The 127533-nt window shown below is 44.9% G+C and overlaps 2 protein-coding genes across 4 annotated transcripts; both read right to left on the bottom strand.

Moving 5' to 3' along the window:
* Window positions 1-22588: 22588 nt before the first annotated feature.
* Window positions 22589-117517, bottom strand: LOC115473981 (sulfotransferase 1C4-like). Of its 3 annotated transcripts, none has more exons than XM_030209221.1 (8): window positions 117337-117517; window positions 88383-88543; window positions 81917-82042; window positions 81615-81712; window positions 70235-70361; window positions 70007-70101; window positions 69462-69636; window positions 22589-22822 (listed from the first exon to the last, which is right to left on the bottom strand). In XM_030209221.1, the coding sequence occupies exons 1-8, from the start codon at window positions 117483-117485 to the stop codon at window positions 22686-22688; spliced, it is 1068 nt and encodes a 355-aa protein (XP_030065081.1). In that variant the 5' UTR covers window positions 117486-117517; the 3' UTR covers window positions 22589-22685. The 3 variants fall into 3 exon arrangements, with proteins under 3 accessions (XP_030065081.1, XP_030065083.1, XP_030065082.1); XM_030209223.1 differs by having other exon boundaries at window positions 88383-88602; window positions 117337-117448; XM_030209222.1 differs by lacking the exon at window positions 22589-22822 and adding an exon at window positions 65085-65327.
* On the bottom strand, window positions 26034-42698 carry LOC115473982 (sulfotransferase 1C4-like). Its single transcript, XM_030209224.1, has 8 exons — window positions 42623-42698; window positions 41233-41393; window positions 35107-35232; window positions 28204-28317; window positions 27675-27772; window positions 27401-27527; window positions 27194-27288; window positions 26034-26214 (listed from the first exon to the last, which is right to left on the bottom strand). The coding sequence occupies exons 5-8, from the start codon at window positions 27750-27752 to the stop codon at window positions 26134-26136; spliced, it is 381 nt and encodes a 126-aa protein (XP_030065084.1). The 5' UTR covers window positions 27753-27772; window positions 28204-28317; window positions 35107-35232; window positions 41233-41393; window positions 42623-42698; the 3' UTR covers window positions 26034-26133.
* Window positions 117518-127533: the final 10016 nt, after the last annotated feature.

The raw sequence follows: 127533 nt of genomic DNA, 5'->3' as shown, positions 1-127533 counted from the left end.
GAAATCCTGGACTCATCTGCAATAATTTGCTGGAAGTGGAGGGTTGGTTATTTATACACATTTGCTATACCATTCTTTGTGTATTTATTGGGATTTATTGACCACGTTTATGAAGAGATTCACCCAAGGCGGTGCACAGCAGGTACAGTTTAACATAAAACTTACAGTTTTGTTAACAGCAAAACAATAGTAAAATATAAATACAATAAACGAGGTAAACTTGGAAGAGCAAATTGAAAGCTAATGATAGGACTACCATGAAACAATATAAAAAATATACACATTTATCAGCCCTGCAAAACAACTATATAACAGAAATATGATAACTGTCAGTAGAAGAGTGGCCTAGTGGTTAGAACACCAGTCTTGCAATCCAGAAGTGGGTGGTTCACAATTCACATCCCACTGCTGCTCCTTGTGATGTTGGGCAAGTCACTTAACCCTCCATTGCCTCAGGTACAAACTTAGATTGTGAGCCCTCCTGGGACAGAGAAATATCCAGTGTACCTGAATGTAACTCACCTTGAGCTACTACTGAAAAAGGTGTGAGCAAAATCTCAATAAATAATAGAATGGAAGAACATTCAAATAACATAGATATGATGCTAATGCTTTTCTGCAATACAGCTTGAAATGTAGCTGAGAGGCCAAGTGCAGACAAAGTGGGTAGAACTGAATACTCAGATTCTATTCAATCTGGCCTCAAATAGTGTCCCAAATACTGTATTTGACCAAATAGTGATTTGAATATGAATAATCTGGGGCGCTATTGTGCTAAATCCTACTAACATAAACACTTGGTCTCTGATTTCACATTGCTTCTTTTATTATTTGTTACTAGTAAAAAAAGGCCCATTTCTGACACAAATGAAACAGGCGCTAGCAAGGTTTTCCTCGGCTCCCCTGCAGCCACCCATGTCCAGCGACCCTCCTCTCCCCCTGCAGCCACCCATGTCCAGCGATCTTCCTCTCCCCCTGCGCCCACTGCAGCTACCCATGTCCAGCGAACCTCCTCTCTCCCCTGTCACCCCTCCAGCCACCCATGTCAAGCGACCCCCTGCCCCCCCTGCAGCCACCCATGTCCAGCGACCCTCCTCTGGACATGGATCAGCTGTGAGGCATGGTTTCCCCCCCCCCCCCCCCCGGGTTCTGAAGTTGACATCATAATGGCTACGGTGATGGCAGCCTGATCTACAGAGCCTAGAAGACCAACTCGGAATGAGCCACGGTCCCAGGCAAGTCAGAACGTTGTAGGTGTGAATTATTATATAGGAGGTTAAAGCTCAATACCTATTGTTCGTATTTGTATTCGGCCAAATAATATTTTTCTGTATTCGTATTTGGCCAAATAGTACAAATATGCAATTTGGTACAGTTCTAGTACACAGTCAGTAGGGATAAATAGATGGGTGGCTAAACTCAAGGAACATTCTTTGTATAGTTAAACAAGATATAAGGAACTAACTGATCTAGGTTACAGTGTATTTAAGAAGCTAGTACAGATGCATGATGAGTGTACCTATGGAACTTTGTAAGTCTAAGTGCTTTGAAAATGAGCCCCATTGAGGCATATTTTCAAAGCACTTAGCCTTCCAAAGTTCCATAGGTTTCTATAAAACTTTGGAAGGCTAAGTGCTTTGAAAATATGCCTCATAGTCTCCTTTCAGTTAGATGATTTAATCATCATTGTATATATCTTAACCATTGTAGGTTTTAGCTCCGCTAATAAAGATTTCATTTATCTAATACGAATCCAAAAGAATCCATAGTAATTACTGAGTAGTCTGTGTCAGTGAAGCAGGCTGTAAATCCATAGCAGTACATCTTGGCTACGAGTGTGTGGGATTCGTTCACAGAATCACACCTTTTTAAGAGGAATGCAGGGGAGAGTTGAATTCCAAGGCTGGAATTAGGTACTAGTGTTGCGTTCTTGAGGGCCTTGGCATTCTGTCAGGTCCTCGAGGCAGGACTGGAGTTCGTGAGCCCTTGGGCCACTGCCGAGTGGCAGCGGCAGGCAAGACCACCTCGGGACTGGAAACACAGAAGAGCAGTACTGGAACTCTGGACTGGAGTAGTACAAGGCAGGCAACTAGAACAGATGAGACAGGAACAGCTTCACCTGCACCTAGCCACCGTTCCTCCGGAGTTGAGCTCCAAAGTGCAGGCGGCCGGCAGGACTTGCAGGATAAGGCAGGAACTGAAGATCCAGAGGACCCACCCTGGGTCTGGGATACAAGAGGGTGACAGGGCACGGAACTAGACTCAGACAGTGTGCTGCTGCACAGCCACTAGCAAGACCCAGAAGACAGACCAAGGAACACAAGGCGTACAGAAGCTAGCAGGAGCAAGGACTAGGGCAGCAACACACTAGGTTAAATGGAGATCCGGGAATACCCACAGGGTAAACCCTCTAGCTAGGTGGAGACAGGATACAGGAATAATCACCCAGGAAAACACACTAGCCAGACAGATACAGGATTCAGGATATACCCTCAGGATATACAAGCAGGGTAGGCACACAGGCTAGGCAAGGCAGGGTTCAGGGTAAAGAGAGCAAACCAGGAATAACAGCCCAAGGGTCTTGGGCAGGCAGCACAGCAAACAGAGTAACCAGGAAGAACAGGCCAAGGGTCTGAAGCCACAGCCGTTCCACACACTGACTGGGGAACCCACAAAGGCTGAGGCTTCGCATACAGACAGAGAACAAACCCGGACAAAGGCTTCACCCCAACCCAGGGTAAGCCAGGAACAGAGGCTTCACCCCAACCCAGGGTAAGCCTGGAGCAGAGGCTTCACCCCAAACACAGGGTAAGCCAGGAAGGACCCGCAGTCCACAGACAGACAGTGGCAGGGAAGACCCCCCCACGGAAGGACAACAGAGACACAGACACAGAAAGAAACTGGGCTGGAACCCAGAGAGAGGCTAAGCAGTAGTGCAGCAGACACTTACTAACCTGACCTGGCCTAAGAGCATAACACTTATGCAAAAGGCCCTGACTGCAAGCACAGCACTTCCTTATGAAGGCTCTCACTGATGAGTCACCAGCAGTAGGACAGAAGCAGGAAGTACACTGACCCCAAAGAGAGGCTTGACACACATAGGAAGTGAGCCCACAGGAAAGACAAGCAGGAGCCATCTTGGAAGCTGGTACAGAGCCGGTGGCAGCCATCTTAGATGCTGGCTCCCTAGAGAGGCATAGCCCACACAGGTGAGGTCTAGTGAAGCAATCAGCACAGAGACTAGAGACAAGACAAACACAGACAGAAGCCAGCAGAGCTGCTGACCCCCAGAAAGAAGGTAAGGCTGAGGGTGGGCCACAGATGTGACAACTAGATGTTATTAATGCCACTGAGTGGTCATAATGGGAGGAATAGGATTCCTGTTTAAAGGAATCATTGCCTTTTGCTGTAAGTTTGCTGCAGGCAAAATGTTAAACCAGAAAGGGAGAAAGAATGAGTTTATCTTGTTGGGCAGACTGGATGGACCATACAGGTCTTTATCTGCCATCATTTACTATGTTACTATGTAACAGTATTGCTTATCTGAAAACCCGTTAGAGCCGGGATAAACAGCATAGGAAAAGTACAGAGTTGGAATGATGTGTGATTTACGCAGTTAAAATGATAACTGAGCATGCCGTGCTGTTGTAAGTGTGACTCAGTATCAATATATATAAATGGCGAGTGTCTTACTCACTCGCAAATGCGCAGTACAGACCCTCTCTGCCCCGCCCCCGCGTCAGTACATGATGACGAGGGCAGAACAGAGAGGGTCTCTACTGCGCATTTGCAAGGGACACCGCCGTCGCTAACGCTCCCCCCACCCGGAGTCGCCGCTGCCGCTGCCGCCGCCACCACCCACCTTCCACCCGGTCGGGCTCGCTCCGCTATTGAAACAGCGAGGGCACGCAGCACACAGCTCTCCTGAGCTGCCATCGGCCTTCCTTCTTCTTTGCCTGTGTCCCGCCCTTGACGACGTTACGTCACACGAGGGCGGGACACAGGCAGAGAAGAAGGAAGGCCACGGCAGCTCAGCAGTAGAGCTGTGTGCTGCGTGCCCTGCCCTCGCTGTTTCAGTAGCGGAGCGAGGGCCCGACCGGGTGGAAGGTGGGTGGCAATGGCTCTGTGGGGGGGGGGGGACGAACTCGGAGGGGGAGCGGCAGCGGCGAACTCGGCGGCGGGGTGGGGGGAGGCCTTTCAACCCCCCCCCTCCTATACTAGCCCGTTTTTACGGGCTGAACGGCTAGTAAATATAAGAAATGGAGAAGGGAAAATTAACAAAAAAGAAAGTACATTTATATCATGATTTCAAAATTATGTTTAGACTCATTTGGAGTCATTAATTGCACATATAAAGGAAAGGGATGGGAGATAAATCTTATAAGATACAAGGACCGTCTCAGGCAGGGAAACTTTTAAACTTTTAGGCATAAGAATGAGTGGAGGAGTAGCCTAGTGGTTAGTGCAGTGGACTTTGATCCTGGGGAACTGAGTTGGATTCCTACTGCAGCTCCTTGTGACTCTGGGCAAGTCACTTAACCCTCCATTATCCCTGGTACAAAATAAGTACCTGAATATATGTAAACCACTTTGAATGTAGTTGCAAAAAAAACCTCAGAAAGGCAGTATATCAAGTCCCATTTCCCTTTCCCTTAATTGCAAACAGCACATTAGTAAAATGCTGGCTCCAGATAATCAGGAAAAAATATGATCTTGAGTGAAGGGAGAAGAAACTTTTAAACTTTCAGGCATAGAAATGTGTTAATTGCAAGCAGTGCATATCGGGGGAAAAATATGACCTTGAGTGAAGGGAAAAGAGCAACAGCTTTTTTTTTTAAACAGACTTTGGAGCAGACAACACAGATTGCTTTGGATCTGTGGCCAGTGTAATCAGAAGTAGAATTAAGTGTCTCAGGGAAATACAATTATGCTAATTAGAGCCTTTAGCAAAAACAAAGGAATCGGGTAACACTGGGGTTCTAGAGCTGGAGGTGTTTTTTTTTTTTTTTTTTTTTTTTTAGAAGTAAAAAGAAATATACTCCTTTTGGAAACAGCTAAATAGGACAAACTGGGCTAGAGCCTCTGGAACAGGTGGAGAGCCCAGTCAGGGGGGGGGAAAGCCTATGCTCAATTCATAGGAGCCAACTTTTCAAAATTATTGGGGGTGCTAAGCCCAGTGGAAATAACACTTCCTTGGCCACACACAAGGAATGTTCTCAATATTGGGGGTGCTCAAGCACCCACAGCACCCACCGAGTCGGCTCCTATGGCTCAATTAACTAATGAGGAGCAGCGACATGCGTGGTTTTCAGATGGTTCTAGGATTTGTGGGGCAGAGAATTGTGGCAAGATATTTGAAAAAATACTAATGTTATTGTTTTTTATACTCTAGAACGTCCCTACAGCACAGTGGCTGAGGAATAAAGTCACACCCCTTGAGGTGGAAAACTGTGGAAGAGCCAGATAATTGCTCAGGTTTGGTGAAATGGGTGCACCAAAAATGTGAACATCTGGGAAGAAAGGCCACTTACAGGTGGGCAACAGATCATGGTATTAGTTTAATTATGGATGTTATTAAAACTGTTATTGTTGAATATCTGGTCTGTTAATACCAGACTAGGCAATCTGTTCCCCACATGTCTAAGGGGTAATTAAAAAGAGGAAAGTTACCTGCCCCATTGTCCTCATTGGACCACCATGGATGTCAGGTAGGCCCTATCTGGACTGGTGGGGTGTTGGGGGGACATTTGGGAGAAGAGGGAAAGGGAGGTTCATACTCTTATGGGCTGAGGGATGGTGAATGGGAAGAGGGGGGCTGCATCAGGGGACGGGAGGGGTATTGCAAGGGCTACACAAAAAAAAGTAATGCAGATCCCAGCCAATATTCAGCTATGACCCACATAACTATCTTATGCAGGTCCTGGCTGAATATCGGCTAGGATCCGCATAAGCTCCGACGGCCAGCCCCACTGAAATTAGCATTGGATATTCAGTGCTGATGCCCATACATGAACCGGCACTGAATATCTGGAGCTAGTTTAGACAGCCACAGTCAAAATAAAAAAAAAAAACAACATTGACCGCTTCTGGCTGAATATGTAACCCATTATGGATTTTTAAATAATTTTTCCCCACATACGAAGTTTCATCCCATTCCATTCATTATTATTTATTTATTGCATTTTTATCCCACATTTTCCCACCTCTTTGCAGGCTCAATGTGGCTTACATTACATCATGAATATTGGAAGTACATAAGAAAATAGATATTTAGTATTGCGAGGATCTTGGGTAACATGATAATGATAGAGCATGATAGTAGTATAGCAAGCATTGTTCTATGCTACAAAAAGTGGAATCCCTTCTCCCATAGAAATGCATTGGGCCATTTTTTTTGGATGGGGGCCACTTATTTCTCTGTAACCCCCAGTCTGATTTGGGTCATCTTTTAATTTGTTTTTCCATCATGCCAACTGTCATCTCATCCTATAACATTTTCAGAGGGTTGTTATGCTCCCATACAGACAGACATTCTCGACCTCTTTTATATAATAACTAGTAAAAAAAGGCCCGTTTCTCACACAAATGGCGATTATGTTTTTAAGGGAATTGTTAGGAGAAATGTTCTGTCATGATAAGTAATAATTGGGAAGGGTGTATAATGAGTAATATGCTCCAGGGGTATGAGATACGGATTGTTTTATCTGTTTTTTTTTAATCTTTCTTTTTTTGTGATTTTTATTTATAGTATTTTTTAAAAGATAAAGAGTACGCAGACTCCATCCATGTCCAGCATTTCTCCTCTCTTCCCTCCCCTCAATCCATGTCCAGCATTTCTCCTCTCTTCCCTCCCCCTCCATCCATGTGCATCTCCTTCCTGACTTCCCTCCCCTCCATCCATCCATCCATGTCCAGGAACTCTCTGTTCTCCCCTGCCCTCTCCTCCATCCACCCATATCCAGCAAATTTCCTCTCTCCCCTGCCCCCTCCATTCATCCATCCATGTTCAGCAATTCTCCTCTCTCCCCTGGCCTCCCCTCCCCTCCATCCATGTCCAGGAACTCTCTGTTCTCCCCTGCCCTCTCCTCCATCCACCCATATCCAGCAAATTTCCTCTTTCCCCTGCCCCCAATCATCCATCCATGTCCAGCAATTCTTCTCTCTCCCCTGCACTGTGTAAAAACTGGGCACAATTGGGGTGTCAGCATCAGCGGCACAGGATCCCTGCCTCTGACCATCAGGTTTGGCTGAGAGGAGTTCTGACAGCCTTCGGATGTCTTCAGCTAGTGGGGCTTGGGGATCCCTGCCAACTAAACCAAGGGCACACCACGGCTGGGTGGACCTGAGCAGAAAGTGGAGGGGGGGCTAGAGGTGGAGGTGGATTCTGTCCCCTTTTCTCCCCGTTTGTTCTCCTTATGTACGTGTTGGTGGGGTTGCAATTATGAAGGCCTAGATCATGCAGGTCCAGTGCTGGTAATGTTCAATATAAAGAATAACCATAATCTACAGATAGTGAAGTGTGGAGACATTTTTTTCTTCTATAGATTACAAAGAAACAAGCATTGCCATTTGGTGCCTAGCACAAGCAAACAAGTAAGCACTCACTTCCTCCTCTTTTCTGGCCTGGTAATTGAAAGGGAATGAGCCATGTGTTGTGTGTCGACGTGGGCCCCTGTACACACTTCCACAAGGCACTACCATCTGGATGTCATGGCAAGGGCAGATGCTGCCTTCGGGGCCTTGGTGTTGGTGTCTGGATGTCTTCAGGCCCCCCTAATTGAGGACTGCTCTTGTACATTCCACAAGTCTCTGGATTGATCTGTGGGATGGTATGGAAGGAGAAATTAGGTCTTACCTGAAAGTTTTCTTTCCATTAATCCCAACAGATCAATCCAGATGCCCACCCTACTGTTAATTCTTTCTTTGTGCTTTCTACTCCTAGTTGGCTTGTGAGAAATTCTGACAGAAGTGTTTCTTCATGCCCGTGCATGAGGTACGAGGTCACTCAGGCTGTTTGAGGTTGTTTGTTTTCTGTTTTTGGAGGCAGGAGGTTTCTCAGTTATTTTCTTGTTCTCTGCTTGGGTATCGATTATTCTGGAGGCGAGTCTGCTGCACGGGGTACTGTATGGCAGAGCTCTGGCATTCTCTCTATCTCCACCTGCTGGTAGGGGGATATAACCCACAAGTTTCTGGATTGATCTGTTGGGACTAATGGAAAGAAAATTATCAGGTAAGACCTAATTCCTCCATAAATTTCAAAAACTGGCATATTACAAACATGATATTACAAAATGGAAAATAAGGTGATAGCTTTTTATTGGACAAAGTTAATTCAATTTTCAGTTAACTTTCAGAGGCCAAAACCACCTTCCTCCAGTAGGACAGTATATCATATTTAGGGGCCCTTTTACTAAGGTGTGCTAATGATTAGCATGTGCTAAATTCTAAGAAGTCCATAGGTACAAAATGGGGCCACTTATCATTTAGCATGTGCTATTCATTAGTGTGTGCTAAATCCATTACCACACCTTAGAAAAAGAACCCCGTAATTTGTAATGTAGTATTTAGAATATGTCAGGTTTTGAAATTTACACCTGCTATCTTTATATTTTGCATAGTATGAATGGACACACTACTGTTTGTCTGGTGTTGTGTGCAAAGTTTGACTTCTTGGGAGTTCAGTTTAATTTCTGTCTACATATTTCTATTTGTAGTTTGTAGTTATGAAACGGGTCCGAAAATCAGAAAACAAAAGACAATTTTGGTTCCAAAGGCAGGACAGCTTTTATTGCTAGCAATTGAACAGTACTGAGTAATCTCAGGATACTGCTCCCTGAGCGTCACCTGACACTCGTTCTTATACACTCTTATCAGTAGTCATGCGCAGTTACAGACAGAGGATCTTACACAGAACCCAGGAAACGAAACTTATCTTTGGCTTTGCACACAACCCTCTATTTCCAACACTGGTCTCTAGTCTATTCACAGTTATTTGGCATTGCATATACCATATAAGGCAATATACTGATAAGCAGCACAAGTTCCAGCTGGTTCTGCTATCTGGTTACAGCTTCTTTTAGCTAAGCACAATAAATTGTCCTTTACAGCAAAATAGTATAAACTGCAGCAAAACAGTAACTTATTTCAGTGTTCCAGCACATTTACACAATACAGCCTCTATGCATGGATCACGAGACTGGGCTGGCAGAGCCAGCTGCCCTAAATTGCTGACTACTACAATTTGTTATCTAGCTGCTGGTTAACAAATACATACTACTAGTAAAAGTCTAAACTGCACAGGTTTTGGTCTTAGTCTAGGCTCATTATATGTAAGGCACAAAAGGTCCAGTGCATTAATAAAGTATGGCTAAAAGGCCAAAAGCAGAGTTAGAGTCCATAAGTATAAGTCCATCAGTAGGCACAAAACATGAGGTTGTTCTGGTGGTCAGAAGTATTCATAGTATTCGAATAGTATCCGGCGTTCCACCCCTTCATTCCCCCCTTTTGATACTTGAACATCCATCAGGTGGAGAGTATCACCTCCATGAACCCTGAAAAAAAAAGAAAGAAAGGACAAGGATAGTTAGCGAGGGAGGCAACAAGCGAGCCCTAAGCCCTTGCGCAGCCGTTGGTTGCTTCGCCGGGGTTGAGACGAGGGGTCCCTAACGGAATCCCCCCCCCTTTGTAGCCGGACTTATGCTGTTACAAGGGCGGCGGCCCATTAATTGCCTGCAAGGAACAGGGTTCTGTTTCGTCCACGTCGTTCTGCGGTACGGGGGAATACACCTGGAGGGCCATGAGTTGGGCTGCCGCCCTGCGATCAGCAATGTTTTCCATGGTAGTGCGAAGGCACCTGAAAACAAGGGGAGAGACAAGGGTATTAATAAGCAGGACAACAAGAACAGGCCACCCATGGCGAGGATACTCTTGAGGCTCCCAGAGGTCGGTAGCCAGTTGGTTAAAGAGGGATCGGTTAGCTCCCTCCACTATTCCACTGCTCTGGGGTCTCCATGCACAATGTAACTTCTAATCGAGACCCAGCCTTGTACTGAGTTGTTGTGTTACTTCGCTGGCGAATGCAGGACCGTTGTCTGGGAAGGCCGTATCTCGGCAGGAAGTGATGGATCAATAAGGAAGTGACTTCTTTCGCCATTTCCGTTCTGGTAGGCTGGGCCTCAATCCATCCAGTGTAGGTACACACAGCGACGAGGATGGCTTTATATCCCCGTGCTGGGGGCATATGCGTGAAGTCAATCTGGCAAACGTGGAAAGGGTTAGTGCCCCGGAGAACATGTCCTGGCATAGGACCGGGCCCCGTTCTCGGGTTGTTCCGAGCACAAGTTGCGCATTGGCTGGAAGCATTTTTGGTCCACAGGGACAGGTTGTTGATGTAGTAGGTCTTCTCGAGTAGGCGCCCCAGGGCGTCCCTGGCCAGGTGGGTGCGGTCATGAGCCTCCTTGGCCACCGTCTAGGCCAAGGCTTCGGGTATCCATATGCGCCCATCCTGTAGTACCCACCAGCCATTGCGTGACTCCAGGCCCTCTTGCCGGGCCCACTCAGCCTCTTGTGGGGCATAGATAAGGGTCTCTGTGGGGAGGTGAACGACGAGTACAGGGTCAGAGGAATGAGAAAGGTAAGGGAGTCGACTCGCCCTTTTTGCAGCGTCGTCTGCCCTCTGATTTCCCCGGGCGATAGGGTCCGTCCGGCCTGTGTGGGCCCTGCAGTGCATTACAGTTACCTTCTTCGGTTTCCATACTGACTCGAGTAATTGGCAGATCTCAGTGGCATTTGCAAGTCCTTTCCCCTCAGCTGTCAGAAATCCCCTCTCCTTGTACAAGGCTCCATGCACCTGGAGGGTGAGGAAAGCGTATTTGGAGTCGGTGTAAATGTTAACAACTTTTCCTTCAGCCCACAGGAGGGCTTTGGTGAGGGCGATCAGCTCCGCTTTCTGGGCTGACGTTCCGGGCGGCAGGGCCATAGCCTCGATCACATGGTCCTCAGACACGACAGCATAGCCAGCTCTTCGAATTCCCTCTATCACCTGGCTGCTTCTATCGGTGAAAAGGGTGATGCCCCCTTGCCAGGGTTGGTCCTTGAGGTCAGGTCAGGTCTGCTAGAATGCATAGTGGCCATTACCTCTTCACAGTCGTGGAGTGGTGGTTCAGGGGCCGGGAGGAGGGTGGCAGGATTAAGGTTGGTCGTGTCCAGGATCCGCACCTCCGGATTTTCGCACAGGAGGGCCTGGTATTTAACCAATCGGGAGTTGGTCATCCATCTAGGTCCGTGGCTCTCGAGTAGGCCGCGGATGGTGTGGGGTGTGGTCACAAAGAGTGTCTGGCCAAACGTGAGTTTATTGGCCTCGTGTATCAGCAGACAGGCCGCCGCAATGCTTCAAAGGCACCCCGGCCATCCTCGTGCTACGTTGTCCATTCCCTTGGAGAGATATGCTACAGGGCGTTGCCAGGTGCCGACCAGTTGGGTGAGGACTCCAAGTGCCAATCCCTTCTTTTCGTCGATGAACAAGTGGAACGGCTTAGTCACATCTGGCAGTCCGAGCGCTGGTGGGGCCGCAAGGGCATCCTTAAGGTCCTGAAGGGCTTTCAGTTCGCTTTTCTCCCACCGGAGATCTTGGCCCTCGAGTTCAGGCCCCTTCAGTTTGGCATACAAACTGTGGGTCAGGATAGCAAAATTGATGATCCAAATGCGGCAATATCCAGCGGCTCCGAGGAGTGCCCGCAATTCCTTCTTATTCGCAGGGGTGGGTTGGTTGCGGATAGCTTGGGTACGGGGTGTACCGAGCCTCCGGGTTCCTTCTCGGAGGCGGAAACCCAGGTATTCGACTTCGATCTCGCATATCTGGGCCTTTTTCTGGCTGGCTCGGTACCCCTGGGCTTCCAGGGTCTTCAAGAGGTAGAGGGTAGCTTCAGCACATTCGGTGAACGTTTCACGGCCCACCAACAGGTCGTCCACGTATTGAACGACCGGCCCATACTCGTCCTGATACGTCTTCAGGTCCTGAGCGAGTTGGTCGCCGAAGAGGGTGGGGGAGTTCTTGAATCCCTGGGGGAGTCGTGTCCAGGTAAACTGCTGCTTATTACCAGTCTGTAAGTCTTCCCACGTGAAGGCAAACAATTTCTGGCTGTCGGCGGCAAGGGGGATGGAGAAGAAGGCGTCCTTCAGATCAATGACACTATACCACTTGCTCTGGGCTGGCACTTGGGCTAAAATGGAGTAAGGGTTCGGTACGAGAGCAACTATGTCGGCCACCTGGTTGTTGACCTTCCTTAAGTCTTGGACGGGCCTGTACTCGGGGGTTCCTGACTTCTGGTAAATTTCAAGACTCCCTGTTGGGGGAGTTTCTGTAAATGCGGGGGTTTCTTCAGGGAGATTGGTGAGGAGTAGGTTAAGGAGGGTAGGGTTCTTGACAGGCTTTCTTGGCTGCCTCGTCCGCACGTCGGTTGCCCCGGGCTATGGAATCTGTCTTCCCTGTGTGGGCCCTACAGTGCATCACAGCGACTTTTCTTGGCTTCCACACAGCTTCAAGCAGGGGACAGACTTCAGGGGCATTGGCAGCCCGCTGTCAAGAACCTTCAGGCGAACACTACACAATCAACAGGTCACCAACGTACTGGACACCCGGTCCATATTTGATCTGGCACATCATCAGATCTCTGGCGGGTTGCTATGTCGAGCTGCATAGGGTATACTGTGTGTGGGACTGGATGAACTTTAGGATCTTGTGTTTGCAACATGAGACAATACATGCGATCTTGAAACAATATCATACAGGAAACAATCAGTGGCTTCAGAGGCGTTACTGATGATGCCTATACCAAGTAAGCAAAAAGAAATCATTACAATTGAGAATGTATAGCAATATTCCTATATGGACCACCAGTTTAAATGCTGGCCTAGAGTTTAGCAGTCTATCTAACAAAATGAGTTCAACCAAAATCCCCTTCCAGCATTGGTGCAACATTAACAGAGTTGTTTTGGGATATAAAGGTTACAATTCTAGAAAGTTCATTGCAGTAATAGGCAACAACCCTGAGAACAGAGGAGAATGCGGTGGCCAAGTCTGTTTCAGGAATGGTGGACAGCAGGCCTTAACACAGACTGGTGCCATCAGTGATCACAGTCAAATGATGTCACGTCCTGCCTGCCAACTAAGGTGAGAGGACAATTTGATGGACCTGGAAAAAAAACAAGGAAGAGGACTCCAAACGATACAGGGCCTCTATGTAGGCCTCAGGGCATAAATGATAATAATTCACTCAATATCTGGTCAAACCCTTAACAAAATGCCATTAGCTTACTTCTATACTCAAATTTCATGCTTCTTTTGATAGGTAATACAGAATAAAATGAATTGCTATTCTGTGGCCTATCCCCAAACAGTATAGTTCTGTTGAAACACTCCCACATATATCCACTTCCACAACCCTTCTATCTAACTTACAAGTGTACTTTCATAGCACATAATCATGTACTCCTGCCATGTGGTTATTCACACTATTCACACAACTTGCACATTGGCAGTATATCTTTTACAAGCATCAAACATCTCAGGAACCTTTCAATGACTGGGAACTTGCTTCCATCTTCTTCACAATGTGATTCCCTATGATTTAAAACTTACATTTAGATCTTTATCATGGTACACCTCACCTCTCTGGACAACCTGGTTTAAGCGTCCAGCTAAAATCATGAGACATATGATTTATGGAGAAAAGTTAGAACAAGGATGATGTCAGCACGTAGGCAGGTGCCTAGAAATGTTCTATAGCAGCACAAAGCATTCTCATTCAAGGTACATTAACAACTTCTTAATCTGAACATTCAGCTAAATTCCTTTACCCTGGAGGGGGCAATATCTCTGGAGTCACAATTGCCCAAGGTAAAGTAACACAGATATATTTATCACAAGCATGATGAATTAAACACATTAAGTAGGTTAGTAGACAAACGGTTCCTTGCCTAAATCACATTATTAAAACAAAAGTCTGTAATTGTGAGTCTTATCTGTCTGCCCTAGTCTAGACCGCAAGCTCCTCTGGGCAGGGACTGTCTTCCTTTTTTTTTTTTTTTTTTTTTTTCTTTTTTTCTTTCTTTCCCAAAGCAACTTGGGCATGTAATACACACAAAGATCAGCAGAGGGAGCAAGTCATCAATAAAAGAAAGAAGAGTGATGTCATAAGCAAACAACTGAACACTGAAACAACGAACACTGAAACCTAAAACTTATCTCTCTGAAATCTCAATTACCTGGGGTACAGAACATACACGTGGGATATTTCACCAGACAAACATTTATTGTACAAATCCTACTGATGTAGGTACAGAGAATAGGCAAGAAATAGTCTGCAAGTCTCATGAATAACTTAGGGATTTGCATCCCTCCTCTGCAGTGGAGGAAAACAAATTTAGTGCAATACAATTAAGCAGCTGTGATTTGCACTGCCTACGAGACTCATAAGGTTTGCATAAAAGGCAACTGCTCATGGCTACAGGCAGCTGATATGTCCCTGAAGAAAAGCACAAACTGGACCCTTTTTTTTTTTTTTTTTTTTTTCCCGAATGCAGGGTTTGTTTAAACTGAATGTATCTGTGCAGAAGTGGGGAGGAAACAAGCTGCAACAAGCTCTCTCGGTAACTTTGACATAAGCTACAAATCTGAGTTTTAAAATCCAATGTTTTAGCTTTTGGGGTGTGGGATACCTTCTGTGGTTTTCTTTACATTCTTTAGGGACTATGGTCAGTAAATGAACACGATACCATAAATCTCACAGTAAATTACAACAGATGCACCGTGCTTTGAACCCAAGTGCAGCATGGAGCTGAAAATGCCATCATGCACCTTTCAGTAAATCACAAAGTTGAAAGTTAACATAGCGTGACAAAAACAGCTGGAGGAACATCAAGGCTGCATTCCTGAAGGGAGGCTTTATATTTAACCTCCGTAATACTATACCCATAAGACTTAAAGAAAAGCATGAATTGTCATACCCTTTTTAACAACCAGATTCAAGAAAGATAAACAACATTATCCCCAGCAACGAAATCCTGGTGCTGCATATACAAAGCTTGCACCGTCTGCTATAGAATACATAGTTCTCCTGTATCAGAGAAACAAAATCTTATCTCTCTATGAAAAAACAACACGTCAAAACGTCATGACGTCGAGGGCGGAGCTATAACACTCGAGGGCCGAAATGCGAGGCAAACGCGAACCCCGAACAAGTAACGCAAGTAGCTCCGAGGGACGGAGGGAGGGGGCCCCTTGCTAGCGTCCGTTTCATTGCACTCAGAAACGGGCATTTTTTTTTTTTCCCTAGTATCTTATAATAACTTCTAACATGATGCAACAGTTAAGTTCAAAGGCTCATATCACTCTGTTAACATGCACCCGGAGTAATTATTTCCTCGAGCCCACTCCCACCACCGGCTGTGGTCTTATGAGTGGGTCCCAAACCCCGGACTGCTTTTACTCTATAGCAGCCTAAGACAACAAAAAACCTGCACTCCTCAGCTGCTGAACAGTTCATCTGGTTCTCAAGCACGTTATCTAAACACATTCCATTCTACAGCTCATGCAGCTCGTGTACACAAGGTCATGGAATCTGCAGTTCAGAGAAGCCTGAGTCTACATTTTCATACGCCACAAGAAACCCTCCCGTTCGCTGCTCGGTTTCGTCGTCGGAGCCTAGTGAGTTTCGGGACCTAGTCTTATACCAATAGTCCGTATTAGTCACTGGCTAAAAGAGGGTGATCACGCCTCTTCTTCGGTCCTTACTGGGCCGGTCACTACGTAGAGTATACTCGCCTGTCCGCCGGGGTCGCAGGCCGCGCCGTCGTACGCTTCTCTCTGAAATAGAAAAAGGTGTCTTGCCGGAACCTCACAGCCCCACTTCCAGTCAGCCGGAATCAATCGGCCCTCCGCCGGGAGGTGAACGCTGAAATCAGCGGTGGCCACTTATCACCTTCTCGGGAGGGGGTCGATGAGCCGACCCGGCTGCAGTGGGGAGGGGAAAGAATATAATCCATTTCCCTTTTGTTGTCCCATCTGGGTCGCCAATGAAACGGGTCCGAAAATCAGAAAACAAAAGACAATTTTGGTTCCAAAGGCAGGACAGCTTTTATTGCTAGCAATTGAACAGTACTGAGTAATCTCAGGATACTGCTCCCTGAGCGTCACCTGACACTCGTTCTTATACACTCTTATCAGTAGTCATGCGCAGTTACAGACAGAGGATCTTACACAGAACCCAGGAAACGAAACTTATCTTTGGCTTTGCACACAACCCTCTATTTCCAACACTGGTCTCTAGTCTATTCACAGTTATTTGGCATTGCATATACCATATAAGGCAATATACTGATAAGCAGCACAAGTTCCAGCTGGTTCTGCTATCTGGTTACAGCTTCTTTTAGCTAAGCACAATAAATTGTCCTTTACAGCAAAATAGTATAAACTGCAGCAAAACAGTAACTTATTTCAGTGTTCCAGCACATTTACACAATACAGCCTCTATGCATGGATCACGAGACTGGGCTGGCAGAGCCAGCTGCCCTAAATTGCTGACTACTACAATTTGTTATCTAGCTGCTGGTTAACAAATACATACTACTAGTAAAAGTCTAAACTGCACAGGTTTTGGTCTTAGTCTAGGCTCATTATATGTAAGGCACAAAAGGTCCAGTGCATTAATAAAGTATGGCTAAAAGGCCAAAAGCAGAGTTAGAGTCCATAAGTATAAGTCCATCAGTAGGCACAAAACATGAGGTTGTTCTGGTGGTCAGTAGTATTCATAGTATTCGAATAGTATCCGGCGTTCCACCCCTTCAGTTACTTATTCTATATTTGGTTAAGATCTGTCTGCATTCTATGTGTGTGGAAAAGACCAGGAATTTTGCTTGTATTGAATATCTGTGACTCTTGGAAATTAGTGCTATTATGGTATAGTAGAATTGCTCTATAGGTCCCAAGTTACATTTGTAGGTTTTTTTTAATTACTTTAGAAATATGCCTGATACTGGATTTTGGATTTAGACTATGCTTTTCTCAGCTGTATCTCAAGGTAAGTTACATTCAGATACAGTAGATTTTTCCTTTTCCTGGAGGGCTTGCAGTCTAAGTGTGTACCTGAGGCAATTGAGCTTTTTAAGTGACTTGTCCAAGAAATCAAGGAGCTGCAGTTGGATTTGAACCCTGGCTTCCCTGGTTGGCAGTCTACTGCTCTAACCATTATGTACAGCTGATGCACATAATACAGACAAAAATTTAGACACTTCTAGCTGCCAAACTTTTATACCAGTGCTTAAAGTGTCTACATTTTTCACTGTCATAAAAGTCAGAGCCATTCAAAGAATGAGTATGCTGGTGAAAATGTCTTAGTTGTCGTACAGATGTCTCCTGATGAAGCCATAGAGCAAAATGGCATGGCTACCCTAGGGATAAGTGATTCAGTGATCCATAACACTGGTCCTTGTGACGTTTTGATAAGCTCCTTGCATACAGCATATATCACAAATGTAAATATGAATGTTTGTATATGAGCTCAATATAATTACATATTTTATTTGTACTAGTTATATATATAGACAGGGAGGTTCTTCTTGACCAATGATTAAAAAGAGAGTAGCATTTGAGTCACCATCATATACAGTGGGGGAAATAAGTATTTGATCCCTTGCTGATTTTGTAAGTTTGCCCACTGACAAAGACATGAGCAGCCCATAATTGAAGGGTAGGTTATTGGTAACAGTGAGAGATAGCACATCACAAATTAAATCCGGAAAATCACATTGTGGAAAGTATATGAATTTATTTGCATTCTGCAGAGGGAAATAAGTATTTGATCCCCCACCAACCAGTAAGAGATCTGGCCCCTACAGACCAGGTAGATGCTCCAAATCAACTCGTTACCTGCATGACAGACAGCTGTCGGCAATGGTCACCTGTATGAAAGACACCTGTCCACAGACTCAGTGAATCAGTCAGACTCTAACCTCTACAAAATGGCCAAGAGCAAGGAGCTGTCTAAGGATGTCAGGGACAAGATCATACACCTGCACAAGGCTGGAATGGGCTACAAAACCATCAGTAAGACGCTGGGCGAGAAGGAGACAACTGTTGGTGCCATAGTAAGAAAATGGAAGAAGTACAAAATGACTGTCAATCGACAAAGATCTGGGGCTCCACGCAAAATCTCACCTCGTGGGGTATCCTTGATCATGAGGAAGGTTAGAAATCAGCCTACAACTACAAGGGGGGAACTTGTCAATGATCTCAAGGCAGCTGGGACCACTGTCACCACGAAAACCATTGGTAACACATTACGACATAACGGATTGCAATCCTGCAGTGCCCGCAATGTCCCCCTGCTCCGGAAGGCACATGTGACTGCCCGTCTGAAGTTTGCCAGTGAACACCTGGATGATGCCGAGAGTGATTGGGAGAAGGTGCTGTGGTCAGATGAGACAAAAATTGAGCTCTTTGGCATGAACTCAACTCGCCGTGTTTGGAGGAGGAGAAATGCTGCCTATGACCCAAAGAACACCGTCCCCACTGTCAAGCATGGAGGTGGAAATGTTATGTTTTGGGGGTGTTTCTCTGCTAAGGGCACAGGACTACTTCACCGCATCAATGGGAGAATGGATGGAGCCATGTACCGTACAATTCTGAGTGACAACCTCCTTCCCTCCGCCAGGGCCTTAAAAATGGGTCGTGGCTGGGTCTTCCAGCACGACAATGACCCAAAACATACAGCCAAGGCAACAAAGGAGTGGCTCAGGAAGAAGCACATTAGGGTCATGGAGTGGCCTAGCCAGTCACCAGACCTTAATCCCATTGAAAACTTATGGAGGGAGCTGAAGCTGCGAGTTGCCAAGCGACAGCCCAGAACTCTTAATGATTTAGAGATGATCTGCAAAGAGGAGTGGACCAAAATTCCTCCTGACATGTGTGCAAACCTCATCATCAACTACAGAAGACGTCTGACCGCTGTGCTTGCCAACAAGGGTTTTGCCACCAAGTATTAGGTCTTGTTTGCCAGAGGGATTAAATACTTATTTCCCTCTGCAGAATGCAAATAAATTCATATACTTTCCACAATGTGATTTTCCGGATTTAATTTGTGATGTGCTATCTCTCACTGTTACCAATAACCTACCCTTCAATTATGGGCTGCTCATGTCTTTGTCAGTGGGCAAACTTACAAAATCAGCAAGGGATCAAATACTTATTTCCCCCACTGTATGATGCTGTTAACAGTCAAAGAAGGTCAGTTTGCAACTGCTGAGGTCTTTTCCTTCATTTAAATGAATTGAGCTATTTTGATTCACTGTTTCTGTGTTCAGACCTTGATGGTGGATGTACTTATGTATATTTGTGTGGTTTGATCATCTCAGTTTAGAAGTTAGCTCTGCACCAGAGACAACTTTAAAGAGTCTATCCCTGCTGTGTTAAAAAATGCTCCTACTGTACCTTTACTGTTGACATAGGGAAAAGGAGAGGGGAAGGGACTTGATATACTGTCTTTTTGTGATTATAATCAAAGCAGTTTACTATTATATACAGGTACTTATTTTGTACCTGGGGCATTGGAGGGTTAAATGACTTGCCCGTAGTCACAAGGAGTTGCAGTGGAAATTGAACCCAGATTCCACATTTACCTCTGTAAGAGTGAGGTGAGAAGCTGTTGCTCTGCCATACACTGTTTTTTTTTTTGTTTTTTTGTTTGATATCCAGGAACTGCTGATTGTAAGAAATGACTTGCCATTTTAAGCCTATAACATTCCATTAAAAAATTTGTTTGGAGTTTTAGATGGATTTTTATTTTGTATTTTTAGTCTGTGTTGGATTTACTAACTAAGGGGAAGCACTGCCATTGAAATCACTTGTGCAGGACTATTTGGTAATATATAGTGGCACTAACTGGATAGTGTCACAGAATCTCTTCTAAACACCTATAACAAAACTGGCTATTTTGTGGGTGGTCCAGGGACAGAGTCAGCACATATGCAGTTAAGTGCTGATATTAGCATCAAACCGCATAAAACACAGTCCTACCTTTATACAGTTTTGCTTAGGTGGTTAAATGCTGAATATCACACTTAACAAGGTAAGAGATAGTCGGCTGCATAAACCCAGATATTCAACGCTGATGGTGGCCAAAAAAACCCCGCTGACCTTCCGGATGAATATTTACCCCAAGTGTTTGTCCTTAGTGATAACCACATATCCTTCCTGCAAGGAGGTTCTCTTTTTTCTCCACAATAAACAAGAACATTTTGTTGAAGAAGAAAGAATACCAGCAAATCACATTTAGGCCAAACAATTATTCCATCACTACACAAGAAAAAAGGGAACATATAAACTGGAGTGGTAGAGCCAAGTGGCAGCCAGGTCTTTCAATCTTCATTTCACAGAGTAAGGGAGAAAAGACAGCAGTATAAATTGTAAGGAGGTTGGAGGGTCTAAGCAGGTCAGGAGGAGGTATGGGGCCAGACTACATTCCCCACAAGGCCCTGAGAGAAGGGATCGGGGGGGGGGGGGGGGTAGGTCCCAAAACCCGGTATGGCCCCCACGTGGAAGGGAGGGGGAAAAGGACTGGAAAGAGCAGCTGCTATGGCAGACGATGGCCAGAAGGGGAAGCAGGGATGACAAAGCTCAATTCCCTCGGGTTAGAAATCAGAACAAGATTCCTTCCACCTGGGAGGGGGAGGAGGTCTCCAACTCCAACCAACAGCCTAGCAGAGAAGCAGAGTTAACCCCCTTGAACTGAGATTTGTGAAGGAGGGGAAATAAACTGTTTGGAACTAAAAGCTGTGTTGTCTGGAAGGACTTTGTGGACTGCTGAAGGGAGCCTACCACCCCCTGAAGGTTTGCTACCGGGATTACAGTTATTACAAAATACACAAGTTTATTCAGGAACAAAGGCCTGCGCATCTTGTACACAGGACACTCAAGAGGTGAAAGTTTCTGTAGTAGTTTGAATAGGGATAGGGAAATATATTCAGGGGACAAGAGATGGTCAGGTGAGATGGCAGACCTTCTTGAGGGATATTTTAAGGAAGCTAGTCCTTTACCCCAACCCCCAGAGGATACAGTTAGTGCCATTTTAAAGTGACTTATGTACTCCTATTGGGTTCAGTGACATAACTCTATTGAGGCAGTGATGTGTTTGTTCTCCCCATAATTCAGGCCCCTCAGGGGTGATTCTTCCAGTTACACTCCCAATCCCAATAAAAAACTGTGGGAAGCACTCCTCCAGAATTTTCAAGGAGTCTAGCGGTCCAGAGCTGGAGAGGATCTATGCTTTTTCCGTACTCCTGCCCTTTAACCTCCCATTGCCCCTCACTAAGTCTCTAGCTGAAAAATTAATTTCCCGGTCAATATTCAGGTAAGTGTTTTTTAATATGCTGACTGCTGTGGGTAGAATTAAGCCCAATATTAAGTGTCAGGCCCTGACTGGCACCGGAACTGAATATTGGGACATGACCAGCTAAGAATGTGCTCTCCTAACGTATGTGGGTCCTGGCCAATATTCAACCCCTTGTGGTAGTAACATGAGACTACCACTAGGGGTGCTGCCATATTTAGACCCAGAACTGATAGGACAGGTACAGAAAGGAAACTGCTTCAGCCCTATCCCACTAGACACCAGAGAGCTCCCCTGTATAAGTCTGGAGAGTAAAGTTTTTTTTTTTTTTTTTAGGTCTTGGGGGTAGCAAGGAGGGGAGGAACTTCAGACCATGATGAAGGAAGTTCTTGAACTAAAGAAGAAGTGTGTGTTTGTTTGTGTGTGTGGGGGGGGGGGGGAGGTCATGGCAAGGAGACTGGTGGAGGGGTTGATCAGACATGGGATGGAGCACAGATCAGAACCGGAGGGGATTATCAGAAGTAGGGGGGTTGATTGCAAATGGGGAATCATAAGAAACTGGGATGGCGGGGGAAGGTCCTTGATAAGCAATGCAGAGCAATTACTACTACTTAACATTTCTAAAGCGCTACTAGGGTTACGCAGCGCTGTACAATTTAACATGGAAGGACAGTCCCTGCTCAAGGAGCTTACAATCTAAAAGACAGGGGAAGGCATCAACCCAGCAACCTAGCAGCTATGTAGGAGTCGGCTGATATTCAACGCCATCACCTGCACAGCTAAGCGACTAAAGTTACCACTGCTGTTTATGCGATCCCATCTGGTTGCTTACCATTAGTTGCCAGATCCTCTCTGACTCCACCCCAGAAAGCCCCTCTGTGGCTCACTTTAAAAATGGCTTATCAAAGCCAATATTCAGCGGCACTGCCTGCTTAAGTACCGCTGAATATTGATGGCTGGCCCATACAGCGTGATTTATGCAGGCAGGAGCCTTTCCTGCCTGTTTAAGCCACTTTGAGCATTGGTTCTTTTTTTTTTAAGCAAATGGAAGGTTAAAAGAGGTAAGGATGTAATGGATAAGCAAGGAGGAGTGAGAAAGCAGCACTGAAAATTTTAACAGCGAGAGATAGTTCTTATCCCTCTTCCTCTGCTTAAAGGTTGCAGCCTCAGCTTCCAGAAAAAACTAAACAGCTATAGGTTTCCCATTGTTTTATTAGATGTTTTCCTGTTAGATACACAGGGATGGCACTTTCTCTCTGTTTTCAAGTATAATGGATGAGGCTCAGGTCCTTGCTAGCCCCATCATCTCCCCATTTCCCTTTCTTCTGTCAGTTCGTTGCAGAAAGTGAGAGATGTTCCCTTCATCGTTTTCCTGTAATCTTCATCAAATCTCTCATTCTGCGCCACTGTGAAATGTGTTTTCCAGTCTCCAACAGTCCCTAGAACACACAGAGAGAAGCTTAAGTCTTTGTTTGATGTAATTGGTAGAAAACAGGTATGTTTCTTAACATTTTGCACAACTTTCGGAAAATCTACAGGTACAGGAAAATCCCTTAACACTACTGTACTTTCCTTGGTATTTATGCAGGGCTTTTTTTGAGGGGGTACTTGGGGGTACTGAGTACCAGCACCTTTTCCATTGTCTGTTAAAATTGACCCATGGTCCCCAAGTTTTAATGAAAGAGCTCAGGACCTACACACCAATTCTGCCTTGTCATAGATTCTGTGACTGGTTGCAGGGGGCCTGGATATTTTGGGGTGGGCCCCTCAGTGATTACCCCACCCCTGAAAGGTGGCCTGACATTTGAGTACTGGCACCTTTTTCTCTGGAAAAAAATGCACTGTATTTATGTATTCTCTGGGTTGGGAGTAAGAGCTGGTCCTCTTCTTCTAAATATCTTTGAACCTGGTGAGCTGAACTATGCAAAGAGAACTGAAAAATAAATATAACGAACCAACTAACTAAATTTGTTTACTCTCCCTAACACACAGAAGTGAAAAAAGTGAAACTTTATCTAAACTCCCTATCACATAGCAAAAGCAAAAAGTGGCACTTTATTCAAGCTCACAGCAGTGGGTGATGGATAATGCTTTATTCAGTCTCCATCACACAGTAATGGCAAGCATGATATATTATCTGGCTGACTAGCATATCACACTGGTGAATTTGACATATTAACTATTCCTCGATATTCAAAGCTATTTAACTGGCCAGATATGGCTGCTGACCAGTTAAATAGCATATCGTCACCTAACCACAGACAATCAGTGGGAGATAAGTGGTAATCTCCTGCTAAATATCCACAGTTAGCAGCTAGCTACTAACCGGCTATATCATGCAACATAGCTAGTTAGACGCGGATATTCAGCACTTAACCTGCTATGTTCAGCGGTTAAAATAGGCCGCATAAATAAAATAAATAACTGCTAAAAAGGTAACTGGTTAGCACTGAATATTAGAATAACTGGTTAACTTTTTAGTGGTTAACCCCCCCTCCCCCCCCCGGATATTCAGGGGCAGATGATCAAAAGCAAACGCCGGTGCTAGAGGCTGTTAGCGCCATACTAACGCCGGTGTTTGCTACCGCCCCATGACCAGAGCCCTCAAGTGCGTGAAACAACGCGCTCGAGGGCTCTTTGCGCAAGTAGCATGCAAATGCATGCTAAACAGAGCTTAGCGCATTCATCGCTAATGGTCAGCGGTCAGCGCGCCAAAATTTGGGTCGCTGGCCACGGCAACCCTACGCCAGCTCCGAGCTGGCGTTAGGGTTTGCAGATCATTGGGGAGGAATGGTGAGCCCTGTCCAGCATGCAGTCGCATGCTGGCAGGCCCCCGTTCCCCCCCCCCAAAGCAAACCTGCTAACAGGGCTGGAGGTCCAGCGGACCTCCGGTCCCCCCCAGGTTCAGGGAGGACTGGAGATCCGGTGGGTCTCCAGCCCCCCCAAACCCCCAGAAAATGGTCCCTGGTGGTCCAGTGGCCGCCGGCTAAACCCCTCCCCTCTCCCAGCAAGCGACGGGGGAGGGGGGGGGCTGGAGGTCCAGTGGACCTCCAGCCCAACCCAACTCCCCCCCCCAGCGTTGTCTGCCAAATCCCTGGTGGTCCAGCGTGAAAGAGAACCCCCTCCTGGCACCCCTACCTTAGTTGGAGGAGGGAGGTAGCCTGCCTCCCTCCTCTTTCTTGGGTTGACGCCGCCGCAAAATGGTGGTGCGCAGCCCCTCCCAGTGCATCCTGGGATGCGCTGGGCAGGGCTACTGACCATATAAGGGAATTGCTCCCTTATATGGTCTGTAGCCCCGCCCAGCGCATCCCAGGATACACTGGGAGGGGCTGGGCGCCGCCATTTTGCGGCAGTATCAACCCAAGGAAGAGGAGGGAGGCAGGCTACCTCCCTCCTCCAACTAAGGTACGGGGCCGAGAGGAGGTTCTCTTTCACGCTGGACCACTAGGGATTCAGCAGACAACGGCGGGAGGGAGGGAGGGGGGGGTTTGCTGGCTGCCACTGGACCACCAGGGACCATTTTCTGGGTGTTTGGGGGGGGCTGGAGACCCACCGGATCTCCAGCCCTCCCTGAATCGGGGGGGGTAGGGGCATCGTCGGGGGGACCAGAAGTCCGCCGGACCTCCACCCCCCCCCCCCGTTGCTTGCTGGGAGGGAGGCAGGGGGGTTTGGCCAGTGGCCATTGGACCACCAGGGACCATTTTCTGGGGGTTTGGGGGGGGGGGCTGGAGACCCACCGGATCTCCAGCCCTCCATGAACCTGGGGAGGGGATCGTCAGGGGGACCGGAAGTCTGCTGGACCTCCAGCCCCCGTTGCTCGGGGCAGGAGTGTCAGGGCCTGGTGGTCCCATGCACCTCCAGCCCCTGTGTTTGACAGGTTTGGGCTTTTGCCAGCCCAGACCTGTCAAACAAGTGTGGGAGGATTGTGCTGAGTGCATGCTCAGGCACAATTCGCCCGCACTTCTACCCCATGATCATAGATAATTGCATTGCTTAAATTTGCATGCATTATCTCTGGTCATAGGTCTAATAGCGCCCCGCGCTGTTCTAGCGCTAGTTTAGAGCACTGTTTGGAGCAGCACGGGGCTTTTGATCATCTGCCTGTCAGTGCCAATCATCAGAAACATCTAAGCATTGAATATCTGGGTTTAACACTGGTAGTGGACAGCAAAAGCGCTGCCCGCTGACTGCTGATTATGATTCTTAACACAGAGTTAATGGAAGTGGAATTTTATCCACAATTATTATTACACAGTATTTTCAGTTGATTTTATCTCCCAAAGCAGGGCGGTGCTTATAGTTTTTGATTCCAACCATTGAAATCAGTGCTGAATGCATCAGGATGGGGTTGTTAAAAATCCAAGACTGGTCTAAAATCTCTCTCCTAAAACTGGGTAACATGGCAGCTCTGGGTGATGCTTTACTTCAAGCAGTGAAGGGGATGACACTCTCTTCCATTCAGATGATGTGCAGGGTTCCTGATGGTTTAGCTCTGAGGACTCTATTGAGACAGTGATGTGTTTGTTCTCCCCATAATTCAGTCCCCTCAGGAGTGATGCTTCCAGTTATACTCCCACCACAGATTATTGCTGTGCTCTCTGCTTATTTCCAGCCTGAGCAGGGGTGAGAAGCGTCTCAAGTCCAGTAGATGTCACCTTTCCTTATGAATGGAGAGACGGAGTGATCGAGCAAGGGAAGAGAGGTGTAGTTGGTCATCGGGTTCTCTTTCATAACTTGAAAGGAGGTGTGTCTAATGATCTTTTTTCATAACCTCATCCCCCAGATCCTTCTCCAGGAATTGCATCACATTCTGAATCTCACGGGCAGGATCCTGTCAAATGGAAGAGAGATGGGGTGATAAAAAAAAAAAGTTACCAGTTGAGAGGTTATGCCAATGCAGAACTTCTTTGCTTTCCCCTCCCCCCCTTTAGTGGTGTGGACCTGCCTCAAACCAACACCGTTCCTCCTGTTTTCTTGCTCTTGCTGTGTTCATCTCTTTAGTCTTTGCGCAGACCAGTTACATCACTTCCTCTTCACTTGGTCTGTGGGGGGTGGCTAATGCTTTTCCTGATGCCTTGGCACACACAGATCATTAAAGTACAAAGAGGCAGTGATCTGCAAACAGTAGTCAGCACACAAATGGAGCAGATCGATAGATGAAGGAGTATGAAGTTTATTAAGCACAAGCACCTGATGTGGCCACATTTCATCTTAAAAGAGCTGCGTCAAGGATAAGACTACACTACAGTTTTGTCACTACCCAGTGATGTGATTTGGTGTGAAGCTTATTGTTTAATGCAATTATTCATAGTGATATTTGCTACACATTTTCATACATGGCTCAAGCCATCATTGATGTAATAAAAAAAAGTTTGTGTGAGCACTACTGGTTTGTTATTTCCATGAATCTCTAAAGAAGCAGCTGCTCCAAAATGACATCCAGAATAACCTTTAAACAGGAAAAAAGGCCTCAAAGAGCTCAAGGGTCTAAATCTTAGTAGACCTGAAGGAGCTAAAACGGATCCATTGATCCTACCATCATCATTGGCCAAAAACCTATTGATCTAAATGCTTCCTGCATCAGTACTCAAATCAAAAAATATAATTCAATTTTAACGGCATTTCCATGAACCTCGCTGTTGCCTTGTCTTGTGACTGACTTATGGAGGATTGTTTCTTCTGTTTGCTTTGTCTTGACAAAAATTCCACTGCCAATCAGATAGATTGATGCAGAAGAGAAAAGGAAATCATGTGAAGCAATTGATTGCTCTATGAAATGACTCCTAGGGTATGTTCTCTATGCTTCTTACCACCTTCATGTCCTCATAGAATAAGTATAAAATGCGTTGACGCTGTTTTGCCTCCCACCATCCTTTCACGTGATCATGCCATGGGCCCCAGGGCACTGAAAGATAACCGGAGACAGAAGAGGGTCAGTGGCTCTCTGTGGTCCTATAATTGATACTGTCAGCACTGATGTCAGAGGGCGAAACCAGATCTCAGTCATAGGCACTCACCTTCTCCTGCTAGGAACTTCTCAAAATACTCTGGCCAGGTGCCTGGATTGGGCAGCCCTCTGTTCATCCGTTGGAAATGATAGTATGAGACTAGGTTGTCTTTAGCATTTCGAGTAACGTAAATTATCTAAATTAGGGGTAAAAGTAGAGAAAAATGGAAGAGAAGATAATATATTTCCTTCTGTGTATATACTGTAGTTGTTGTTTAATAAACTTCTGGGCAGGCATGCTCATCATTTCCAGTTCCTTTCTCTGCACTCTCCTCACTTCTTACCTTACAGTTCTTCTCCCAGAAGGAGGGGGGCACCAGCTGGATAGGGAGGTGGGTCTTCAGAATCCTTGGAGGAGGCATTGCCTCTGCCAGCTCTAGACCTGCAGGAGAAATCTTGATACATTGATTTATGCCATGCCATCACAGAAATTCTAGCAGACATGGAGCTTGTCCCCAGGCTTCCTTCTGGGCTCCAGGGTCCTCTGGAGGGGGTCCCTCTCCTGGGGAATAGCGCTACGCTCCGCCCCACAGGCACATTAATCCCACTCAAAGAACACCAAATACAGGCTCAGTGCACCAGTGCTGTGTATTGATTCAAAGTTGGCTACAGTTTCCCTTTATCATGGCCCTTCACTGGGCCTGCCTGGGAGTCCTCCAGTCCAGGGGATTAGTGGCCAGAGGGCTACTGGCCCTTCAAAGCTCCACCTTTCTCCTCTAGCACAGGGCAGGTGACAGTTTTAAGGGTCACATAAATGCCCTTCCCTTAACCACAGGGAAAGGCCACAGTTCAAAAGTCAAAAAGCCTTCTCACCTTAAGCCCAGGCCAAGGCTGCAGTTCCAGGTTCCAAATGCCTCTCCCTTAAGACCAGGGAAATGCCACAGTTCACAGTCCAAATGCCTTTTCTCCCCCAAACACAGGTCCAGGCTATAGTTCCAAATCACAAAAGAAAAGCTCACCCTTAAACACAGGGAAATGCCACAGTCCAAAAGGTTCAAAAGAAATGCCCTATCTTTGCAGCCCAGGGCCAGGCTACAGTTCCACGATTCTCTCACTTAGCAGCTCACTTTCAGCTGCCTCTGGAAAAACCCTTTCAGCTGAGGCTGGAACAGCTGCTGGATTTGCCTCCCCTGTCTCACCAGCTTAGAAGCCAGGTTTGCTAGGAGTCCCTTTAATTCCCCTCCTTGCAGCTGGGCCAGAGCAGTCACCTCCATAGGTTCTGGATCATCAGCCTCAGAGGTTTGATGCTCCCCTCCTCCTCCTGCCACCCCTCAGTCCATTAATTCTTCTCCCTTTATATTCCCCACCTGTTCCTCCCTACCCTGATTCTTTGCCATTCCTCAATCCCTCCCCCCTCCCTCAGCATCCTGGGATCTGTAGTTCCCCCTCTATTCCCTTTCCATTTCCCTGTCAATTGCACGAGATCCTGGGACTTGTAGTTCCCTATCCTTTTCCTTGGTGGATTACACAGGATCCTGGGACTTGTAGTCCTCTCCCCTTTCCCTGTTTCTTAGATATCTATACCTCCCTGGGGGCATGGCCTCCAGGCTTCCTTCCCCTCGGGACTTGGGGTTAACCCTTGGGCGGGGAAATCTACCCACCTTACTCCTTTCCCCGGCTTCTTCTTCCCTCATCCCCCTGGGTTCCTCACATACCCTCCCCCTTAAGTGATTGCCCGACCTCGGCTCCAAAATACTAGGGTCGGCAATCCTAAGAACGTCATACTGGAAGGGCTGCAAGGCCAAGTACCAGCACATTAATCTGGCATTATTGTTCTTCATCTGAGCTAACCACTTTAGGGGGGCATGATCCGTCACCAACCTGAAGGGACGCCCCTCAAGATAATATTGGCAGGTGTGTATGGCCCACTTAATGGCCAAACACTCTTGTTCAATGGTAGCGTAATGTTCTTCGTGCGGGAGTAATTTACGGCTTAGATACATGAATGGGTGCTCCTCCTCCCCGTGAACTTGGGATAGGACTGCTCCCAGCCCCACCCCCGAGGCATCTGTTTGTAAGATAAAAGGCTTATCAAAGTCCACCGCCTTCAACACTGGTTCTCTACACAGGGTTAGTTGCAGTTCCTTAAAGACCTCTAACTCCCCCTTCTCCCATCTTAATTGGTTGGGCTTATTGTTTTTCAGCATATTGGTCAAAGGGGTAGACTGGGTCGCAAAATGGGGAGTAAACCGCCTATAGTACCCGATTAACCCCAGGAAGCCCCTTAGCTCTTTTTTTTGTTGTGGGGCACGGAAACTCTCTGATGCTCTGGACCTTATCCACCAGAGGTTTCACCTCCCCATTTCCCACTTTGTACCCCAAGTACTTGACTTCCCTCTGGGCAAAATAATATTTTTGTGGATTTAGTGTGAGCCCTGCCCTCCGAAAGGAGCTGAGCATTTGCCTTATCTGGGCTACATGAGTGTTCCAATCCCGACTATGGATTATTTTGTCATCCATATATGCCGCTGCGAAATCCTGGTGGGGTCTCAGCACCCTATCTAAGAGTCAGCAGCTAGCCATCGCCGAATTTAGGCCGAAAGGCATACGCTTGAACTGGTACAAGCCCAGCGGAGTGCTGAAAGCGGTCTTCGGCCGGGCTTCCGCGGAGAGGGGAATTTGCCAATACCCCTTGGTCAAGTCCAGGGTAGATAGGTATTGCGCGGTCCCCAACCTATCCAATAACTCATCGATCCGAGGCATTGGATAGGCATCCGGGATGGCCAGGGTGTTCACCTGCTGGAAATCAATGCAAAAACATCAAGTACTGTCCGCCTTAGGGACCAAGCACCACTGGACTCGACCAAGGGCTGTAGGACTCCTCAATAACTCCAAACTCCACCATTTCCCTCACCTGCCTTATGACCTCTTGCTTCTTCAGGGGTGATAACCGGTAGGGTCTCTGCTTTAACACCTTGCCCTTCTCTGTCACAATCTCTTGCACTAGCAAATGGGTCTCCCCCGGACAGGGGTCACAACATTCTGGAACTCCTTTAAGAGTTCCCGTACATCCTTCTGCTGCCTAGGCTCTAGGGATTCCCCAATGCGGGGCTCCACTTGTTTAAATATTTCCGAGATCTGAGGTCCCAACTCTTCCTCTAACTCCTCCCTCCCCGTGGCTACCAAGACTTCCCTCTCCTGCCATGGCTTCATCACGTTCACATGATAAGTCTGAAATTTTCCCTTCTCTGACCTTACTTCATAGGCAGTGGGTCCTAATCTCCTTTGTACAGTCCACGGCCCCCTCCACCTGCTAGTGAATTTATGCTGGGAATCGGGTATCAGGATGAGAACTCTTGTCTCCACTGCCAAATTCACTCCCTTTCGCCCCCCCCCCCCCCCACGATCGTAATAGGCCCGCTGGGTGTCCTGACTATCCTTAAGTTTTTCCCTGGAATACTGCCCTAAGCAGTGCAGGTGCCCCCTTAAATCATAGAAGAAGGATGCCACCGTTCTATCCTCCGGATCCGGGGGCACCCATTCTCTTTTAGAATGTCCAGAACCCCCCCGAAGGACACGCCAGTACATCAGTTCAAAAGGGGAAACCCCTAAGGAGGCCTGGACACTCTCCCTATATGCATATAGCACGAAGGGCAGAAGTTGATCCCAGCTCTCATAATTGGTCCCCAACCCCCTCCTGAGAAGGGCCTTCAGAGTCTTATTAAATCGTTCCACTAACCCATTCGTTTGGGGGTGATACGCAGCCTTACGAATATGTTTGATATCAAACGCATTCCATACTTGAGTGAGGGTGCGTGACAAGAAGTTAGTACCTCAGTCAGTCAGGAACTCCCTTGGAAAACCCACCGCAAAGTATCCGCACCAACTCAGCAACTATAGTCTTTGTGGAGGTATTGCGCAATGGCACTGCCTAGGGGAATCTCGACGCCACGTTCACAATAACCAGTATATATGAATATCCCCTCAGAGACTTAATAATGGGCCCTACAATGTCCATTGCCACATGCCCCAAAGGCTGGCCCATATGCGGTAGGGGACACAGGGGCACACGCCCCGGCCCCCGCTTGGCAACCTTCTGGCAGTTGGCGCAGGAGTTACAATAATTCTCAACCTCTTTGTACACCCCTAGCCAATAAAAGCGATTCAGCACTTGAAGAAAAGTATTCTGCCCTCCCTTATGTCCCCCAAGAGGGTGGTCATGAGCCAATTTGATCACTAAGGGCCGGAATCCCAACTGCTTCATAATCCCCTCTCCCCCTCCCCCAGGGCTCAATCTAAATAACAAGCCCTTTTCCACCATAAATCTGGGGTAACCTTCCCTCCCTTCCCTCCTCACTTGCTCCCAGGCGAATTTCAGGGATGGGTTGGAATCCTGCTCCCTTGGGAAATAAGGAAACTGCCCCCTAAGGGTATCCAGGTCAGTAGGTAGTTCCCCCTCCTCCCTCATCCATAGGAGCCAACTTTTCAAAATTATTGGGGGTGCTAAGCCCAATGGAAATGACCCCTCCCTGAACACATACAAGGAATTTTTCTAAATATTGGGGGTGCTCAAGCACCAACAGCACCCACAGAGTCGGCTCCAATGCCCTCATCTCCTCCATAGCCTGCCACCGGGTCCTTTGGGTGTTCCTTTTAAAATGACTCCCCCTCCTGGTCTTCCCTGGTGGAGCCAGGATATCCATGTGGGAAGGAAAAAGCTGGGACAGAGAGGGCTTGACCCCCGGCGCCTGACGCTCCTGGGCCCTAGTGGTTACCAAGGCCTGGGGAAAAGGGGGCCAGTCCCTCCCTAATATAAGCTCCTGAGGTAGCCGTGGAAGGACCACCACTGATACCCAACTACTCCACTGGGGTCCTAACCCGATGTAGGGCATAACGGGTCATTGCACTATGTATGCACTGAATGCCCATCTCCCCCTGGTACGACTTCGCTCCCACTCCCAACTTCCCCTGCATTTGCTTCTGTTCCCTTTCCTTTTCCCTATCAGATTGCACGAGATCCTGGGACTTGTAGTTCCCTATCTGTTCCCTTTCCTTTTCCTTGGTGGATTGCACAGGATCCTGGGACTTGTAGTCCTCCCCCCTTTCTCTGTTTCTTAGATATCTATACCTCCCTGGGGGCGTGGCCTCCCGGCTTCCTTCCCCTCGGGACTTGGGATTAACCTTCGGGGTGGGGGGGGGGGAATCTACCCGCCCTACTCCTTTCCCTGGCTTCTTCTTCCCTCATCCCCCTGGGTTCCTCACAAGCTCTTGTATTGCTCTGGTATTGCAGCCTGCTCACTTTAATCACCACAGACTGATTAGAAAATAAAATACTACAGATTCTTTTAGATTTGTATTGGGTAAATAAAACTCTTTACTTGCACTTTAATTGGAGAGTGTATAAGTCATTATTGTTCCAACTACTCAATGATTAAGAAATACACACACTAATCGAGTACATTACTAAAGGAAGGCTATAGGAAAGTAAAATAAGATATATATATATACAGTGGTGGAAATAAGTATTTGATCCCTTGCTGATTTTGTAAGTTTGCCCACTGACAAAGACATGAGCAGCCCATAATTGAAGGGTAGGTTATTGGTAACAGTGAGAGATAGCACATCACAAATTAAATCCGGAAAATCACATTGTGGAAAGTATATGAATTTATTTGCATTCTGCAGAGGGAAATAAGTATTTGATTCCCCACCAACCAGTAAGAGATCTGGCCCCTACAGACCAGGTAGATGCTCCAAATCAACTCGTTACCTGCATGACAGACAGCTGTCGGCAATGGTCACCTGTATGAAAGACACCTGTCCACAGACTCAGTGAATCAGTCAGACTCTAACCTCTACAAAATGGCCAAGAGCAAGGAGCTGTCTAAGGATGTCAGGGACAAGATCATACACCTGCACAAGGCTGGAATGGGCTACAAAACCATCAGTAAGACGCTGGGCGAGAAGGAGACAACTGTTGGTGCCATAGTAAGAAAATGGAAGAAGTACAAAATGACTGTCAATCGACAAAGATCTGGGGCTCCACGCAAAATCTCACCTCGTGGGGTATCCTTGATCATGAGGAAGGTTAGAAATCAGCCTACAACTACAAGGGGGGAACTTGTCAATGATCTCAAGGCAGCTGGGACCACTGTCACCACGAAAACCATTGGTAACACATTACGACATAACGGATTGCAATCCTGCAGTGCCCGCAAGGTCCCCCTGCTCCGGAAGGCACATGTGACGGCCCGTCTGAAGTTTGCCAGTGAACACCTGGATGATGCCGAGAGTGATTGGGAGAAGGTGCTGTGGTCAGATGAGACAAAAATTGAGCTCTTTGGCATGAACTCAACTCGCCGTGTTTGGAGGAAGAGAAATGCTGCCTATGACCCAAAGAACACCGTCCCCACTGTCAAGCATGGAGGTGGAAATGTTATGTTTTGGGGGTGTTTCTCTGCTAAGGGCACAGGACTACTTCACCGCATCAATGGGAGAATGGATGGGGCCATGTACCGTACAATTCTGAGTGACAACCTCCTTCCCTCCGCCAGGGCCTTAAAAATGGGTCGTGGCTGGGTCTTCCAGCACGACAATGACCCAAAACATACAGCCAAGGCAACAAAGGAGTGGCTCAGGAAGAAGCACATTAGGGTCATGGAGTGGCCTAGCCAGTCACCAGACCTTAATCCCATTGAAAACTTATGGAGGGAGTTGAAGCTGCGAGTTGCCAAGCGACAGCCCAGAACTCTTAATGATTTAGAGATGATCTGCAAAGAGGAGTGGACCAAAATTCCTCCTGACATGTGTGCAAACCTCATCATCAACTACAGAAGACGTCTGACCGCTGTGCTTGCCAACAAGGGTTTTGCCACCAAGTATTAGGTCTTGTTTGCCAGAGGGATTAAATACTTATTTCCCTCTGCAGAATGCAAATAAATTCATATACTTTCCACAATGTGATTTTCCGGATTTAATTTGTGATGTGCTATCTCTCACTGTTACCAATAACCTACCCTTCAATTATGGGCTGCTCATGTCTTTGTCAGTGGGCAAACTTACAAAATCAGCAAGGGATCAAATACTTATTTCCACCACTGTATATATATATTATTCACAACATCACTGGTCAGGAATTATATCATTCAGGCCCTTATCTCATCAGCTGGGAGGCTCGTTGCAGTGAAAGCCCGAAGTCTCCATATGACCAGGACCAAGTCTTTTTTGCATGATGTGTCCATCCACAGATGAGCCTCGAAGCTCTGCTGCAACAAGCCTCCTTCTTATTAAGCTAAAACCTATCCAGGAATGTACACGAGGATTCAGTCACAAGCTCTCAGTCCAGGTAAACAAACCACTGGCCAGGTGGCTTATCTCCCGAACCTCAAGCATACCCCGCCTCCCTCCTGTACAAGCTAGCTTCAGAGACATTCCAACCTGTTCTTGAGATGTGCCTTATCTCATACGTTGTTCTTGAGATGTGCTTTATCTTATACATTGTTCTTGAGATGTGCTGTACATTCCAGCCTGTTCTTTGTTATATACAAGGAAAGTCACTTGTGGTCAAAGACAGAAGATGTTAAAAATGTATTATCGGTCAAAGCAAGACTGAAAAGCAATCCTTAATATTTTCCATCACAGCTCTAAAATCAGAATTCCACAATCCCCAGTGAAAAGAAAGAGGAGCATCGAGTTCAGCTTGCCTGTCAGAAAGCCACTTAACTGAGGGCAAAAGGCCTGCCTATTAAATAATGCAGACTAAAGACTGGCACTTACCTGAGGGCATAAATGGACGTTTAAACTCAATAAAGGGTTGCCGAAGATGGATGGGTGCCTGCTGACACATCTCTGTATCTCCACTATGGATTATCATATCAGCTATCTCTTGAATCCAATTTGTGCCTGATCTCCGGAGAAAGAATTGGGGAAGAAAACAGGAGAAAGAGTAGAAGAGAGAGAGGGAGCATGAGAAAAGGGTGTAATATTTATATCTGTGTTATATGAATGTTCTTCAATTCTGCCTGTTCTGATATCATTCATATTCTGCTGATGTTTATTTTATTTCTTTTATATTCAGGGCTTTTTTTTGAGGGGGTACTTGGGGTACTGAGTACTGCTAAAATTGACCCATAGTCCCCAAGTTTTAATGAAAGAGCTCAGGCTCTACACACCAATTCTACCTTGTCATAGATTCTGTGACTGGTTGCAGGGGGCTTGGCTATTGTGGGGTAGGTTCTTCAATGATTACCCCACCCCTAAAGGGTGGCCAGGCATTTGAGTACCGGCACCTTTTTTGCTAGAAAAAACACACTGGTTATATTATTATTTTACATTTGTTTTAAGGCCATTATTTTAGAAGCATCCCCACGTGTAAATGGCAGCATATAAATGTCTATAGAGACCCAGACCTATTTGTGCCATTTCAAAACAAGGGCTATTCATAGGTAAGGAAGCTGAGTGTGTCTAAATGGCAAAGGGGTGGGGTGGGGTGAGGAGGTAGAGTGGCTTGGGTGGGCCTGCAATACAGGTGTGCTTTCCTTATTTCACTATTGAGAAACCAAGACATTGGAGTTTACACCTGATCCAAAGCACATCAAAGTGCCTGCTGTAGAGGCAACAGTATATAACATCTACAGTTCCCTGTATTACCAGCTGTTTCCCACTCCACTGAACCAGCCCCCAATCTGATGCTACCTCACACCCTTAAAGCCCCCCAAACAATTCACCTTTGCACAACCCCCCCAACTAAACCCCCATTGCAGCACCCAGTCTCCCTCCAACCACATCCTATTTCATCACCGACCTCCCCCCTCCTGAGTCACCCCCTGGTACGGCACAGACCTGCCTGTCACCCTCCCCCCCCCCCCCCCCACACACCACTGTAGCACAGATTCCCCTCCACATGCCATCCCCAGCACAGCACAGACCTCGCTCCAGGAGTCCCTCTCTGGTGGGAAGGACCCACATATGGGCAAGATCCCTAAACATGGGGTAGCCTCCCCCCAGGTTAATCCTCCTTTCCTGGCCCAAGTATCTAAAACATAGTCCTCCCCCAATTTGGCCCCATCTCTCAACCCAGTCCCCTGGTATCTAATGGAGATGGAGTAGTGCCCACCTGCTCTCATGTTTTTCCTCATTAGAATGGCTACAGAGGCTTCTAGTGATAATATTGCACTATTCCCAAAAGGGGTCAGGCTTCCATATATGGGCAAAATGCACATATATGGAAGCCAGACTACCTAGCAGAAATACCATGATATTACCAATAGATATCTCAGTGGCCATTTTAATGAGGTAGATACACGAGGTGGGAACAAGTGGGTATTGTTCCCACCCCACTAGACACCAAGGTTCCCTGGTGAGCCCAAGGACAGGGTTAGGAGTGTGAGGACCTATATTATAGGGGCTTAGGCTGGGAAAGAGTGGAAAACCTGGAGGGAGGTGACCACATGTAAAGCTCTTGCCTACATGTGGGGGCATCCAAGGGTCTGTGCTACACTAGGGGGGTCTCTGATGCACCGGGGTTGACTGAAGGGGTGTCAGGTGCTACGATGGGGGTATGGTTGGGGGGGGGGTCATAGAAACATAGGGAATGGCAGCAGATAAAGGCCATATAGCCTATCCAGCCTATCCTATCAGGTATGGCAATTATATTCCCTTCATCGCTTCAGGTCAATGAAATCTCCTCCCACGGTCTTCCCTTTCCTGAACTATTTATAGTGGAGGTTGCAGCTAATCCTCAGTTTCATATTCTTCTTTATTATTGCTCTCCTCCATTCAAAATCTGAAGACTAGGATAAGGTCTACCAGTCTATAGCAGATGCTTCGGTAAAGTTTCCTATTCTTCTTGTGTTTGGAGACTTTAATGTCCATGTAGATAACTGCTCTCATCCACGTACTATGGGTTTTATCTCATTAATAGGAAACCTAGGCATTGTGCAACATGTCACAGGATTAACACATTCTGCAGGTCATACATTAGATTTAGTTATGCCAGATCCTAGTTCAAGACCATCTTTGAGTTTTATTTCACGTCTCTTTCAAGTCGTCTTCACTGTCCTCTCCTTCAGCAGCTTATTGGTCTAGATTTCTAGGCCATATCGATCCTCTTTTACTCCCCCCTTCACAAGATTCTTTCCCGGATGATTTTTTTTTACTTAAAAATTGGAGAACAGGTTTCTACCTGGAATTCATTACTAAAAGAATTTCTGGATAGGATAGCGCCTTTAACATTTTTTCAGAAATGTATTAATAAACATCAGCCATGGTTCCACCATGGCTTAGCGAAGAGAGGGAACAAAGTACAAACAAAAGTCCAAGAAACAAAAACAAAAAGTACCAGGGGCCCTCAAAAAAAGGTCAAAAAAACTTTTAATCATGTGCTTGAATAAAACAATCCTTAAATGGAAGCGACACGGTCCGTGTTTCGGCGCGCAGCGCCTGCGTCAGGGGTCACGGAGTCTAGTAGACCAGGTATGGCTGTGCCTTGCAATATAAAGCATTTGCTGAGAGCGATATACTGCACCGCAGTGTTATCCCTTCGCATCAGATTAGACAAAAAAAATCCATATGAGTAAACTCCTCTATTATCTTCCCTCTCCCACTTTTCTTCCAAGCTATACTTATTGAGTCTTTATTCTGTCCCCTTATCCTTTATGATGAAGAGCACTGACCATTTTAGTAGCCACCCTCTAGAGTGACTCCATCTTGTTTATATCTTTTTGAAGGTGCGGTCTTCAGAAACGTATACAGTACTCTAGATGGGAGCTCATCAGGGGCTTATACAGAGTTTTTTTTCTGCTGGTCATTCTTCTCTCTGTGTACTCAAGCATCCTTCTGACCTTTTTCATCACTTTTTCTACTTACTTGGCCACCTTAAGATCATCCGATACAATCAACCTCAAGTCTTGCTGTTCTTTCATGCACAGAAGTACTTCACCCTTTATACTGTACTGCTTCCTTGGGTTTGCAGCCCAAAAGTATGACCCTGCATCTGTTAGCATCGCATTTCAGCTTCTAAATTCTAGATGATTCTTCAAGATTTGCTAAATTCCTCCTCATGCTATCCACACCATCAGGAGTGTCTATCCTATTACAGAGTTTGGTATAATCTGCAAAAAGGCAAACCTTACCAGACAGCCCTTACACAATATCGCTCACAAAAATGTTAAAAGAGCCAGTCCCTATGGCACAGCACTAGTAACATTCCCTTTCCTTGGAGTGAACTCCATTTTCTACCACCCTCTGCCACCTTCCACTCAACTTTTTTCTTACCCAGTCAGTCACTTTAAGGCTCATACTAAGGGCACTCAGTACCTGCATATAATTTAAACTGCTTTGGTTGTACCACAGAAAGGCAGTATATCAAATCTATGACCCTTTACCCTTTACTCTTTATGAATCGCCTCTGTGGAATCATGCCAAAGGCTTTGCTAAAATCTAAGTACACCACATTTAGCGTTCTTCCTAGATCCAACTGTTTGGTCACCTGGTCATTGAAATAGATCCGATACATCTAACAATACCTACCTCTAATAAAACCATGCTATCTTAGGTCTTGAAATCCACTGTTTTAGAAGAGTTTCCATTCATTTACTCACCACAAAGTCAGACTAACTCTAACTGGCTTTGGTTCCCAACCTCCTCCTTACATCTGCTTTTGTGGAGGGGAACCACATCCACCCTTCTCCAATCCTCTGGGACCATGCCAAACAGTAAAGAAGCATTGAAAAGGTCAAGCCTCAGTTTTATCCTATCCAACTCCATCGCCTTGTCTATCTTTAGTTTAGCTAACTCCTGATGAACACAATCTTCTGAAAATTGGTCAAGGTCTATCACACTTCCATTCCTGTTTGCATTTGCCTTATGTGGTCTTACTCCCAGCCCTTCATCTGTGAAGACAGAACAGAAATATTTGTTAAGCAATTCTGTCTTATTCTTACCAGGTTCTACATATTGCTCCCTTTCACCTTTCAGCCTCACAGTGCACTTTTGCAATTCCTCCTATCACTAACATATCTAAAAAATGTCTTGTTCCCCCCCCCCCCCCCCATTTTACCATATTTGTTATTTTTAATTTAATTTGCATCTTTGCTTTCCTGACTATTCTACCAGCTTCTCTTGGCTTTTCAAGGTATTGTTGCCTGTCTTCCTCTTTTTGTGATCTATTGTAGTTTATGAAGGCTAGCCTCTTTTTCCTTACCTGTTCAGCTATTACTGTTCTTCCGAGAACCAAATCAGCCTTCGTTTCCTTTTGCTTTTATTTACTTTCCTAACTAAAAGGTTTTTTTGCTCTTAAAATAGCTGCTTTCAGTTTTGCCTACTGCTTTTCTACTTTCCCCAATGTTGCCATCCAGCTAGCAACTTCTTGAGGTATTGTTCCATCTTAACAAAGTTAGTTCTTATGAAGTCTAGAACCTTCACTTTTGAATAAATCCTCTCCACATTTGCCTTAATATTGAACTACACCAACTTGTGATTGTTAAATGCCAGATGATCACCCACTATAACATTAGAAACTCTCTCCCTATTCAGTAGTTCCAAAATAGCCCCATGCTGTGTGAGTTACATTACCAACTGCTGATACAGTTCTCCCTGTAGAGAATCCAGGATGTCTCTACTTCTAAACGACCCCATAACAGGAATGCCCCAATCAACATACAGCATATTGAAATCATCTATTAATAGTACTTCCCCTTTCATAGCTATATCATAAATGTCTTCAGTTAAATCTGTTTCCACTTTTACCCGTGAAGGAGGCCTGTATACCATACCAATGTAAAGAGATTTTCTATTTTTTTTTTCTATCCAGATTAATCCACAGTACCTCTTTCTTACCCTGTAAGTCTTGAGTTCTGTCTGTTTGTGATGAGAGTTTGGTTGGGGGGGGGGGGGGGGGGGGTTGTGCTATGATGGGGTGAGATTGTTTGTGGAGACTGTAAGAAAGTGAGGTAGCATCAGCATGGAGACTGCCTATTGGGGGACCTATGGTGCTAGGATCATTGCTCTCTCCAGAGGGAGCAGTCATTTTAGAAAGTTGCTCCCACATCAATGGGTGGGTGGGGGCGGGAGTTGTACTCCCCACACACATAGAGTTCTGTACCTGTTTTACAAGAGGCTCTATGTTAAATAGCATAGGAATTCCCCATATTTTGACTTGGATGTATGAATTCCCCTCGCCACATTCTATGTAAAATTTGCTTCTACATATTTATATTTCTAATAGTGTATCATGTTAGTCCTATTACTAGGATTCAATTATCCATCTTCAAGCTTACCTCATTTATGCTTAAATGTGATCATTTTACTATTGTCATACTGTGATCAAAATTGTAAATTTTATGACAAGCTGTACCTGCTGTACAATGCCTTGGGTGACTCTCTTCATAAAGGTGGTTAATACATTTCAATTAAAATATTTTATTGAGTGTTCTGTCATTAGTAATATCCAAAGCACCATAAACTTCTACAGTATCCAAAGCAAAAACATTATCTGATTTGAAACAGGAGTAGGTCTCTGCATAACAGGTATCTGGGGTGTGTTACCTGGTTTGATATACAATACAACAGGTGTGGGTGAGCAAGGTTTCTGTATTGCAGGCTTTTAGAGGTATACAGAGAGCAACCTGCTTTGGAATAAGTAGATAAGTAGGTCTCTCTGTATTACAGGTATTATGGTATGTTATCTTTTTTAATAATGTATTTTGCAGCATGAGGTAGAGTCAAAAAGCAGAGCATTATGTTCAGCCTTACCCAGAACGTTTGTATGTTAGTCAAAAAGACAAGAAGCAATCTACCTGCATGTGAGCTGGTAGCCAGAATATAGATGAAGTACTTATTTTGGGATAGGTACAAGTGATATCTTTCTATATTACTGATATCTTGGGTCTATGAAGGAATTACCTGCTTTAGGGTAAGTAGCAATGAGGAGGTCATCTGGCTGTGCCTGGAAGCTCCAGATCCTTTCCCAGCTCTCGCAGGACAATTTTGAGAGCATAATACCCCTTATTTTAGCCACATCCAGGCGTAGAAGAGTTTTAGTTTCTTCCATAGCTTCCCTGTAACTGGAATTCAACATATGGAGTAATGCTTCACATAGACCTCATATATATATTTTAACTAGTGGGGGAGTGCATATTACAAGGCTTAGCTCTAGGCTAGAACTCAGGTAATCCTTCTTGTTGGGGGAAGAGCAGAACAAACTGGTCTTCTGGGTAGAATTATGCTAATATGCCAGAATTAGAAACAGATCCTTAGTTACTGACATAACAGGAGTGGTACAAAAAACAGCAGAGACCCAGTCTGTCCATGTCTTCTCATAATTGTGATTAATCCCATGTGGGAAAGTGTAATCTATTGCTGTGTCACAGACCTTTTGTTATCACAGGTGCTGTTATTTAATGCCTCTGAACATGAGAAGCCTGTGAAAATATGTTGCTAATGGGGGGAACTTCTACACTTGTTCTCAGTTGTGATCTCTATGATCTCAGAGGTAGAGGGCACTAAGATTAACCTAAATCTCCTTCATCAGTCTCAGAGTGAAACACCACAATATTAACACTTGCCAGTATTTCACTGGAGGTAATGTACAATGAACTCCAATTTCCAGTGTTCCCAATCACTATCTTTCCTTGTGAGGTATGCATACACTACTTACAGTCCCCACAATTTATCTTGTTGGGCAGACTGGATGGACCATGCAGGTCTTTTTCTGCTGTAATCTACTATGTTACAATTGTCAGAGGAGTATTCACACCTATTTGATTTGATTTATTGGGCCAAATTGAGAACAGTCAGGTCAGGGTTGATAAGAGAAGTCTAAAAAAAAGGAGGGGTGAAATATTATCAGCGTAATAAAAAGTGTGGGTACCTAGATTTTGGATTAAGAGTGCAAGGGGGCTAAGGGAAATATTAAAAAGAAGGGGAGCCAGGATAGAACCCTGGGGGACACCTCAATCTAGGGGGTAGGATTTAGAGGACAGGAAGAATGGAAGACATGAAAAGAGTGATTGGTAAGGAATGAAGTGAGCCAAGAACGAACAGTGCCAGAGAGTGTAATCTGGAGAGAAGCAGATGGTGATCAACCCAGTGGCGTATCTAGGGGGGTGCAGGGGGAGCGGTCGTTCCCCCAAATAGATTTGTAAAAAAAAAAGGCGCCTATGTGCATGCACTGCGCAGCGGCCACTTTCCCGCAGCAGTTGCATGCGGTGCCGCCCACCACCTTTCAGCTAGCACACCACGCTGCCTATGCCATTTCCAGAATGTGCCGGATCAGATCGTCGGCATCATTTACCTGTCACTTCTGTGAGCCGTCCGCACACTCCCAGTCTCCTGGCTGTCTCCCGTGACAGGCCCAGGGTCCTCATCAGCACACGGCCCACTCGGCCCGGTGTGTGGTGCAGGCTGCACTCACTGTTGCAGCCCAGCTGTTCGATGGCAGCACTTGGCCTGTTGGCTCTGTGTGTCAGTGTGAGTAGAGGCTGAGGCTCTGCCTGACTCATGTCATCAATGTGAGCTGTTCAAGCCTCTTCTTAAGGTAAGGGACCCTGACCACCGTTCCCGCTGCGGGTGCTGTGTGTGGTCTTTGGCTCGCTCAGCCTCGCTGTGTGTGTGTGGTGTGGGCTACTAGGTGGGGGGATGGATCATGAAATTGGACGGGTCGGGTTCCTCCTCTGCAGCTCTTGCAGAAGCTCACCTGACCCGTCCCCCGACACAGCACAGACAGGAAGTTGAAGAAAACAGGACATGAATTATTCCTTCCTATCTAGTCCATTATACTGACTTTAGGTCACCCCAAAACAATAGCAAATCAAATGCTAAAGCAATAGCAAAAGATTATTAAAAAAAAATGCAAGATCCATTTGTAAAATGTCTAAAGCTGTTCCAGTTGGAGAAGCATTAGGCAGTGCCTTAGAATGTGGAGGGCAAAAGATTTTGTTTTCTTTTTTTACTTATTTGACGGCTTTTTAATTTATTTGAAAGCTTCCCATATCTAGATTTAAATATGAAATAAAAATTGAACATCACTAAAACAGCTTTAAAATGATTATAGCTGGTAGAAACAGCAGTTATAATTCTCTGTATTTTGTGCTCATTTTTCTATGCTGTTCTATACAATACAAATGGCAAAATTTTAGTGAGAATGTTTCTTGATCTTAACTGTTCATCTTAACTGTTTCTGTAATCTGCCTTTGGGATTGGGAAGCCTGGTGTTATAAAGATGAAATATACTGAAATTAAATGGAAGTAAAATTAAAGTCTCCTTTCATTGGGGCATATGGAATCACATCTGCATCTGATGTCTGTTTTGGTGGCCCTTTACTAGGTGAAAACATCTCTGCATGAATACAGGGGGAGTCCCTATAGATTCCGTTTGCTGTATAGTTTTGAGTAGTATATTTGCAGGTTTTTGTGAATGCATTACAGTATCTGGCAGTGGAGTGGTTTTCTGTATTCTACCACAACTAGTAAAAGAGGCCCGTTTCGCAGAGGAATGAAACGGGCGCTAGCAAGGTTCCACGCCCCCCTCTCTCCCTGTCTGTCGTCCGAGTTCCAGCCTCCCTCCCCTCCGAGTTCCATGGCCCTCTCCCTCCCTCTGTCCCTCTCTGTCATCTCAGTTCCAGCCCCCTCCCTCCCTCTGTTACCTCTGAGTTCCAGGCCCCCCCTTCGAGTTGCAGGACCCCCCTCCCCTGCCCTTCAAGTTCCATGGCCCCCTCCCCTTCCAGCTGCAAGATGCCCCCCTCCCCTTCAAGTTGCAGGGCGCCCCCCTCCCTCCATCCTTCCATTCCCCTCCGAGTTCCACACCCCCCTCCTCCGAGTTCAACGCTCCCTCGCCTCCCTCCCTCGAAGTGCAAGCAGGACCTGTCCTCCGGCAGCTCCTTGCCTTCCTACGTGCCGACTCTAATTTTAAAATTGTTACCTCGGGGTCTGGCATCAGCATTGAAGGCGAGCGGCTTCACATTGCCTTCCCATCTCTCTGAGCTCTGCCTCTGGTCCCGCCCTTCTGGAAACAGGAAATGAGGGTGGGACCAGAGGCAGAGCTCAGACAGATGGGAAGGCAGTCTGTAGCGCCGCTCGCCTTCAATGCTGATGCCGGACCCCGAGGTAACAATTTTTAAATTAGAGCCGGCACGCAGGAAGGCGAGGGGCTGCTGGAGGACAGGTCCTGCTTGCACTTCGAGGGAGGGGGAGGGAGGCACGGGGGTGTTGAACTCGGAGGAGAGGGGGTGTGGAACTCGGAGGGGAGTGGAGGGAGGGAGGGGGGCGTCCTGCAACTTGAAGGGGAGGGGGTGGGCGTCCTGCAACTCGAAAGGGAGGATGGGGGGGAGGGAGGGGGGCAATTGTTTACTCACCTCCGGTGCCTGCCGCTGGGTTCCCTTCCCTCTCACTTCCCCTTGGTCCGCCCTGTGACGTCATCCCCACTGCGGACCAATAGGAACCGTGTTACGAACTCAGGCAGCCAGACAGATGTGCAGAGGTCCAAATTATTATATAGGATTGTACCAAGGATAGACTGGTGAAAAGAAAACTAGGCAAAAGGAAAAATGGGAGGGTAGAGCAAGGCAATTGAAATACCCAGAGATGGGTATAACTCTCAGTAAAGAGCATAAATCCTTTGAATATTGAGCTCATAATTGGTACTTTATGCTGGGTTCTCTTCATTTAGTTGAATTCAACTTTGTTTATTCAACTTTGTTTTTTCTCTCTGCTTTAAGAGACATAATACAAAACTTGTAAGTTGATTAAAGTGTCTTGTTACTTCAGTAAAAAGATATCAGCGTATATATTTGCTTTGCATTTATTAACCTGTGTTTTTGTGCATTCAGATTCAGTACTGTACCAGCACTGTCAGTAAATCCACCGTAGCATTTTCCTAACTGTTGCCTATTGTCTGGAATTGCACTTCACAGTACACAAAGGCCAACATCTTGCCATGCTAATATAAGCTGCAAGTGTAAAAAATATTTGTTCGGTCTATGTTTGTATTAGTGCTTGCAGTTGGCTGCCACTTGGCAGTACAGTGAAAAAATGTCAGAGAAGTTCCTGTTTGGTTGTTACCTTTATAGGAGAGTCAGAGCCTAGGTACATTCCCCTTGGAAGATGTACTAATCCCAGCAGTGAGACTCAGACTCCAAAGCAGCCACCAGTGTCCCCTAGGCTTGGGGAAAGTTAGCAGTGCCTTGACTTTTCCAAGAATGTCTAGTTGCACCTTATTGCCTGCCTAGTGTGGAAGGTATGTGTGTGCTACTCCTGAAGTGATGGCCACGATTTGAATATTTTTACTTTGTAGTTAAGACGACAGGTTGTCTGCTCTGGTCAGTCAAGGGACCTCGTCTGCGTCCTGCCTCCTGATGTAACTTACTGTTTCATTGTAGGTAGGATGTAACAGAGACAGCCTATATTAATCTTTGCCCGCCACAGCCCCTGAGCAACAACACAGACACTACTGTCTAGCTGACGCCAACCGGCACCTATTTTATAAAAGTCTGCTCCCCCTGAGATCAAAACCTGGCTACGCCTCTGGATAGTGTTACATCATGGTTACATACAAATCACTTGTTACTTAACCCTGACAAATCCATTCTTGCCTGTCCTCTAAATCCTACTCCCTAGATTGAGGTGTCCCCCAGGGTTCTATCCTGGCTCCCCTTCTTTTTAATATTTCCCTTAGCCCCCTTGCGCTCTTAATCCAAAATCTAGGTACCCACACTTTTTATTACGCTGATAATATTTTACTCCCCCCCCCCCTTTTTTTAGACTTCTCTTATCAACCCTGACCTGACTGTTCTCAATTCGGCCTTGAACTCAATTGAATCCTGGCTATCTGCCATTGCATGTTAGATTACTGGGTGCAAATTTAATTTGCGTCCTGCCTTCTGATGTAACTTACTGTTCATTGTAGGTAGGATGCAACAGAGACAGCCTGTATTAATCATTGCCCGCCACAGCCCCTGAGCAGCAACACAGACACTACTGTCTAGCTGACACCAACCGGTGCCTATTTTATAAAAGTCTGCTCCCCCTGAGTTCAAAACCTGGCTACGCCTCTGGATAGTGTTACATCATGGTTACATACAAATCACTTGTTACTTAACCCCGACAAATCCATTGCATGTTGGATTACTGGGCGCAAATTTCAACTGACTCAGACTCTGGTTCTCTTAGTGGGTTTATTTAGATATCTAGGAATTAATATTGATTCACAACTTTTTTACCCAACAAGTTTTTCAAATTTTATCAAGCAAGGATTCATGATCTTATGCAAATTAAGATCTGTTATTAAATATTTTGACTCTCCTTATGCGATCCTGGAGACAAGATCCCAATATTAGTGACCAACTCCCATTGTGAGGGAATGGGGATTTTTCCCCGGGGTTAGAGAAAGGGATATTTGATAGATGGTTGGAATTGGGAATTACTTTGCTTGAACATTTGAGGAATAAAAAGGGGGGACTATATGGATTTCAGGACCTGCAGCAGAGGCTTTCATTTGCCAATAAGGATTATTACACATATAGACAATTACATCATTATTGGTTCAGTTTGGACTAGGCAGCTCTGGACACGAGGTTCGGCCATAGGTTGCGCAAATTCCTGAGGGGGGATGCACATGGACAGGTGTCAATATCGAGCTTACATAGAGCTTTAATGTCGCTTAGTCCTCCTCGTGCATATGAGATGCTTAAAGACACATGGATGAGTTGAAGGGAATAAATTTTGCTAAATTGATCAAAGATATACCCAAATAAGTGAGTGGGGCAGAGCTGCGGGAGAGTCAATATAGGATTATCCATCGGGGATACATCACACAATCACAAGCAGCAAGGGCTAGTTGGATATCTGATGCCCAATGCCCTAAATGTCACAGAGAGAGGAATACCTTTTTGCATGCATTTTGGAGATGTGACAGAATAAAACTATTTTGGAGAGCGGAACAGAAATACCTTGAACATTTATCAGGGCAAGGGCTACTCCCCTCCTAGAGAGGAGTACTTTTGAACAAAAGCAATGCATATGGGATCTCAGATAAAAATTTGGAGTTATTCTTATGTAAGGCATATGCAGTGGGGAAAAAATGTATACTTAGACACTGGATGCAGGCGGAACCACCCTCCGTTTGGTTCTGGAGGAATAGGCACCATGAGCTAATGCTCTGGGAAGCCAGGGCAGCCTATGACAACCCAAAGAGAAGAAAGAATTTTATCAATATATGGAACCCATATTTGCAAAATATCTCCCATAAAGCAAGAAGTGCTGTACTTAATAACTTTTGCAAACCCTAACTTATGGGGAACTCAGTAGACATATACTCCTTGTTTTAGACGGGTAAAGTCTGGGGACAGATTTTGGAAGGAATAGATACCATGAAGTAAGAAGTTCATGGCACAGAGATTATAGGGGTGGGGGGTGGGTAGAGGGGGAGTAAATGTGGTAAAATTGATGATATAGTTAAGATATACATAAATGCATATGATGTGTTACTATGATTACAGAATGTTTGCCTTTCATAATTCTGTTCCAAATGTTTGATCATCAATAAAAATCGTTTAAAAATAAATATTTTGACTCAGCTGCTTTATATACCTTCCTTCAAGCTTTTCTTGTATATGTAAGCAACAAAGTTGAAACAAAAGAGGAGTGGGAATTGAACCTGGCTCTTCAAAAAATAGACTGGAAACAATCAAAGTTCAAAGAACAATTTATTAATTGAAGACTCTACAAGGTACCCTGTTTCAGCACTACAGGTGCCTTCTTCAGGAGTCTCAAGTTGCAGCGGTGAAGCGGCAGTGAAAGCAACAGGCAGGCTCACCTCTAGCCTTCCCTAGGGACCATTTCCGGTCTGTTTTTTGAGAGCCTGGTTCAATTCCCACTCCTTTTTTGTTTCTGATGTTATCCGTGGGGCACCATTGCTCTTTGTCCACTTCGGTGGTCTTGTTGCCTCAGCAACAAAGTTGAATACATCCAAAAATCAACGCAACCTGAAAAATAGCATTATTCCCCTTATTCTACAAAAGGGTGTCTAAAGTTAGATGACATTTGTTTGCATATGTAATCAAGAGAGGGAGTAGCGTGACCAACAAAACTCTTCCAATGAAGCCCAGGAGATGGAGAAAGTGTTATTGGCTTTATTCCATGAAAAATTAAATAGACTCAACACGGCACCATGTTTCAGCAATAGTGCCTGCCTCAGGAGTTTAAAATTTACAAATATAACAAATCAACATATATTTACACAAATATAAATACAATAGAGAAATTAATAAAAATGACAATCATTTAAGAGAAATACTAAAAAGATATTAAAACAAAACAAGGAGTTTAGGAAAATAATTATTAAATGCACAACTGAACAGAATCCTACTATATAAATGATGAGTGACCAACGTGCCACACCTGCGCGGCACATCACAGGTCTCTCCCCATGTTGTTACCAACCGCCCGGGATCGCCACCCTGCCCCCAGCCCGCCGATGTCGCTACCACTTCCAAGTTCCCCCCTGAAGTCGCCGCCAGCCCCCCCTCCACCCGGGCCAGGTCCTCTCCATTGAACTCACAGTGTCTGACCTCCGAAAGCGCAGCAAGCAGCACCAGATCGCCTCCCTTCGTCCTACCTTCCCTCCCTGTGTCCCGCCCTCAATGAAGTTATGTCACAAGAGGGTGGGGCGGCGATCCCGGGCAGTTGGTAACAACATGGGGAGAGACCTGTGACGTGCCGCGGCAAACTTGGAGGGAGGGGTGGGAGCTCTGGAACTCGTGTGGAGGGGGGAGGGGACCTGGAACTGAGAGGGGAGGGGGCCCTGGAACTCAGAGGGGAGGGGAGCCCGGGCCCTGGAGGGAGGGGCCCCTAGAATTCAGAGGGAGGGGTGGGGGGCCCCTGGAACTCGGAGGGAGGGGTGGGAGCCCTGGAACTCGGAGGGAGGGGTGGCGGGGGGAGGGAACCTGGAACTGAGAGGGGAGGGGAGCCCGGGCCCTGGAGCTCGGGGGCCCTGAAACTCGGAGGGAGGGAGGGGGGCCCTGGAGCTCGGGGGAGGGGGGCCCTGGAACTCAGAGGGGAGCCCCTGGAATTTGGAGGGGAGGGGGGCCCTGGAACTCGGAGAGGAACCCTGGAACTCAGAGGGAGGGGGCCCTGGAGCTCGGGGGAGGGGGGCCCTGGAACTCAGAGGGGAGCCCCTGGAACTCGGAGGGGAGGGGGGCCCTGGAACTCGGAGAGGAACCCTGGAACTTGGAGGGGAGGGGGCCCTGGAACTCAGAGGGAGGGGCCCTGGAACTCGGGGGGGAGGGAGGGAGGAGCCCTGAAACTCGGAGGGAGGGAGGGAGGAGCAGCCTCAAACTGGGGAGAGAGAGGGGACCTGGAACTCGGAGGGAGGATCAGAAGCATGTCTGTCTCTCACTCTCACACACACACACACTCACTCTCTCTCTCTGAACTCACTCTCACACTCTCTCTTTATCACAGACACACACACACACTTTTTCGCTATCTCTCTCTGAACTCACTCTCACACTCTCTCTCTTTCACACAGACTCTCTCTCTCTCTCACACACACACACACACATACAAACACACACAGAGTGGGACAGCGATGCCGGGAATGGATCCCAGGCACGTCGCTCAAACACACCACACATACAGTGAACTCATTGTACCCCCAACTTTTCCCTGCACCCTTTCAAGCACTACACATTAGATTTATCAAATTTTACATTATATGTTAGAAAAAATCTTGCCCGTTTTAACGGGCTTTACGGCTTGTAACAATATAAAAGAAAAGGGGTCATGTATTGGGAGGGCTAGATAGGAATTTCCCTTGCTTATCTTTTTATTTGAATTTAGTTAGCCCACAAAGTCCCTTGCCAAAGAAAATACTGATTGAGGCTAGCACACATAACAAGCACAGGGAGTCAGGGTTTTCATTTTTTTAGTTCTTTGAGTCAGAGCAGTAGGTATCCTGGAGTTCCTGAGCCAGTGAGCTGACCTCGCCAACTGAGGAGACATAGATGTGGAGAAGACCAAGGTACCCAATGCAAGAAGAGCAGCGATGCTAGTGAAGATTTGATACACCGATAACATTATTGTGTGCACACAAATTGAAAAATTATATATATATCAGATCTGAGTACAATAATTGGGGTTGTGTACATGTTTGTGGATGTTTTATGTTATTGCAGAAGTGAGGTCAGGGTCTTGGTAACTGTAATTGTAGTTTTGAACATCTTATTGCCTTTGTAACTTATCACAAAGCATTTAACACCTTGCACTATTTTTATTTAATACTAGCAAACTTTAACAATTGGTACCAACATTAAGGAACATAACCAAGTGTTTCTATTTATTTTACCATTTAATAAAATATTTAATATTACTATTTTTCTTGTCAAATCCTTTGTGTGGAGTTTATTTGGGAACCCTATTTGAAACTGTGACAGTCCTATATATTTATTTCTTTAATTATTGTAATTATCCGCTCCACCACTAGGGGGTTTACAATATGGCAGATAGAAGGGATGACAGTAGGAGAGACAGAGTTAAGTAGGTGGGTGGGAATAGGATCAGAGGAGCAGGTAGTCACTTTGGAGCAGGAAAGAAAATGTGCGGTTTCCTCTTCAGTGATTTCAGAAAAGGAAGAAAAGGAGGCAGGGACTGAAGGAGGGTTGAAAGAATGGACTAGAGGAAGAGGAGGTGGAGGTGACTTGTTTGAGAACTCAAGGTTATTTTGTGAACCTTATCATGAAAGTACTCAGCCAGAGTCTGGGGAGAAAGTGTGTGTGTGTGTTTGGTGGTGGTGGTGGGGGGGGGGGGGGGTTGAAGGTGAAGGCACTTTGAGGAGAAAGTTCAGTGTGGCAAAGAGACATTGAGGTTTTGAGCCAAGAGAGTTTGTCAACTGTATGTAGTAGTTCTATTTAGCAAGTGAAAGAATAGACTGGAAGGAGATCAGCAAGAATTTGAAATGTATGAAGTCAGCATGGGCACGGGATTTCAGCCAAAGGCATTCTGCAGGTCGGCACAGGAATGTAGGTAGCAGATTCTAGAGGTCAGCCAAGGCTTACAGAATGGGGAATGGGAGGAGTGAGAGTATCCAGAGCAGAGGAGAGAATAGTATCATAGGAAGAGACAGCCTCATTGGCTGACTTGGATAACAGTGATTGAGAAGAGGTTTCAAACACTGGAGGATAGAGTGGGAGAGTCAATAGCTTGAAGATTCCTAAATGTATTGGTGTAGATTGGATGGGACTGGGGAAGAGGGTATTTAAGTGTGAAAGTTATCAGATGCTGGTCAGAGAGGTGAAGAGCTGTGGCACAGAAACTAGAGAGTGAGTAGTTGGAGAAGAAGATAAGATCAAGAAAGTGGCCATTCTAGTGAGTAGGGGTAGTGGAGCACAGTTGAAGATTGAAAGAGGATGTTAAAGAGTCAGAGAGATCATTAGCATAAGTGTTAAAATCCCCAAGAATGGGCAATGGAGATGAAGGTTCAAGAAAGAAGGAAAGCCAGGAGTCAAAGTCAGTGAGAAAGTAAGAAAGGAACTTATCTCAGGGGGTCGATAAATGACTGCTAATCCAAAATTCTAGACAGCAGATGTACAGATCCGTAGGACCCAAAACAGTCCAAAACAAGTAAAGTAAGAAACAACACAGGTTAATTATTCAACCTCCCTTCGGATTCGCCTTTAGGTTTAAAAAGCAAAATCATGTGCATGTAAGGACCGGATAAATGAATTAAAACAAAGTTTAAAGCAAATGCTCTTAATATGTAATACTTGGTAGCAATAATGAAACAGTGATGGAATATTCAAATAGCAAGCAGCCTGAGCCAACAGATTTATTTTCCACTGAACATAATTAAGGACTGGATAAATGAATTAAAACAAAATTTAAAGCAAATGCCCTTAATATGTAATACTTGCAGGGGCATTTTCGAAATAGAAGGGCACCCATCTTCTGACATAAATCAGGAGATGGGCGTCCTTCTCTCAGGGTCGCCCAAATCGGCATAATCGAAAGCTGATTTTGGGCGTCCTCAACTGGAGTCTGTCGCAGGGATGACCAAACTTCACGGAGGCATGTCGGAAGCGTAGCGAAGGCGGGACTGGGGCGTGCTGAAGAGATGGGCGTCCTTGGCCGATAATGGAAAAAAGAAGGGTGTCCCTCACGAGCATTTGGTCGACTTTACTTGGTCCATTTTTTTTATGACCAAGCCTCAAAAAGGTGACCGAACTGACCAGATGACCACTGGAGGGAATCAGGGATGACCTCCCCTGACTCCCCCAGTGGTCACCAACCCCCTCCCACCCTAAAAAAAAATTAAAAACATTTTTTGCCAGCCTCCATGCCAGATTCAAATTTCATACCCAACTCCATGACAGCAGTATGCAGGTCCCTGGAGCAGTTTTAGTGGGTGCAGTGCACTTCAGGCAGGCAGACCCAGGCCCTTCTCCCCTACCTGTTACACTTGTGCTGGTAAATGTGAGCCTTTCAAAACCCACCCGAAACCCACACATGTAGGTGCCCCCATTCACCCCTTAGGGCTATGGTAGTGGTGTACAGTTGTAGGGAATGGGGTTGGGGGGGCTCAGCACCGAAGGTAAGGGAGCTATGCACCTGGGAGCAATTTGTGAAGTCCACTGCAGTGCCCCCTAGGGTGCCCGGTTGGTGTCCTGGCATGTGAGGGGGACCAGTGCACTACGAATGCTGGCTTCTCCCACGACCAAATGCCTTGGATTTGGTCGTTTTTGAGATGGGCATCGCCGAAAACCGGGGACGACTATCTCTAAGGTCAACCTAAATGTTAAGATTTGGGCGTCCCCAACCGTATTATCGAAACAAAAAATGGACGCCCATCTTGTTTCGATAATAGTGGTTTCCCTGCCCCTTCACCGGGACGTTCCTAGAAATGGGCGCCGTTAGAGATGGTCATCCCCGTTCGATTATGCCCCTCTTGGTAGTGATAATGAAACAGTGATGGTATATATTCACATAGCAAGCAGCCTGAGCCAACAGATTTATTTTCCACTGAACATAATTAACTGTGGCAGCTAAAGGTGTGCTGAACTGGATAATGCTGGCACAATTAGACTGACTCTGGATGGAATTTCTACATGAAGGAAGCCCTTCCCTCATTATTTATGGGATGGGAGAGTTGGAATATATTGCACTAAATGAAAAATTGGATATAATAGGCATTACTGAGACCTGGTGGAAGGAGGATAGCCAGTGGGACACTGTCATACCGGGGTACAAAGTATATCGTAGTGATAGGGTGGACCGGACTGGTGGAGGGGTAGCATTGTATATTAACGAGAGCCTTGACTCAGATAGATTACAAATTCAGCAGGACACAAATCACACCTTTGAATCATTGTGGGTTGAAATTCCATATAGAAAAGGGAAAAGGACGGTGATAGGAGTGTACTACTGTCCGCCTCGCCAGGATGAGCAGGAGGACGCAGAAATGATAAAAGGAATCAGAGACGCAAACAAAATGGGCAATGTGATAATGGGTGACTTCAATTACCCAAATATAGATTGGGCAAATGTGACATTGGGACATGCTATAGAGGTACAATTCCTTGATGAAATCAAGGACAGCTTTATGGAGCAGCTGGTGCAGGAGCCGACGAGAGAAGGAAAAATTCTAGACTTGGTCCTTAGTGGAGCGCATGATCTGATGGGGAACGTTATGGTACTGGGGCCGCTTGATAACAGTGATCATAATATGATCAGTTTTGATATCAACCTTGAAGTAACTACACATAGGAAGTCAAATACATTAGCGTTTAACTTTAAAAAAGGAGACTATGATAAAATGAGAAGAACGGTTAAGAAAAAGCTTAGAGGGGCAACTGAGAGGGTAAAAACTGTACAACAGGTGTGAATGCTATTCAAAAATACCATCCTGGAGGCCCAGGCCAAACATATTCTGCGAATTAGAAAAGAAGATGAAAGTTCAAAAGACAGCCAGCGTGGTTAAAAAGTGAGGTGAAGGAAGCTATTAGGGCTAAAAGAAACGCCTTCAGAAAATGGAAGAAGGAACCGTCTGAAAATAACAAGAAGCAGCATAAGGAGTGTCAAAGCAAATGCAAGGTGCAGATAAAGAAGGCCAAGAGGGATTACGAAAAAAAGATAGCAGTAGAGGCAAAAAAACATAGTAAAAATTTTTTTGGTATATTAAAAGTAGGAAGCCGGCAAAAGAATCAGTTGGGCCACTGGATGACTGAGGGGGTAAAAGGGGCGATCAAGGAAGACAAAGACGTAGCGGAGAAATTAAATGAATTCTTTGCTTCGGTCTTCACCGAGGAAGATTTAGGTGGGATACCGGTGTCGGAAATGGTATTTCAAGCGGACGAGTCGGAGAAACTTACTGAATTCACGGTAAACCTGAAGGACGTAATGGGGCAGTTCAGCAAATTGAAGAGTATCAAATCACCTGGACCGGATGGTATTCATCCTAGAGTACTGATAGAACTGAAAAATGAACTTGCGGAGCTACTGTTAGTGATATGCAATTTATCCTTAAAATCGAGCGTGGTACCAGAAGATTGGAGGGTGGCCAATGTAACGCCGATTTTTAAAAAAGGTTCCAGGGGAGATCCGGGAAATTATAGACCGGTGAGTCTGACGTCGGTGTCGGGGAAAATGGTAGAGGCTATTATTAAAACAAAACAGTGGAGGAGTGGCCTAGTGGTTAGGGTGGTGGACTTTGGTCCTGAGGAACTGAGTTCGATTCCCACTTCAGGCACAGGCAGCTCCTTGTGACTCTGGGCAAGTCACTTAGCCCTCCATTGCCCCATGTAAGCCACATTGAGCCTGCCATGAGTGGGAAAGCGCGGGGTACAAATGTAACAAAAAAAAATTACACCCCTCCGAAGGGACACCACCTTGTAGGGGTGGAGGGGCTTGTGTGTTTCAATGACTTAGAGGGCTATGCTGAAGGGTTACCCATATCAGACAGGCCTCTGAGGAGAAACCAGACAAAGAGTGTCCCAAACTGGAAGAGTGGTAAGATGGTGACCTGAAGTTTGTATGCCCAACGGCCCAGCTGCCCTCTGACGTTTCGTCTTCTTTACGTAAATTTCCTCTCAGCAATTGCAGTTACCTTCACTGAGAGGAAGGGGACAACCGGCGGTCAGCCGCCGATGGCCAGCGTTTTATCCCCTGAGCAGCAAGTGCGGAACCGCTGCGTGACGAACTGCCCACAGATGAAAGGGTTGGCAAGTCCTTTGATTAGCGCCGGCGAAGGAGCGTCGACGCTCTTGGACCTGGAAAAAACAACTCCATTGCTCCTGAATTATTCAACCACCATGCCCAAAGGAGTGGAGGAGTGAGTTAGAGGTATATTCTGAAACGGAGGACGTTTACAGCAGAACCCGAATCGGCGGAACCACTCCTAAACACCTATGAGAAATCAACTTGGAGGTTACATTGAATACCATCTGGAAGGCGCTTTGGGACCTAACGGTGGCAGTAAATAATTTTGTTTCAGATATAATTTTATTAGAGAGTTGCATGGACAATTCAACTGAACCCTTTGAGAGAAAAAAATTGATATAACAAATGTGTCGTGTTCTCGAGGACCTTGGCATTCTGTCAGGCTTCTTCCCCGGGAGCACTGGGTTCGTGAGTCCTTGGGCCACTACCGTGGAGCGGCAGTGGCAGGCAAGGTCACTTTCAAGGTAGAGACGAGACAAGACTGGACTGGAACCCTGGACTGGAGTTCTGCACAGGAATACACAGGACTGGAACGCACCGGACGAGTGCGCACTGGAGTGGAGCCCGCTGGACTGGAACCCACGGGACCAGAACCTGCTGGACAGGAACACACTGGACCTAGGCTTCACCTACGCTTAGCCACCATTCCCCGAGGGTTGAGCCCTCAGGTTCAGGCGGCCGGCAGGGCTTACAGGAAAACCGGAACTGGAACTAGCAGGCAGGAACAACAGGAGTCAGGATACAGAAGTGCCCCCAGGCACCTAGGCGAAAGCAAGGCAGACAGGCAGGGAATGTCCAGGTTCAGGCAGTAGGCAGGTCAGACAGCGGGCAGAGAGTAGTCAGATTCAGGCAATGGTCAGGTCAAGGAGCAAGACTATGGCTGGAGCTCCAGTAACAAGGAGTACTGGCAACAGACAGAACTAGGGCTGAAGCTCCAGAAGCAAAAGAAAACACACACGGAAAAACCAGAAAGCTAAACACAAGACTAGTAAGCTGTACCCAAGCTAATAGGAAAGCTATGCCCAAGCTAACCAGTCATACACTAGGAACACACACAAAGCAAACACAGGAGAACTAGTAAAGCTGTACACAGGCTAACAAGCAAAGCTGTGCCCAAGCTAACTAGTCATACGCTAGGAACTCACACTGAGCAAACACAGGAGAACTAGTAAACTGTACACAGGCAGTCAGAGAGAAATGAAACAAATGTCTTGGCAAATAATAAAGGGAGGCGGAGCTATGGGAAAACTCCACCCAAGGGCAAGCTGATTTGCTATTCATGTTGAAAGGAGGGGCATGTATCTAGATGATGTGGAGGAGTGGCCTAGTGGTCAGGGTGGTGGACTTTGGTCCTGGTGAACTGAGGAACTGAGTTCGATTCCTGGCACAGGCAGCTCCTTGTGACTGTGGGGCAAGCTCCTTGTGACTCTGGGCAAGTCACTTACTACTATTACTACTACTACTACTATTTAGCATTTCTATAGCGCTAACACTCCATTGCCTGCCGCATTGAGCCTGCCATGAGTGGGAAAGCGCGGGGTACAAATGTAACAAGAAAAAAAAAAACAACCTCTCTAGCTCACCTAAGCCAATGGAACAAAAGAATTTTCCAAGCAGGAAACTTATAAAGGAAAATGGTAAGCATAAAAGCTTTCTAATGGTAGAAAAATCTTTTACTATGATCAGTGGTGTGCTGGTAAATTTTTAACAACAGGCTCTCTCCCCGGTCCACCTCTGCGCCCCCCCACGTCCACTCTTGCGCCCCCCCCCCCCCCGTCCACCTCTGCGCCGCCCAAAAATTGCAGAGCTGGCTATAGCCGGGGGGGGGGGGGGGGGGCAGCAATGCATTACTCTCTCCAGGAAAAAAAAATTAATGATCCCAGGTTCCAATCTAATTCATGTTTAATGTGGGATAAAATGCCATAAATAAGTAAATAAATATAAACTTTTAATGTTGAACACCCGATTCTCAAAGTGAACATATTCCAAACACTATAATGAAAATAAAATGATTTTTTTTCTACCTTTGTTGTCTGGTGACTGTTTTTCTGATCATGCTGGCCCAGTATCCGATTCTACTGCTATCTGTCCTCTGAACTCCGTTTCCAGGGCTTCCTTTCCATTTATTTCTTTCCTTTCTTCTTCATTTCTGGTCCTCAACTTCTGCCTATTTTCTTCATCCATATGCAGTTTTTCTCCTCTCTTCCTTTCCCCTCATCTCATCTCCTTCCTCACTCTTCCCTCCCCTCCATCCATGTCCAGCATTTCTTCTCTCCCCCCTCCTCTCCCCTGCCCTCCATCCACCCATGTCCAGCGACCCTCCTCTTCCCTGTCCTCCATCCACCCATGTCCAGTGACCCTCCTCTCCCCTGTCCTCCATCCACCCATGTCCAGTGACCCTTCTCTCCCCTGCCCTCCATCCACCCATGTCCAGTGACCCTCCTCTCCCCTGTCCTCCATCCACCCATGTCCAGTGACCCTTCTCTCCCCTGCCCTCCATCCACCCATGTCCGGTGACCCTCCTCTCCCCTGCCCTATATGCACCTATATACCCGACCCTTCTTTCCCCTGCCCTGCATGCACCCATACCCAGTAACCCTCCTTTCCCCTGCCCTCCATCCACCCAATCCAGCACTGACCCTCCTCTCCCCTGCCCTCCATCTACCTATACACAGCGACGACCCTTCTCTCCCCTCCATGATCCACCCATGCCCAGCGACGACCTTTCTCTCCCCTCCATGATCCACCCATGCCCAGCGACTCCCTAGTTCTCTCCCCTGCCACCCCCTCCCGAGTTGTTAATAGAATTCTCCTCCCTCCCGTCACCGATCTGACTCCTTTAATTCTTCGGGGCAGGCAGTCTTGCCTGCCTGCTGTAAGCACTGACTCAGTCCCCCACTGGCGCTGCTGGTTCGCGCTTCAAAATGGCCACCGCCGAGACTTACAATGGCGAAGTCTCGCGAGGCCACCTCTGGAAGTCTCAGCGGCCATTTTTAAAGAGCGAACCTGCAGCACCAGCGGGGGAGAGTCAGCACTTGCAGCGGGCAGGCAAGACTGCCTGCCCCAAAGAATTCGTCAGGTCGGTGATGTGAGGGAAGAAGGAGGGAGGAGAGCCGGCTCGCGGGTCTCAACAACCGGCTCGCAAGAGCCGAGCAAAGTTAACAACCGGCTCTTGCGAGCCGGTGCGAGCCGGCTTCAGCACACCACTGACTATGATGGATAATAATTCAAATGAAAGTACTTGGATTTTGGATTCGGGGAGCACATGCCATTTAACCAATTGTAAGGATGTCTTTCAGGAAATGAGTCCAGAAGAAGGTGTTCTTCAAACTGCAAATGCAGGGACTACTCAGATCCAAGCAAAAGGCATTGGATTCTTAAAATGCAAAGTGTCTAATGAAGTTAAAGAAACTCCTGTAAGTGATGTCTTTTATATTCCCCAAGCAGTTTGCAATATGCTTAGTGTATCTACATTAGATAAGAAGGGATTTGTGATTCATTTCAAAAACAGTAAGTGCACAATCTCTAAAAATGATGAAGTGTATGCTGAAGCTTTTATGCATAATGATGTTTATAAACTGAGCATTTCAGGTGAAGCCTCACATCTGGTGCAAGTAAGGAAGAATGATGGTAAATGTAGTCTGGAAATCTGGCACCACCGCATGGGACACCGTGATCCTAAGGTGATCCAGGATCTACACAGTAAGCAACTTGCCACAGGCATTGAAATAAGTGCAGATACTGGTAAAATGGAGAAATGCATAGACTGTGTTACTCAAAAGGGTGTGAGACCCTCATTTCCTTCATACACAGGAAATCGGAGTAATAAAGTACTGGACTTAATACACAGTGACTTATGTGGACCGTTTAATATCCCATCACTGGGAAATAATAGATTTGTGCTAATATTCTTGAATGATTTCTCTAGATACTGTGTGGCCTATCTGCTGAAAGAAAAAAATCAAGTCACAGACATGCTGAAGAAATACGTAGCTATGGTGAGCAATAAATTTGAAAGGAAACCAAAGGTTCTTCAGACCGACAATGGTGGTGAGTTCACTTCACAAAGCATGCGCACATTTCTAGAACAAGAAGGCACTCAGCATATCACAACAGTAGCTTATACACCAGAGCAAAATTCTGTTGCAGAGAGAAAATTTAGGTCACTTGTGGAGATGACCAGTATGCTGTCAGATAGCAACCTCCCTAAAAGACTATGGGGGGAAGCCATTCTCACAGCAGTGTACCTACAAAACAGAATGCCAACTAAAGGCGCTGAGCGCACACCACATGAGACATGGCATGGTAGGAAGCCAAACCTGTCACACATAAGAACATTTGGAAGTGCAGCATATGCTTATGTACCAAGGCATAAGCTGGATGCCACAACAGAAGGGGGCATTTTAGTTGTCTATGCTCCAGGACACAAAGGGTATAGGATTTTGAATCTGAAAACTGGCACTGTTGGCATAAGGCATGTTACATATTTTGATGAAAACAAAAGTGTTGATAAAGGCTGGATTATCCCAGATGAGCCTTATCATCCAGAATATGAAACTAGACCCATAATAGACATGCCAGTGTATATAAATGCCATACCAAGGCAGATGTCTGAAAGCAACTCACCTGTATCTAACAAGGAACAGGCAGAGGAAGCAGACACAGAAAGAATAATTGCAGGAGACAGTACAGTTGGAGAAGGGGAATCAATTGGAGAAGGACTCTCAGATTTAGAGGATACGGAAAGGTCGGACCAATTGGTTGTCAGACGCTCTTCCAGGGAAAACAGAGGAGTTCCACCCCCAAGACTGTCTTACCTAACAAAGTTAGCAGAAGCTCAAGAGCCCTTAACATGGGAAGAGATTGGGAAAATGTCAGCAGAAGAGGCTGCTGAATGGCGAAAAGCTGCACAAGAAGAAATTGATGCATTGCATCAAAATAAAACTTGGATTCTTACAAAATTACCCCCTGGCAAGAAAGCCATAGGATGCAAATGGGTATTCAAGTTAAAAAAAATGCACAAGGGAAAGTGGAAAGGTATAAGGCCAGATTAGTCGCAAAGGGTTATCTTCAAAAATATGGGGAAGATTTTGATGAAGTGTTTGCACCTGTAGTGAAACACACGACAATTAGAACCCCTCTGAGCATTGCAGTCTCAAAAGGCATGCAAGTCAACCACATTGATGTGAAAACAGCATTTCTTCATGGAGATATAACTGAAGACTTGTACATGGAACAGCCAACAGGTTTCATAAATCCAAAACAAAGACAGCTAGTGTGTAAATTAAACAAAGGTCTTTATGGATTAAGGCAAAGTGCAAAATGTTGGAACGACTAATTGCATGAAATATTGACAAATTTAGGTTTTAAGCAAGGTGAAGCAGATAAATGCTTGTACACTAGGTGCAGAAATGGTACATTTTAGCTTTTGTTGATGATCTGCTCATTGCAAGTGAAAGTGAGCAAGAATACAAGGACATTGTAAAATATTTAAACCAGAATGTTGAGATAAAAGAACTTGGTAATGTGTCATACTATCTTGGTATGGAAATTTAGAAACAAAATGATGGTTCTTATCTCCTAAGCCAGAAGCAGAAAATAAATGAGCTCATTGAAAGTTTAGGTATGCAAGATGCCCATGTTGTAGGCACTCCCATGATCACTGATTTTCTGAAGGATGGAACAGTAAGAGAACCTTTACCAGATAACATCCAATATAGATCAGCCATAGGTAAGCTTTTATATCTGACTACCACATACAGGGCTGATATAGCAAATGCAGTAGGGAATTTGAGCAGAAGGATCAGCTCACCTACCAAATCAGATTGGACTGCTGTAAAGGGGGTGGTAAGGTATTTAAAGGGTACCATTGATTGTAAATTAAAAATTCCAGCCAATAGTAACCCAAAGCTAATGTGTTACTCTGATTCAGATTGGGCTGGGGATCATTCTGATTATAAATCCACGTGGATATGTGATTATGTATGGGAATGTACAAATATCTTGGGCTAGTCATAAACAAAGCATTGTGAGCCTGTCTTCTACAGAAGCTGAATATGTGGCTGTATCAGAAGCATGCAGAGAACTGATGTGGATTGAGAAACTTTTGCTGGATTTTGGGATAGCTGAACAGAGACCAATCCAGATAATGGAAGATAATCAGAGCTGCATCAGACTGTCACAGAATGACAGGGTTCAGTCACGCACCAAGCACATTGCAACGAAATATCACAACGTGGGAGAGCTGGCGAAAGATGGGGTCATCAGTCTAGACTATTGTCATACTAGTGAGATGACAGCTGATATCCTGACCAAGCCGTTACCCAGAGAACGTTTTGAGAATCTGCGAATCAAGCATGGACTTTGCATGAATTAATAATTGCAAGACAGTTATGCATGAGAAGGGGTTTGTTAGAATATGTTTTGTATTTTTCATGCATTATCTGTCCAGCAATTTCTCTATGATTATCCTGTGACCTCTAATGTCACTTGCCTGGTGAGGCCACAACCATGTATTTCCTGTGGGTGTGGTTAAGGATTGTATAATGCCTTTTGGCCACACATGAGCTCTCTCTTGTTTTTCTTTTTTCATAACCTGAGAGGACATGCTTGATAGAATCCATTGTCATCTGAGCACATGTAAAAAGTTGATAAACTAAATATACTGTTATATGTTTTTCTAAGCCTGCTTGCATATACATGCAATATGTATTTTCTCTTTCTAACCACAAACTGTGAGTAAAGAGATGTTTTTACTTCATCTTTAAAAGAGACTGAGCTGTGGTTATTCTGGGGTGTGTAAGAGAGAGAGAGATGAAGATAAGAAGTTAATATTAATTGCTGTTACCATAAAAGGGAACTTATACTTATTTTTGCTAACGCTGAAGTTGTGTGTGTAAATCTGAAAAATGCTCTGATAAGTATTTACCATAATAATCCAACAATAAATAAAAAATTTAAAAAACAAAAAAAATTACAGAGCACATCCGAGGACATGGATTACTGAGACCAAGTCAGCACGGCTTTAGTGTGGGGAAATCTTGCCTGACCAATTTACTTCAATTCTTTGAAGGAGTAAACAAACATGTGGACAAAGGGGAGCCGGTTGATATTGTGTATCTGGATTTTCAAAAGGCGTTTGACAAGGTGCCTCAAGAAAAGCTACAGAGGAATTTGGAGGGTCATGGGATAGGAGGTAATGTCCTATTGTGGATTAAAAACTGGTTGAAGGATAGGAAACAGAGAGTGGGGTTAAATGGGCAGTATTCACAATGGAGAAGGGTAGTTAGTGGGGTTCCTCAAGGGTCATTTATAAATGATTTAGAGATGGGAGTAACTAGCGAGGTAATTAAATTTGCTGATGACACAAAGTTATTCAAAGTCATCAATTCGCGAGAGGATTGTGAAAAATTGCAGAAGGACCTTACGAGACTGGGAGAACGGGCGGCTAAATGGCAGTTGACGTTTAATGTGAGCAAGTGTAAGGTGATGCACGTGGGAAAAAAAAGAACCTAAATTATAGCTACATTATGTAAGGTTCCACGTTAGGAGTTACGGACCAAGAAAGGGATCTGGGTGTTGTCGTTGATAATACACTGAAACCTGCTCAGTGTGCTGCTGCGGCTAGGAAAGCGAATAGAATGTTGGGTATTATTAGGAAAGGTATAGAAACAGGTGTGAGGATGTTATAATGCCGTTGTATCGTTCCATGGTGCGACCGCACCTTGAGTATTGTGTCCAATTCTGGTCGCCGCATCTCAAGAAAGATATAGAGGCTTATTTTCAAAGCACTTAGCCTCCCAAAGTTCCATAGAAACCTATGGAACTTAGCCTCCCAAAGTGCTTTGAAAATATGCCTCATAGTGGAATTGGAAAAGGTGCAGCAAAGGGCGACAAAAATGATAGCGGGGATGGGACGACTTCCCTATGAAGAAAGACTAAGGAGGCTAGGGCTTTTCAGCTTGGAGAAGAGACGGCTGAGGGGAGACATAATAGAGGTATATAAAATAATGAGTGAAGTGGAACAGGTGGATGTGAAGCGTCTGTTCACGCTTTCCAAAAATACTAGGACTAGGGGGCATGCGATGAAACTACAGTGTAGTACATTTAAAACAAATAGGAGAAAATGTTTCTTCACCCAACGCATAATTAAACTCTAGAATTCGTTGCCGGAGAACGTGGTGAAGGCGGTTAGCTTGGCAGAGTTTAAAAAGGGTTTGGACAGTTTCCTAAAGGACAAGTCCATAGACCGCTACTAAATGGACTTGGAAAAATCCACAATTTCGGGAATAACATGTATAGAATGTTTGTACGTTTGGGAAGCTGCCAGGTGCCCTTGATTGGCCGCTGTCGGGAACAGGATGCTGGGCTTGATGGGCCTTTGGTCTTTTCCCAGTTTGGCATTACTTATGTACTTATATTACTCCCCCAGTGAAACAGTAGTAATAAAATAAGGCACATGTATTTTTATAATATACCACTGCATTCCACAAAACAAAAGGAGCAAGTTCCCACATGCCATCTTTTTCTTTTGACACAGCACAGGAAAAAATGATATTAAATGCTCCCAGGTTTCAACATAATTAATGACTTTTTAGAAATTGTACTTATAAATAATAAGACTTATTGTTCAGTACCTGATTCTCATAACATGATGTCTGTTTTGGTGGCCCTGTACCAAGTGAAAACATCTCTGCATGCATACAGGGAGTCCCTATAACCAGCCCCTCCAAATGACACAACGATTTATAATTTAGAACTAATTACTACTATAACCAATGAAACCAATACTTTGGTACATCCATATGCTGCACAAGCCGGCATATTTGTAAATATAATTGAAATAAAATAAAAATGCTACCAACAATAAAGAACAACAATGTGGATAGAGCAGCTTTTAGGTTTGCTTGCTTTGTTTTGAGTGAATGGGGATGACAGCTGAGTGGGGGAGAGGGAAAGGGAGACTAAACTAATTGGCTTCAGCTTTTTGACATCATGCCGGCTCCTGTTCTCAATCTTAACCTCCTTTGTGCTGTACCATGCAGTGGAATGATAGAAGAGAACGAAGAGAAGGGGAAATGCTAGGGTTGAGGCCCAGCTTGTCCTCCCAAACAAAAAGGCAATCTGCTGCACCTGGTTTCAGGGTTGCCAGATGGGCGGTTTTCTGCAACCCGCCGCAGGAAACTTTTGCCCACGGCGGGTTGTGGTTTTTTGGGCTTGTTTTTTTTTTTCGTGCGGGTTTTGGGTGGTTTTTCGGCCGGCGGGGGGTGGGGCTAATGGCGACAGAGGCGGGGTTTGGTGACGTATTGGGCGGGGTGATGACGGCGGGGGTGGGGCTGATTACGGTGGGGGCGGGGGTGATGATGGAAGGGGTGGGGCTGATGACGGTGGGGGTGATGACGGAAGGGGCGGGGTTGATGACGGCGGGGGTGGGGGTGATGACGGAAGGGGCGGGGGTGATGACGTCGGGGGTGGGGTGTGTGCGATTTTTGGGCGGGTTTTGGGCTGTTTTGGGTGGGAATTTTTTTTTTTATATGGCAACACTGCCTGGTTTTAGTAGATAGGTGTTTTCCTGTTAGATACATAGGGATGGCATCTTCTCTCTGTGTGTAGTTTTCATAGTATAATGGATGGGGCACCATCATGTTCCCCTTTCCCTCCCCTCCATCACCCTCCCCTCCATCAGAGTTCATTGCAGAAAGTGAGAGACGTTCCCACCATCTTTTTCCTGTAATCTTCATCAAATATCTCATTCTGTGCCACTGTGAAATGTGTTTTCCAATCTCCAACAGTCCCTGAAAAACAAAGGAAGGAAGAGTAAGGCATTATGTATCTATTGATGTCATTTACTAACATATAAAAACAGATATATTTCTTAATATTTTACACAGCCATTTGGAAAATCCTACAGGTACAGGAAACTCCCTGAATAAACAATACCTCTGTACTTTTCCAGGTATGTATGTATTCTCTGAGTTAGGAGTAACAGCTGGTTCTCTATTCTTTTAAATATTTTTCAGATCTTTTAAATATCTTTCAAATGGGTGAACTGAGCTACACATGAGAAAGTGACAAATGAGGTGGTTATTTTAAAGCCCTATTGCAAATTGGATGTGTATATCACTTACATGTCAAATCCCAGTTTTAGAAAGTTGGAATTAACATGTCCAAATTGCAAGGGGGTTGTGGTCTGGGCATGTTTTGGGCTAGTGTGTGACTAAAACATACATATGTGTTTCCCAATGAGATTTACTGCTGGCCCAAAGGACATCTAGGTTATATTAACTCATTTTATGGGGTGCTCCACTTTAGAAATTAGGGGAGATCACACACACATCACATGAGATCACACACACATCACATGTCTGTGATATCTGCAGCCTAGCACTGGTGGATTAGACATATTTGTTCTGATTCATAACACAGTTAATGGAAGTGACACTTTTTATCCACAATCATTGTTGCACAGTATTTTCAGGAATGACAATTTATCTATGTTCCTTAGCACACAGGTGTATTGGGTATGACACTTTATCAATGCTCTCAAGCATAGGCGTAGTTTGACTGTTTTATTTGGGGGGGCAAGGGATGGGGCGGAGCATATTAGCATATTCATTTGCATATATACATATGCTAATATGGAGGAAGGAAGGGAAAAAGAGCTGGCATTTTGGGGGAATAACCATAATGAATATGTATGAGATATCAAGCCAGCTCTTTCTCCCTTCCTTCCTTCCTTCCTTCTTTCCTCCTTACCCAGCACTCCCTCTTCATCTCCAGTAGTATTTCCCGACCCCCTTTCCCATACCATACCAGTGTTGACCTTAGAAATGCATAGGCTCTATATGTAGATCCTTCAAGAGGTAGTGTGTCGTGATTTAGGCTCTACACCCTTTCTGATGTTTTGGTGCCACCTCAGTAAGGCCAACACACAATCTCTCCACTGCAAAACGCTATACACAAACTTGTACAAAAACACACTCATATTCTTACTAAACCATAACAGCACTAATTCCAAGGACAGACTCAGCATGCAGCAATACCAGAAAAATTGAAACTTACATGCAAAATATCACAGATACACATTTCCAAAAGCTGACATATTCCAATTAATAAATTCTGAATAAAATACTTTTTTCTACCTTTGTTGTCTCATCATTTAGTTTTTCTATTTGCTTTGGTCCCAGTGTCTTCTGTTTTATGCAGTGCCTTCTTTATGCAGTAGCCCTGTCTCTACCCTTCCTCGAGTTTCAGTATCTGCCCTCAACGTGTCCCTCACCCCAATCTTCATCCTGTTATTCCTGTGTTTTTTGTTAATTCTCCCCTCTTCCAGCACCCTCTCTTTCTATTTCCTCCTTTCTATACAGCACCCTCTCTCCCTATTTTCACTCCTCTGACCAGTATATTCTCTTTCTCTCACCCTCTTCTGTCCAGCATATCCTCCTTCCCTTACTTCAATTCAGCATCCCTCCATGTCCCCTTCCCTTCCATGTCAGCTTCTCCATTATATCATTATTTCTCCTATGTCCAGCATATCCCCTCTTTGTCCCCATCCCCATACAATGTCTAGCACACCCCCCCCCATCATTTTCTTACCTCCCCATTTCCAGCATCTCCCCTGTCTTCTTACTCACCCTATGTCCATCATCTTCCAATATCCCTTTTTTCCCTCCCAGCATTGTCCCTGTATGCCCTTATCCCCTCTCTGTCCAGCATTGTCCCTTTGTGTCCCTGTCTCTATGCTCCCTCAATGACCACAATCTCGCTTCTCTGTCTCCCTGACACTCTCTTTTCTCTTCCCTTCCTCCTACCATCCATTCTCCCTTCTTCCCTCCTACCAGCTAATCCACATCTAACAATCCCTTCTCCCCCCCAATCCATCACCTCTTCCTCTCTGTTCATCACCCCCCCCCCAAAAAAAAATATCCAGCACGGCAGACCTGCACCTCTCTCCCTCCATCCTGTAGATCCTCCTTCTGCCCTCCATTCACCCCTACCCACATGGTTCCATCACCTCGTTCCTCCCAAAGGTGCAGCTGAACAGTACCTCCATTTTTCTCCTTTTCTCACCCCCCCCCATCCCGGTTCCAGCGTCTCTCCTTTTTCCTTCCTCCTCACTCACTTGCATTGATCGCTGCCGGTAGCGGCACTGCAGCCAGCCAGCAATAACAGCAGTCTGCCTCGGCCTTCCCTGCTACATGTCCCGCCTCCTCTGGTACAACTTCCTGTTCCGCATAGGCAGGACGTGTGGCAGGGAAGGCCGAGGCAGACTGTTGTAATCGCTGCAGCGCCGCTACCAACAGCCCCTGGTACCGAAGTTGAAGCGGCGAACGGGCGGCCGGCAGTAGTAAAGGCAGCAAGTAGCAGTCAGGCTCGACTCCGCTTTCCTGCCCTCTCTGCGTCCCGCCTTCCTCTGATGTCATTTCCTTCCGGGCGGGACGCAGAGAGAGCAGGAAAGCGGAGTCGAGCCTGTCTGCTACTTGCTGCTTTTACTACTGCTGGCCACCCGTTCGCCGCTGCGGGTCGTCGTCGTCGTTTGGGGGGGCAAAGCCCCCCCTCGCCCCCCCCCCAGTCTACGCCCATGCTCTCAAGTAAGCAACACTGAGGCTAGCTAGTCCAGAGCTGCCAAGTTCACCAGTTCCAGGAAGGAGACTTTTTGGTTGGTCCTGTTTTTTGACCCTATATTTTATTTATTTATTTATTTAGATTTTGGTCACACCTTTTTCAGTAGTAGCTCAAGGTGAGTTACGTTCAGATACTCTGGATATTTCGCTGTCCCAGGAGGGCTCACAATCTAAGATTGTACCTGAGGCAGTGGAGGGTTAAGTGACTTGCCCAAGATCACAAGGAGCAGCAGTGGGATTTGAACTGGCCACCTCTGGATTGCAAGACCGGTACTCTAACCATTAGGCCACTCCTCCAGAAATCAGTGCTGAATGCATCAGATGGTGGTGTCAGAAATCCAAGACCGGTATAAAACTTCCTCCTGAAAATGGGTAAATTGGCAGCTGTAGGAGAAGCTTTACTTCCGAGCAGACAGCAGTGGTGGGATGATACTTTTCCATTCAAAATAGAGCCTGACTGAACCCAGGATCTTCGTTTTCTGCCAAAATTGAATTTGCAACAAAACTCCCACCACCACTCCCTCCCTCACACCTGGCTAAAATAGTCTGCCTCCTGAGCCAATCCCCCCTGGCGGCAGCACCCCTCTGGTCCCTCCTCCGTGATCACTTCACCTCCCATTCCACCTATAGGCCCTCCCTGGGCCTATCTTAGGAAAGCCTGGTGGTCTAGTGGCATCTTTGGGGGCAAAAATTAACCCCCACTCATTCCTTCCCTGTGCCGCTGCTCCATCACAATGGCTCCTGAGATCCATTTTGCAATTGGAACCAAATTGTTGCTGGGACCTCCCATGGCAGTCTCATGAGACAGCTGCGGGAAGTCTTGGCAAGCATTGCGATGGAGCAGTGGCACTGGAGCGAATGGGTTTGTTCCTACCCTGAAGATGCCACTAGACCACCAGGCTTTCATAACATAGGTCCAGGGAGGGCCTGTGGGTGAGATGGGGGAAGGGAGTGATCTCAAGGGGGGAGGAGTGAGTTTCAGGCTTCAGCCAAAAATGCTCAGGCATTTTCAGGTGAAACCTGAATCCAGATTTTGGTCGTGTTTCTGTGCAGAATCCAAAATCAAAACTGAAATTCAGTCGACCTGTAATTCACAATGCATTTATTCTGACTTTTTCTGTCCCTCACATGAATGGTTCCTGAGGGCTTAGCCCTGAGAATTCTATTTGGGCAGTGATTTGTTCATTCTTCCCATAATACAATCACCACAGGAGTGATGTTTCCATTTCCATCAGGGATTCGTGCTCTCAGCTTATTTTCAGTCTGAGCAGGGGTGAGAATTGTCTCAAGTCTAGCAGATGTCACCTTTCCTTATGAATGGAGAAATGGAGTGATCAAAGCAGGGATGAGAGCAGTAGTTAGTCATGGGGTTCTCTTTCATAGCTTGAAAGGAGGTGTGTCCAACGATCTCCTCTATAACTTTCTCCCCCAGATCCTTCTCCAGGAATTGCATCACCTTCTGAATCTCATGGGCAGGATCCTGCCAAAGGAAGAAAAATGGATAAATAAAAGCCCATAGTGGTGTGGAACTGACTCAGACAACACCTCCCATTGTCTTAATGTGTTTGTCCCTAAGGTCCATGCAGACCAATGACATTGCTTCCTCTTCACTTGAACTTTGGGGGTGGCTAATGCTTTTTCTGGTATTTTGGCCCACACAGATCATTGCTACTGCCTCCTTCCCTATGACCCACTCAGGTTGCTAATGCAAAAAGGCTCCAGGCTGGTAACCTGGCACAAAATTGCCACTGCCCATTAGAAAGATTGATGCAAGACAGAAAGGGAAATCATGTGAAGCAATTGATTGGTCTGAGAAATCTCTTCTAGCACATGTTTCCCATGTTTCATACCTTCTTCATGTCCTCATAGAATAAGTATAGTATGCGTTGATGCTCTCTTGCCTCCCACCATCCTTTCACGTGATCATGCCATGGGCCCCAGGGCACTGAAAGAGGGCAGGGGAGAGAGTTGGTTGCTGACTGTGGTTCTATATTGATGCTGTAATATCTTTTAGCTTTGATGCCCAAGCTTTATCCAAGGTAAAGAGATGAAACCATATCTCAGTCATAGGCACTCACCTTCTCCTGCCAGGAACTTCTCAAAATACTCTGGCCAGGTGCCAGGATGCGGCAGTATCCTATTCATCTGCTGGAAATGGTAGTATGAGACTAAGTTGTCTTTGGCATTCCGAGCAACATAAATGATCTAAGACACAGAGGAAAGGAGAGAAAAATGGAAGAGAAGATGATATCTTTCTTTATGTGTTTATACTGTAGCTGTTGTTTAATAACGTTTTGGGCAGGACTGCCATTGTTTACCTGTTCCTTTCTCTGCACTCTCCTCACTTCTTGATTCACTTGAATCTGACTTTCCCCCTCGTCATTCAACTGAAACAGCCTTTGCTAAAGTCTCCAATGACCTGTTCTTGGCAGATCCAAATGTCTCTATTCTATCCTTATCCTTCTCGATCTATCTGCTGCTTTTGACACTGTTGATCGCTGCCTACTTGCTCTGCTCTTTCCTGGTTTTCTTCTTTGTCTCCCATCACACTTTTAGTGTATACTCTGGTGGATTCTCCTCCACTTCTATCCCACTGTCAGTTGGTGTACCTCAGGGCTCTATCTTGGGACCTCTTTTTTTCTCCATCTATACTTCTTCCCTTGGTGCTCTAATCTCATCCCATGGTTTTCAGTATCATTTTTATGTTGATGATTCCCAGATCTACCTCTCCACACCAGAACGCTCAGCAGGAATCCAGGCCAAAGTATCAGCCTGCCTGTCTGACATTGCTGCTTGGATGTCTCACCGTCATCTGAAACGAAACATGACCAAGGCTGAGCTTTTTATCTTTTCCCTTAAGCCCACCTTTCCTCTTCCCCCATTCTCTATCTCTGTGGACAACACTCTCATCCTCCTTGTCTCATCAGCTCATGACCTTGAGGTCATCTTTGACTCCTCTGATTACTGAGTTAGCATGAAAGAGGCTGTTTAGAGCAGTCCCCTTAGATTCAAAACTATATAAAGAGGAAAGGTCCCACTTAACTTTCTTTCTGAGACGTTCTGAGAGAAGAGGACATTTTTCTGGTGAGTGAATATTATTTTGCCTTGTGCTTTGGGAATTTAAAGATTGGGGTTTAAAGGAGGAATTGTAGGTTAGTGATTGGCAAAAAAGAAATACAAATAAAGTAAACTTTATCAACTAATCTCCATACTCTTTTCACCCTAGTTTTAAAACTTGAACATTGTACCACAACATTAACAGCATTTTAGCAGGCACTGCTAGACCTAGTTTAGACCTCATCCTGCCCATCCTCCCCAATACCTGCCCACCCCTGGCACAACTCTTCATTTATAGTCAGCTATTGTAATTAGGATAATAAGCGAGGACTGATCTTACAGAGTTTTAATTACAATTTCATTACTTCTTAAGAAGAAAACACTAAATAAATCACACACTATACCATATAAACTAAAGATATTTTTAGATTAGGCTAACATCCTTAATACCTTAGCAAGTTTTAAATTATTGAAAACTCAAAAATACTAAGATGGAGTCAGCAGTCCCGCAGTGAGAGAGATGCTATCCAGTCTTTTGCATTGTGTCACATAATTATCTCCCAGTTGGTGAGCAGTTATATGTGTGTGCCCGATGCAAAGAGCTCCTAGCTCTCAGAGAACGGGTCCATTTTCTTGAGGCTAGAGTAGCAGACTTGGTGGAGCTGAGGGAGAGAGCGAGAGGTACATAGAGGAGACCTACAGGGATGTTGTAGAGAAGTCCCACCCTGGTAAAGTAGGAAGTACTCCTGTAGCCAGGACCTGCCCACCAGGGGATGTACTATCCTTTTGCACTGAGGATATTTCTCCAAGAACTTCTGCCCAGGAGGGAAGGGTTAGAACAACTGTTGTAGCTGGTGATTCGATCATTAGGCATATAGATAGCTGGGTGCAAAGGCACCCGGTATAAGAGGCTCGATCTTCCACGCCTGCTGCTTTCTTCCTAGTATTGCCCCTCTCTTCCCACGCCCCACCTCCTGCCTTAGGCTGTAGACGTTTTCCTTCCCTGTCTCCTGTTTCGACCTCTGCCGTTCCTACAGTACTAATTGAAAAGCAAAGCTGTGTGGGACTATGAATCTGCACGCTGCCGCCTCCTCTTCCGGTTGACCTCCTCTGAAAGAGGAACTTATAGCAGAGGAGGCGGGGTCAGATAGAAGTGGTAGCTGTAGCATGCAGAGACCCGCAGTTCCACACAGCTTTGCTCTATAATTAGCGAGGCAGAGATGGCAACAGGAGGTAAAGAGCCTCTGCTTTCATAGGCATGGCTGCCGGCTCTGCTGGTCACACTCCCTCTGACATCAATTTCCTGTTCCAGAGGGGGAAGGACTGGCAGAGAGCCGGAAGTCACACCTAAAGCAGAGGTTCCACAGTTTTTTTGTTTTTTAAATTGCTGCTGCACTTTTGAGGAGAAGGAGAAGGGTCAGCAGAAAGGGGAAGGGAGTTCAGAGAGAGAGAGTAGAGGTGCTGGTTGAAAGAGGGCGAAGAGAAAGGAGGGAGATTCTGTGTGTGTGTGTAGGGGGGAGTTGGAGAAAGAAGAAGCTAGCTGCAAGGGGATACAGAGAAGAGGGACATTCTGGCTGAAAAGGTAGGTGGGGGGGGGGGAGAAAGGTGGGAGAAACACTGGATATAAAAGGTGGAGAGAAAAAGGGATATGCTGCATGAAAAGGGGGAAATAGAGGGGAGTTGCTGGATGCAAGATGGAAGAAAGGAGAAATTTTGTCAAGAAAGGGGTAGAGAGAGAGAGAGAGAGAGAGAGAGGAAGACACTGGCTGGAAAGGGTGGGGGAAATGCTGCATGGAAAGGGTGGAGAAAGAGAGGGGAAGATGCTTCATTGAAATGAGAATGGAGGGATGCTGGAGGGAAGAGAGGAGAAATACTGGCTGAAAGGAATGGAGAAGATGGGGAGATGCCAGATGGAAAATGGTAGAGAGGGGAAATCTGCATGGAAAGGTGGAGGGAGAGGGGAGATAAGAATGGGAGGGGGAGAGGATAGAATTAGTGAAAGACTGGAGAATACGAGGAAGAGGAATAGAAGAACTGGGATGAGGGAAAGAGTTAGAAAGCTGTAGGTAGATGCAGTAAAAGAAATTGAATAGTAAGAATAAAAGAAATTTGGACAGAGAGGTGGAAAATTAAATAGAATAAAGCTGATAGGAAAAAAAATCAATGTTGGAGCCAGATATATTAGAGCAAATGAAGATGACAGGAGGAGAGAGGGAAATGACAAACAGAAAAGCCTGTGAAGAGAGCTAAGAGAAGACAAAGGAAAGTAGAAACTAAGAACTGGGACTGACACAATTAGAAAAATTGGCCAGACAACAAAAGGTAAATAAGAAATTTATTTTTATTTTAGAATACATCACTGTTCACATGGCCAATAGGAATATGCTAGACTGAGGAGCTAGGACTGACCAAGAGCCAAGTGTTAAACTACCTCCACATAATACTGCACATACTATTCTCTTTAGTATATTGTATTATTTTAAATTTTTTGGTACATAATTCCCTGGAGTGTACTCAGTGTGCATGATACCATCAGTTACAGAGGTACTAGGGAGAAGCAGCTGGTAGGGGTTCTTCTGTACTGTGCTTAAAATTGCATCTGCTATCCCTTTCCTATTGATATATGTGTTGACCCCTAAGGTTTTTAACTTGACCCTGCCCACCTTAGCCCCGCCAAACAGTTGTCACCAATCGCCTATGGTTGGGTGTCTGGTGGATGTGAAGATCACCTGGTGAGTTGCCTGCCAGGTGCGAAGGTGGTGGACCTCACGTATCACTTAGAGAGGATCTTAGATAGTGCTGGGGAGGAGCCGGCTATCTTGGTACATGTGGGTACCAATGACATAGGAAAATGTGGGAGGGAGGTTCTGGAAGCCAAATTTAGGCTCTTAGGTAGAAAGCTTAAGTCCAGATCCTCCAGGGTCGCAGAGATGCTCCCCGTTTCACATGCAGTACCCAAAAGGCAAGCAGAGCTCCGAAGTCTCAATGCATGGTTGAGATGATGGTGCAGGGATGAGGAATTTAGATTTGTTAGGAACTGGGAGACATTCTGGGAAAGGAGGGAGACTGTTCTAAAAGGATGGGCTCCACCTTAACTGGGATGGAACCAGGCTGTTGGCGCTAACTTTTAAAAAGGAGATACAGCAGCTTTTAAACTAGAATGGGGGGGGGGGGGGGGGGGGGAAGCCAACAGTTGCCCAGGAGCGCATGGTTTGGTGTGGAGTATCCTTGAAGGATACTATTGAAACGGCATTTAGGGAATCCCAATAGATAGGTTTCAGCAATGTTGAAAGTAAGCCAGGTGTGCTTAATGAGACAACAGGATAAAGGATGCACATTATCCCCTTCAACTTCTAAGCAGCTTGTAGATCAAAGGAAAAAACATAATTTGAAGTGCCTGTATACAAATGCTAGAAGCCTAAAAAATAAGATGGAAGAGTTAGAATATATAGCACTAAACGATAGGCAACTCAGAGACTTGGTGGAAAGAGGACAATCAATGGGACACTGTGTTAACAGGGTACAAATTGTATCACAATAATAGGATCAAATTGGAGGGGGGTTATGCTATATGTTAAAGAGGGAATTGAGTCAAATAAAATAAACCTTTCACATGACACAGATAGCAGCGTGGAATCACTATGGATAGAAATTTCATGTGTGAAGGGAAGGAGTTTACCCCAATATTGGCTGGATAAATGTTATATCAGGGACTGCCAGGGAGATAACATTTCTTGATATAATAAATGACTGCTTCTTAGAGCAGCTGGTCCAGGAACTGACAAGAGGGGGAGCCATTTTGGATCTGGTCCTTGGTGGCATGCAGGGCATAGTGCGAGAGGTGGCAGTGTTGGGTCCCCTGGGAAACAGTGATCACAACATAATCAGCTATGAGCTACTGTCTGGGATGAACCTGCAAAGGAAATCTACTGTAGCTGAATTTAATTTTCGAAAGGGCGACTATAATAAAATGAGGAAAATGGTTAAAAAGAAACTAAAAGGATCAGCTGCAAAGGTTAGGACACTAAATCTGGCGTGGATGTTATTCAGAAATACCATCTTGGAAGCCAAGTCCAGATGCATTCCACGTATTTGCAAAACTGGAAAGAAGGGAAAATGTCAGCCAGCATGGTTAAAAGGTGAAGTAAAAGAGGCCATTATAGCCAAAAGATTGTCCTTCAAAGAATGGAAAAAGGACCCAAATGAAGAAAATAAGAAGCAACATAAGCACTGGCAAGTCAGATGCAAAGCATTAATAAAGAAGGCTAAAAGAGAATATGAAGAGAAACTTGCCGCAGAGGCTAAAACTCATAGTAACAGTTTTTTCAGATACATCAGAAGCAGAAAGTCTGTGAGGGAATCTGTGGGACCATTAGATCACGAAGGAGCAAAAGAGGCACTCAGGGAGGACAAGGCCATAGCAGAGAAACTGAATGAATCCTTTGCTTTTGTCTTTATGGAGAAGATGTAAGAGATCTGCCTGTACCAGAATTGGTTTTCAAGGGTGATTATGCAGAGGAACTGAAATAAACCTCGGTGAACCTGGAAGATTACTGAGCCAAATTGACAAATTTAAAAGTAGTAAATCACCTGGACCGGATGGCATACATCCAAGGGTACTCAAAGAACTCAAGCATGAAATTACTGATCTGCTGTTAGTAATATGCAACCTGTCATTAAAATCATCCATACTGCCTGAAGATTGGAGGGTGGCCAATATGACGCCGATTTTTAAAAAGGGTTCTAGGGGAGATCCGGGAAATTATAGAATGGTAAGTCTGACATCGGTGTCGGGCAAAATATTGGAAACTATTATAAAGAAAAATTACAGAACACGTAGATAAACATGGTTTACATGGTTTAATGGGACAGAGTCAGCATGGTTTCAGCCAAGAAAAGTTTTGTCTCACCAATTTGCTTCATTTCTTTGAAGGCGTGAATAAACATGTGGATAAAGGTGAGCCAGTTGATTTTTGGAAAGCTTTTGATAAAGTTCCTCATGAGAGACTCCTGAGAAAATTAGAGTCATGGGATAGAAGGCAAGGTTCTGGTGTGGATTAGGAATTGGTTATTGGACAGGAAACAGAAGGTAGGGTTAAATGGTCATTTCTCTCAATGGAGGAGGGTGAACAGTGGAGTGCCATAGGGATCTGTACTGGGACTCGTATTATTTAATATATTTATAAATGATATGGAAATTGGAACAATGAGTGAGGTGATCAAATTTGCAGATGATACAAAACTATCCAAGGTTGTCAAAACACGTGCGGACTGTGAAATATTGCAGGAAGACCTTAGGAAATTGGAAGACTGGGCATCCAAATGGCAGATGAAATTTAATGTGGACAAATGCAAGGTGATGCACAATGGCAAGAATAATCCGAATCATAGTTACCTGATACTAGGGTCCACCTGGAGGGTCAACGTTCAAGAAAAAGATCTGGATGCCATTGTAGATAATACGCTGATATCTTCTGCTCAGTGTGTGGCGGTGGCCCAAAAATCAAATAGAATGTTAGGAATTATTCGGCAAGGGATGGTGAATAAGACCAAAAACACTATAATGCCTTTGTATCGCTCCATGGTGCATCCATACCATGAGTATTGCGTTCAGTTTTGGTTGCTGTATCTCAAAAAAGATATAGCAGAATTAGAAAAGGATCAAAGAAGAGCGACCAAAATGATAAAGGGGATGGAACTCCTCTCGTAAGAGGAAAGGCTAAAGAGGATAGGGCTGTTCAGCTTGAAAAAGAGACGGATGAGGGCAGATATGATGAGGTCTACAAAATCCTGAGTGGTGTAGAACAAGTAGCAGTACATCAATTTTTTACTCGTTCCAAAATACAAAGGCTAGGGGACACTCGAGAAAGTTACAAGGAAATACTTTTAAAACAAATAGGAGGAAATATTTTTTCACTCAGCAAATAGTTAAGCTCTGGAATTCTTTACTGGAGGTTGTGGTAACAGTGGTTAGCATATCTGGGTTTAAAAAAGGTTTGGACAAGTTCCTGGAGGAGAAGTCCATAGTCTGCTATTGAGGCAGACGTGGGAAGTAACTGCTTGCCCTGGGATTTGTAGTACAGAGAGTTGCCATGATTTGGGTTTCTGACAGGTACTTGAGACCTGGCTTGGCCACTGTTCGGAAAACAGGATACTGGGCTAGATGGACCATTGGTCTGACCCAGTATGGCTACTCTTATGTTATGTTCTTATGTTTTCTCTTGTGAAGGGGTGGAGCAGATGGAAGTGGAAGGGGAAGGAGTGAGGAGGCTCAAGAGCAAAAGGAGACAGAACAGAGCCTTGCCTTTACTACTTCCCCAGAGAGAGAGAGAGAGAGAGAGAGAAGAGAAAGGGTAGTGCCCCCTGAAAAATGGAGGAGAGAAAAAGACTACACTACCCAGCAGCCCCGGCGCAAGCCCTGGTATAGAGATTACCTTCCCCAGCAGGTCACAGGGGAGAACTCTGACAAGGCAAGGGAGGGGCCCCTGGAGGGTAATCAAGTGAAAGAGGAACAGCTGAAAAGTGGGTGGGACGAGGAACCCATGGAGTGGCAAGAGGCTGAGGAGAGAGAGAGAGGAGAGCCCAGAGGAACCGATAGACCTCACAGCCTGGGCTCATTCCTTAGGAAAAAAGCTGAGAAAGCAGGTGAACTTGTGGTATGGCAGCTGGGTTGCAAGGGGAAAGAGAAAGGGTCATGAGGGAGGAGGGTCAGTGTATTGAGAGAGTGACCCAAGAAAGGGTGGGACCTTTTTTCTCCCCAAAGCGAGTTCAGTCTGGTATGAACTGTGTGTTAAAGGTGCTGTTTGAAGAGGGATTATTGACTCCCCCCTGTGTGAACTGTTCACAGCGGGAGGAAGCTGGTTGTGGGAAAATGTTTGCTCAAGCCTGAAGAAGTGGTTTACTGGGAACTGTTTATTGGGACTGTTTACCAAAGCACCAGGAAGAAACCGGGAGCAGTTTCTTTCTTTTTCTTGTGTTTTTTTTTTGACTGCCCTTCATGGACATTCTCCCCCTTTTCAAAGGGGAGGGGGAGAAGGAGAGCACGGGGCTGTAGACTGCTTAAGGTGGAACAAACTGAGTTCTGGAAGCAGGGGAGTGGAGTTGTTTTTCTTTCCTGCTGTGCTGTGATCCTGGAAGGAGAAACAGTGGGATTGTGTTTTTTTTTTTTTTGCCTGCTTTAATTCTGAACTGCTGGACTATGAATCCCAAGAGAATAAAGATACTTACTGATTTTGCTTTCTGGAGTTTGGATTGCTTTGAGCCCTGCCCTGTGAACTGCAGTGGGCTAGGAGGCTGAGACAGGTATCCTGACTCTTAACCGGAGTGGCCAGGGCAGAGGCAAGATCCTGAGGACCCCGAGAGGAGGGACGGAGCTTTCACACTCTCTTTCTCTGCACATATCGAACAGACTACTAAAACCTGTCATTTCTTTCTCTATAATATCACCAAAATTCATCCCTTCCAAAACCCTTATCAGCACTCTTATAACCTCTAGCTTAGCCTTAGACTATTGCAACTTGCTTCTCACAGGTCTCCCACTAAGCTATCTCTCTTCCCTTCAATCTGTTCAAAATTCTGTTGCAACCCTTATTTTCCACCAGTGTCGCTATGCTCATATTAGCCCTCTCCTCAAGTCACATCATTGGCTCCTTATCCATTTCTGCATACAGTTCAAACTCCTCTTATCGATTTACAAGTGCATTCACTCTGCAGCTTCTCAGTATCTCTCCACTCTTATCTCTTCCTACATACCTCCCTGGGAACTCTATTGGATAAATCTTTCTTATCTGTACCCTTCTCCTCCACTGCCTACTCCAGATTTTGTTTCTTTTATCTTGGTGCACCATATGCCTTGAATAGACTTCCTGGCCCAGTACATCAAGCTCCATCTCTGGCTGTCTTCAAATCTAGGCTAAAAGCACGCCTTTTTGAGGCTGCTTTTAACTCCTAACCTCTATTCACTTGTTCAGTACACATGTCTGTTTTTATCATTCCCACCTTAATTAATTCCCTTATTCCTTATTTGACCTGTTTGTCTGTCCTGATTAAATTGTAAGCACTTGGGCTCATTTTCAAAAGAGAAAAATGTCCAAAATTTGGCATAAATCTGCATTTGGATGTTTTTCTCACAAAAACGTCCAAATAGGCATTTTCAAAACCAATTTTTAGATGTTTTTCTATGAAGTCCATCAGAAATGCATTCACATCACAGGGGGGCGTGTCAGGGGCATGTTAAGGGTGGGATCTGGGCATTCCTAACACTTGGATGTTTTTCAGCCATAATTGAACAAAAGAAAACCGTCCAGGACTAAAACTAAGTCATTTTGAGCTAGTCTTGTTTTTATAATTAATACGGCACAAAAGGGTGCCCTAAATGACCAGATGACCACTGGAGGGAATCTGGGATGACCTCCCCTTGCTCCCCAAGTGGTCACTAACCCCCTCCCACCCCCCAAAATGTGATTAAAAACATTACTTGCCAGCCTCAGATGTTATACTCAGGTCTAGTAGAACAGCATACAGGTCCCTGGAGTTGTGTAGTGGTGGGTGCAATGCACTGCAGACAGGTGACCCCAGGCTCCTATCTCTCCCTATCTGTTACACTTGTGGAGGAAACTGTGAGCCTTCTAAAACTCACCAGAAACCCACTGTACCCACATATAGGTGCCCCTTTCACCCATAAGGGCTATGGTAGTGGTATACAGTTGGGAGTAGTGTATTTTGGGTGGGTTTTGTGGGGGCTCAGTAGACAAGGTAAGGGAGCAATTGTGAGAGGTGTACCTGGGAGCATTTTATAAAGTCCACTGCAGTGCCTCCAATTGTGCCCTATTGCTTTCCTGGGATGTCACTTTTCCATTATTCTACCTGATGCCAAGCTTTCTATTTTTTTATAACATCTGAGACTTGTGTCTATTGTTTATCAGTAGATTTGGGCTTTGAATTCAGATCTATAGATAAAAAGGAGGTCTCATTACATATATCTAAATACCAGAGTGCTATTTTTCCATACTTCATAGCAAGTGTGTACATTCCCTAATTACCTGTTCCAATGCAACTGAAGCTTTTACCTCCTCAGTGCATGTAAATGGTTTTACTCCTATGTGTATTCTCTGGTGCATTGTGAGGTTTACCTTCCAACAAAAACTTTTATTACACTCTATACATGTAAATGGTTTCACTCCTGTGTGCATTCTCTGGTGCATTGTGAGGTTTACCTTCCAACAAAAACTTTTATTACACTCTATACATGTAAATGGTTTCACTCCTGTGTGCATTTTCTGGTGCACTGTGAGGTTTCCCTTCCAGTGGAAGCTTCTACCACACTCTGCACAAATATATGGTTTCACTCCTGTGTGGATTCTCTGGTGCACTGCAAGCAATGCCTTCTTTCTGAAGCTTTTACCACACTCAGAACATGTAAATGGTTTTACACCTGCTTGGATTCTCTGGTGAACTATGAGGGCTGTCTTGCCTGTGAATCTTTTACCAAACTAAGGACATGTAAATAATTTTACTTCTGTGTGGATTCTCTGGTGCACTGTGAGGTTTACCTTCTGACTAAAGCTTTTACCACTCTCTATACATGCAAATGGTTTCTCTCCCATGTGGACTCTCTGATGCACTTTACAACATTACAACTAAAGCTTTTACCACACTTAGAACATATGAATGGTTTCACTCTATTGTGGATTCTCTTGTGTATTGTGAGGTCTGCCTTCTGCCTAAAGCCTTTACCACACTCAGGGCATGTATATTGTTTCACTGCAACATGGATTCTCTGGTGGACTGTGAGGCTGTTCTCAATGATGCTTTTTACTACACTTTCTATATGTAAGTGTTTTAACTTCTGAATGGATTCTATGGTTCATTGCTAGATTTCCCTTCTGATGGACACTAGCACCACAGTCAGAACAAGCACTAGTCTAATTTTTCGGAATGTTTTGATATTTTGAAATATTAGTCTTCCTACAAAATAATTTTTCAGATGTAATATAACGGACTGATTCTACAGCAGTTTGAACTTTGTTATCCTCTATGAATGCTTTCCTGTGACTGAAACTTTTCTTATGGTATGTATCCTAAGGGCTTAATTTTGTGCATTTTGCATTTGGACGTTTTTTTGTTTGAAAATGGACCAAAAAACAAAATGTCCAAATCACAAAACATTTTTCAAAACAGTATTTTCAAAAAGAAAAGATAGATTTTTTTTTTTTGTTGAAAATGACCTTCTTTCCTGTTCAGATTTTGGACATTTTTGTAAAATGTCCAAATTTAGAATTAGACGTCATATCTAAAATGCCTCTCCACGTCAAGCAGGGGCTGTCTCTTCATGTTCAAGTGTACAGCACTGCATACATCTAGTAGCACTTTAGAAATGGTAAGTAGTAGTATTAGTAGTACCTTACAATCCTTCTCCCAGATGGAGGGGGGCACCAACTGGACAGGGAGGTGGGTCTTTAGAATCCTTGGAGGAAGCATCGCCTCTGCCAGCTCTAGACCTGCAGGAGAAATCTTGATACATTGATTTAAGCCATGCTATCACAGAAATCCTAGCAGGCATGGAGCTTTAAAACCAAAGTGCCACTATCCCCAGAGAAAAGGAAAGGTGCATCTAAAGAGTACAAGGTGCCTGTCAGAAAGCCTCTTAACTGATGGCAAAAGGCCTGCCTATCAAACAATGCAGAGTAAAGACTGACTCTTACCTGAGGGCATAAATGGACGTTTCATCTCAATAAAGGGCTGTCGAAGATGGATGGGTGCTCGCTGACATATCTCTTTATCACCACCATGGATTATCATGTCAACTATCTCTTGCATCCAAGTTGTGCCTGATATCCAGGGACAGAATTTGGAGAAAGGAAAGAAGATAGAAGAGATAGAGGGAATGTAACAAAAGATGTGCTATAAATATTCATTTTTTATGAGCATTAGTTCTTTCATTGATAACCTTCAAAACATCATAACATTCTTTAGCATCCAAAGCGCTTACTTTCTTTTTATCTGATTTAGCGTAGGAGCAGGTCTTTGTATAACAAGTATCTGGAGTGTGTGCTACCTAGTTTGACACAGCAGGAGTAGGTGAGCAGGTTTCTGTATTGCAGGCTTTTTGGGGTACCCAAAGAGCAGGGCTTTGTTTGAGGGGGTACTGAGTACTGGCACCTTTTCCATTGTCTGCTAAAATTTGTTGGATTATTTGTAGTAAATAATTAGCAGATTTTAGTACACACAGCTTCAGCTTTAGAAATGTTAATTTCTTTCTTCATCTCTCTCTCATTCACCCCTGAATAATTCACTGCTGAGTCACTTTAAAGTTGAAGTAACAAAACATCTGTTTACTCACAGTTTGTAGTTAGATTATAATCAGACAGGCTTATATTTACATATTACTATACATTTGTATTATCAGCTCCTTCCATGTGCTTAGATGGTAATGGATGCTCACACCATAGTAGATCCTCTCAGGTTAGGAGAGATCATGAGCTCCATGTGCACCATGTGCTGCATGTGCTGTGTCTATCCCCCACAGGAAGTTGCATAGCTGTGTGACCTCTCTAAGTAATTCACATCAGAGGTCACAAAGTAATCACAGAGAAATAATAGGTGACAGGCAATGCATGTAAAATACAATTACATTCCAACAAACCCCTTCTCATGCATAACTGTCATGCAATTATTTATTCATACAAAGTCCAAGCTTTATACGCAGATTCACAAAATGTTCTCTGGGTAACGGTTTGGTCATGATGTCAGCTGTCATCTCACTGGTGTGACAATAGTGTAGACTGATGACCCCTTCTTTCGCCAACTCTCGCACGTTGTGGTATTTCGTTGCGATGTGCTTGGTGCGTGACTGAACCTTGTCATTCTGTGACAGTCGGATGCAGCTCTGATTATCTTCCATTATCTGGATTGGTCTCTTTTCAGCTATTCCGAAATCCAGCAAAAGTTTTTCAATCCACATCAGTTCTCTGCACGCTTCCGATACGGCCACATATTCAGCTTCTGTAGAAGACAAACTCACAATACTTTGTTTATGACTGGCCCATGAAATTTGTACATTTCCATACATAAACACATATCCACTTGTGGATTTATAATCAGAATGATCCCCTGCCCAATCTGAATCACAGTAACATATTAGTTTTGGATTACTATTGGCTGAAATCTTTAATTTACAATCAATGGTACCCTTTAAATACCTTACCATCCTTTTAACTGCAGTCCAATCTGATTTGGTAGGTGAGCTGACCCTTCTGCTCAAAATTCCTACTGCATTTGCTATATCAGCCCTGTATGTGGTAGCTAGATATAAAAGCTTACCTATGGCTGATCTATATTGGATGTTATCTGGTAAAGGTTCTCTTACTGTTTCATCCTTCAGAAAATCAGTGATCATGGGAGTGCTTACAACTTGGGCATCTTGCATACCTAAACTTTCAATAAGCTCATTTATTTTCTGCTTCTGGCTTAGAAGATAAGAACCATCATTTTGTTTCTCAATTTCTATACCAAGATAGTATGACACATTACCCAGTTCTTTTATCTCAACATTGAGGTTTAAACACTTTACAATGTCCTTGTACTCTTGCTCACTTTTGCTTGCAATGAGCAGATCATCAACAAAAGCTAAAATGTATGCATATTGTCCATTTGTGCACCTAGTGTACAAGCATTTATCTGCTTCACCTTGCTTAAATTCTAAATTTGTCAATATTTCATGCAATTTTTCATTCCAACATTTTGCACTTTGCTTAATCCATAAAGACCTTTGTTTAATTTACACACTAGCTGTCTTTGTTTTGTATTTATGAAACCTGTTGGCTGTTCCATGTACAAGTCTTCAGTTATATCTCCGTGAAGAAACGCTGTTTTCACATCAATGTGTTTGACTTGCATGCCTTTTGAGACTGCAATGCTCAGAAGTGTTCTTATTGTCGTGTGTTTCACTACAGGTGCAAACACTTCATCAAAATCTTCTCCATATTTTTGAAGATATCCCTTTGCGACTAATCTGGCTTATACCTTTCCACTTTTCCTTGTGCATTCCTTTTTAACTTGAATACCCATTTGCATCCTATAGCTTTCTTGCCAGGAGGTAATTTTGTAAGAATCCAAGTATTATTTTTATTCAATGCATCAATTTCTTCTTGTGCAGCTTTATGCCATTCAGCAGCTTCTTCTGCTGGCATTTTCTCAATCTCATCCCATGTTAAGGGCTCTTGAGCTTCTGCTGACTTTGTTAGGTAAGACAGTCTTGGGGGTGGAACACCTTTGTTTTCCCTGGATGAGCGTCTGACAACAGGTTGGTCTGACCTTTCCGCATCCTCAAAATCTGAGAGTCCTTCTCCAATTGATTCCCCTTCTCCAACTGTACTGTCTTCTTCAATGATCCTTTCTGTGTCTGTTTCCTCTGCCTGTTCCTCGTTAGTTACAGATGAGTTGCTTTCAGACATCTGCCTTGGTATGGCATTTATATACACTGGCATGTCTATTATGGTTCTAGTTTCATATTCTGGATGATAAGGCTCATCTGGGATAATCCAGCCTTTATCAACCCTTTTGTTTTCATCAAAATATGTAACATGTCTTATGCCAACAATGCCAGTTTTCAGATTCAAAATTCTATATCCTTTGTGTCCTGGAGCATAGCCAACTAAAATGCCCCTTTCTGTTGTGGAATCCAGCTTATGCCTTCTTTGCTTTGGTACATGAGCATATGCTGTACTTCCAAATGTTCTTATGTGTGACAGGTTTGGCTTCCTACCATGCCATGTCTCATGTGGTGTGCGCTCAGCGCCTTTAGTTGGCATTCTGTTTTGTAGGTACACTGCTGTGAGAATGGCTTCCCCCCATAGTCTTTTAGGGAGATTGCTATCTGACAGCATACATCTGGTCATTTCCACAAGTGACCTAAATTTTCTCTCTGCAACAGAATTTTGCTCTGGTGTATAAGCTACTGTTCTGATATGCTGAATGCCTTCTTGTTCTAGAAATGTGCGCATGCTTTGTGAAGTGAACTCACCACCATTGTCGGTCTGAAGAACCTTTGGTTTTCTTTCAAATTTATTGCTCACCATGGCTACGTATTTCTTCAGCATGTCTGTGACTTGACTTTTTTCTTTCAGCAAATAGGCCACACAATATCTAGAGAAATCATCCAAGAATATTAGCACAAATCTGTTATTTCCCAATGATGGGATATTAAACGGTCCACATAAGTCACTGTGTATTAAGTCCAGTACTTTATTACTCCTATTTCCTGTGTATGCAGGAAATGAGGGTCTCACACCTTTTTGAGTAACACAGTCTATGCATTTCTCCATTTTACCAGCATCTGCACTTATCTGAATGCCGGTGGCCAGTTGCTTACTGTAAAGATCCTGGATCACCTTAGAATCACGATGTCCCAGGCGGCTGTGCCAGATTTCCAGACTACATTTACCATCATTCTTCCTTACTTGCGCCATATGTGAGGCTTCACCTGAAATGTTCAGCTTATAAACATCATTATGCATAAAAGCTTCAGCATACACTTCATCATTTTTAGAGATTGTGCACTTACTATTTTCAAAATGAATCACAAATCCCTTCTTATCTAATGTAGATACACTAAGCATATTGCAAACTGCTTGGGGAATATACAAGACATCACTTACAGGAATTTCTTTAACTTCATTAGACACTTTGCATTTTAAGAATCCAATACCTTTTGCTTGGATCTTAGCAGTCCCTGCGTTTGCAGTTTTAAGAATACCTTCCTCTGGACACATTTCCTGAAAGAAATCTTTACAATTGGTTAAATGGCATGTGCTCCCCGAATCCAAAATCCAAGTACTTTCATTTGAATTATTATTTACCATAGTCAAAGATTTTTCTGCCATTAGAAAGCCCTTGTGTTTATCTTTGTCCTTCATACATTTCCTGGTTTGAAAATTCTTTAGTTCCATTGGCTTAGGTGAGCTAGAGGGAGTGTTTTGTGTTTCCTTACACCATTTAGATACATGTCCCTCCTTTCCACATGAGTAGCAAATCAGCTTGCCCTTGGGTGGAGTTTTCCCATAGCTCCGCCTTCCTCTGTTCTTTGCCAAGAAATTTGTTTCATTTCTCTCTGACTTGCTTTGAGAACACATCTCCTCAGAATCATTTATTATGCATTCCTGCCTTAGTTTTGATGTTGCCTGTTCAAAAGATTGCCCTTCAATGGCCTCATTTACAGACCTAAAAACATCAAACTTCTTTGATAGTGAGGTAAAAAGAAATGCTCTTTTCAATGCATCACACATGGGAATTCCAGAAAGTTCTAGCTTTTGAAATGAAGACATAAGATGCATAATGTGATCATTACATTTACTTTTATCCCTTAATTTGGTTTCATTCAACTCTGCCAACCAAATTGGTTGCTGCTTTGCATATGTAGTTGCATACATAGTTCTCAGTTTATATAAAATGTCCTTTGGTGTATCTTTTCCCTCCACTAATATGGCTTGTTTCTCTGAGAGAGCTTCCAAAAGCATGCACTTCACATAATAGTTTGCATTGTCCCATTCAGCCATATTTTCAGCTGTTCTGTCTTGGGTCTAAGCATATATTTAATCTTTTTGCTCGAAGGAGACATATGAATCTTAGTTCCCACTGCCGATAATTAAACTCAGTTAATTTAGGCACCTTGAGAGAATAGAAAAATGGTGAATTTCTTCCCTCAGCCATTTTCTTAGCCTTCTGTCTGCTGTGTGGGGGGAGAGAGAGACAGACTGAATCTTTCCTTTAAAACTTAAGAGAAAAATGTGGCCTTTTTTTCTGCCTGGTAATATTTCTCTTCTTTTTCAGTTCCTGGCCCTGGGCCCATAACCCTTTTGTTGGATTATTTGTAGTAAATAATTAGCAGATTTTAGTACACACAGCTTCAGCTTTAGAAATGTTAATTTCTTTCTTCATCTCTCTCTCATTCACCCCTGAATAATTCACTGCTGAGTCACTTTAAAGTTGAAGTAACAAAACATCTGTTTACTCACAGTTTGTAGTTAGATTATAATCAGACAGGCTTATATTTACATATTACTATACATTTGTATTATCAGCTCCTTCCATGTGCTTAGATGGTAATGGATGCTCACACCATAGTAGATCCTCTCAGGTTAGGAGAGATCATGAGCTCCATGTGCACCATGTGCTGCATGTGCTGTGTCTATCCCCCACAGGAAGTTGCATAGCTGTGTGACCTCTCTAAGTAATTCACATCAGAGGTCACAAAGTAATCACAGAGAAATAATAGGTGACAGGCAATGCATGTAAAATACAATTACATTCCAACAAAATTGACCCATGGTCCCCAAGTTTTAATGAAAGAGCTCAGACTCTACACACCAATTCTGCCTTGTCATAGATTCTGTGACTGGTTGCAGGGGGCCTGACTATTGTGGGGTGGGTCCCTCAGTGATCACCCCACCCCTGAAAGCTGGCCTGTCATTTGAGTACCGGCACCTTATGCCTGGAACTGTCTTCCTGAACCCATACGTCTAGCTCCTTCTTTACCTGTTTTTAAATCTTTGCTGAAAGCTCACCTTTTCACTACTGCCTTTGGCTCCTAACCGCTACTCATTTGCTCTCCTCCTCCCTGTTCCTCTCTACCCTATAATTCCCTTGCCTGTAATGTCTTGTCTGTCTGTTTTACCTAGATTGTAAGCTCTTTGAGCAGGGACTGTCTCTCTATGTCAAGTGTTCAGCGCTGCGTGCGTCTGGTAGCGTTATATAAATGCTATTAGTAGTAGTAGTAGTAGTAGAAAAAACTCACTGCCAAAGAGTAACCTGCTTTGGAATAAGTAGATAAGTAGGTCTCTATTTATTACAAGTATTTTGCTTTGTTATGTGTTTTAGGAATTTATTTTTTAGCATTCAGTTTAATCCTTTTGCTTTGGCAAAGTCACAATATAACTGTCCCCAACAGAGTCGAGAAACAAAGCTTTGATTCCCCAGTGTTGTAGATGCATTCATTCTTAGCCAAAACCCAAGAAAGGACTAGTTTAAGCATATTGCTCAAGTGATATGTTTGGATGTCATTCAAAAAGTCAAGAAGCAATGCTACCTGCTTTAAAATAGATGGATGTGAGCAAATAGGTAAAAGTGAGATCTTTCTGCATTACTGGTGTCTTGGCTGTATGAAGGAATTACCTGCTTTAGGATATGTAGCAATGAAGAGGTCATCTGGCTGGGCCTGGAAGCTCCAGATCGTTTCCCAGTTCTCATAGGTGGATTGTGGGAGCATAATACCCCTCAATGAAGATACATCCAGGCGTTGAGGAATCTTAGTTTCTTCCATGGCTTCCCTGTAACTGGAATTCAGTAGTTGGGGTAATGTTTCACAGAGACCTTCTTGGTATATATGTTGTAACTAGTGGGGGAGAGCATATTAAAAGGCTTAGCTGTAGGCTAGAACTCAGGTATTCCATAGCATCCTATCAGACCAGTCCAGACAGGTGGGTTGTATCCCTCTACTAGCGGATGAAGACAGAGGAAAAAAATAGTTCATGTGACTTGCCCCACCAAAATTCATTTTTTTCCATGTCTGTCAGCTGGTATTTCTTTTTCAAGTGTTTCCTGATTTACTTTGCTTTGCTTTAAGCTTTTATAAGCAGCTTTTTCTTTCAAAAGGATTCAGAGCAGGATAACATTCCAAGAAGCTGATTCCAAATTCAATCAGGATAGTAAAACACTACATATTAAACTATATCAATTTATAAGTTATTTTCAATTAATAAAAACTTTTTTTTAAGTATGCGTTCAACAATTTCTGAAAGGACAAATCAACAGTAGTAAAATGAATTTCTGCCAGCAACGAATTTCATATCTTAGCACTTTGATAAAGAAATACAAATTCATAGAAAGACTTTAGTCTCAGACCTTTTACAGAGGGAAAACACAAAAGCAGGTATCCCATATTTCTACAGAATAGAAGAACATAACTTCCCAGACAGCTGAACCTCAGTATTCTCTCTATCTAGCAGGTGGAGGGACATCTCTATGCAGCTCTGGTTTGATCTGGCTACTGGTGTCCTTTGGGGCTAATTTAGCACAGACAGGGGCTGAGTGGCTGTTTGCAGCTTGTGGTATACACCTGGTGGTGCCAGGCCCCTCCCGGTCTCCCCCTACCTTTCCTCCGTCGCCTGGGGCTGTTGGCCTGATCGGGTGTTTCCTTTCTCTCCTGACTAAAAAAAAAAAAAAGGTAAGAGACTTTGTTTTTCTTTAATCATACAGAGGAACTAGATGTTCTGCCGAGTCAGTTTTGGGGCAGGCGTTTGTGGAGCATGTCAGTGCCTTCTTAGGCAGCTAAGTGCTGCTCCCGGTGTGGGGGCCAGAGAGCAGCATCGGGGGAGTGTGAGTCCTGCCGCTGTCAGCCCGCAGCAGGTGTTCAGCGCAACGGGAGTTCCCCTCAGGCGTCCGGTGAGTTTAGGTTACCATACGTCCGGATTTACCCTGACGTCTGGGCGTCTGGGCGGGTTTTGCCAGTCCACCCGTTTGTCCGGATTTCTGGACAAACGGGTGGGCGGGCGGCGGACCTATCCTAGCCTCTCCTCCCCTTCCCTTACTTACTGTCTACTGCCCTGGTGGTCTAGTGACCTCTTCGGGACAGGAAAGAGCCCCCTCTTTCCTGCCCGGAGCACTGCCCTTGCCCTGCATCCTGTTGCTGTGTGACGGTCTCGGGATTCAAAATGGCCACCGAGAGTTGAAGTGGCCTCGCGAGACTTCAACTCTCAGCGACCATTTTGAATCCCGAGACCGTCACAGCAACAGGATGCAGGGCAAGGGCAGCGCTCCGGGCAGGAAAGAGGGGGGGGCAGCGCTCCGGGCAGGAAAGAGGGGGCTATTTCCTGCCCCGAAGAGGTCACTAGACCACCAGGGCAGTAGATAGTAAGTAAGGGGAGGGGAGGGGAGGTGACGGGGGGGCAGGGGAGGGGAATAAGTGACCCGGGGGAGGGGAAGAGACGGGGGAGGGGAATATGTGACTGGGCAGGGTGAGAGCGAGAAAGGGCCGGGCGAGGATGCGAAAGGGGCATGGTGTGGGTGGGGCAGGGGGCGTGACATGTCCTCTTTTTCAGAGGACAAAATATGGTAACCCTAGGTGAGTTGGAAGCTCAGGGGATAGTTTTGGTGGTTTCCTCAGGGCAGTTAGTGCAGTGCATGTTGGCGGGTGCCATTTTTTCCTCTCAGCTGCGACCCGCTCCGCACATGGCGGTTGATAGACAAGAGGCACAGCACGCTTCTGTGGCACAGGCTCCGATGGAGGGAAGCGATGTACAGGGAGCAGGGGAGTCCCTTGCAGTTCCTTTTTCACCGGATTTTGTTTTTTTAATGCACAATGCCTTTCTTTTGAAGAAGTCAGGAGCTTCTCTTCAGGCAGCCCTGTCTCTTCCTCAGCAAACTTTGGTTGCTGCAGCCTCTCAGTCTTTCCTGCCAAAATGTCCTCGGGTGGAGATTTTGGATCCCGAGGAGCTATCTGACAAAGATGGCCCGGTTTTGTCTCCGGGCTCTCCCTCAGAATCTTTGGATTTGGCAGATGAGGTCAAACTGCCCTCTGAGGAGGGGAATGATCCGATGGCTGCCTGCCTTTTTCGTAGGGAAGAGCTTCCCTCTCTGATTGTTAGGGGTTTTGAGGTTTTGGCCATTTCCCCCCTGAATTGTCAGGGGGAACAGGTCCGGTGCCCTCTATTATGTCTGGCACTAAATGCCCACCTCGTTCCTTTCATGTGCTTGATGCCATGAAGATCCTTATTTCAGCGCAGTGGGATACGCCGGACTACTACTACTACTTAACATTTCTAGAGCGCTACTAGGGTTACGCAGTGCTGTACAGTTTAACAAAAAGGACAGTCCCTCCTCAAAGGAGCTTACAATCTAAAGGACAAAATGTCAAGTTGGAGCAGTCTAGATTTCTTGAATAGAGGTACAGTGGTTAGGTGCCGAAGGTGACATTGAAGAGGTGGGCTTTGAGCAAGGATTTGAAGATGGGCAGGGAGGGGATACACCGGACATTGGGCTTAAGGTTGTTTAGAGCTATGTTGCATCTTTACGGTCTACCTGCTCGTGACTTAGACTTGCTGAAGGTCCCTATGGTGGATTCCTTAATCACAGTGGTCACTAAGAAAACCACTCTCCCTGTGGAGGGTGGTACGGCGCTCAAGGACCCTCAGGATTGTAAGTTGGAGACTTGCTTGAAGCTGTCCTTTGAAGTAGCGGCCCTTTCCCTGTAGGCCTCAGTTTGTGGCTTCTATGCGGCGCGGGCATGCTTATCGTGGGTACAGAAAGCCTCCTGTCTGAAAGATCTCGTGGCTGTTTTGCTAGCCTTGGAGTCCGGTTTAGCCTTCCTTGCAGATCTTCTTTATGATCTTTTGAGGGCTTCGGCGAAGGAGGTTTCCCTAGCGGTCACCGCGCGTCGCTGGCTGTGGTTGCAGCATTGGGCTGCAGATGTGGCCTCTTAGTCACATTTAGCAAGGCTTCCTTTTCGGGGAAAGCTTTTGTTTGGGACAGACTTAGAACAGATTGTGAAGGACCTCGGTGACTCTAAGGGCCAGCACCTCTCGGAGGACAGGTCCAAGTTTGTACAACCAGCGGGACCTAGACCTAAGTTTAGGGATACACGGCATTACCGTCCAGGTCGCGGGGCCTCTTTTCAGAGAGCAAGGTCTTCTCAGAGGCCTCAGCCCTTTCGAGGTGACAGGCGGGCCTTCCTTTCCGGTAACAGAAACCAGCCTGCAGCCAGGTCCGCCCAACAATGGGGCCCTGGCCCATATCCAGCCAGTTATTGGGGGCAGACTGTCCCTATTCCTGGTGGAGTGGACCAGGGTAAAATCCGACGAATGGGTCTTGGAGGTTATCAGAGATGGCTACAAGTTAGAATTGGCTCGTCCGATAGTAGACTCTTTTCTGGAATCTCCTTGCAAATGTCCCGCCAAGGTGCAGGCCGTTTGACACACCTTCCTCAACTTACAACGACTGGGTGCCGTCCAGCCTGTTCTCCCAGCAGAAAGAGGGTGAGGTCGACACTCCATTTATTTGTGGTGCCAAAAAAGGGCGGTTCTTGGTGACCCATCTTAGATCTCAAGTGCGTCAACAGGTCCTTACGGGTTTGTCTTTTCCACATGGAAACCCTCCTATCGGTGATTGCAGCAGTACAGCCAGGGGAGTTTTTGACCTCTCTCGATCTCAAAGAGGCCTATTTACACATTCCAATCTGGCCTCCCCACAGGTGCTTTCTTTTCTTTGCTTTGCAGTGCTTGGTCGTCATTTTCAATTCAAAGCGATGCCCTTCTGCCTAGCCACAGCGCTTCAGACCTTTTCCAAGGTCCTGGTAGTCGTGGTGGCCTATCTCAGGAAGGAAGGGATTCAGGTCCATCCCTATCTAGACGACTGGCTTGTGCGGGCGTTTTCTTTCGAGGAGAGTCGGCGGGCAACCGACAAAGTGGTTGGGTTGCTTCAGTCGCTTGGTTGGGTGATCAACTTCCCGAAGTGCAGCCTAACACCTTCCCAAATGCTGGAATACTTGGGGGTGTGCTTCCATACTCGAACAGGGATAGTTTCTCTTCCTTCAGCTCGAGCACAGCGGTTACAGGCTCAGTTTCGAGCGCTGTTTCAAACTCCGAACCCACGGGCTTGGGACTATGTACAAGTTCTAGGTTCCATGGCCTCCACCTTGGACGTGGTAAAGTGGGCCAGAGCTCACATGCGCCCCCTCCAGTGGCACCTTCTGAGCCGTTGGTCTCCGCTCTCGGAGGATTATGAGGTTCGGGAGCCATGTTCAGCCCGTCTTCACACAATCATGCACTGGTGGTTCATTCAAAAGAATCTGGTGTCAGGCATTCCTCTGGCAACCCCGGACTAGACGATAGTGACCATGGATGCGTCGCTGTCTGGCTGGGGGGATCATTGCCTGCAACAGACGGCCCAGGGCATTTGGACTTCGACGGAGGCGTCATGGTCCATCAACTGCTTGGAGTTACGGGCTATTCGTCTGGCCCTTTGGGAGTTTCTGTCTCTTCTCCGCAGTTGCCCAGTTCGAGTTCTTTTGGACATTGCGATGGCGGTCACCTATGTAAACCATCAGGGGGGCACCAGGAGTGCGCCCCTAGCGCGCGAGGCGGCTCTGATCTGCCGTTGGGCAGAGACTCATCTGTCTTTCTTGACAGCGGCTCATATAGCGTGGTCACAGAATGTGCAAGCAGACTTTCTCAGTCACCACCAGTTGTAGCCGGGGGAGTGGACGCTCTCCCCTCTGGCCTTCGATCAGATAACTGCCCATTGGGGGATGCCAGAGATGGACTTAATGGCCACCGCATTCAATGCGAAGGTTCCCCATTTCTTCAGCAGGGGACGAGAGCTGGGCTCAGAAGGCATCAATGCCCTTCTTCAGTCTTGGGGGGGTCTGCTCTATGCCTTTCCCCCATGGCCAATGGTGGGCAGGTTACTGACTCGCTTTGCCAGTCATCCCAGTCGAGTGATCCTAGTGGCCACGGATTGGCCCAGACGACCCTGGTACGCAGATGTGATCAGGCTTCTGTTCGATCATCCTTTTCTGCTACCGGCGCAGGACTGTCTCCTGCTGCAGGGGCCAGTCACGATGGAGGATCTCGCCCCCTTTGGTCTTACAGCTTGGCCCTTGAAAGGGCGAGGTTGAAAAGAAAAGGGTATCCGGACACGGTTATCGCTATGATGCTGTAGGCTCGGAAAAGATCCACCTTGATAGCTTATGCTAGGGTGTGGCGTACCTTCGGATTCATGGTGTGCGAGTTCAGGATTGTCAGCGACTTCGGCTTCAGTATTGGTTAGCCTCGCGTTTCTTCAGGAGGCTGTACAAAAATCACTCTCGTTGAGTTCTCTTAAGGTGCAGGTGGCAGCTCTGGCATGTTTTAGACGCTGGCTTCAGGGGACATCCATCGCCTCCCACCCAGATGTGGTTCATTTCTTGAGGGGCGTAAATCGTTTTCGCCCTCCTCACGTGCCAGTTCTGCCATCCCGGAACCTTAATCTAGTTCTTAAAGCGCTTCAGCGTCCTCCTTTCGAACCCTTATCGGGGATTACGATTAAAGATCTCACCTTGAAGGCGATATTCCTAGTAGCCATTACTTCCACTCGGAGAATTTCAGAGTTGCAGGCCCTTTTTTGCAGAGACCCCTTCCTGCATTTTACGGAGGAGGAGGTATTGATTAGGACAGTTCCTTCGTTTTTGCCCAAGGTGGTTTCTCGTTTCCACTTGGGGCAGTCCCTGCATTTGCCGGCCTTCCGCCGGGAAGATTACCCTGAGCAATTCCAGGCTCTTCGCTGTGAGACGGGCTCTTCTCAGGTATTTGGAGGTGACGAATGAATTTTGTCTTTCTGACCATCTCTTCGTCCTTTTTGGAGGCAGTAAGAAGGGTCATATGGCGTCCAAGGCCACCATAGCCCGTTGGTTACAGGAGGCCATCTCTTCGGCATACGTGACATTGGGCAAGCAAGCCCCTTTGCAAGTTCGTGCTCATTCTACGCGAGCTCAAGCTTCCTCCTATCCAGAGTCCCGTTTGGTTTCTCTGGAAGATATCTGCAGGGCAGCTACATGGGCTTCGGACCATACATTCACTTGTCATTATCGGGTGGATGTGGCAGCTCGTCAAGATGCGGTGTTTGGCTTGTTGGTGATTTCTGCCGGGTTGGGGGTGTCCCGCCCTACTTGAGGACTGCTTCGGGTACATCCCACAAGTCTCTGGATTGATCTGTGTGATGCCATGGAAGGAAAAATTAATTCTTACCTGATAATTTTCTTTCCATTAGTTCCAACACATCAATCCAGAGGCCCCCCCTGGGTTTACTGTCTGCGGTTTTGTTGCGGTTGGTTAGTTTTTTTTCGGCTTCCGTTGTTACTACTACTACTTAACATTTCTAAAGCGATACTAGGGTTATGCAGCGCTGTACAATTAAACAAAGAAGGACAGTCCCTGCTCAAAGGAGCTTACAATCTAAAGGGCGAAATGTCAAGTTGGGGCAGTCCAGAATTCCTGAATAGAGGTAAATGGTTATGTGCCGAAGACGACATTGAAGAGGTGGGCTTTGAGTAAGGATTTGAAGATGGGCAAGGAGGGGGCTTGGCGAATGGGCTCAGGTAGTTTATTCCAAGCATAGGGTGAGGCGAGGCAGAAAGGGCGGAGCCTGGAGTTGGCGGTGGTGGAGAAGGGTACTGAGAGGAGGGATTTGACCTGTGAGCGGAGGTTACGGGTAGGAACGTAGGGGGAGATGAGAGTAGAGAGGTAGTGAGGGGCTGCAGATCGAGTGCATTTGTAGGTAAGTAGGAGAAGCTTGAATTGTATGCGGCACCTGATCGGAAGCCAGTGAAGTGACTTCAGGAGAGGGGTGATATGGGCATATTGGTCCAGACGGAAGATAAGATGTGCAGCAGAGTTCTGAATGGATTGAAAGTTGGATAGATGGCTAAGTGGGAGGCCAGTGAGGAGTAGGTTGCAGTAGTCAAGGCGAGAGGTAATGAGAGAGTGGATGAGAGTTCGGGTGTTGTGTTCAGAGAGGAAAGGGCGAATTTTGCTGATGTTATAGAGAAAGCCAAGACCTGTCAGTTCTATCTGCTGGATATGCGCAGAGAAGGAGAGGGAGGAGTCGAAGATGACTCTGAGGTTGCGGGCAAATGAGACGGGGAGGATGAGGGTGTTATCAACTGAGATAGAGAGTGGAGGGAGAGGAGAAGTGGGTTTGGGTGGAAAGATAATAAGCTCGGTCTTGGCCATGTTTAGTTTCAGGTGGCGGTTGGACATCCAGGCAGCAATGTCAGATAAGCAGGCCGAAACTTTGGCCTGGGTTTCCGCAGTGATGTCTGGTGTGGAGAGATAGAGCTGGGTGTCGTCAGCATAAAGATGATATTGGAAATCATGAGATGAGATCAGCGAGCCCAGGGAACAGGTGTAGATTGAAAAAAGAAGGGGTCCAAGGACAGATCCCTGAGGAACTCCAACAGAGAGTGGGATGGGGGTGGAGGAAGATCCATGAGAATGTACTCAAGGTACGGTGGGAGAGATAGGAGGAGAACCAGGAGAGGACAGAGCCCTGGAACCCAAATGAGGATAGTGTGGCGAGAAGTAACTTGTGATTGACAGTGTCAAAAGCGGCGGATAGGTCGAGGAGGATGAGGATGGAGTAATGACCTTTGGATTTGGCAAGGAACAGGTCATTACAGACTTTAGTGCCGTTTCTGTCGAGTATAGAGGGCGAAAACAGGATTGAAGCGGATTGAGGATGGCATGAGAGGAGAGAAAATCAAGGCAACGGCTGTGAACGGCGTGTTCAAGTATCTTGGAGAGGAAGGGCAGGAGGGAAATGGGGCGGTAGTTGGAGGGACAGGTAGGGTCTAGTGAAGGGTTTTTGAGGAGAGGTGTGACTACAGCATGCTTGAAGGTGTCATGGACAGTTGCAGTGGAGAGAGAGAGGTTGAGGATATGACAGATGGGGGGGGGGGTGACAGTAGAAGAGATGGTGTTAAGGAAGTTGGTGGGGATTGGATCAGAAGAACAGGTGGTGCATTTCGAGGAGGAAAGAAGGTGGGCGGTTTCCTCCTCGGTGATATCGGGAAAAGAGGAGAAGGAGGCCTGGGTTGGTTGGTTGAGGGAGTGGGTTAAAGGGTGAAGAGGAGGAGGAGGCTTGGTAGTGAATTCAAGGTTAATCTTCTGCACCTTGTCGCAGAAGTAGTCAGCCAGTGATTGAGGAGAGAGTGGGGGGGGGGGGGGGGGGGGGGGAGCGGGGGCCACTTTGAGGAGGAAGTTAAGGGTGGCGAAGAGACGACGAGGGTTAGCGCTGAGAGTTAGTCAATTGGGTGTAATAGTCCTGTTTGGCAAGGAATAGGGAGGCCTGGAAAGAGGATAGCATGAATTTATAATGAATGAAATCGGTATGGGTGCGAGATTTCCTCCAGAGGCATTCAGCCAATCGGGCGCAGGAGCGAAGGTATCGGATGCAAGGGGTCAGCCAGGGCTGGGGATTAGTACGCCTTATGGGATGGGAGATGGATGGTGCAAGGGTGTTCAGGGCAGAGGAGAGAGTGGCATTGTAAGCGGAGACAGCCTTGTCGACAGACTCGGAGGACATGATGGAAGGGAGGAGATTAGAGATACTAGAGGATAATGTGGGAGGTCAACAGCCTGGAGATTCCTGGAATTAGTGGTAAGGGTTGTGCGGGACTGAGGGGGAGGGTGATGAAGTGTGAAGGTGATCAGGCGATGGTCAGAGAGAGGAAGAGCTGAGGCGCAGAAATTGGAGGGTGAGCAGGTAGAGGAGAGGACGAGGTCAAGACAATGGCCAGTTTGGTGAGTCGGGGTGGTTGGAGCTCAGTTGGAGGTTGAAGGAGGAGGTCAGAGTGAGGCACTGACAAGCGTAAGAGTTGGATTGGTCATCAGCATGTATGTTAAAGTCTCCAAGAATGAGGGACGGGGATGAGGGTTCAAGAAAAACGGAGAGCCAGGCATCTAAGTCGGTAAGGAAGGAGGAGAGGGACTTGTCAGGGGGGCGGTAAATGAATTCAACTCTGAGAGGCAGCAGGTAGAATAGTCGGATGGAGTGAACTTCAAAGGATGAGAAGCAGTGAGTGTGGTAGGAGGAGGGGTTGAAAACTACAAGAGGGTGAAAGTAGTAACTCGACGCCTCCTCCGCGGCCAACTGGGCGGGGAGAGTGGGAGAAAAGGTAACCTCCATGGCATAGGGCCGTGACTGAGGCAGAGTCGTCGGGAGTGAGCCAGGTTTCAGTTAGGGCAAGCAGTTGAAGGGAATGGGAGATGAAGAGATGGGTGAAAGAAAGTTTATTGCAGACCGAGTGGGCGTTCCACAGGGCACACGAGAAGGGGAGGGAAAAGGGGGGGAGAAGGGGAATAGAGATGAGATTGGAGACATTGCGGAATCGTTTGCATGGATAAGACGAGGACAGGTGTGGGGGACCTGGGTTGGGATTGATGTCTCCTGCGGAAAGCAGGAGAAGGAGTAAGAGATTGTGTAGGAGGGTAGGGGAAGTAGGGCGACAAAGGCGACGAAGACGGGATGCGCTTAGGAGGAGTGGGGAAGTGTTAATGGCCAGAAGGAGGTGTTGAAGGTTGAGAGCTAGGAAGGAGGAGGAGGACAGGAGAGATGGTGAGGTGATGGGGGACGGGGGGTGGGTAGGGTATTGCAGTAGTGAGCAGGACAGGAGAGGACATGGATGGGCAGTGAGTTCCTGTGGTAGGCAGCGGTAGGGGGAGGGGGACAAGGTTAGGAAGGGACAGGGCAAGGAAGAGAATGTGTAAAGGAGCCATGAACAGACGGATTGGGACAAGCTGGAACAGACGGACTGGAACAAGGTGGGTTGGAACGAGCTATAACAGCTGGACTGGGGCAAGTTGGAACTGGATTGGAACAAGCTGGAACAGCTGGACTGGGGCAAGTTAGAGCAGAATACAGTGGAGCAGCAGGGCAGGGACAAGCTGGAACAGACAGCTTGGAGTAGAAAGAAAAAGAGTTGTTAGTAGTAGTCCTTATGGGGTGCTATGAGATGAATGATACACAGATTACAGTTCTAGGTGCAAGTTACAGGCAAGTTACAGGCATTTAAAGCAGATAACAGTTCAACATGCAGTAACATGCTATGAGATGAATGATAGGCAGATTACAGTTTAGAGCATATAAAGCATTTGTTCAACATGCTACAAAGACTGTAAAGCAATTTAAAGCGATTAGATAACGTTTGAGCATTTAAAACAATTAGAGTAAGCTTTCAGCTGCTTCGTTCTTCGGTGGCAAACGGGGCAGTGGGGGAGGCCAGTGCGTCTCGGTGCTCGGCCTCCATGTGGCTCCGGGATCCCCCAGATCTTTGTGGATTGCAATCCCGTCCAGAGGAGATATTCCATTTCCTTGTGAGCAACGGGGCAGCTCTGTTCGCGATCTCTGATGGGGCAGCTCAGGTCGCGATCTCTAGAAGAGCTCCTGACTCAGTGTCCGATCAGGTCGCCATCTTGCTGACTCCCTGTAGAGTGGGAAGCAATTGGGCTGTTCTCGTTGCTCTTTGCTTCACCTTCGCTGTCTGTCCGGTTCTCTCGCTAGATACAGTCAGGTAGTTAGGTCGGGTGCAGGGCTCTGATCGGTCGTCCGGGCGTCTCATGGCTTCCCTACGGGGCTGGTCAGGCTCACAGTGAAGGCACGTTCAACAATGGTGGGATCCTTAGTCGGCAGGGTTGCGGACGGGTTTCCTCTTTCCTCGAGGAGTTATTCAATCTGCAGCATGTATGGGACCAATGTGCGGGTGGTCGGCGTTCGGTAGAGGCGTCTCCCGATCTCCGCGCCATCTGTTCTCCGTTCCAGACGCTACATGGCTCCGTTCCTTCGGTGGTAACTGGGGCAGCGGGAGGAGGTCAGATCGTGTTGTCCTATGAGCCGTGGTCTCTGCGTCCGCTATGGTTGTCTCGCATGTTTGTTCTCCTCCGTTCCAGTCGCTACGTGCCTCCGATCCTCTGGTGGCAACTTGGGCAGCGGGGGGAGGTCAAGTTGTGGTATCCGATGGGCCACGGTCTTTGTGTCCAATCTCCACGTGGGTCCGGAGTCCTCCGGACCTCCTTTGGTAAGTTTCAATCTTTGTTCCCGGAGATTGTAATCCCGTCTGGAGGAGGTATTCCACCTCTCCAAAGGCAACTGGGCAGCTCTGTTCGCGATCTCTGATGGGGCAGCTCAGATCATGATTTTCCAGCAGAGCTCCCGTCTCAGCGTCCGGTCAGGTCACCATCTTGTTCTGAATGTTCCTTCGTTTGATTAAAAAATAAAATAAATAAATAAATATAGAAGTGGTAGAAGTCTGTTGGGCAATTGGTCTGACAAATGTCAGGAGAGTTTTCTATTGTTTCCATTCCGCTGCTTTGGTATCATTCATACTGAGGTTCAGCTGGTTGCAGAGGTCCACATATAGCAAACCTCAGAGGTTCTTTCTGTCTCCACCTGCTGATAGAGGGACACAACCCACAAGTCTCTGGACTGATCTGTTGGGACTAATGGAAAGAAAATTATCAGGTAAGAATTAATTTTTCCTAATGACTTAAAAACCAGGCAACATATCATAAATTGTACCTGAGCTTTGACAGGTAACTAATGAAGATGCATCAGCAACAGAGTCATATGATCATATTTTAATTTCCTAAATATCAGCCAAGCAGCAGTATTCTGTTGAACTAACATATAACATTTGACTTGAAAGAGAATTAATGATTGAACAACAAGAGGAAAATGGTGTTCAGCAAAATTGGAGCAAATTAAATGAAATTGTTTAAGTTTATGAAACATTTTTTTCACCAAACTGTCAATCTGAGGTTTCATACTTAATGTAGAGTCCAATATTATTCCTAAAACCTTTGAAGTTTTTATGATACAATTAGAAATATCAGTCAGATTTGAACTAAACCATAAGATTTTTGTTTTATTTTCATTAAATTTAAGGGAATGAGATCATGACCAAGTGCCAATATTTTAGATACATCTATTTATAACAGATGATGATTCTGCTAAATTTGAATTAACAGGAAGCAATATAAATAAATCATCTGCATATGAGTATCGTTTTAATCCTAGCCCCAAAACAATTGAACAGGGAGGAGACCAAGATTGTGAAAACTTCTCCAATTCTGAGCACTTGATGGCTTCTGTTCTTCAAAAAGGAGCTAAACCATGTAAAAACCACACCTATAAATCCTAATTCAGATAACCTAACCAATAGAGTTTCATGATCTACTGTGTCAATGGCAGTAGAGATATCAAATTGGAGCAGAACCATTTGTCCCCTTACTTAAAGCCCTTCTAACTTCAGTAGTCATTGAGACCAATACAGCTCCCATGCTATAATACTATCTAAGCCCATATTGAAAAGGCTGTAACATGTTAAATTTTTCTAAATAATATGACGGTTGCAAGCCAACTAAAAACTCACAAATTTTGTCAAAAAAGGTATGTTAGCAATTGGTCTAAAATTCATAGCTCGAGTCAAATCTAGTCCAATAACTTTGGGTATTAGAATAAGCACAATGTTTCCCATGGAGGGTGCAACCCATCCAAGGTTCAAAGTTAAATTAATAAAACTAACTAGCCAATCAACTGTCATTAGCGGATGGTTATCTAACAAAAAGGTTGGGCATTTGTCTAATGGACGGGAAGTAGTAGAAACTGTGATTCACAGTGAGCATGTCCAGACATTTATTAGCTCTCCTAAAGTAAAACAAAACAAAACAAAACAAAACAAGCATTAATTGCATCTCCCTTTTATTCTTTCTTTTAAGGGCAATTAGCATACCTCCTGAGCTAATGCTTTTAATGGGCCCTTTCTGGGTGTGTCTGTCAGATTCTAAATTAAGGGCTTTTATCCTGATGTCTCTCTATGAGCTGGGTTTTATCTATTTATGGCATTTTATACCCCACATTTTCCCGTATAATTTCGAGTTCAATGTGGCTAACAAACTAAAAAGAAGTCATTACAAAATATGAAACAAAATGCATAAATCCACACATATCAATAAGGAAAGAATTGTAAATATATAAATAATTCAATTATAAAGCATAATGGGGAGAATGGAAGGGGGAGATTAGGCACCAGGATCAATTGACCAAATTTTTTTGAAAAGGAAAGATTTAAAAAACTTAACAAAAAAACAAATCTTGTTGGAATCTTATATTTTTTGGCAAGAAATTCCACCACTTAGTATCTTGGTATGATGAAAAAGTAGCTGAATAGATAGATTTATAAACTACTTTCTTACAGGTAGGAAAATGAAAACACAGGTAGTCTCTTCCACCAAAGACTGAATTGCAAAAAGGCAAAGTAACAAGGGGCAACATATAATCAGGGGCAATACCATACAAAATCTGAAATATGAGAGCACAGATTTTGAATACAATCCTGGCCCTAATGGGAAGCCAATGCAAATGTATCAGCAAAGGAGTAGCTCTCTCAAAGCTTTGTTTTCTTTCTGACAGCAACTAGATTTGCTCCCTGTATTTTACCCCTTGCTAAGACACGTGTTCCTATTCTTTCGCACATAGCTGTATACTGCAATTTGATTGAACTTTGTAATTTCTGATTTAGTCACCTTTACGGTTATAGTAGTTGCATGACTGGTAGATACTTTCCTCTCTGTTTAATCTGAATATCAGTTAGGCTAAGTCTGTTTTTATGTGCAGCAGTCAGTCATTAAGGGCAAGATGCACAAAAGTCCTCGTTAGAGCTGTTCCGAATTCCATAACGAATCGGTACGGAACGGCTGTGCACGAAGGAAAGGGAATGCAAATGAGCTGCTCGTTGCAGCTCACTTGCATTCACTAACCCTTCGTTAAAAACGTCGGTAATCGGCCAATAAAGCATGTGCAGAGCAGCCAAGCGTTATGCTGGCTGCTCTGCGCATGCCAGAAACGTTTAAAAAAAACCTCAAAAACAAACATGTCAGATGAGGGCGGGGCCAGGAGGAAGGAAGGACGTCGGAGACTTCGGAGGAGACGATCAGCTGTTCTTGCCCGTGCAGCGCCTTCATACAGAAGTGAGAGGCGCTGCACGGGCCTGGTTTGAGATGGAGGGGGGCCCGGTGGAGGGGGGAGTGGCAGCGATGACCTCAGGGGGGGTGGCGGGGCACGGGGGCGGAGGATGGCGGGAGGAGGAGCTGAGGAGAAAGAGAGGGAGAGGAAGGGAGGGGGCCGGGGCTGCCTAAAGTTTTGATTAATGCAGGGGGGAGCGGGGAGCAGCGGTGACCTCGGGCGGGGCGGGGAGGGCAAGGCTGTCCGTAAAGTACGCTCCTGATGAGCGTTTTTGCCCCCTCCCGGTTTTTTTTTACATTGTTTTTGAAGCCGGGCAGCCCCAACGAAAGGTACAGACCTCTCGTTAGCTTTCCCGGAGTTTTCCTGCGTTAGGGCAAGCGGAAAACTTTAGTGCATCTCATTTCAATAGGGTTTCTACACAATTTGCTCATCTGCATTCCGTTTTTGTTTGCTGCTACCGTCGTCGGAAATTGGGCTTTAGTATATGCCAGGGTTAAAAACTTGTTCGTTAAAGTGTGGTTAAAGGCTCGTTAAAGGCTCATTTAGTTTAGTGCATCTTGCCCTAATTGTGGTTAACTGTATTTGCTTTTTCCTGTATGGAGTTCCTAACATCAGTGTTTTTTCCTAAGAATTAATTGTTCTTATCATTTTCAGCCAGCCGGCTATATTTTGACATAAATAGCCAAACTTGCTTTTTTTTTTTTCCCATCATCAGTATTATTCTGTACAAAAAAAAATTCTTCTGTTTATTCAACTATGCTTAGAGCTGCCCTAGTATTAAGCTAAGGCAGTTGTAAACAGAGTGGGAAAACCCCACATTTTCTATTAAAGCCGTACAATTCACCTGTTGGTTGTGTTCTGCCATGTTAAATGGGCGCACTCTACTTCAACATGAGTTACTCATCTGGCTTGCCAGATTCAGTATGGTTGCTCTATTGTGCAGGTACAGAAATGATGCAGCCAAAGAAGTATGGCATCTACTGATGATTCAGAACTGGCCCAATTGCAGTTTTTCCATTCAGCTGTGGTTCACTTCCACATATGGTGCACAGTTCTTATTATATCATCCTGGGCTTCAAAGTCCCTGTGTTTACAGTTGACTACCTAGGTGGTAAATTGCACCAACTACCTGGGTTGTGCATTGCACCCACTGTCAGGGTTGCTCAGTGGTACCAGCCACCTAGACTACTCAGTGATACCAATCACACAGTGGCACCAACTACTAGTGTTGCACACTAACTGCACCTACTTGTATTGTACAGTGGCAGCATCCAGCTATGTTGCACAATGGCAGTAAGCAGCTGTACAGGATGGCAGCAAGCAGCTGTGTTGCATAAGGTGACAGCCTTCTAGTCATGTGGTTGCAGCAACCACCTATTTTACACATTTGCGGTAGCCATCTTGGTTGCGTGGTGGCAGTGGCCACCTGTGTTACTCAACTGTAGCACTCCTCTGGGTTGCTCTTCTGTAGTCTCCCTTCTTTACTCTCTTTGAAGGGTGCTTCTTAATTTTTCTTGGTTGTCTTAGATGAACATAAGGAAGCACAGTGGGTTTTTAGCTCTTGATAGCTTTCTTATATTTCCTTCTCTAGATAGTCAATTCCTCCAGGACTTCCATTATAGTCACAATGTTCTCTCCATGGATGTGCTTTAGTCTTAGGCTGTTGCCTTCAAAGACTCTTTCAAGAAAAATATCAGTTGGGTTTGTTTTTTGGTTTGTGTATCTCTTCTATGGTCTATTATTGCTATTTTCTATTATTCTTATCATGGGACTCGCATCCTTCTCCTCTTCCATACCTTTTGTCTTTCCAGAGTCCTTCTGATTGCTCCTGGTCCTCTCTACTAGGTACCACTGGAAAGGACCCCTAAGGCTATTCCAGTTTATCTATCTCTCTCTGTCAGTTTACTAGACTGGGGAGATTAATAATATGTTTATTTGCAAAATTCTCTCATTTTTTGAGTGTTTAGATCTTTTAGTCCCGCCCTGTGTTGGGAACACTGCTTTGCTACATCCCACGTCTGGACTGCTCTGATAGGATTCTATGGAAGGAAAAGTTATGTATTACCTGATAACTTTCTTTTCTTTAGTCCTATCAGACCAGTTCAGAATCCATCCCTGATTGGTTAATTTTATTTTGGTTGCAAACTATATTTTTCAGATATCACTGATTCTACTTTTAAGTTTTCCTGCCCTATTGTATGTCACATGTTTCCTGACTTCGTGAAATATCTGCATGTCATTAGAGTATATGCCTCACTAGCTAGCAAGGTTGTGATCTGATTGAGACATATGGTCTCAAAGTTTCTATATTGGCCATCAGGCAGATTTTGAGCACCATTGCTTGGCTATTCAAAATACTGAATGCTCTATGCTACATAATACCCTTAAGGGGCAAGTAACAAGAACTATTTTCTTCCTTTGTCTCCAGCCACTGGTAGAGGGACCCAACCTATCTGTCTGAGCTTGTTTGATAGGACTAAAGGAAAGAAAGTTTATGTTTATGTTTATTCAGACTTGATGAATCACCTTTTCTAGCAAATAAATCAAAGCAATTTATAAAATAATTAATTAAAATCACAAGAAAAAGGTGAAGAAATGCAAAAAATACATAGGAAAGAAACAGTCACACCAAAAGCAATTAAAATAAAGCTACGTAACTACTGCATACTCCTCAGGCTCACAAAACCGCAACTGCAGCAACAGGTAAGACAAAACTTTTCCATCCTCCTTGTTTGGAAAAGAGCAGGATAAACTGGTCTTGTAGGTAATATTGTGTCAAATGTACCAGAAATTAGAAACAAATCCTTACTTATTGACATAAAAGAGGTGGTACAGAAAACGGCAGCCTGTCTGTGTAACATAGTAACATAGTAGATGACGGCAGAAAAAGACCTGCATGGTCTATCCAGTCTGCCCAACAAGATAAACTCATATGTGCTACTTTTTGTGTATACCCTACCTTGATTTGTACCTGTCCTCTTCAGGGCACAGACCGTATAAGTCTGCCCAGCACTATCCCCGCCTCCCAACCACCAGCCCCGGCACAGACCGTATGTCTGCCTAGCACTATCCCCGCCTCCCAACCACCAGCCCCGCCTCCCACCACTGGCTCTGGTACAGACCGTATAAGTCTGCCCAGCACTATCCCTGCCTCCCAACCACCAGCCCCGCCTCCCACCATTGGCTCTGCCACCCAATCTCGGCTAAGCTGCTGAGGATCCATTCCTTCTGAACAGGATTCCTTTATGTTTATCCCACGCATGTTTGAATTCATTTACCGTTTTCATTTCCACCACCCGTGATTCCTAGCTCCTTATTAATTCCATTTGGGAAGGTGCAATCTATTGCTGGTCACAGACCTTTTGTTGTCACACAGATGCTGTTGTTTAATGCCTCTGAACATGAAAAGACTATGAAAGTGTGGTGATGGTGGGAGGGGGGAAGTTCTATACTTCTTACTTGGACCTCTGTGATCTTAGAGGTAAAGTACTCCAAGGTTCCCCTAACTCTTTTACCTATTGATTGAGACATATGGTCGCAAAGTTTCTATATTGGCCATCAAGCAGATTTTGAGCACCATTGTTTGGCTATTCAAAATACTGAATGCTCTATGCTACATAATACCCTTAAGGGGCAAGTAACAAGAACTATTTTCTTCCTTTGTCTCCAGCCACTGGTAGAGGGACCCAACCTATCTGTCTGGGCTTGTTTGATAGGACTAAAGGAAAGAAAGTTTATGTTTATTCAGACTTGATGAATCACCTTTTCTAGCAAATAAATCAAAGCAATTTATAAAATAATTAATTAAAAACACATTAATTAATTAATTACCTATAGCATTTACAGTCTCAGAGTGAAACACAGCATATCAACACTTGCCAGTATTTAATTGGAGGGAACTTAGAATGAACTCCAATTTCCAGTGCAGGTCCCACATTATCAACAATCACAATCTATTCTTGTTGGGTATGAATGCATTACTTACAATCCCCAGAATTCTCAGAGGAGCATTCATACATATCCATAGTCCCCTATGTTGAGACAACTGTTTTATGTTACCTTCCCCAAGGCAGTGTTCTTACATTACCTATAATCCAGAGCATTCCCAAGGAATGGCCTTACATTGCCATAATCCCCAAGGAGTGAAGTACATTATCAGGGGCATTTTCGAAAGAGAAGGGCGCCCATCTTCCGACACAAATCGGGAGATGGGCGTCCTTCTCTCAGGGTCGCTCAAATCGGCATAATCGAAAGCAGATTTTGGGTGCCCTCAACTGCAGTCCGTCGCGGAGACGACCAAAGTTCACGGGGACGTGTTGGAGGCATAGCAAAGGCGGGACTGGGGCGTGCTTAAGAAATGGACGTCCTCAGCCAATAATGGAAAAAAGAAGGGCGTCCCTGACGAGCATTTGGTTGACTTTACTTGGTCCATTTTTTTTCACGACCAAGCCTCAAAAAGGTGCCCAAACTGACCAGATGACCACTGGAGGGAATCAGGGATGACCTCACCTTACTCCCCCAGTGGTCACCAACCCTCTCCCACCCTAAAAAAAAATTTTTTTTTAAATTTGTTGCCAGCCTCTATGCCCTCAAATGTCATACCTAGCTCCATGACAGCAGTATGCAGGTCCCTGGAGCAGTTTTAGTGGGTGCAGTGCACTTCAGGCAGGCAGACCCAGGCCCATCCCCCCTACCTGTTACACTTGTAGAGGTAAATGTGAGCCCTTCAAAACCCACCCGAAACCCACTGTACCCACATGTAGGTGCCCCCTTCACCCCTTAGGGCTATGGTAGTGGTGTACAGTTGTGGGGAGTGGGTTAGGGGGGTTGGGGGGCTCAGCACCGAAGGTAAGGGAGCTAAGCATCTGGGAGCAATTTGTGAAGTCCATTGCAGTGCCCCCTAGGGTGCCCGGTTGGTGTCCTGGCAGGTGAAGGGGACCAGTGCACTACGAATGCTGGCTCCTCCCACAAACAAATGGCTTGGATTTGGTAGTTTTTGAGATGGGCGTCCTCGGTTTCCATTATCGCCGAAAACCGGGGATGGTCATCTCTAAGTTCGACCATCTCTAAGTTTGACCTAAATGTTGAGATTTGGGCGTCCTCGACCATATTATCGAAATGAAAGATGGACACCCATCTTGTTTTGATAATAGCGGTTTCCCCGCCCCTTCACGGGGCCGTCCTGCGGGGACGCCCTCAGGAAAACTTGGGCGCCCCATTCGATTATGCCCCTCCACGTGAGCTGTAATTAAAAAGCAAGCAAAACAATTGCAGCCCTGAGTATTGTGTGAGTTGGTGGTGTGGAATAGGAGCTGGCACTCCACTCCCTGACTCATCTTGAGTGTGGAAATGAGCTTTCAAGATCCTACTTTGGGGTGGTCTGTTTCACATTTGTATTCCACTTCCAGTCTGCACATTCATTCAGCAACTCTGCATTCCAAATAGCTATTCAAAATAAAAAGGATCTTTATTGAACAGTTTCTTCAAAGTAGGCCCCAAAGCAAAATTAGACTTCAGCTGAAATACACAGAAACACATGATAATGAGGTAGAGCTTTGGCTTATATGCAGAGACCTCTAAGATTCTGCTCTGCATAAATAGCATAGACATCTAGTGACTGTAATAGGGTATGATACTTTGGGTTGTGACTATCCCCACACTTTCCTGACTAGTAGGGTAATGGTAGAAAGAGATTCCTTTTGGAGGGAAACTGGGGTTGGTATAAACCTCCAGCCCTGTTTGAATTCTTTGTCTTTGACTCTGATTCCTCAGCCTCTACACTAATTCTGTGAGAAGATCAAGGATTTTGGCTAGCCCAGGCATTTTGCAATAAGAAATAAAGAAGGGATGAGAAGTGTAAGGAATTGCTTAGGTTTGTACATTTGTTTAGAGGTGTCATTTGGAAGCTGGGAACCAGCATACCCCTGCTGTTTCTAAGGAGGAGAAATGAGCTGAGCAGTTGCTGAAACAAGAGAATAACAAGGGACACAGAGGATATCCTTGAGACCTACACAAGAAGAACCAAGCATTGAAACAAATGACAGTGGTATCCATGGCTAGATGTAAAGCAGCACCTGAGAGCTGTACAAGATAGAAACAGGGAAAGAGGAATCTCTTGGAACTGTTTGCAGTTATTTTTGCTCTCTGCCTTACGGTGGTTGCAATTTTGTCTTTTAGGCTTGAAGATCTTTCGCAGGTCCTGGAGTGTGTGTGTTGTCTTGTCTAGTCATTTTTCTCCCTTTTCCTTCCCCTCTTTTTGTCCCAGTTAGGTTTGATTTACTCCTATCCTTTGCCCCATCCTTATAATGCAAGATTTGTAACCTAGCTTCCTGATATGTCATTCCATCACACTCTCTCTCCCCCTTGTGTATCTTTTTTCCCCACCCTTTGTGAACCACTTAGATACCTTTGATTTGCGGTATATTAAAATGATACCTTTTTTATTGGACATAACTTAATACATTTCTTGATTAGCTTTCGAAGGTAGCCCTTCTTCGTCAGATCGGAAATAAATGTGCTAGCTGACCTTCGAAAGCTAATCAAGAAATGTATTAAGTTATGTCCAATAAAAAAGGTATCATCTTATTTTCTTTTCCATGTTTTATTTTGTTTGATTTCTATTGATAACCATAAGAGTGGACTAACACGGCTACCACACTCCTCTACGGTATATTAAATAAAGTTGAACTTTGAACCTTAAGATTATTTTGGTTAAAGGTTTTGGCTCTGAATCCCAATTTTGGCCTGGATTGACAATTGGAGTGATCTCAAAAAACAAAAAAGGTAAAACCACTGTCAATTATTTTGTGGACACTTTATTAAAATTCAAGAGACTAAATACCCAACATGGCCACGTTTTCCCCAAATGGCTGCATCAGGGGAAACAGGTAAAACAAACAGGTAAAATATTGCTAAGATCAGTTAATGAACTATAGCAATCTTCCAGACCAGTAATGCCAGAAAGCATTCTTCAGAAAACAGAAATCTAGCTCACCAGTAGAGATTGCAGCTATCTAGGAGATGGGGTTGAGATTGCATCAAGGATTCCTATACAAGAGAAATTAGGTGTATATCTTCAAGGGCAAGGCACACCTAGAAGTGAACAATCCAAAAGAGGAAAAAAATCTTACACAAAACAGAGGCAATCAACAAAAAAGTGGAAGACGCCACACACCCAATATATACTGGAGCAGGAATAGGAAATTGTTTCAAAGAACAGATAACCATAGACTGCTTAAAATGAACCAGATGAAAGTTTTATTCCACAAACCACCACATGAATGCTGATGATATGACCCTAGCATTCACGGTTAAGCAAGCACATTAAGGGGTCCTTTTACTAAGCCACGGCAAAAAATGACCTGTGGTAATGTGGGTGTGTGTTTTTTGGCAAGCACCGGGCCAGTTTTTACCGCATCTGGGGAAAAGGGCTTTTCTTCAATGGGCCGGAAAAGGGACTGTGGTAAAATTGAAACCAGCATGCGCTTATTTACGAACAAGAAAACAAGAAGGCAGATGATCCGCAAAATCCAACATGGAAGCAAACATATATATGTTGTTGATTCATTTATTTTATTACTGTTTGTTATTTTAGAGCCCCTGACGCAGCCCTTGTGGGTGAAACACAGTCTGTGTCGGGCGATTATTTCTCCAATAAAGTCTTATTAATACCACCTAGAGCAGATCACTAGGTGGTATTAATAAGACTTTATTGGAGAAATAATCGCCCGACACAGACTGTGTTTCACCCACAAGGGCTGCGTCAGGGGCTCTAAAATAACAAACAGTAATAAAATAAATGAATCAACAACATATATAACACCACTCATAATATATATAGAAAAATAAATAAAGAACTTAAGAAAGAAAGTTAAGAAAAAAATAATTAAGAAAAAAAGAAAGAAGTACATAGGATACCATGACATGTGCAATAACAAAATCTTAAATAAATACATCTAAATATTCACTATAAAAATACATAATCATAATTAAAAAATAATAAATACAAATTATTTAACCAAAGGAAGACTACTCAATATTAAAACAATAATCCTCCTATTAAAATGATCACATATTCAAATTGTATATCCATAAATATAAAAGACAGCCTAATGACCACAAGCGATCATATACTACAGCATAGCGCAATAAAAATATCAAAATTACAACATATAATAAAACACATAATAAAAGCTATTGGACATTCTTCTAAACTAGTATAGAAGACAGTAACGTTATCCATAAATATAAAGGACAGCCTAATAAACATATATAAGCGATCATATATTACAGCATAATGCAATAAAAGTATCACAATTTAAACAAATTTTAACAAATAAAAGATGTTGGACATTCTTCTAATCTAATATAGAAGACAGTGACATGAGAGGAAAAATAACTAATCTAAAAGTATGAAAAAGTATATAATGTATAATGACTCACTTCAGTTGCTGTAATATCAAACAAAGCAAAAGCATATAAACAGCAGGTCAGCTACTTCCCAAGCAAAATCTAAAAAATAAAATAAAATCAAACAAACTGCTTGAATAAAAATAAACCAGAAAAAATATGACTAAAAATAAAAACCAAAATGAAAAATACAAAATGATGATTAAAGCCATAAACTAATAAAAAGAAAAAGAAACAAAAGAAAATATAATAAATAGTTGTGACAAACGCATATGTCTCAAGGGGTCACCAACAATACCAGCATATCATTTATATAGGAAGCACGGAAACTCCAATACTATTGGTGAAGATGTGCAATGAAATTTAAGGTAATAAATAACAGAACAACTTGAATACGCTGTTAAAATTTCATAGATTAACCAGCATATATATAGACAGCACAGTTACTAAACAGCATAAGACCACTGTTAAAACCTCATAGGGTGACCCTCAGAAATGGCATACCAAACGTATAGACAGCACACGGCTCGAAAACGGTTGAGTACAACTATAGTTTAGTGCAGGTATACGTAGAAGGGGGGTCCTTATTAAAACTAGTGGCGCAATCTGTAGTTAAGCATACATACCCCTATACACTCCACTTCTGAGCCAAACGTTATACACGAACCGTGCATAATAATAAAAACGCTGCTACTTACTTCGCTCAAAATCGAGACATCATATGATCAAAAAGATCTTCTATAGTAAAAAACTGGAAGTGAGCAATGACTTCCTTTATGCTGGTGTCAAAGGTCAGAGAAGAAGAGAAATAAATAAATAAATTTGAGCCTTTAAAATAAAATGAATGAATCACAGCAAAGCATCAGTAAGCATAGCACTCGTTTATAAAGATGGCTCATGTCGCTAAAAACATTTCAAAAACTGCTCCTCCAATGAATGGGATATCACAACGAGAGATATTTGGATTGTAAGCTCTTCTGAGCAGGGACTGTCTCCCTGTGTCAGGCGTTCAGCGCTGCGTGTGTCTGGCTGCGCTACACAAATGCCAATAATAATAATAATAAAAATAATATTTGAAAGAATCTAAAACTCAATCACAATAAAGAAAATAAGGAATAGAGCTTGGATTGATTGGCCCTTCCAAGTAAAAGATATTCTGCTGCCCCTGAAGAACAGTACCAGGAGGATGGAGGATAAGTGAGAGAGGGGAAGAGAGAAGTGCAGAGGGTATGCTAGAAGGGCTTGGAAAATGAGAGTGATAGAGAATGTCAGGAAGGAAGGACAGGAGAGACAGAGCCAGGAGGAGGAAAGGAATGAGAGGGGGAGAAGAAATTGGACAGATAAAAGGGGAGGTTATGAGAAGTAAGGAAGAAAGAGATAAAGGAGAGATAGAAGGTGTAGGGAAGAGATGGAAAAAATAAAGATGAGAGAGAGGGTAAGGAAGGGGGAAGGAGAGAGATGAGAGAGGAAGAAGAATTGCTGAGAGATGGGTAGGGAGAAGAGATGAGTAGTAAGGGCCAGAAGTGGATAGAAAGAAGTAGGAGGGAGGTGTTGTGAAGAGAGAAGCAAGTTTACCTGCTTTGTTTGGGAGGGGGGGAGCAAAGGGTATGGAGCTCAGATTAGTGGGGAAGTGTGAATTTTCTCATACTCCTCTCAATGGGCAGTGCTCTTTTCCACATAAGCAAACACATACTCCTTCCTCCTAGAGCTGTCGCCGGCAGCCTCAACTTTTGCATCTGCTCAATTGTTTTTACAGCAGGGTGACACAATAACATATTTTCAACCTTTGTATTTCTTTATTATCTCATTTTAATTTTTCTATATTTCCTCTCTCCACTCATTTATAAATTTTTTCTTCTGTTATCCATTTTATTCTCATAGCGTTTCCTTTGGATTTTCTCAGTCTCTTGTCTTTCTTTAGCTTATGTTATAGGTTCCACTTGTTTTCTTTTCACCTTTTCCTAGCGTTTCTCTTTATCCCACCTACACTCTTCCATTTACCTCTCTTCCTCTTGCTCACACCCCTTGCTCCCTAAACACTTTCTTCCCCCCATCTCTCCATAATTCCCTCATCCTTTACCTCTTTTCTTCATCTTTTCCTTCACCCTTACCTCACTAGTTACTCCCATCTCTAAATCATTTATAAATATATTAAAAAGCAGCAGTCCTAGCACTGACCCCTGAGGAACCCCACTAATTACCCTTCTCCATTGTGAATACTGCCCATTTAACCCCACTCTCTGTTTCCTATCCTTCAACCAGTTTTTAATCCACAATAGGACATTTCTTCCTATCCCATGACCCTCCAATTTCCTCTGTAGCCTTTCATGAGGTACCTTGTCAAACGCCTTTTGAAAATCCAGATACACAATATCAACCGGCTCCCCTTTGTCCACGTTTGTTTACTCCTTCAAAGACTTAGGTTCAATGTGGCTTACATAACAAACAATTAAATGAATGATATTAAAAATGACATAAACAGATTATAAAGTACAATAAATGATGCTATAACATTGGCTTTCTAAAACAAGAATAGCATATGTGGTGAATTAACCTGGATTCAGGTGAATTAACCCTCGGAGCAGGGAGAAGCATCCGAACCTCTCCCCAAGGGGAACCGCACGAGGCTCGCGGGACAGCGACCGCGTGCCCAAATCTGCCTCCTCACCCACCCACCCACCCAGAGTAGGGAGAGACAATCAAGCCTCTCCCACGGGGGACCGCACGGGCTATGTGGAAGTGGTCGTGCGCCCGGCTCTGCCTCCTCGCCCGCCCACCCGCCGGTTCCTCAGACGGCAGCAGGAAAGGGGAGTACTGTCTGGTGGAGCTGCACCAGGAACATGAGAGTTATGGAGGCGTGAGGGAACCGCCGAGGCTACCAAGGGCTCAGTCGACAGCACAGAGACCAGAGCGCAGCAGCAGCGATGAGGAGAAGGGGCAACGCGGCGGAGGCCCCGGAGACAGGCTCCGAGGGGCTCAGAGCAAAGCAGTAGCGGCAGCCTGAGTCTGCTGCCCCCCCCCCCTCTGGTGTCTACCTCCAACATAGACACAGCTCCCAGGGTTGTGGAGTCTCTGTGCCCTGGGCAACGCATCCGATCACCAGACTGTGACTAAAGTGTCTATTATATTTCAAAATATTGAGACTTTACAACTGACAAGGCTTGAAAGGCCTGACAGTAAAAACCAAAGTAAAAACTGAATAATTGCTAGTGAACTGAAGATACCTTCAGCAGGATGGGCGTGTCTGAGAAGGAGCCTTTTGCACTGCATTTGATCAACCGGAGAAGGCAGGCTGGAACCGAGCTGAGCCTGCTGCCTTCGCTTCAATGCTGGTGTGCCTCGAGGGAAAATAAAATTTTTAAAGGCAGGGCGGCGGTGCAGGAAGGAAACCAGGGCTATCAGGGACCAGAGCTGCAGAGGGCAGATGGATGATGGACGACCGGGGGAGCGGGGAGGGCTGGAAGAAGGCAGATGGAGGGGAGGAGCAGGGCAGGAGGGAGAGGAGGGTCGCTGGACATGGGTGGATGGAGGGGAGAGGAGGGTTGCTGGACATGGGTGGATGGCAGGGGGAGAGGAGGGTTGCTGGACATGGGTGGTTGGAGGGCAGGGCAGGGCGAGAGAGGAGGGTCGCTGGGCATTGGTGGATGGAGGGGAGAGGAGGGTTTCTGCTGGACATGGGTGGATGGAGGGCAGGGGGGAGAGGAGGGTTGCTGGACATGGATGGAGGAGAGGGAAGGGAGAGAGAAGAAATGCTGGGCATGGATGGGGACATGGATGGAGGGGAGGGAAGAGTGAGGAAGGAGATGAGAAGAGGGAAAAGGAAGAGAGGAGAATAACTGCTCATGGATGGAGAAAATAGGCAGAAGCTGGATCCACTGGACAGTCAAGTCTGCAGAGGACCCAGCTTTTACTTACAGATTTAGGGCAAGAAATTAAGAAGAAAGGCGGAAAGTAAAGAAATAAATGGAAAGGAAGCCCTGGAAACGGAGTTAATAGGACAGATAGCAGCAGAATCGGATACTGGGCCGGCATGATCAGAAAAACAAAGTCACCAGACAATAAAGGTAGAAAAAATCATTTTATTTTCATTGTAGTGTTTGGAATATGTCCACTTTGAGAGTCAGGTGCTCAACATTAAAAGTTTATTTTTATTTACTTATTTATGGCATTTTATCCCACATTAAACATGAATTAGATTGCCCCCCCCCCCCCAGGCTCTCTCTCCGGCTATAGCTAGCTCTGCAATTGGGGGGGAGGGCGCAGAGGTGGACCAGAGAGAGAGCCTGTTGTTAAACATTTACCAGCACACCACTGGTTCCACTCAATATGGAAACTCAAAAGCTTGAACCCATTCTTCCCGAGGGAAATATTTTGCAACTTGATACAATCAATGGTACTAAGCCATGTAGACTACTGCAACGGAATTTATGCGGGATGCAAAGAACAAATTATAAAGAAACTTCAGACTGCTCAAAACACGGCAGCCAGGCTTATATTTGGAAAAACGCGATTCGAAAGCGCCAAACCCCTCCGAGAAAAACTGCACTGGCTCCCAATCAAAGAACATATTGCGTTCAAAATCTGCACCCTGGTTCATAAAATTATCTACGGCGAAGCCCCGGGATACATGACAGACCTCATAGACCTACCAACCAGAAACACAACAGGATCAACACAAACATACCTAAATCTCCACTACCCAAGCTGCAAAGGACTCAAATACAAATCAACCTATGCATCCAGCTTTTCCTACATAAGCACACAACTATGGAACGCATTACCAAAAGCCGTGAAAACAACTTATGATCACCTAAACTTCCAGAAATCATTAAAAACTAACCCGTTCAAAAAGGCATACCCTACCAACCCAACTTAAATGTCTGTACCCTGCAACACAATGAAACCAAAGCTTGTAATGGACATATAATAACTCTTCCTCTCTACGATTCCCTAATGTGTCTGTACACACGAACCTTATTCTACCACAACATTACTGTATTTGTTCATACTGGAATTGGCGAACGCCTTTACGGTACTATGTAAGCCACATTGAGCCTGCAAATAGGTGGGAAAATGTGGGATACAAATGTGACAAATAAATAAATCATAACTAAGTTTGTGAACAAAGAAGTGAAGATGAATAAATATGGGTACAATTAGAGCTAGATAGGATTAGGGAGGAAAGAAGACGTGAAATTAAGTGAATGAATTCTTTGTTTTCTGAAAGGCTAAATTGAAAAAAATTAGTTTTCAGTGGGTTTCTGAAGGACAGGTAATCAGCTGTGCATTTAATTGTTTTTGGTAGAGAATTCCAAATTTTAGTACTTTGATATGAGAAACTGGCATTGAGAATTGTTTTATAGATTACATTCCAACAAATAGGAAAATGCAGAATGAATGTGAAAAATCCCCTGATGAAGCCAGTCTTGCGGTGAAATGGGTTTCCATTGGGATTCTTCAAGCTAAGTTCAATTGCTAATTCTTCGCTTGCTTCATGTTTGTTTTCAAAGGCAGTATTATATATTGGGCAGTGTTAGTGGTGATATTGCTAAATACAGAACATTTCTGTACAGTTTGATATTTGAATGCAAATGATTTTGATATACCATAATAAAGGCTGAAAAGGAAGTTTCTGGCCAATGATTGGGCTAAGTTAAAAGGTACTGCAGTGACTACAATGAACAGTGGCGTTGTCATAAACCCTGAGTGATTATTATTGAAGCAGCTTGAAACATTTTACTAGTGAGGCCTTTTTTCCTCTAAATTTTATGAGATACAAGAAATAGGAAAAAGTAAAAAGTAAAGAAGAAGCATTATTATGCTGTTTATTGACCACTAGTAAAGTTGCATGAAGATTTGGGATGAGTGTATATTTCTCACTTTTTGGTGATCAGCGTGGCTATTTTGTGAGAATTGGTTCTTTGTTTATCCAACATGTGGATACGAAAAGTCACTCATAATATAACAGCTATCATTCAAAACTAGAAACTAATAGCTTTTAATACTAGCAAAGCATAGAGTATGAGAGTATGAAGCCACCTCTGCATTGCCTAGTAGCAGATATTTCTGCTGCCTAGTCAACACTGAAGCTTTTGAAAAAGGGAGAAGGAATAATCATTCAATGGCAGTTGAAGAAAATGAAGCACAAGGAGACAAAAGTATGATTTACCTGATGTTGCATAGTCTGTGGAAAAGTTGCAGATAGAATTCAGGCACATGAGTCCTGTAGCCTCTGAAGAGCATAAAAGTCCGTCCTAACAAGGTACATTTGTATGCTGAATTCAAGAGCTCAAACCAGTGGCAGCTTTGCAATGTCATATGCCAACCTCCTGCATCCCTTATGTGCCAACAGGAACATGATTACTTATTTATGAACACAAAGAAAAGTATGAAAAATATAACTGCTGACTGTATGCAGGTATTATTGATTAATATCACAAACTCTAAGCAAACAAACCCTGGAATCACTGGAAATTCAAAACATCAGAAAACAATTGTACCAAATCCAACTGATAAATACTGACAACAGTTGTAAATAAATTTGTGGTTTATAGAATAGCGCATGGGCCAGGGGACTGCGTGTACATTTAGGCATAACCATTTATGCCACTGAAAACCTGGCGTAAATGCCCGAACCTAAATGTGTGCGCACTCCCCCAAATTCTATAGCAATGTGCATAAACTTGATTGACACCCCCAACACACCTACATTCCGCCCATGGCCATGCCCCCTTTTCAGCTACACGCATTAGAATTCACGCATGCTTCTTTTTAGAATACGCCTAAAAAGAAGCACATATAAATTCCAATTATTGCCAAATGGTGATTATAATTGGTTGTTATCATGACCAATTGGCTCATTACTCAATTGAGCAGCGTGCATAAATTGACCACATGTAAAATTTAGTGTGCGATACTTGTAGTGCCTTATATAGAATTCTGGGGTTAAGGGCTACATCAGGGAGAACTATTAGTTTCATGGAGTGTCCCTTGTTTTTCTATTTTTGACAAATTAAACAACTGTTCCCTGTTTAACTAATCCACCCCACTCATGACTTTATAAACTTCCTCTCTCAATATTCAGCTGCAACTGTCAGTGTTTGATTTAAACACCGGTTGCTGTGGTTTTTTAATACCTGGATACCGTGTTGGTGAAGAATATCTGGGGATAACTTGGCTGCCAAGTGGAGGAGTAGCCCTAGTGGTTAGTGCAGTGGACGTTGATCCTGGGGAACTGAGTTCAATTCCCACTGCAGCTCCTTGTGACTCTGGGCAAGTCACTTAACCCTCCATTGCGCCTGGTACAAAATAAGTACCTGAATATATGTAAACTGCTTTGAATGTAGTTGCAAAAAACTCAGAAAGGCGGTATATCAAGTCCCATTTCCCTTATCCAAGTACTGTGGTAACGCTATCCAAGAAGTTAACCTGGTAGCTGATAGTGTCAAGATGGTCGTTCCAGATTTTCAGTAGTTAATGCCCAGTGTAATTCAATGTTATTTAGGGATCCTTTTACAAAGCCACACTAGTGATTCCAGTGTGGCAAGTGTGACAAAGCCTATTCATTCCTATGGGCTTCATCACATTTGCTGCACTGGAATTGCTAGCGCGGCTTTGTAAAAGGAGTCCTTAATCATTTAAATATTATGGGGTCCTTTTACTAAGAGGCATTGGTGCATAAGATTGCCGCATGCTGAGGCCACATTTTACTGCCTTAGGTAAAAGTATTTTATTAAGGAGGCAGTAAATGGCCATGCAGTAATTTAAAAATTGTCATGTGGTGCTGCTCGAATACCGCCGGGTACACCCACTCCCTACTCACCAGTGCTAGAAAATGAAAAATGTTTTCTAGCACGGAAGACTGGAAATACCACTGGGCTGCTGGGTGAGCCCGGCATTAGGGCGGATTTGCTCAGTTCTGGCGGTAGCCATACTGCTGGGTGATAAAAGAGCCCCTATATTAAATTCTTAATCATCATTTAGAATAACATTACTTTTTATTGAATATACCCCCATATCCTCATGCCTTCAGGATTCAAGGTTACCGTCCCCACCCTTCCCCCTGCTCAGGTTGTGAAAAAGTTGCGAACCCTAGAAACACTCACTGCCCAGTGATGTACCTAAAACCCATGGAAAAGTAACATAACATTTGGAATACAGGTAAGTTCAGCTGGAGAGTTATGCTGAACTGGGGGACAGGAGCCTGGTGCAGTACATGAATTAGCTCTTGCTTGAAGGGCTGCACCTGACATCTAGATCAGAGCATGGAGACTTGTGCTGGGGGAAATTGAGCATTGTTTGCAGATCACAGAGCTATGTTTTAAAGCAGGGGTACTCAAAGGGGTCCAGGCCAGTTCCAAGTTTCTTTCAATATTTACTACCCCACCCACCATAGAGATGTCTGAGCAGCTTACATACTAAAAATATAGATAGGAAGAAGAGGGAGGAGCTGAAATAAAGGGTGGGGTAGAACTACAATTATAGAGGAGGGGAAGAAAGAAAAGAAGGGCTGAGATTGGATAGAAAGAGCTTATAGGACTCACCTCTGTGAAGCACCAGGTGGGCTTAGGAGAATGCGTCTGAGAATAGGAAAGTTTTGAGGTTTGTTTTATAGTTCTGAAGAGATTGTTCATGGCGAAGATAATTTGGTAACTTGTTCCAGTGTTCTGGTACTTGTGTGTTGGTGAACAACTTTGCAGAAAGATGGGAGAGTTAGTAGGTTCTGAAATGTAGAACATATAGAGTCCTTGTGGTGGCATAGGGAATTAGCATATGGGAGAGATAAGCAGGTTCTCCTGAATGATGAATCTTAAAGACCAATAGCAAGATTTTAGAGAAGAAATGACGAGGAAGCAGGAGCCAGTGGGCCGCTTTCAGTAAATGGGTGCAGGAGGTAATGGTGCTGGGGCTGCTTGATAACAGTGATCATAATATGATCAGATTTGATATCGGCTTTGGAGTAAGTACATAAAGGAAATCCAATACGTTAGCGTTTAACTTTCAAAAAGGAGACTATGATAAAATGAGACGAATGGTGACAAAAAACCTTAGGGGTCCTTTTACAAAGGCGCGCTGAAAAATGGCTTGCGGTAGTTTAGGCACAGGTTTTGTGCGCGTGCGCCAATACATTTTTCAGCACCCCTGTGAAAAAGGCCTTTTTTTGCCTGAAAATGGATGTGCAGTGTCAGCAAGCCACCACCTTCAGGCCTTCCTGCAGGTATGAACTTGTCTGACCCTGGAAGGGCCCTTCCCTGGACACAGCACTCCCAGAAGCAGACTCCAAAAATATGCTTAAAACCGCTTTATTCCATCAGCAAGACCAAGACATTTCCTCTTCCAGACACAGTCCTTGGTTTCAGCACATATCACCCCTTGTTCCTTCCCCCCGCCGGCCACAGTTTCTGGATAGAGTTTAAATCATTCACTGCTTGCCCAGCATGGCCTGATTCCTGGACACAGTTTTAAATCACTCACTGTTTCAGCAGCATGACAGTGTTCTGAACACAGTTCAAGTCACTGTTTCCCCAGCATGGCACCACTTCTGGACACAGTTCAAATCACTGACTGCTTCCCCAGCATGGCATGACTTCTGGACACAGTTTAAATCACTCACTGCCTCCCCAGCATGGCATGACTTCTGGACACAGTTTAAATCACTCACTGCCTCCCCAGCATGGCATGACTTCTGGACATAGTTCAAATCACTCACTGCTTCCCCAGCATGGCCAGGTTCGTGGACACAATTAAAGTCACTACCTGTTTCTCCAGCCGGGTCTGACTTCTGGCCACAGCTGAAATCATTCACTGCTTTACAGCACGGCACCTCTCTCCCCCTTGAGTGGAACAGCTGCTTAACTTTTCCTCCAAGCTTTCCCCAGCTTTGAAGAAGGTTTGTTATGAAGCCTTTCAACTTCTTCCTTTGTACCTGAGCTAGAGCAGCAATCTCCATGGGCTCACTTCCCCAGTCATCTTGGGCTTGGATCTCCTCTCCGACCTCTTTCTCCACCTCCCATTCCATGGGCTCTTCTCCCTTTATGGTCCCCAGCTGGTCCTCTCCCTCCTGATTATTCCTCCTCAGCCAATCCCCCTCCTCTCCCTCAGGATCCTGGGACTTGTAGTTCCCTTGCTGCTCCATTTGCTTGCCCCCAGGGCTTTGCAGGGGTTCTTGGGAACTGTAGTTCTCCTCCCTTCTCTGGCTTTTGGGAAACTTATGCCTCCGTGGGGGCGTGGCTTCCCAGTCCCTAGGATCCTGGGACTTGTAGTTGGAATCCCAGGTATCAAACCTACCCATCTTGCTCCTCTTCCAGATCCCTTCTTCCCTGACCCTTAGGGGTTCCTCACAGCAGCAAAATCAAAATTGCCATGTATCCATTTTGGGTCTGAGACCTTCCCGCCAACCATTGACCTAGCAGTAAAGAATCTGGGCGGTAATGACCTATGTGTGTCAAATGCTATTTAGCACACATCCATTATATATGTCCAAAAATAAAAAATATTTTTTAGACGTGCATATCGGACACGCACCAAAAATTAAATTACCGCAAGAGCCATGCGATAGTCGGGTAATAACTCCATTTTGGCGCACGTTGAGTGCAAGTAGACACGTGGCTTAGTAAAAGGGCCCCTTAGAGGAGCAGCTGTGAAGGTCAAAAATTTACATGAGGCATGGTGCTGTTCAAAAATACCATCCTGGAAGCGCAGGCCAAATATATTCCATGTATTAAAAAAGGAGGAAGGAAGACCAAACGACAGCTGGCATGGTTAAAAAGTGAGATGAAGGAAGCTATTAGAGCTAAAAGAAAATCCTTCAGAAAATGGAAGAAGGATCTTACCAAAAGTAATAGGAAACAGTATAAGGAATGTCAAGTCAAATGCAAAGCGCTGATAAGGAAGGCTAAGAGGGACTTTGAAAAAAAGATTGCATTAGAGGCAAAAACTCATAGTAAATTTGTTTTTTAGGTATATTAAAAGCATACCGGCTGGAGCCCTTGCACCGGCTCGCAAGAGCTGGTTGTTTTTCAGGGCGAGCCGGCTCTCCTCTCTCCCTCCTTCCCCTGAGCTACAGCGTCTCATTCAAGACTCATACCTGAAGAAGGCAATGGATTCTTCGGGGCAGGCAGGAAAGAGCCCCATTCTTGCCTGCCCACTGCCAGCGCTGACCCTCTCCCGCTGCCGGATTGCTCTTTAAAAATGGCCGCCGAGACTTCTAGCGGCGGCCCCGCGAGACTTCTGCTGAAGTCTCAGCGGCCATTTTGAAGAGTGATGCAGTAGTACCGCGGGAGAGTCAGCACCGGCAGTGGGCAGGAAAGACTGGGGATCTTTCCTGCCTGCCCTGAATAATCTACTGAAGAACCTGGGTGGCTGGAGGGGGGGGGGGGGCAGGGGAGAGAGGACAATCGCTGGGTATGAGTGGCTGGGGGGGCAGGAGAGAGTACAATCACTGGGTATGGGTTGTTGGAGGGGGGCAGGGGAGAGAGGTCAATCGCTGGGTATGGGTGGCTGGAGGGGGGGCAGGGGAGAGTGGACAATACAAAAATAAAGCTCTAGTAACAACTTGCGTGCTTATTCAAAAAATGAAGAAAAAGCCCTCATAAACCGTGGGTAAAATACCCAAGGTTTAGTGCGCGGTTATGTGGTTATGTCGCCACGATTCTATCATTGGGCCAAAAAACTTCATTTTAAATTAAGCTTGCAATTTTGTAGCTTTTTGAGCTTTCAATTTTATAGCTTAAAATATTGCTATTATAAAGTATATTTTTTTCGTTCTTTTTCCAAATATATTTTTTTGTTCTTTTTCCAACAACCAGCATCTAACAGCAAGGCACAAAATATTGCACTTAGCTTTTGAATCAGGCACTCTTCATTGTCTGTTCTACGGGAACCCGTTTCACCTAGAAATGCGGCTTCTTCAGGAATGGAGTGCTTTGAAGGTGCTGAAACACAAGACACCAAATAAATTATTGCCACGGAAAAGAGATAAAAAATAATGTAACATTAGCACATGATAAGTCAACCCGCGGTCAAACATACTTTAGATGGAAGCACAAAACATTTCAAAAATATGGCGCCTCGGCGTTCACGTACGCCCAGTTGTCTAAAATACTGGCGCGTACGTTGCGTGATGACGTCAATAAAAATTGTGCCAATCAATGGAGCTATTGAGTCCATTCGGCTCCAAAGTGTCAAAATCAAAAATCCATCTGGTTTCCCTTCTCAATAGGGTGAGTTTACGATTTCCTCCTCTGTGGTGAGCCTCCACATGATCTAATGCAAAGCATTGTAGCTCTTCAAACTTGTGCTGATGGGAAATACAATGTTCCACAATCGGTTCCTTGATAACAGATCTGTGGATGTTGGATCTATGTTCTAAGATTCTCACACGTAAAGGTCTTGTTGTCATGCCTATGTAGAATTTTTTACACGGGCAGCACAAAGTGTATACCACATGATCAGAGGAACAATTTGTGAAGTGTGACAATTTGTGAATTATTTTCGTTTTAGGATAAATGACCTGTTTAATCTTTTTGGTGATTTTGCATATCTGACAATGACCGCATTTATAATGCCCCTGTCACTGGCGGTGGGAAATCTTGCGTCAGCTGGACTAATGATCTCTTTGATGTTGTTTGTCCTTGCATACGCTATGCGTAAATCAACTTTTTCAAACACACTGGTTGATTTCATGATGTCCCATCTGTTCTTGATCAGATTGGCAAGAAGGGGGCTGTGTTCATTGTGCTGCATGACCATCGTGAATACATTCTCATCTGTTTGATGTGTTGACTTGCTGGTCATGAGCAGATTCCTGTCATTGAATTTGGCTCTACGATATGCTTTCTTAAGAACAGACTTCATATAACCTCTCTCAGATAAATCACGCATCAGTTGTTTGGCTTGGACTTTGAATGTGGAGAGATCAGTGCAGATACGTCTAAGTCTTAACATTTGAGAAAAAGGAAGGCTGTTTTTAAGATGTGTAGGATGACAACTCGTATTGTGTAAAAACGTATTTCTATCAGTGATTTTCTTGTATACTTTGGTAACAAATTTCTTTGAAATGATGCTAATTTCGACATCAAGAAAATGTATGCAGTCTAATGAATGTTGCTCCGTGAATTGAATATCTTGATGGCAACTGTTAAGCCATATCATGAATTGCTGAAGATCTATCAGTGAACCCCCCCAGAGCATGAAGATATCATCAATGAATCTCCACCAGTATAAAATGACTCTTTGGAAAGGGGACTTAGCAATCCAAGATGATTCAAAACTGGACATGTAAAGATTTGCTATTGATGGGGCAAATGTTGCTCCTATCGCCACCCCACTTGTTTGCAAATAGTTTTTATCAAGAAACAGAAAGTGGTTTTCCTTCATCGCTATCCTCGCTAATGTTGACAAAAATTCTGTGGGTATTGAATGTGGCCTGGGTCTGTTGTCTAAAATTTGCTGAATCATGTCTAAAGCCTCATCTTGAGGTATGGACGTGTATAATGAACACACGTCCAACGTGACCATCAAAACATTGTTGTGCTGATCAAGGTCCACATCCTGAAGCTTACACAAAAAGTGTGTGGTGTCTCTAATGTACGATGGATACTTCGGTACCTCTTCTCTCAAAAAGGCATCAACAAAAATTGATAAGGGTTCGAGAACAGAATTTCTTCCAGATAAGATGGGTCTACCCGGTGGATTGATCAGTTGTTTATGAACTTTCGGTAAAAAATACATCACTGGAGTAATAGGATATTTGGAACAGAGGAATTTCTTATCTTTGAGGGTAATGTAGCCATCATTTAATGCTTTGTTGGTAATTCTATTGATGAGAGATTGTAGTCTTTTAGTGAGATTCAAGGGTATTCTTTTGTAATATCGGGTATCATTCAATTGCCTTAATCCCTCATTGATGTAGTCATGTCAATTCTGAAGGACAATCGCGCCGCCCTTGTCAGCTTTTTTTAATGATGATCCCTTTATCATTTCTGAGTTCTTTTAGTGCATTCATTTCTTCTTTATTGATGTTATAATTTTTCGAATGTAGCAGGCCACTCTCCTTTTTTAATTTATCTAAGTCCTTAAGGATCATAGATTTGAAGGTTTGTATTGCCGGAATTTGTGGAACTGGTGGTCTCCAGATCGACTTGGGTTTAACAACAGTTCTGTCAGGAATATCTTCACAAGTGTGGAAAAATAATTTAAGTTCCAACTTTCTAATAAACTTTTCCAAATCTATGTGAAATTGAAAATTATTGAAATGAGTCGACGGAACAAAAGAGAAACCTTTGAGCAAAACTGATTTCTCTATTGGTGTTAGTTCCCTATCAGATAGATTAATGACAACAGACTCTATCTCTGGGATCGAGTCCATGGTCTGTTCCGCTGACCTGTGTGTCCTCTTTTGTTCCCTTTTCCCCTGCGTTGAAATCTGTTTCCTAAAAAAGCTTGTTTACTGGAGTCCTCAGAATCTCCACTGCCACTCACAGATGATGAAGAGTCGTAAAACGCAGTGCGTTTTTTTGCAATGGTCGAATCAGTTTCCTCTGTTCTCATCCAGGAATATACATTGTTCAAAGAGTAGTCTTTCTCATCCCTTGCCAATTTCTTTAATTTGGATTTTTTAATGTTTTCACAAAATTTTTCAATGCTTTCTTTGAGTTCAAGATGTTGTTTGTCAAAATCACTGGGTATGGTTAGCTGGAGGGAGGGCAGGGGAGAGAGGACAATCCCTGGGTATGGTTGGCTAGAGGGGGGGGCAAGGGAGAGAAGACAGTCACTGGACATGGGTGGCTGGAGGGGAGGGCAGGGGGAGAGAAGACAGTCGCTGAACATGGGTGGATGGAGGGGAGGGCAGGGGGAGAGAAGACAGTTGTTGGACATGGGTGGATGGAGGGGAGGGCAGGGGGAGAGAAGACAGTCACTGGACATGGGTGGATGGAGGGGAGGGAAGAGTGAGGAAAGAGATGAGATGAGGGAAAAAGAAGAGAGGAGAAAAACCACATGGATGAAGAAAATAGGCAGAAGCTGGATCCACTGGACAGTCAAGTCTGCGGAGGACCCAGCTTTTATGTAGGGCAAGAAATGAAAGAGAAAGGAGGAAAGTAAAGAATTAAATGGAAAGGAAGCCCTGGAAGTGGAGTTAAGGGAGCAGATAGAGAGCAGCAGAATCGGATACTGGGCCAGCATGATCAGAAAAACAAAGTCACCAGATAACAAAGGTAGAAAAAATCATTTTATTTTCATTTTAGTGTTTGGAATATGTCCAATTTGAGAATTTACATCTGCTGTCTTATTTTGCACTGGGTACAGCTTATAGACATTATTTATAATGAAAAAAAATCATGTGATTTTTTTCTCCTATACTAGTATAATATTTTCAATTATGTCTGTTTATATGCGCCATGGCTGGTATAAGGGGTGTGGCTAATATGGGTGTGGCTATAATAGGGGTGGAGTCATATGTGGTGATCCCACCCACAATGAGTACCAGCACCTTTTTTTCTACAAAACAAAGCACTGATTAAAAGCAAGAAGCCAGCAAAAGAATTGGTTGGACCGCTAGATGACCGAGGGATAAAAGGGGCAATCAGGGAAGACAAAGCCATAGCGGACAGATTAAATGAATTCTTTGTTTCAGTCTTCACCGAGGAAGATTTGGGAGAGATACTGGTGCCAGAAATTTTATTCAAAGCTGACGAGTTAGAGAAACTGAATGAAATCTCTATGGAAGATGTAATGGTGTAATTTGACAAATTGAAGAGTAGCAAATCTCCTGGACTGGATGTTATTCATCCCAGAGCACTGATAGAATTGAAAAATGAACTTGCGGAACTATTGTTAGTAATATGTAATTTATCCTTAAAATCAAGCGTGGTACAGGAAGATTGGATGGTAGCTAATATAACGCTGATTTTTTAAAAAGGTTCCAGAAGAGATCCGGGAAATTATAGACCTGATGTCGGTGCAGGGCAAAATGGTAGAGAGTATTATAAAGAACAAAATTACAGAGCATATTCAAAAGCATGGATTAATGAGACAAAGCCAACATGGATTTAGTGAAGGGAAATCTTGCCTCACCAATCTATTACATTTCTTTGAAGGGGTGAACAAACATGTGGATAAAGGTGAGACGGTCAATATTCTGTATCTGGATATTCAAAAGCCGTTTGACAAAGTACCTCATGAAAGACTCCAGAGGAAATTGGAAAATCATGGGATAGGAAGTAGTGTCCTATTATGGATTAAAAACTGGTTAAAAGATAGAAAGAGAGTAGGGTTAAATGGTGAGTATTCTCAAAGGAGAAGGGTAGATAGTGGGGTTCCCCAGGGGTCTATGCTGGGATCGCTGCTTTTTAATATATTTATAAAT

The sequence above is a fragment of the Microcaecilia unicolor genome, chromosome 7 (genome assembly GCF_901765095.1).
Source record: "Microcaecilia unicolor chromosome 7, aMicUni1.1, whole genome shotgun sequence".
Classification (NCBI taxonomy): domain Eukaryota; kingdom Metazoa; phylum Chordata; class Amphibia; order Gymnophiona; family Siphonopidae; genus Microcaecilia; species Microcaecilia unicolor.
Note: the sequence above shows the minus strand (reverse complement) of the source record. Positions and strands in the feature narration are given on the sequence as shown.

Coding starts and splice junctions, on each gene's coding strand:
- LOC115473981 (XM_030209221.1), bottom strand. CDS start 117,485: ATGACATTGCAAAGCTGCCACTGGTTTGAGCTCTTGAATTCAGCATAC. Junction 81,713..81,916: donor ACGTCCATTTATGCCCTCAG/GTAAGAGTCAGT, acceptor TTTCTCCTGCAG/GTCTAGAGCTGGCAGAGGCG. Junction 69,637..70,006: donor TCTATGAGGACATGAAGAAG/GTATGAAACATG, acceptor TTCCTTTGGCAG/GATCCTGCCCATGAGATTCA.
- LOC115473982 (XM_030209224.1), bottom strand. CDS start 27,752: ATGCCTCCTCCAAGGATTCTGAAGACCCACCTCCCTATCCAGCTGGTG. Junction 27,289..27,400: donor GAAGTTCCTAGCAGGAGAAG/GTGAGTGCCTAT, acceptor GTTATCTTTCAG/TGCCCTGGGGCCCATGGCAT. Junction 26,215..27,193: donor TCTATGAGGACATGAAGGTG/GTAAGAAGCATA, acceptor TCCATTTGACAG/GATCCTGCCCGTGAGATTCA.